Source organism: Aulonocara sp. 'chitande type north' Nkhata Bay, linkage group LG14, assembly GCF_057382095.1.
Source record: "Aulonocara sp. 'chitande type north' Nkhata Bay isolate Kocher_YH1m ecotype deep benthic linkage group LG14, A_spYH_male_GT1.1, whole genome shotgun sequence".
NCBI classification, from domain to species: domain Eukaryota; kingdom Metazoa; phylum Chordata; class Actinopteri; order Cichliformes; family Cichlidae; genus Aulonocara; species Aulonocara sp. 'chitande type north' Nkhata Bay.
Genome location: NC_141357.1, coordinates 34,678,022 through 34,794,118, shown reverse-complemented (window position 1 = coordinate 34,794,118; position 116,097 = coordinate 34,678,022). Strand labels below are relative to the sequence as shown.

Genomic DNA, 116,097 nt, shown 5'->3' with positions numbered 1-116,097 from the left:
AAGGAGCTTCTCATTGAGGCTGTGCTATAAAGAAACCCCTATAATAGGTAAACAAGTAAGCTTGGTAGGTCATTAACCAAGCAATTTAGAGGAAGTATGTTTGAATAAATTGCAGTCTTAGCAGTTTTTTTCAGCTCTGGGCTTAGGATACACCTCAAGCAGGCAGCGTTGAAAGCTATTTTGATATTAGCTTTTCTGCACACACACATCCGAATATGCACATACAGCTACCATGCATCACGAAACCAATCTGTGCTTAGTTCAGCCAAAGAAAGCTCATCACCATGAGGTGTGTGTATGTGCATGTGTCAGTGGGACAGCATTTCTGAGCCTGTGTGTGTGTGTGTGTGTGTGTGTGTGTGTGTGTGTGTGTGTGTGTGTGTGTGTGTTCTTGATGGAATGAGTCACAATGTCTCTGGTTTTGCTGTGGCTTCATGTAACTTTTCAAAATGGAATCTAATGCGTCAATTCATCTGCTCTGGATTTGCTGAAACAAAATTAAAGTCCTCAACGATGAGGCTTGACAGCAGCTGAAGACCTCCCTGCTGCTTATCTCTGTAGGGGACAAAGAGGAGGACTGTCTTTTTAGAACTATGTGAATACTAAATGGCTATTGTCAGAGGCATGATTCGGAATATCTCATTCATTGCATTATGATTCGGTGAAATGGGAGCTTACCATCCATGTCTTTAAAGCAATGGTATGAGCTCTGGTTTAAAACCAAACTGAAATAACCAACGCTAATAACAATCCTTATGAATATGATTTTGGACTTCAGCACTAGGGAAAAATAGAGTTTGATCAACAGTATTTCTGTGACAATAATGTTATGACACGGTGGCAAAAAGACTTTCTCTGAATGTATTGGCAAAAGGCAGAGAACACCTAGAACAAGTTGCTGCTCCATCACACACAAGCAGTCCAACACATTCACACTGAGATTCACACTTCTGGCAGTTTAGAGCCTTTAGTGTCACTTTCCTCCCACAGTTCAAAGACAGGACCTGTTAACTAGCAGCTTTTCAAATTGCCTGCTTTCCAATTGATGCTGTGAGGACAAATAATAGTACAAATAAATCTGATTAAGTAAATGCAAAAATACACCCTGGCGATTTTTATAATTCAGAAAGAGTTTAGATATTTTATTTATTTATTTTTCTGGGGAAAAAACCTTTCAGTTCAAGTTCAAGTCCTGTCTGAGGAACATAGTGCAGTCAGTTCACGGTTACCATGGTTTAGCCTGTTATTGACAGAAGGAGCTGTGGCTAAATATAATTGAGCAAGTCTCTTCTTCTGCACGGAGGTCAGATCCATGGCTTCTGAAAAATAAAAAACCATCACGCTGGGTGGTCAGGTATCTGGAGAGCAGACGAAATACAAATTTCAAAGCTGTGCTGTTGTCATGGATCAAGTGAGAGACAAGGTTATTCTAGTTAAAATATATGTGAACAAATATTGTAGTTAACTAAGATTTAAAAAGAAAGAAAGAAAGCTTCTAAGAAAACGATGAAAAATCAACTAAAATTACTTTTAACTTGGAAAACTAACCAAAACAAAACAGAGGAAATATTCTTAGTTTTAGTATTTGTTAGTTTAGTTATTTTTTAACTCAGATTTTTAAACAATAAGAATTAAACTAAAACCAGAAAACTTATTCTGGAAACTAAATGAAACTAAACTGATTTAAGAACAAAAGAATACTAACCCCAGTGAGAGACGGTTCTGATTTAAGGCAAATGTCCTGCTTTAACAGACATATTTTAAAATAGCTCCACAATTGTTTACATTACATTAATATTTTTCACATTAAACTGATTCACTTACTCAACATCAGCTTCTTAATCACCAAAAACTGCAGTGAACAGGCTGGAGTTACACATCACAGCAGCCTGTCTGTAAATGTGCCAAAATAACCTTATTGGATATGAATCATGAATGAAGGAGAACTGATCTAAAGAGAGGTGATTTAAAAAGGAGAGCATTTCATATGGTAATCTTCAGTTGGTGGTTACAGTATAAGAATATTTTAGAAAGATTTCTGTCCTAGAAATCTGTGTCTCTCTGTCTAAAATTTTCAGGGATATTTTGTTGCATTTTTGTTGGTAAAAGTTGCATTTGCATGTTTTCATTAAAATAGAATTATTTTCAGAGTTTGACAAAACTTCGTGCAAGTACTTCCAGAAAGTTACTACAGTACCAACACTTCGGGGGGCGGGGTGAAACCGCTGTGAGACCTTGCCCCATCCTATCATGTGACCTACTGAGGTCACCTGAGTCATCAAGGTGCGAGTTGGGTTTGAAGCACCTGGGATGGGATTTTAAGACTGCATTGTAGTTGGCTGATAGATGGAGATGTAAGCCGACACCTCTATTCAATGATTATTCACAGCAGACATGCATAGCCTCCTTTGCTCCTCTTTCAAACCATCTGTCTTCTCACATGGCACATCATGGCACATTAAGGGCAAGCACAATGGTGCAGTGGCCTCCCATTAAAAAGGTCCTGGGTTTGAATCTACCCGCCAGCTGGAGGGCCTCTGTCCAAGGCATGCATGGGGTTAGTCCTTACTTGTGATTCTGAACTGGCCATAGGTGTGAGTGGTTGCTTATCGCTTAGCTTTTGTCTTATGACAGCTGGGAGAGGGTGTCAACTCCCCTTCCTGACCCTGAACTGGTTAAGCAGAAGAAGATGGATGGATGCTCCCTGATGGATGGAGCAAGTATCACAGGTCTTTATTTCAGTCACCTTGTGCAACCCAGACTTGTTGTCTGCTAACCTGCCTCTCATCCATTCATCAGTCAAACTGAGCAGCAGATAGCGAACCACAGGACATAAAGGTTACAGAATAATGTGCTCTAAACCCACCAATAGGCTCGCTGAGACGACACACAGTCTCCATGAGACAGAAACATATAAATAGCATATGACAACCTTTTTGAAATCCAGACTGTTACTGTGTCTCTCTTTCTCTCAATTTAAATGATAATATATTTAAAAGGAGATGTACTGAGAGCATTGTGTGCTCCCAGTACATGTACACTGACTCTTTGTTGCCACGTTGTTTATTCTAATGAGCATCCTTAAAGTCTTAATGCAAGATTTAGTGTACATACAGACACAGCCACCAACTGTAAGTGGATGAAAACAGGATAGAGCCAAATCAATTATTCTTACATGAAATTGTGCTACATATGCTTCCTGGACATAGAACATTGAATGAACTATCTCTGGCTTTCTGGCTGAGATTGCAATTTAGCATATTTTTATGATGTGCACCAGTTCGTAGAAACTTTCTTACAGTGCCTTCAACTACAACAGCATCCTAACTTAATACATAACCATTTAAGTCACTTTATATAATGAAGAAGGTTTTGATGCTCAGAGAAGGAAGTTCAACTCTTTACAAATTGGATTTGCTTTTGATAGGATCTTGGAAACTTATTCTTCAGACCTAATCTACTCTGGAGCAGATTAGTTTAAGATAAAGGATCTATACATATAAAACAAAAACCTAATAACCAATAAAGCCTTGCACTGGAAGTCAGTCTGTGTTATGTTTTTAGATGTGCTTATTTTTTGCTCTCAGACAGTTTAACACTGATAAAGTTAAAGCTGAAAGAATATCTAAGAATAAGTTTTACATAACATAGGAATTTCTTCATTGAACCAATTCATTAATTCAATGAAATACAGAAGTAATTATAGGCGTCATTATGGCACCTCGGTGATGGGCAGTGAAGTTTGCTAAATGAGACGATCTCTTTTTCCTTAGATTGCCTTTTTTGGATTTAATTTTAGATTTATTTTTTTTAATGTAGAGCTTTTCTATTATTTGTGGCCACTCAAAAGTCTTGAAGTGCACCCATTAATACAGTGCTTTTCATACAGAGCTTTTACATGTGCACAGTCCCTCTTTCTGCTCTGCTCTCCTCCGCTTTAGCTCTAGGAGCTGTGTTGCTTTCAGACTGCATTATCAGCTTCATATTTTTCTAATATTATAGTTTCCTTCTTGTTTTTATGTTACTCTGTGGATTGGGCCTGCCCATGTTTGTGACTGATCATACTCACGGGTAAATTGATAGATTGATTAGATTGATAGATTGGTAGATTATAGATTCCGGGTTATGTTAATGAGGTAACAAGTGGTAACCTCTGGAGCTGAAAAATGAAGCCAAGGCTTAAATGATGCGGTTCCTTTCATGGGACTTGAGGCTGGCTCCAAAAAATAAACAATCCTCATAGACTATCACATGAAAATAACAAACTTTACAGCAGAGAAGTTCATAACGTCTGCATATGTTTACATACTGGAGTGAGGGGATTGCTGTCTTAAGTGACAGGTGTGCTGACATGGGTAGTAGTATGAAATTTTGTTGAATGAAATTCTAGTATTTTATTATTTTGTTACCATCCATCCTCTTCTGCTTATCTAATTCAGGGTCACAGGGAGACTGGAGCCTATCCCAGCTGCCACGGCGTGAGAGCTGATAGGTGCCTCTTGGGTTGGTACAGTATATGAATGAAGGTGACTCATGTGACTCTTATATTACAGTAGGTGAAGCCAGAAAAGGGAGATATAGCCTGGTCATTTTGTACTTTCTTCATACTTAATTTTGTGAAATTAGGTATTTTGACTTGGATACAAGTTATTTTGCAGGTCAACATTAATGGTGCTCAAGAAAGCAAAAAAGAAAGTAAAGAAGTTTAACCTTCAGCTTGATTTTGCTAATTGCTTTTGATGGTGTCAAATGTTTGCATGGACGTTTCCCCTTTTATTCACCGAGTTGTGAAACAGACCATATGACAGCTGAGCCTGAGGAAAGAAACAATGATCCAGGACACACAGCAGGCAATTAGCACCTATCTCTCCTAATCAGTCTGCGCCCTGCATGCATTTCAGCACTCATTATTGAGACAGATTTTCTATGATTCATCGCATTGCTGTGTGATTTACCACCACTCAGCAGTCAGGCGAGAATTCATTACACCATTAGAATGCAAATCCTCCTTTGAAAATAAAGCATCAATATGTGAGGCGATGCTTTCATTAGACGGTCATTTGGTTGAGTCACTTTGTTTTAAGTGGGAATTAGCATATGAGCTAAATCAAGGTCGTTCGCCCCACCTGTCTCATACAGACACGACACGCTACAACCAACCAATACAGCATCCCAATACTTCTGGGGGCAAATGTCAGTTTTTAAGCAGTTGCATCTTTGAGTAACGCACTATGACGACCCAGATGATAAATGAGTGAGCAAAGTTAATTTAGTCAACCAATAGGAGGTCAGGTGTATGTGTTGATAGAGCATTTGTGGGCTTGTACTAACAGTTGAGTTTCACTGCTGCTTCAAGTGATGTGACAAATGAATTTGAGTGCACGAGAAAGAAGCTGGAGCAGAACGATTCCCATCACACATTCTCGGGGTGTGATTTGTGCTCTCCTGCCACATTTGAACCACAGCAATCTGAACATGTAACATAAGAACTGAAGGAAAATGCATTAGCTTGTAATAAAGCATTATAATACCAGATATGGGTCCCTGTTTCAGTTGTGTGAGGCTTTTATTTTTTTCAGCAGTTTCCTCTTTGGCAGCAGGCATCCTAACATTTGGCTCCTGCTCCCTTGAAATCTGTTGATTTGACAGAGTGCCGATACACTCGTCCCTGCACGTCTGAATTCATTTATGTACAGACAGACAAGCAAAGCAGTCACAGAAGCTTCTGAATGTACAGGTACTATAGATATAAACACAGCTGGGTGTAAGCAGGCTTATAGGTCAGCCTTTTCAGACATTTTAGACCAAAGATGAACAATGAGCATGTCATTATTCAAAGCACAATACACCAAAGAAAGTATTCAGTAGAGTACACTATGTACATTTATTCTTTTTTTCATTTCTTGTCACAGCCCCACTAGAAAATCCCCCACAAAATAATATTTAAAATAAGCCTCAGTTCACTCACATGACTCTGTTAACACTAATGCTGACATTCACATTACTAAAAAGATTAGTTTTGTTATATAATATTGTCATAAATCATGAGGAGACATATCTAAATCTACTGTCAGCAGGCAACTTAAAAGTGCGAAGGGTCACCTGACAACAGGAAGTCAAAGATTTGACTTACCACAATCCAGGAGCAGGTTTTTGAGACAGGTAAACCAACTAGGACTGATGGTCTGTTGCACATGGACACAGACTGGATTAACTCAGGAACAGGAAGCTGCTTATAGCCCAGGTTCTTTGGACATCTGGCCCAAACAGGAAACACACAGATGCACAGTTATAAACATTATCTGCATATACATACAAGTCTACACGCTGCCCACAAACGCTGAAGACGAAGAAGGGGCACTGAGTAATGGTTTGAAACAGGCTGTGAAAACTCGCCAGTGAGGCAAACAGACTTTTTTCTCTTCTGAAAACACGCAATCATGTCCTCCAACACATTTACCAGTCATCTGCAAATACCATTATCACTTTCACATTCCCATGAGGTCTGGGCACATTAGTATAAAGGATGCTTCTAGACACACCCTTAAAAATTCCACCTTTATAAATACACAGTTTACTCCCAGGTTACAGTGCTGAGTGGATGCTGAAAGCAGAATGATCCATGGACTTGAAGACAAAGTGTTTACAGCCTCACAATCAGAAGCTACCTGTGAGCTTGTACACACTGGCAGCAGCTTTAAATGGATGTCCCTCTGGGACATAAACAGGAGAAAAAAATGAACACCTAAAACAATTTTTAACCATGGCTGTAAAGGAGATGATTCATTGACAAATCCCCATAATGACCCTTGCTCGTACTCTTTTGGGCTCCAAAGAGACAGTGGACTCCACACCTACCTGGAAAATAATTAAAAGTGATTTCCTACTTGCCAAAAATAATATCCCTTGGTAGCCCCTGCTTTAAAATGGCACTTTACATCTGAACCTAACAAAGCATTTTGGATGAAATAAGTTGTGATGGCTGCAGTTACAGCCACACAGTGTTAATAGCCACCAAATATTAGAGGCTTACACATAACACTACACTCACATTTTTCTTTCTTTAAATATAGGATTTAATTTACAGGATAATAAATAACTAGTTTTGGTTTAGAATTAATTTACATATTCACATAATACTGCATTCTAAAATAAGTGCGCACATTTTAGTTTAGACTGTTATGTATGATTTAATCTTTGTTTTCTGAGTGACCTCAGTTGCAGCTGCTGCAGTCCTTTGATTGATGAGCCAAGAGGTGGAAAAGGGGAGGAGCAAGCCTATATGGAGACCAGCAAATTGGCACATACCATAACTCTGGATCAGGAGGGGAATTGGAAATTGTTATGCTAGTTTCAGTTAGGTTGTTTGTGTTCTACCCCTTTTTTGTGTTTTTGTGTGCTGATCAGCGACTATTTAAATTTCCCCTTTGTTTACGTAGGTCAGTTTGTTTGAGTTGCTAGTATTGTTTGAGAGATCAGAGCAGAGATCATCCTCCATCAGTCCTCCTAGAGCACATGGACACGACTTCTCTCTCATTTAAAAATGCTTTCACATTATAACAACAATAACAGTAATAGTAATAATAATAACAACAATTTCTCCATGCAAAGAAATACTTTTATTCAGTTAGATTTATCCTTGTGTATATTGGAATGGCCTTCTCTGGAAACAGTCTTGAACCCAGAACTGTCACCTGCAACTGCAACAACAAAGTGCTTCACAGCATTACTGGATGAAACTCTTTTGGAGACATTTCAAAGTTACACTGACATTAAAGCTATTTGGTAAAAAGCACCCCTGAATCCAAAGTGACTTTGAGAGTGCACCAGTTTCCAGTCTTAATGGCAATAAGCATTGCAAGCACACAAGTGGGAACGTGTCAGTCATGGGGAAATTATTATTTTGAATCCATTATTCCACTGTGGACGTAACAACATGCTTTCATTATGTTCCTTTTGACATTAGACATTTGTTTTGCTTAATCACACAAACTCTTAAGATTTGGCAGGAGGCAGTGCTGGTTAAATGTGTTGCACAATAACACAATAAAAATAACGGCCATGTTCGGCGGATACATTTGCAGATTTAAGATTATGTAATGAATAAAAAACTAAAATACACCAGTCCAGCCAGTAAGTGAAATGGGAATTTTTAGTATCTTGCCTATGGATATTTGGCATGCAGACCAAATATGCACCAAGGGATCGAACCACCAACCTTCTAATTATTAGATGACCTCTATCTGCTGAGCTATTCACTATTCACAAGGTTGTGAGTGAATCGATGATGAATAATCAATCAAATCCAACTGAAATTAGATGTTTTAATAATCACCTTCAAATGAACCTTTGCCTCAATACAGTCAGACTTACCTACTGCACATAACACTTCATCAACCCAATGATGCATCAGTATGACGTTCTTTCAATGGGAGCTCTGTCTTCAAGGAGGCAAATAACTTAACAACAAAAAATGTGCATATCCTGCTCTCTTATCATGAGTCCCCTGTGGAAAAGGAGCTATTACCAGTCATTACCAGTCACTTAAACCGCAGGCAGGCAGATTCCCACTCCTGACGTGTCTGAGATTTCACTATAAACTACAGAGACGGGTACAGTTAAACCAATAAAGCCAGAAATAACCGTAAATTTGCAATGTGCTCTCATGCTTTACATGCATTCGGATTAAAAGTCACGTATGGCATTTTTACCTCAACTTTGTGAAGGACAGTATATATCAATTACAAATTACTGGTGCTTATTAATGTTTTACAGCTATTTTTGATATGTGCCCCACTATTTAAAAAAGAAAAAAAAGGAACTGCTTCTTGTTGATTGCAAAATGAAAGAAAAAAAATGCTATTATCTGTGGTAGAGCCATCCACCTACTCTTATATAGAAGTAGACAACCAGACAGCTTTCTTTTCTTTTGTCTGTGGTAATTGCAGACTGAAATAAAGATGAAGCCATGCAGCTCTACTTATTTAACCTTTCAGTTTACCCCACAATCTCCACACTCAAGAATCTCAACATTTCTCGCATCAGCAGGAACTATGAAGCCCTGCTTTCTTAGAAATAGCTAAATAGTGACTTTATGCCCGACCTGGCCATATATAATCTTAAAAACCTAACAATACTACAGCTCAAAGAATTTTCCAACTGCACGAAGACTCAGTTTACATAAATTACTCCACACCTTGTGGACTAAAAATGAGACACACAGTATTTTGAAAAGAACACAATTTCTGAACAGTTAAATGCCACCGTGAGTTTTATGTCCCTTGCTTCTAATTTATTGAAGCAATAGTTCCCCAGTCCCCAGATTTTGGACACTGGCTGCTTTTTGACTCATTTTCAATCCAGTCCCTTTTTGTTTTTTTGCTTGTTTGTTAAGCCACTTCACACTTATCTATGAATCATTCAAGCATAAAAAAGCCAATAAACTCAAGGGACAAATTAGTTTTGTGTCTACACATAACAAAAAAAAAAAAATAAAAAAAAATAAAAATGAAAGTCCCCAAAAATACATAGCATTTTCTCTCTCTATTTATTAATATAAAGAAATGAAGGATGGCTTAATCCTTCATTTCCTTCACTTAATAATGCAAGTTTTCTGTAGAGGGTAGAGGATAATGTGTTTGTAAAAATGCCTAACTCACACTACCATCACCTTTAATATTTTTATTTCTGAAGTGCCAAAGTTACATGTAGAAATTTAAAAAAGGGGCTGCTGTATGTCTGAATCACTTTTGTTCGGTTAGTGCTCTCCTTGTGGCCTCTAAGTGCAGCCTAGAAAACTTTTGCCACAATCATTCCTTTGTTAAAATGTCAACTTCTCAGTACTGGCCTCTAAGTGCAGCCTAGAAAACTTTTGCCACAATCATTCCTTTGTTAAAATGTCAACTTCTCAGTACTGCTGCAAGTAAAAAGTCAACAAAAAACTGCGAGAAGTACAGTAAGTTATTGTTATTTGCTTTAAGATCTCGTTGAACTGTATGAAATTCACGAGTGAGAAAGAACTTTATTGCAAAGACATTTATTACAGTGATACATTAACACACCACCACATCAGAGACCTGAGAAAACAAACCAAATTCATGTGATTCTGTAGATTTTCATCCATGTAAGAAAAGTTTTTTACATATGGACTGAATAACAAACTAGTAGAGGTTCTGCATTGTTCTGACATGACAAACATTTGATGGTACATATGAATTTAACCAGCAAAAAGCAGCATTACAGTACCAATCCAATCTAAACTTGAACCTTAATCTGGTTCATCTTTGTACCCAGTGTTGTTTAAATTAAGCTATGACCTGTTATAGACTAAGATTCTGAGTTTTTGATGTAAAACAGTAAGAGAAGCATGCCTGCTTTATCATATTAAACATTTCTTAGTTTAGCTCAAATGATCAAACACAAAATGTTGACTTTTTTATGACTGCGGTACTGAAATACTTCAAACACATGATTTTGTTTTTAATAAAACAGCCACATCATATGTTTGAAACGCTACATATTTTCTATCATCCAGATACGAAGTGCTGAAACCAGTCAAAGGTGACAATGCGAGAAAACAGAGAATGCAATGCATTGGAAGAAAACTGGAAAAAAAGAGAGCATCAAGAAGCATGTGCTGTAAAAAGACTCTCCCATGGAGGTACAGCCTTGATGCACTTCTCTCACTGCTCAACTCTTTTCCTTCTAAATAAAAACAACCACAGTCCTAATGAGTAGGAGGAAGAGCAAAGGTGCCCGGGAAAGATGCGGTGCTCCCAAGGACAACATAAGGAGAAATATAGGCACTACTCCTTATGTGCTAATCTTGTCCTGTGCTGTGCAGTTGCATCACTAAAACCTAGATTTAAAAGCTTTAGAAATGAAGATAAGATCGTGCGAAAAACCCGTCAATGGCTTCAACAAAGTAAAATATTGCCACTGCCTTATTACAAGGATCAATGCCATTCATATTTATAATAATAATTTCAAAAAGTGGGGTATTTTAAAGATCTAGGCACATCTATGAAGAAAAAGAAGCAATAACCTGATGTTCCGGCAAATTCCTAGAAAACAGGAGTGAGTAAATTTCTTCTGGTCCATGGCTGATTTTAGAGGTTATGTCAAAAGAAATGAAATATAAGAAAAATTAAACCAGGGAGTCCACATGACAAGGAAGGCAGCTGTGGACATACAGACACACAAATAACTCTGAAGCTCCAAGAGGATAGCAATAAAAACAACAAACCCTTAATTTTCCGTTTTTTATTTAAGTATTGGCGCTCACTATAGCAACTCTACCTCTGTCTGGTTTCTCTCGCTCGCTCATCCATCTATCAGCATCCTGAGATGTCTTTGCTTTTGTTGCGTCGTTGGAAACGTGTCTCAGCAGGGTCGAAACCTTGTTCTTGGGCTCCAAACAGAGCCCAGCTGGGAGTCTTGGCTACGTAGTCCAAGGCAGAGAAAGTCTGCTGTCCTCCACTCTCATCATAAGCTTGGATCAGTTCCTGAAAGCGTTCGTAGTCGATCCATGTCCACCACTCGCCATCCATCTTGAACTAAAACCACAGAAACAAAAAGACAGAAACAAGGTTGCAGATGAGCAACAAGCAGTAATCCAAGTAGAGTTTAGGGATCTGTGCTTTTGCAAATCTTTTGCTAAGCCTGTTTGCAATTCAACACTAATTTAAGGAGACGGCCACCTGACACCATGTCCACTGATGTCAGCCGTTTCCGTATCAGAAAATAATATCACCCATCAAATTTCATGCATCTGTCATTTCATGAAAGTAAAACAAGAGATGCACACATTTCATTTCTACAGGATATTTCACTGGAACTGAAGCAAAGCAGAAAGCAAAGGCTCTCAGCAAATTACCACACAAACACATAAGTGTTGTGTGCTGTAAATTCAACCATAAATAATTCACAGGTGTGAAAGATGAACATTAATTAAAGAGCTTCTTCCTCCACATTCACCACTGGCTAGAAGTTGAGCCTTTCTTTAAATGGTGTGGGATTCATCAACTCCACCACTTCCCTTCCAATCCCATCACTTGTTTTATCAATCACTGCTTCCTTCTTCATCACCCAATTTGCCATCCATCTCACTAAAGAGAAAAAAAGAGCAGAGATAAATGGGCAGCGGAGCGTGGAGAAAGAATATGTGTGTGTGTGTGTGTGTTTATTGAGTGGGGCACACAAACTACCCAGGAAAGAGAGAACAGCTTGTGTGTTTGACAGTGAGGGAAGAGCCTCCATCATCATTCGCTAAGCCTGCCTGTTTTCCCTGACGAGCACAGTGGGTGAAGAGCGTGACCTCTACTTTCCCAGCATGCACCAGTGCTCTCTAGTTGATACAATACGATGTTTTCCTTGTTATCAGCAAAGGTGGGAAAGACTGAAAAGAAACAGGGGGCAGGCAAAGAAGCAAGCGTGTGTTATATAAACCAAACTTCTCTGAAGTTTGATGCTATTTATAGCTAACTCTACAGCAAAGCTTGAATTTCAAAGTGGTCCCTGAAGACTTGGAAGTTTTCTATAAGCTGTAACTGGATGCAAAATGTCACCATGTTGTCACTGGGGACAAACATTGTGCTTTTAGCATTTAAAATTTGTTTCAGGTTCACTGCTGCTTTAGCCTGACCCCCCCATGAGTGCACTTGGGCTCACCACTTTAAAATTTTCACGCACCAAACTGCTCCTACCACTTTATTCATAAACAAGTGGAAAAGAGAGTAACATCACATCACTGACTTTCTTCTAAAAAGAAAAAAATATAGCAACTTGATGAATTTCTTTTTTACTCATGAATGCTGATTTGCCCCTTTAAAGACTAATGATGCCTCACTGAGGGTAAATGGCTTTTGAACGTTAGCCTGTTGATGACCCAGTGCCTTCGTCGGTCATTAGAGAAAATCTCTTTGCCACTTCTAACGAAGCCCAAGAAGAGTCAAAATAATGGAACCATCACCTGTTGGGAGTTGATGTTTGTTGTAATGAGGAAGGACTATATTTGCTTAGCTGGCATGTCAGTAAACAATTACTGTCTCTGTGAGAGCAAAGCTGTGCCGTCTTAGAGGAGAACAGGCACCCAGCGGTTTTAACTAACTAAATGAGCTACTTTCATGTCAGAACATGTCACTGAGCTGTAGCTCTCAGCAACTGGATGGATGGAAGACCGCTCCAGCTTTTCTGTCTATAGATTATAATCAACTGGAGGTACAGTAAACTCGAAATAAGCACAGTGCTCTGAGTAGAGGGGAAAAAACAACTCTTCCAAGTTATGCTGGATTTACGTAGCTCTTTGGCTTTGCAGAGGGAGGTATTCAACCAGGAGAGGCACTTGTGTGCAGTCCTGTGTGTAGCCTGATAGCAGCCATGTAAATGTCAAACGCTAATATGTTAAAAAGTTATCTTGAACAGAAAGGAAACAGCAGAAGTTAATCACAAAAAAGAAAAAGCCTTAACCCTCCACCCCACAATGATAAAAAAAAAAGTATACATGAGATGCAGCGATAATAATTAGAGTGAACAATTTTACCACCTAACTACAAAGAAGTGCTTTGTCTATTAAGATTTAAGATTTGACGTTGTCGTGGGGCTAAAAGAGCAAAAACACCAGAAACAAACATAGCTCTTCATAGCACCTACAGGTTACCAATGCACTACCACGCTGAGTGCTTTGCACAGCCCGGTGCAAAAACAACCTTTCATAAAAGCAATCAAACGATAGCTTCAGGGCAGATAGTTAAAATATCTCACTCTGTGAGATGGATCACAGAAATGTCAAAAGACTACAGCACTGTCATTAAACTGGTAGAAAACTTGCAAAACCAAAGATAGAAATATTGAGGAGACATACTCTGCAATGTACCTGGCATAATTTGTATTAAAAGTAGACTCAAGATCTTTGAAAAATACATCTCTATGCAGGCACATGTAACACATACAGTAGCCCAGAAGGGACAAGGATGTTTTTGTTCCTACATTTATAATAAACGTTCAAACATTTGATGTAAGGTTTGACTTAATTTAGGCTTTGAAACAAAAACTAAACAAGTCTAGTGAAAGCACTGATGTGCAAGTCAGCTCGCCTTTCATAAAAACAAGGTTGGGTCTCAACTGTTTTTTCGTTGCACCGTGCTCTTAGAGAAATGAAACCGAGAAGGATGAAAGAAGACTGAAAATAACAGAGAAAAGTCGAGGGAAGGGAAAGAGAGAAGAGATAAAAGAGAAAAAAGGGTGGCAGGAAAAGTAAAACGATGGATGAGAGAGGCAGAGATTCAAAGAGAAAGAAATGCCCAGCTATGGGAGGATCCCAGCAGTTGAAAAGTAACTAATGATGATGATGTGTCAGCGCAAGGAGGATCTATTGCTAGTTGCTATAGAGAAATAGACACACTCATAATACACACACCCACAAAATGAGACTGATGTGCTTCCCTGTGATGCATATTAAATTCTGCTGTTATGTAAGTTGACATAAAACCTGAAGGAATTCATATTCTGATTTCTCTTCCTGCTGCACAAAGACATTCAAAACCCTTAAGACCTGTAAGCAAAACAGTCTCATTCACAAGAGGAACCTAAAAGTGAATTCAATTCCCAAAGTTGCTGGATTATTTATGAATGCCCAAAGACAGCAGTGTGCCAGCACGCACACATTGGTAAATATTTACACAGAAATAACTGGGAGGCATTCAGAGGTTCAAGTTTTCATTCAATTTAGATTTTCCTTTTATTTCTTTACTTTGGTCTATGTAGTTGCTCCAGTCACACTTTGGCATTGGCGCACCAATAGCGGTTTCTTTTCCTCTGCCTAAAACTATAAATGTTGATGAACTCATCTATAAAGTACCAACTGAAACAGTGTAAATTTCACTGAAATTTGTGTCACAGTCTTTGTCAGGGACCTTTATTTCCTGACCATAACTAGGACGATAACTAAATAAAAACTAATACACCAGGCCAAAAACTGATGAAATGCACTGACAATTTTGTTAAAAAATGAAAATGGGATGAAAATATTCTGGAGCAACCAGATCCAATCAGAACTAATTAACTTGTGTAAAAAGCAAAATGTCAACGTTTGGGTGGAAGAGAAGATTAGACATGCACATTTCACATTTGATGCCAGTAAAAGCATGACAAACTTTCAGACTTTACATTTTAGTCAACTAAATCAACTTTATATTTAGTCTACTACAGTCTTATATTTTGTCGACTAAAACGGAAAAAAAATCTCGATGTCTAAGTTGATGTTTTATTCAAAAGACTATAGTTAAAACTAAATCAAAATTTGCAGTCAAAATTAACACTGCTCTGAGCATGTGTTAACAGCTGAATCACATTTCAACTTACAGTTAACTGTTAAATAGCATAACAAAAAACTGCATTATGTTTTCATGAGAAATTACAAAGCTTAAAGTAGCAAAAGGAAACATTTCACTCTGACTTCAGGGCACTTTTGGAGAGCACTGTAGAGATATATCTAAGGCAGGTACTGGCTTTAAACCTCTGTCAGTGCGCCCCAGGGCGGCTGTGGCTACACTGTAGCTTGCCATCACCAGTGTGTGAATGTGTGTGTGAATGGGTGGATGATTGTGTATAGTGTAAAGCGCTTTGGGGTCCTTAGGACCAAGTAAAGCGCTATACAAATACAGACCATTTACCATTTGGCGCTTTGGTATATTTAGAGATGATGGTGATCATCATCTCCTATGAAGTTGAATTATTATTAGTTTTAGATTTCATAGGGAGAATAAATAAAAGGCTTTACCTGACTCTTTTTGGTTAAGGAATTTGAGGGATTACTCCTCTTACTGCGGTGACCTTTCAATTAATGGTCCTTGACAGCTGAGTATTTTAACTTGTCGCTCAAATTTGAACATTGAATAGTATTTATGCACAATTTAAAATTAAGTGCTTCCATATTTGAGGTTTTTTGCCTTTTTTGCTAATCCCACCTAAGATATAATTCAGTTTCTTATTAACGTTGCTCATTAGTTTCATTAATAATAACAACCTATAATAATCCAATTTCTCCCTGGCAGTTTTATAAATTGCAGTATGGTCTTAAATACAGACACAAAAACATATTCACATTCTTTCAGTATGTGTGAGTTCAGGTGGATACAGACAAACACACAGATGGACTGTGTGATACAGGAAACAACATACTCGCGCAAGTGTAAGTCCGAAGAAAAATAGAAGAAAAAGATAAAAAGACACAAACAGCGAATAGTTATTGTGCACTTGTACCATCTATGGGCTTACATTCCAGTTTATCTCCATAAAGTCAAAACGCTTGTCTAATTATCAATAAATCTCACACGGAATTTGAGAACAGAACGACAATCTTAACATATTCATATTATTAACATTCAGTGTCATGAGTACGACTTTTAAGATCCATCCAAAATATTCTAATCAGCAAAAAACACCCCAAACTATTTCTGCCTGATATGGTATCATATTATTATTCCTGTTAAAAATAACATGGAAACAGATTCTGAAGAGCAAACATAAAACATGTAAACCGTCTCCTGCAAGTGAATATACAAGTATTGCAGTGTAATTAATGTTTTGCTTTCTACAACATTAGAAACTTAATGATAATACGATGAACTACAAGGTCCACTAGATTCCCAGACCTAATAATTCGTCGCTAATGTTAAATAAGCATTGCACCTCATTGCTATCTCCGACAAGTTAATGATTGGTTACAATATGTGGCATGGCTTCAATAAGCCTATGTAGTGTTACAATATTTATTCCTATTCAGAGTTTTGTTAATTTTTTGTCAGGATCTAGTGCTGTTGGTGGGAGAGCTGGACCACGGCCCAATCCCAGAGATTCTCACTGGGATTAAAGTCTGGACTCTGTGCTAATCTGTGTGAAAATGATGTCTCCTACTCCCTGGATCACCATTTCACAGTTTGAGCCTTATGACTCCTGGCATCGTGATGCTCCCACAGGTCAGTACTGTAGGCACTAAGCATGACGGCTCCATCACTTCATCCAGCTCTTTCCCTGATCATCAGTCAGGAACAGAATAAATCTGGACCTATCGGACCAGATGACCATTTTCCATTGCTCTAAAGTCCAGACTTTATGCTATTTAACAACTGAACCTTTTTTATGACTAGTGTAATTAATAAGTGGTTTTCTTAAGGCTAAAGTGTTTAGTCCCAATCCCTTGAAATCCCCTCACAACACACTGTAGAACTGAGTTCTGAGTTCTACTGTTTTTCTACTGATTTTTCCAAATGTTTAAGTGACGTCCAATCATGATCATTCAGGATGCTTTTCGACCACATTTCTACCACAAAGATGATCATTCACCATTAACTTTCAAGATTGAATAATGTGTTTGACGGTTCTTAACTCAGTTTCAGTACTTTCAGCACATAAATAAACAATTTTAGCATTTAGAAATGCAATGTTTTCCACAACCACCATGATGGTATTTTAAGAAATGAGAAGCTATTCACTGCATCAGTTAAGGTTAAATGACCCGTTGCCAGCCAAAACACAATCACTGCAGTAATTATTCAGTGGAAGTCTCTGATCCATTTGCTTAGTGCAGTGCACATATTAAAAGTGTGTTTATATATATCAGTAGCGCTACTGATATTCAAGTCTGGAAAAGAATGGTCACCATTAGCCAGGCTAACGTTTCCATCCACTCCATCCTTTGTGCAATGCTGCCAGCACTTCTAAAACTAAAGCTTATTTAGAATCATATCTCAAATCTTCCAAGACTCAAGAGATATGTTTACAGTATATGCAGTTTATATATATAGCTTCAAGCAATTGCATTTAAATGAAAAGAAGAAATCGGCAGTAGGAGTCAACAAACACACCACAGAGAGAAACACTTGGACCATTGCCCCCAACCTGAAAAAAAAATGTAAAAATGAAAATGAAAAAAGGAGGATAAGGAGCACTGGCACTCCCATAAATTGTGACTGTACATCAAACAGAGTTCCTACTATGTGTGTATGTGTTTTTGTGATAGGCAGGTGTGGGTGCCTTGCTTGCTGGCTGCCTTGAATTTCTCCTGTCAGAGAGAGCCAAGATGGCAATTAATCATCATTCATTAACTGCTGATGGACAGTCGCCTTGGCAGAACCCAACACTGACTGGAACTTTTTTGAGGGTTTGCCTCTGTAGAAGTAAATTCCTCCTGATGCTTGGACGTTTTCAAAAGACAGCAGACTAAACTATATAAATTATGAAACAAGATAAAAATCAAAAAGCCAATTTTAAAACTAAGAACCTGCACTGGGCTGCCTGGAAAACAACCTTAGAAGAGAAAACAGATAAAAAGGCATGTGTCTGGAAAACTACAGAGAATTATGTATCGTCTAATGATAACATTAATTTTTTTTTATTAATTTCAAGTTCATAGTTTTTAGAAGGAATCAGAATTTTCCATCAGATGCATAGGTGGTACTAACTTCCTGAAAATCAATTTCTTGTGGAATAATGTTTAAAAACGTACGTTTTCTAGATTATCTGTCAAAAAAGTCATATAATCTTGAGCAAAGCACGAAAATTAGACAATTATCTTCCTCACATTAAGTGACAGACCTTACTATAAGTTTAAAACCTTGAACTGACACTAATTGCATCAAATGTGTGGAATTACTTGGATCCCTGTGACATCCAAGTAATTATCAATGATGAGAAGAAACTCCAAATAAATAATAACTGTGTATCAAATATTCTTTAGTTGTCAAAAACTTCAGATGTGCTACATTATATACAGTGGGGCAAAAAAGTATTTAGTCAGCCACTGATTGTGCAAGTTCCCCCACTTAAAATGATGACAGAGGTCAGTAATTTGCACCAGAGGTACACTTCAACTGTGAGAGACAGAATGTGAAAAAAAAATCCACGAATTCACATGGTAGGATTTGTAAAGAATTTATTCGTAAATCAGGGTGGAAAATAAGTATTTGGTCACCTCAAACAAGGAAAATCTCTGGCTCTCACAGACCTGTAACGTCTTCTGTAAGAAGCTTTTCTGTCCCCCACTCGTTACCTGTATGAATGGCACCTGTTTGAACTCATCATCTGTATAAAAGACACCTGTCCACAGCCTCAAACAGTCAGACTCCAAACTCCGCCATGGCCAAGACCAAAGAGCTTTCGAAGGACACCAGGAAAAGTATTGTAGACCTGCACCAGACTGGGAAGAGTGAATCTACAATAGGCAAGCAGCTTGGTGTGAAAAAATCAACTGTGGGAGCAATCATCAGAAAATGGAAGACATACAAGACCACTGATAATCTCCCTCGATCTGGGGCTCCACGCAAGATCTCATCCCGTGGGGTCAAAATGATCATGAGAACGGTGAGCAAAGATCCCAGAACCACACGGGGGGACCTGGTGAATGACCTCCAGAGAGCTGGGACCAAAGTAACAAAGGTCACCATCAGTAACACACTACAACGGCAGGGAATCAAATCCCGCAGTGCCAGACGTGTTCTGCTGCTGAAGCCAGTGCATGTCCAGGCCCGTCTGAAGTTTGCCAGAGAGCACATGGATGATACAGCAGAGGATTGGGAGAATGTCATGTGGTCAGATGAAACCAAAGTAGAACTTTTTGGTATAAACTCAACTCGTCGTGTTTGGAGGAAGAAGAATACTGAGTTGCATCCCAAGAACACCATACCTACTGTGAAGCATGGGGGTGGAAACATCATGCTATGGGGCTGTTTTTCTGCCAAGGGGACAGGACGACTGATCCGTGTTAAGGACAGAATGAATGGGGCCATGTATCGTGAGATTTTGAGCCAAAACCTCCTTCCATCAGTGAGAACTTTGAAGATGAAACGAGGCTGGGTCTTCCAACATGACAATGATCCAAAACACACCGCCCGGGCAACAAAGGAGTGGCTCCGTAAGAAGCATTTGAAAGTCCTGGAGTGGCCTAGCCAGTCTCCAGACCTCAACCCCATAGAAAATCTGTGGCGGGAGTTGAAAGTCCGTGTTGCTCGGCGACAGCCCCAAAACATCACTGCTCTCAAGAAGATCTGCATGGAGGAATGGGCCAAAATACCAGCTACTGTGTGTGCAAACCTGGTAAAGACCTATAGTAAACGTTTGACCTCTGTTATTGCCAACAAAGGTTATGTTACAAAGTATTGAGTTGTATTTTTGTTATTGACCAAATACTTATTTTCCACCCTGATTTATGAATAAATTCTTTACAAATCCTACCATGTGGATTCATGGATTTTTTTTCACATTCTGTCTCTCACAGTTGAAGTGTACCTCTGGTGCAAATTACTGACCTCTGTCATCATTTTAGGTGGGGGAACTTGCACAATCAGTGGCTGACTAAATACTTTTTTGCCCCACTGTATACATTATTGTACACACACACACACACACACACACACACAGGAAAATATTTAGTATACACATCCAGAAATGCATACACTATTATATATTGTACATATATTTATTAGTTTCAGGTTGGCCATTCTTGTATTTTGCTCGTTTGTGTTGTTGTGTTTGCACATCTCTGTTGCTTGTGGGGCTCGCACACAAGAATTTCACTCGCATGTGCTGTGCCAGTGTGCCTGCACATGTGATGTGACAATAAAAGTGATTTGATTTGATTTGATTATGTAGTTTTATACAAACCTTTGGAGGCTTAGAAGGAGTTATTACCTTGGTGTGTGCAATGAGCAGACAGTTTGAGTGCTCATGTTCGCAGGCAATCTCATATTCAGGCAACATGTCAGCTAGCTGCTGAACAAAGGTGACCACTTCCTGGTGCCAGGGAACATTTGCCATCGTCAGGCTGCTCGCAGAGCTTTCCCCGCAGTATGTCACCCCCTGGAGACACATGAGCAGACAATCAGAAACAGAGTACAGAAAAGAAAGATTTACAGATTTTAACAAACATATTTTTACCCCACAAAATACAGAAGAGAAACGATGCAAGTAAAGGACAAATAATTTCCTGCACAAACTTCAGCAAAACAGCTTTTTGTCTCCATACAAAGGCCTTAGTTTGAGTGACAGAGTAATTTTTTTAGTGCCACAGTGTCTGTCAGCAAGACTGCACGAACTACAAGGCATTACATTAATAAAAGCTTTTTGAGATGTTGAGCAAAGGAAGAACTAGTTCGATTTTTAGATCATATCTGAATCGGTGTCTTTAAAATTGCAAAACAGCCATTGTAGAGCATTAAAACACATCCACTTGTAGTTGCTTAGTACTCCATTTGTTTTCTTTCTCTCTTTTTTAAACACATAAATAGATTTTCCAAGAAACATATTTTAACAGAAGTGGTTTTTTGATTGAACATCAGCTATTAAAAGCATAAATGCTTCTGTATTCATGCCTTCATCAAAAGATTAATACTGAAAAATTAAACTGAGTGAAATATCTAAGACTGGAAAATGCAGAGTCTTTTCTGGTGAGCTTGTACTTTGGATACTAATGGACAGGTATGACTTTCAAATATTTACCAGACCAATAACATGTGTGAGATACTGTAAGATTAGATCAAATACTTTCCTCTGAAAACAAAGTATTATTGCTTAAAATTCTTTAGAGTACAGCAATCAAAAGTAGATTATCCTGTGGAGAAACTGATAGACTAGACAGAAGTCCACAAAAACATAAAAAAAAGAAACTGGTAAACTAAACCAATATAGATCTAAAGGAACCACAAAGATGTTCAATGTAAAGCATAAAAATATCCAGATTGTAATTGATTGATAAGATAAGATAAGATAAGATAAGATAACCTTTATTAGTCCCACACGTGGGAAATTTGTTTTGTCACAGCAGGAAGTGGACAGTGCAAAAGTTATGAGGCAAAAATTAGAATACAATAAGAATAAATACAGTACACAGCTGTACAGAATAGAATAAAATAAAATACTATATACAGTAGAATAAAATAAAATAAATATACAATAAGATAAAAATAGAATACAAATACAAATACTATATACAACTGAGTAAAAATACAACGATGACAGAAAGGATTATTGCACTTAGTATTATTGCATATGTATGGATGTGTGTGCTTGATCAGTTAAAGTCTTTATTATGGAGTCTGACAGCAGTGGGGAGGAAAGACCTGCGAAATCTCTCCGTCCCACACCGTGGGTGCCGCAGTCTCCCACTGAAGGAGCTGCTCAGTGCTGTCACAGTCTGCTGCATGGGGTGGGAGATGTTGTCCATCAGGGATGACAGCTTAGCCGCCGTTCTCCTGTCACTCACCACCTCCACTGGGTCCAGAGGGCATCCTAGAACAGAGCTGGCCCTTCGGATCACCCTGTTCAGTCAGATCAAGTCAATTACAATCTAATTGAGCTGCAGTGAGTTCCTTTTGTTGGCTCCATGAGGGCAATGACTGGCAACTGACCATTCACCTTTTATGTAGTGACTTTTATGATTCATTTGACCCTGATGTTTCTCACTCTAACTAATGCTCATTTTGTGAAATTGTTAAGACTTGATATACAGCAGCGACTCTTCTGATCAATAGTGGCTCTTACTCTGCATTTAATCTTTAGTTGTTATTAATCACTGGCTCTGTTCCACAGTTTGTCATCCTCCCCTCATCTCCAACCAGTCAAGGCAGATGCCCACCCCTCCCTGAGCCTGGTTCTACTTGAGGTTTCTCTTCTGTTGTTGCCAAATTGCTTGCTCGTAAGGTTCATCTGATTGTTGGTGTTTTCTCTGTATTATTGTGGGGTCTTGAACTTGAACTGTTGTGATTTAGCGCTAGATAAAGAGAAACTTTTGCAGAGGAGAAAGCAATAAGGTGAATACACCTTTCACGAACTTTTGCCATTATCTGAAAGAATCTGCTGCAGACTAAAACCCCGTGTCAGACTGTCATTTGCTCTTGGCTTTGCATTATACACCAAAAAGATTGTGGAGGTCACAGACAACTGTTTTGTCGGAGCTTGAAGTTTTTGTATTTCTTAGTGAATAATCACTGAGCCAGCCTCTTAATAGTTCAGTACACCTCTCAAAGCAGTACAGAGGAAGAAGAAATCAGTGTATGCATCAGGATTTAAGGAATGTTTTCAGTAGTACCTATTCAGATATGAGATTTTCAGAAAAAAAAAAAAAAAGGTCCTGTACAACTGGAAAAATAGATGTATTTACACATGATTATTGATATGGCAAAAACTGGAAAGAGTCGGGGACCTTCACAAACAGAGATGTTACCTAAAACCATTTAAGAAAACAATTTTACAGAGGAGTTAAAAGTAAGAATCCACAGCACACGACGTAACTGTCTTTTGAAGAAATCTTTACACAGACCCAGCCAGCCATTACTTATTTTAATTAAAGCTTTACACATGAACCACTGCATCATGTTCCTGTAACGACTAACTGCATAAACTTTAAATAAAAGGTGTGATTCACAATAATCACAATAAGTTTAGTGAAAGGCAGTGAAACCAATAAAGTTAATGCCTAAAGATAAAAATTTCATTAGCCACAAACCTTTGAATGGTTTTGTTAAATATACTGCTGTAGGTCATCTTCACAGCATAAAGCACACCTGAACAGTATTTTATAAGTTCTTATAAGCTTGAAGAAAATGAGCTGAAAGACCCTGTTTTACACAGTTCCTTCGGTATGATATATTGTTGTCAACATGTATTTCACAGTTTTCATTTTTCAGTTGTTGTTCCTTTAGCGGTCTCCTCATCTGCCTCCATCTCAGCCTCTCCCATCATCCTCCTCTATCACACCAATCCTCTGCTTGTCCTCTTTCACTACATTCAAAAATGTTCTCTGTGGTTTTCCTCTTTTCTTCATGACTGGCAGCTTCATATTTAACATCCTTTGCCCACTATATCCACTCTCTCTCCTCTGCCCATTACAATGCTCAATCCTAATCCTGTCCATAATGGTCACTCCCAATGGAAATCTTAATATCTTCAGCTCTGCCACCTCCAGTTTGGTGCCCCTACTTTTTGCTAGTGCCACCATCTGCAAACCATCATACAAATCACTAAAAACTCAATTTGGCTGCTCAGATAACCACAGTAGATGAATCTGCATTGTTGATTTTTTATGTCATATGCCTTTCCTGAAACAACACTCCCAGGGATCTATGTCTCCTCTCATTCTCAAACGGAGGATCTTTTGCTTTTAGGCGAATACATTAACCACTGCACCACTAAGCACTGTAACTAAAGCTGTGAAAATCATCTCTTTCACTCTTGGTACAATCCACTATTTAAATACTGTACTGTGACTCTTCTTTTCTGAGTCTGCTTTTGTTATCTTTTAGATTCTTTGTTAAGTAAGACCCAAAGAAAAAGCCCCAAGTACTAATTTGTCTGTTAGAAATAATCTATTTGGCTTCAAACTCTGGAAGTTTGAAGACATGACATGTCCAGGGAAGTAAAAATAGTTGATGCTTCACCATTTCACAGAGCCAGATTTAAAAAAAACAAAGACAAAACACAAATCTGACAGATGAGGTAAAACTTCTTAATCCAATAAAAAATCATTTTCACCTAAGAAAGAATTGGTTGTCAAATGAAACAAACAGTTTCATTTCTCTGTTGGAGAATTTACTCCACTCCTCAGAGAGAGGCTACCCAAACAGCAGTTTTACAACTGATCTCTTTCTCGCACCGGTCCACCCATTTCAAGACTGCCATTCACATTTATTCTAGTCAATCTACCGAGGAGCTGTAGGGGATCTGTGAATCCAGTTGTGAGCTGCAGCCATTTCTACACTAATCCAACCTCATATGTCTTCTAAGACTGATTGAAAATTCACTGCACCAAAAAAAAAAGTTAACACAGAGTGTAAAATTTCTTTGGGTTGGGTTTGAAAAGACAGAAATTGGGTGGCTGAGGGCAAACACAGTGGGAGCGCTGTACAAAATTGATGGGAGACCTTGGAGTTATCAGCCTTGCCCGGAGGCCTGCTGAATAAAGATCAACCATTCAGGACTCTGTATAAATCATCAGGAAGGGGCCTGGGCAGGAGGAGTGTGCAGCAGGAAGAGATGGGGAAAGATCTTTGAGATATATGGTAGAAGATATTGTACTATGTGGGAGAGATGGAGCAAAAATAATAAGAGTCCCTCACCTGTTCAAATAATCTATGTCTCTTACCTTTAATGGAAATCATAAATGTTGGTCATTGAGGCCTCACTCACACTGTGCAACATATCCCTGTGCACTTTTCACCAAATTTATCTCAATACACTTACATGCTGGCCTGGCTCTTCTCTTTCTGTGTCTCTTTTGCTCTCAGTAATCCATTTCCTTTCAGGCCAAGTGAGAGACTGTGGCAGAGTAAATGGTATTGATGCTGGACTAAGATGATAAATTAGGCACTGGGCAATTGGATAGAGGATGGTAAACTGTACAGGCAGAATGTGTTGTGCCACATAAGATGATGAACTAGTTATTAGTGGGTCAGTAATAAAGGTCTTGTTGCTGGTGATGGTGGACATGCACATAAGCATACAATTCATCATTCTTAAAGAGCCACAATTCATCTTAATTAATGGATGCTATACGTACACACATACAGACTCAATGAACACTGAAGCTGTTCTGAAGGCTCATTTTTAACAACTGTTGAAAAAAAATTGTTGTAATATACCACTGGGAAGGTAATTAAGTTGATTTTTTTCAGGTTTCCAGATGTTTCTGATCATAACTATGGTAACAATGTCATAAATTTTCCCACTTCAGTATGTTCCTAGTCTGCTACCCGTAATCTCTCAAAAAACTCTTAAACCTAGCATTTTGTCCTCATCCTATCCGCAAACCTTTGGACTTTTAGACTGAAGCATGTTTGTTAAGCCATTTATCACTGACCTATGAATTTATTCATGAGGAAAGAATGGCACCTAACTCAAGGGTTAACTAGTATTGTGTCTACAGATAACAGACAACTCGGGAAAGAACCAATTTAAAATACATAAACACCTAAGATAATTTCGTTTGATAATAAAATTTTATTTTTTGCTGAAACAAGGTGATTTCCAAAAACCTAAAACTTGGCATATCTTGGCATGCTGTGCAGTGTGTCCTTAAAGATAAAATGAGGAAACTGGACAAATAAAGGACAAAAGAAAAAGAGAGTTCAGTCTTGAAGAATAAAGGTGGTCATACCAAATACTATTATTTTAATAGTATTTGGTATAGTACATGCAGACATAATATTTCCATGTCTGCATGTGTTTCAGTAAATCACTGCAACTCTTTCCCAATTTTCCTACCAAAATATAAAGAAACAAGGGGTGGTTTAAGACTGTTGGAAAGTACTGTAAATCTTAAAAAAAAAAAAAAGGACAAGTTAAGATTATTATAACTACTAAAGCCATTCACAGGCCCAAGCAACCCCACCGGTCAGCAGTAAAAGCCAATTTGAGAGCTAGCGATATGATGACAAAGGAATTCACTCTATCATACTGTCATTAATCCATCCTGGGATGTACTAATTACTGGACCCATGATGCTGAAGTTGATAGCTTGCCCAGAGCTGCCAGTAGCCAGAGAAGTTTATCTGTTCAGTAAGGGACAATATACTCTTCATTGTGGAAACAGGGAAGAAGAGGACAGAGAGATAAGAGGGTGACAGAGAAAGATAATTAAGGAAGAAAAGACACAAAAGCCTTTATAACATGAAGGAGAGTTCACCCTGAGAGTGACCTGTGCAAGAGAGACAGCTTAAATTATTAACTGTCAAGATGAGGCAGAGATTTCACTGTGATTTTCAGTGATCTGAAGGTCAGACTTTGAGAGACCAAAATTGTATAAAGACTGATAGATATATAATTACATATGTACAACTGAATATTGGACAAATGCTAGGGCAAATGTGGGCATTGAATAAAGCAATAAAGTACCGCTGTTTCCGCTACCACATAAAATGTGGCTGTATTTGTGAGGAAGTAAGCCAAAATTAGTGCTGTAGAAGTTATGACTTTCCAATATATTATTAAAAATATTGCTTAAATGTGATCAATAACAAAGAATTGTGTAAAATATCCTTAATAATTTGTCATCTATGTTTTCAAATTAGTTTTGTCTTTATGTACCTTTGTACTTTATGGTAATCACTGTGCAGATACACTGATGACAAGGAAACAGCAAGTTGTACTATTTACAGCACAGGTGTGTATGTGATGGTCTCAAGTCCGTCAAGACAAAGCGGTTTGCTTATCATGCATCACATTTTAATTAAAGCCCTAATGCATTTACATACAGTATATCAGTTGGTATCAATCCAACTGCTAGTCACTTCAAATGTTAGCTTCCAAGTTGAGATAAGGTCTCTGGATGTGGCATCGCTGTTAGTCTCCTGTACCAGAGGATGTGGTCTTTTATTGGCTGACGTTTTTACACACTCCAGAGAACAGGCAAAACTGTTAATGTGGGTTTGTAGTTTGCCTTCATTAAAGAAAGGCATATAAGAAAAGACAAGCCAAAAATATTTCAAGGTCTGACGTCCCATGTTTGGTGGTTTCCTCTCCACTACAATGCTCCCCACTATCTTGTTAGTGTTCTGCCTCTTCAATATAATAAAATGGCATGTAGTGTTGGGTCAATACAGAGTCCTGTGAGAGAATGTCAATAATAAACTGTCTCAATAGACAACTTGGATTGAAAAAGGAGCACATCATAAACTCGATCAAGCAAAGACTTGCTTGAAGCACCACGCCGATTACTTGAGAGCAATAAAACACAGCAAGCAAAGCAAACTTAGTAGTACATAAAAGAACAGCACCTACAAATCAAGCTATAAAGGTATGTCACTACACAACTTTAGTAGAAATAAAGATCAGGTAAAAGGATGAATTGGTAACAAACAACTACAACTCACTATAAAGAATAAATTGGAATACTTCTATGGCTTAACGTGTGAGTATCTAGACAGGTAACTCAGTACATATGCCCAACCCTGCTAATCCCCAGCAGCTCTGTAAAAGACTACATTTAAAAAAGTCTAAGTACCAAAGTTGCATGTCATATTTGAGACATCAAGTATTCTTTACAAGACTGAAGTCTTCCAATGTTATGGTAATTTTTCAATGCTCCCTTGGAAACGCTTGACAAGCCCGACATTAATGCTCTTAACCAATCCTTGCCATGCAGCCAGTTTCTAAAAGAGTCAGATTATAAGCTCAGAGCAAGACATGTTTAGAAATGATTTTTAACCTGTTGACCATTTCCATATGGCAACTTACTTCAATAGAATCTAGCTAGACACACAAAAAGAAAGCTCTAAAAGGTTCAGTTTAGGTGAAAGATAGCTTATCCTACCAAGTTCTGTGCCAGAACCCGAGAGAAGTTTTGTCTTCCCAACCTGTCATCTAAATACAGAAAAAAGTTGATTTACCATGAAAGGATACATGTTGTATTTGGAAATGATAAAAGACACAGTAGAACTACAGTGATTGATTTTGCTATGTTGAACAATACTTAAAAAAATTTGAAACAATATGTGCTTTAAAGTTACATAAAAGATCAAGGCTAAAGACATTTAAACTGAACATGTAGAACGCACTTGTGCCTTTTATATACTAACATGTTTGAACTAATGGCATGACATCCAGACAGTGCTACAATGTCTGGTGTGAACAGCAAAATGAAAAGACTGCTCAGGTCAACAACAATCTTACTTGTGGTCCTGCATAGATTGCTTATAACAAATTCTGTTGTGTGTGTCTGTGTGTCGTTGCACATTCAGCAACATGATGCAACATCAGAAGAGCAGAACATGAATGGGGAGAGGAGATGATTGCTGCTGAGTTCTGCAAAGCGTCATCTCACTTTCTCTCTGTGGAGTTTGCAGAAGTCAAGACTGTGAACCGAGATAGCAAAACAGGCACATTCCTACGGTCTTTTTAAGTGTCAGCAGTCTGCTCAAATATGCTATGGTGGGCTACAGAACACCTCAGTAAGCAGGAGCAGAATTACAGCAAACTATAGTCTAGAGCAGGGACATATAGTGAACAGGGCAAATCTTTGTGAGCATGGAGCAACAGTGAGCATGGAGTTAATGCAGGTGGGCAGAACAAGTGATTTAAAATAAATAAATTTCCGCTTTGTAACTTAGATTAAAATTGCCATTAAATGTGTATAATGCAAAGGGAATGAACTAATAAACAAAACCTAGGAATTTCATTTTCTGAAAACACACAGAAGACAAACCCTCATCTTTAACAATGCTCTTGATTAAGACTTTTAACCCCCAAATGCTCCTGGCTGGCTGATAGATAACATTGTGCTTGTACAACTCAGCTCCCAGGTATGATTCAGTGTAATTGTGGGCAGCCTAGTACTAAAAAAAACCCTAAACTTCACTTCAGTAAACCTAGCCTGCGTGAACGAAGGTTAAAGAAAGTAATAGCTACAGTAACTGTGAGCAGTGAGATCCCAGCGGACACTGTGTCATAGTTGGACTCCTAAACTGTACTCTGGATTATGAATGAGAGGATGTGTGGAAGCATTGCCATGTGAGGCTCCGTGCAGACAGAGGCTCACGGTGAATATTAATTTTGACTTTGGAAACCTTGCACCTCTTCTTCTGCCTTTATATCAGGACACTGAAGATAAGGGACAAGTAATGGTGCACATGTAAGATGTGTCATGATGATGTGTCATTTATGTGTAAATGGATAAGGAAAGAAGTAAATGGTAAATGGCCTGTATTTATATAGCGCTTTACTAGTCCCTAAGGACCCCAAAGCGCTTTACATATCCAGTCATCCACCCATTCACACACACATTCACACACTGGTGATGGCAAGCTACATTGTAGCCACAGCCACCCTGGGGCGCACTGACAGAGGCGAGGCTGCCGGACACTGGCGCCACCATGCCCTCTGACCACCACCAGAGTAGAGCAAAACACTTCAGACCAATCAGATCACACCTCCACACTCAAGTTAGAGTAGAATCAACACAAGTAATACTCAACTTTGGTTTACTTTTTTAAAAATCTCTGTTTGACATAGTGTTTCTGCTGGCTTACTATTATAAGGAATATAAACTGTTTATAGTGTTATATTTCTCTTATGTTTCTCTTTTCTCTCTACATTATTTTTATATAGAAAGAATTAATTTAGTTAATTAATTAATCAACTAAAATTGCACAAGTCACAAAATCCTGTGTTTTGTCACTAAACCTGCCTCATTTGTCTATGTCTATATGTATGTACTTTTATAATTGACAGACCCTAAAAGAAATAATGACATCACAGTAGACGTGACAGAAGATGTGAATAAAGAAGTGAATATTTACATTTATGGTGTCTTTGCATGACAGAATAATCATAAGGCATATAGTGCTTTAATAAGATTTGTGTTTTTTGGGGAATATGGAAGAAAAAGAATTGGGAATTAAATAAACCTGCACTACAAGCGTGTGTTGACAGATCTTAAGACGCAATCTGACACAATAATTACAATTTAATGATATAACACTGACAATTAAGAACTTTCCAGTGGGACATCCCCTAATTAAAATGTCTGGACACTCCAGTCCGGAGGTTAGCAACCTCCAACCACAGGTTATAATTTGGATTAACTGTAATCCTGCTCTTTTTCTCCCATTGTTTGGTAGGAGGAGCTAAAATAGCTTGTTTGATGTTGAAGGTTGCTGATGCCTACCCCAGTAAAACCAAAAAATGTATATTATTATAGATAGATTCTATGTTTTATTTGGGAATAGAATGGTGTGTATGTGTGAGTTTGGTGATGGAGTTTTTATTATGGATGAATTATGATTTTTTTTATTAATTATTATGTCTTTTTTTTATGTTTTATGGACAACAGATGGAAATTAGCCCTTGGCTATAATCTGGTATGTTTACATTCATGTAATTTTTTTACATTTATGTTCATTAACATGCACTGTCCTAAATAAATAAATTAAATTAGAGCATAGAGCTGTCAAAAACTCTAAATTCATAGTTGTAGATTAACAATTGAGACAACGACTTTTTCAACATACTTCCACAAAAGCCTTCCTGTCAGGCAGGGGGCTTGTTTAATGTTAAGCATTCTCCAAACCTTTTCACCACTACAGGTGAGAAGAGCAATCTAGAAACTTTTTGTCTTCACTGACAGAAAAACCCCTTCCTGTTAGTGTCTTTCTGACATGAACGGGAAAAAGACATCCAAGATGGGGCTCTATCACCAACACTACTTGATGTGGTGCACTTCATAATGAGCTCAAACTCTTTCACATTTTTCACTATGACAGCTGTAGCTCAGATTGCCACCAGGTGTCCCCTCCCACACTATTAATACCATATCCGCCAAATGACCGAGGATAAGGTCAGTGAATGTGGTACACAGCACACCAGTTCAGTGAATTTATCCAATATATGTAGTAACAGGAACGGCACAAATGTTTTACACACTTCAGGCAATTAGGCAATCATGCTACACCACAATGATATATACATGAAAATACATGCTGAGATACGTAATGTTGTTAAATCCTACCTTGACCTCAATGAAGTCTGGCTGGCCCAATGCTATGAGCTCTGAGTAAGCCTGCATCTCCTCCACATTCCAGGATTTGACCAGCGTCAGTCTGTACACCGTCCTCTGTTTCTGTGGATGAATAAACAGATTTTTGGGAGTGATGTAAGAAGTCATAAGGTGTGGGAATAGCTATGATATCCAATAAAGAGATGCCATATGTATCAATCTTTTAGTTTACATTTCATCAGTAAGAACTTATAAACTTAAGTTCTTAGTGCTACTCAAAAGATTCTGAAGTGACAATATATCTGCAAGACACTGACATATAGATTACAGAACACTGAAGGAAAAACTTCATTTTTAATTCGGTTTCTAAACCACAGTTACCTTTGTGACTTGTGTATTATATAGAATATTCGTTCAAATTAGAAAGGACAAGCATGCATTATTTTCCTCTGGCACACATTGGTATACAAAGCTGATGAGTCATTTATAACTTTTGAACTTAACCACTTCGTTTTTTTTTTTTTTTTCAAATCACTTCCAGTGACAGTATGTCATCACCAACATCTGTTCACTGGAGGCAACACAGCTGCTCACAGATGTCAGCTGCCGTATTTCCTCCTAAATCAGTTAGCAAATGGTTGCTAACCCTCTGTTACAAAAGAGCTGCATGTTATATTATTTACTGTGTAACACTTTTTCAAATTCAATACTTTGCACTACAGACACAACACACAAAAATCTCCACAATACACTGGGACTCCAGCAGCACTGTAAGCCAGTGAATAGTGGAGGGAATTGTGGACTGCATGTGGACTTTTAATGAATAAAAAGCTGCCAGCACCTTCAGTTGTTCGGCTTCAGTAAGCATAAGCTATGTGAGCAGAGGAGATAGAAATATAAAAAGAAAACAACCGTGAGGCACACTACACAAATGAAATGATGTTTCGGGTAAACATCTTAAAATTTTAGAACTTTTTTTTTTTCCCTTTCAAGGATGAAGTAAGAGAATGACACAGTTCTAGCTGCCACAAAAGACCATGTAGCTCTAGAATTGAGAACCCTAGGCTTTGTACATTCAATAAGCAGGAGTGTGGAGAGTGTAACCCTAAACGGAGCTGTTTGTTATGAAAATATTAACATGAACAAAGTAAGTTAAATTATTTAAAAATATTAGAATGAAAAGTACAGAAATTTGTGTTTGGCTGACAATTGATTGTTGTAACAATACTTCTTGGTAATATATGCCTGAAAAGCTTGTTTATTTCCCCTTAAATGGTGGCAAATTTGTAAGGAAAATGCATTTGCAGGTTGAGCAGCATTTGTTTATATTGTCATTTGTGTCATGGTTCTGGGTCTTTGATACAGGTTTATGAGTTTGCTTAGTCTTTTGGTCACTTCTTGCAGGTTAATGAGATGCTAATGTTCAGTTTGGAGAGCCTCCGAGTTATGTAATGTTTCTAGTTCTTAGTTCTTTTTTAAAAATTTCGTTCCCTTTCGTGTCCAGTTTGTCTTTGTCTCTCCTTGCTGTCTCCTCCAATGTGTCCCTAGTGTGTAGCCCATCATGTCGATCTATTAATGTCAAGTTCGATGTCATTCTCTTTCTCTCTGTCCCTTGCTCTCGCTCTGTTTAGTCAGTCGTGTCTCAGCGCTGTTCCCCTATCTCGTTAGTTAGATTATTGTTCAGCTGTGTTCCCCAGGTGTTTCCTCTCCGCCCCGATTCCCTCATGTGTATATATCGTCTGTGTCTCTTTGTTTTCTTTGTTCAGCGCCTCCAGTGTTTGTTTCCATGAGTGACTGCCAGTTACTTAGTAGGATTTATTTCCAGAAATAAAGCAGTTCAGTTCAGTCAAGCCTGAGAGTCCTGCATTTGGGTCCCAACCTGCCTGCCACACTCGGGTATATGTATTCATATAAGGCTTCAGTGAAGGGTAAGGATCTGGCCACATTATTATGGCCCTGGACAGAGTTGTTATGACTGCTCACTGCAATTGTAAAACAGCGGGTCACAAGTCCACATGTATGGAGGACCCATTTTACAGCTTACAGCACTTTAGGAAAAGCATCTGCTGTAAAGATGTTGGGGCCTGAAACCACAGGACACCTTATAAAGTCCATGCCTCTGTGGATTAGACCTATCTCAGCAGTCCAAAGGGTACCTACACAATACTGGGCAGGCTTAAATGTTACAATTATAAACAGCTTTGAACCGAAATACGGGATAAGAATACCTGATCTGTATCTCATGAGTCGGCCATTTTTCCCAGGTAAGTAAAACAGGAAATATAGAATCACAGTTCAGTGGTGTAGATACAGTAGAAACTGAATTGTTGTCAATATGACAGAGAGGAAGAGAAGCAAGGAAAGCCAAGAGATTGTAAGAACAGATGATATGACAAATGGTTGGTACAAAGACTCAAGCAAATAACATCGAGAAAAGAAAGCGCACTCTTTCCCTCATTTCCTCTCCATCTTCCTCTTGCACTCGAAGGTTATCTCTAACACTAGGTCCTTTCAGCCCAATAGGGAAGGGGATAATTGGCCAGTGGAAGCAGGGAGGTGAGGTATTTCAAGCTGTCTCTATTCCAAATCCAACACGAAGGCACAACTCTATCAATCCCAAGTGCACTGGCAGGGAGGCCAAGTGGGGGAGAGGAGGAGAGCTGTCAAACAGAGAGCATAAAGGATAAGCGCTCAAGAGGATGGAGAGAGAGCCCACCGTGAAATGAAGACTTACGAACAGGGAGGTGAATGGGATGGGAGGGGGATTGGCAACAGAAAGGTTATTTCTGGACACTGCACACAGACATGCTGTAGTATTACAGTCAGATGTGCATATGCAAACACAGAAGTACAGGTACAACATCCATATTGAACTGAATCACATGACCTCTAATGCTAAATAAACATCTGTGTTCATGTACTTTGTCCTGAACCATCAACCTTCCAATTAGTAGATGACCTGCTCTACCTCCTGAGCTCCAGCCAACCCTTTGGACACACACACTACAATTCAAACTATTAAAAACAAACAATATGCAACATTCTCATGCCCCCCAGAATGGCACGGCATACATAATTGCAAGGTCTGCAGATTTGACTTTTGCTGACATTTATGCAAAACAGATTGTGCGCATTAGATGTCATCGCTAGTATCGCTAATATGCAATATGCAAATGAAAATGCTTAGCCAAGAAAAACTGATATCAGATATTTCTGACAACTTCAGAAATAATTGTATTGATTGATGCCTCATCCGACTATCAGACAATGGAGCAATATTTACAATAATGAGATTGCAGGCAGAAATCAGTAAATATGCCACAGGGTAAAATTGTGTGTGCACGTGTGTGTACATCTCATATGTGCAGTTACAGCACGTTCATATTTTCCTGCTGTGGTCAGGTTAAACTGGTGATATAGATCCAAATAGAGTGTGATGATCACTTGTAGTTTGCTTCAAGCCAAGCACTGAAAAACACCTCAAGCTGGGCAGCATTAATGAATAAGTCCCAATATTAAAGGATTAAACATGAGGACACAGGCTCATCACAGATACAGCTGAGAAAGTATTTTTCAAATTTGTATGTTATGTTGCTGCTCCATAATAAATACGTTTTGATTTTTTTTTGTAAATGTATTTATAATTCTAACCTGAAATATGTATATAATATTTTATATCAAAGCAAAAAACAAAAGTTTCACAGAAACTGCCTGCAATGCTAAGACACAGCTCCGTGTTGGGAATAAAAAAAAAATAGTGGCAGAGAATAAACCATGGTAAGAGAGCTGATGACCACTAAGCTTCAGAGATCCAATTTGGAAATGAAAAAGCTCCAGGAAAACAATCATAACCACACCTGTACAGTACATTGATCTGACTTTCATGGTAGAGTGGGCAGACAGAAACCTGTATACAATATATAAGGGGCTATAATGGGCAAATACTGGCAAATATAAGCATGTTATGGTATCAATGAGATGTCGTAGGGCATCTCATTGAAAAAATAAGAAGTGTGTTGCAAAGCTCACTCCACGCCCTTTCATATGATATATTACTCAATGTGGTTTCTTGAATTTGAAGGTCAAGTTTGATCTTGGATACTAACAATGGAGGGGTCAAGGTCAAATGCTTAACCAGCCTAAGTACTCAAGACCTAGTGTAGTTTTAAGACTATCCATAAAAACTGTGGGTAATATATTTGGTGTGACCTTGACCATGATGCCATTGTCACCAAAATTAGATCAGCTCGAGCTACTATTGGGATCAGAATCAGAATCAGAAACTTTATTGTCATTGTCACGAGAACAACGAAATGAAGAATGGTCATACCATCACACAAAATCATGAAAACTGCATGAAAACAAACAGACAAACAAATTGAACCGATTATATACTCCCTTCCTTTTGGGGGGAGAAGGAGTGATTGCTCATGTCTTCTGTACAGTAATTTAATTATAAGTTAATATACTATACAAGTTTAAAAAAAACAAACAACATAAATAATTCAGTGTTAGCTGAAGGAGGGTTGACATTACCAAAATGCTGCAACATAAAATGTGAAGAAAAAAAAGTATCTACATACTTATTGAACAGGTTTTATTTGCAATAGAGACACTGCAGACTTTGTCCTTCTCAAGGTCATTTGGTGATTAATAGACCCATTTATTTATTTGGGGGGGGGGAAGCAGCCAGGTAGCAAGGTGGAGGTTGTGATAATGGATTTTCCCTCTTCTTGGAATGACAAAAACTTCTAAAAGTCTATTGAAAGCACTTTAAACCTGCTGAAATGAATCTATGAGCACAGATCACAAAGACAAGTCGATAAGGTCACTGTCACCACAATAAGAATGAAAACATAGGTCTCTGTTTCTCTTAAAGTTGCAAAAAGAACAGGCAGAATAGCAAGGCGACATTTCACACTTGAATAGCTGCTCCCTGTCATTTGTTGGGATCTCAGTGTCAATATATGGAAATGGGTAAACAGAGAAGACCCCTCCTTCTGAGGTTTCTACAAAGGTCGATCAAGTTAAGCAGTATTAGTCAAAGACTGCTGCTGTAAGCTGTTATGACCTGGGAAAAAAACATATCAGCAACTATTTTATAGGCACTAAATTAATCATATTTACAGTAACATTCAGGTTAGTGAAATTCTGTAGGCTTTAACAGCAGCATAACATCCACACATTAAAACTTTAATTGTGACTGACACAGTATAAAACTGATAATTATCACATCTGCGTTGCAGGTTTAAGAATGACTTCTTTCGTTCTTTTCAATTAAAATATGGTATTAAAATACTACATTGCCACTGCTAATTTTTGCTATATTTTTTATGTAACCCAGGACAGTTATGTGGTTTGGCTCTGGGCCAAGATTTTTAGGACAGGAATAACAATGTATGAATGTGTGAAAAACATTTTTACTTTTAATTTAGCGTCCCAATGGAAAGCAAGCACATTCTTTTTAGGGCTCAATACCATGCTATCGTAAAAGTCTGCAGATAATTTAATAATGCTAGTTTTTATCCAGTTGAATTTTACCGAGGAGTCAGATTCTTTATCAAACTGAACCCCACAGCCCAGCTGATCACTTGTCTAAGATCCTGGATGAAAGCTTACTTTTTCTCCCAGGGCCTTGAGGCTATCCAGGAAGCGCGGCCAGAAATCCTTGAAAAGTGGCCGGTCGATCTTCTTCAGACTATCTTGGGTGCTGGCATCCACACTGACATACAACTGAGTAACTGGCACCAAACTCCTAAAAAGAATTTGGTTGAGAAAAGACAAGAATTATGTAGCTGCTGCAAAATTTAAGACGCATTTAAAACAAAAATTACATTCTCCTAAGAAAACACAGTTCTCTGATGCAGGCACTTATATCCTATTCAGACAACGTGATTAATTGCCAACTTGATTCAGTGACACAAGAACATCAAGTCAAATACTCATTGTTGTTGAAGCAATGGTTTTCTTTCTTTTTCTATAGATAATCAATAAACAAGGAGAATACTGAGCTGGAGCTGAGAAAGAAACTGTAAAAATAAAGAGTACCTATTATAAATATCAAGTAAGAAAAAAAAAAACTTATTTGGGTGAAACTGAACTTTGGTCATATAAGTAATCAGAAAAGAGTAATAGAGCAGAAAGTACCACATGAAGAACGTTTATAATACTGGTGAAAGAACAAAAAAACAAATAAAGCAAAAAACAAAAACACATTTCCCCTTGTTAAAAGAGCCGTGGAATAGATTCTCCAACCCAAAGTGCAACAGCTCATCTCCTATAAGATAGCTCTGGCAGACAGGATAAATGGCTGATGCCTGGTGTCCTTGCCTTTAACTTGCTCGATGACTATGTGATAAGCCTCTGACAGGCCAGTTAGCCACAATATTGGATATGTCAGTGTGTGTCGTGAAAACCGGTAAGTGGTTCTTGATAGAGAGGTCAATATCCTGTTCATTTCAAATGGCTCACGCAGCATTCATCCATTACAGTCTAGACTTATAGAAAGTGTCAACAGTATTCTGTGTACTAAATGGGAACACATACAATATTTTTTTCTTTTTTAAACAAGCAGCAGCATCTTCACTAAGAGTCTGTGTGGCTACAAAACCACTGAAAGATTAAAAGGCAATGATAAATTTAGTTTGTGCAGAAGTGGTAACTTTCCTCTTCGGAGTGAAGAATGACATAAAAATACAATAAAAATTTCTGTCTGCTGATCTAATCAAGAATTTAGCAGATTTATTCAACACTCATAGAATGGGCAATCGTGGCTCAAGAGTTGGCAGTTCGTCTTGTAATTGGAAGGTTGCTGGCTCGAGCCCCGGCTCCGACAGTCTCGGTTGTTGTGTCCTTGGGCAAGACACTTTAGCCGTTGCCTACTGGTGGTGGTCAGAGGGCCCGATGGCGCCAGTGTCCGGCAGCCTCGCCTCTGTCAGTGCGCTACAATGTATCTTGCCATCACCAGTGTGTGAATGACTGAATGTAGTGTAAAGTGCTTTGGGGTCCATAGGGACTAAGTAAAGCCCTATACAAACAGGGCATTTACCAGTTACCAACACTCAATTGGAAAACTTATTCTTGAATAAAACATGTCTGCAAACAAAGTAACCTTTGTGTTAGGTAACATTGTTAATAATACAACAGATGTGCACTTCAGCATGCTTTTTTGTAGCATGACAATATTGCCCTGACAAAACTTTTGGTACTTCGTCTTACACTTCACATTACACTGAGTGTGACTCACAAAAACTTTTCATGTTGATGCTTACAGTCCTTCCTGAATCTAAGGCACATTTCACTTACTACACTTAGTATCTAACTGTGTTTGTGGTGAAGCTGTAGTGAAAGAAACATTAATAAAAACAATCGAGACCTTGATTCTTATCGTGGTTAGGAATTTTTTAGTAGGGGAAAAAATGGGTTTGGAATCTACAGTATGTCTTACGGATTAACTACAGAGACCTCACCTTCATAAGGAAAGTCAGGAAATAATATATATGTTTACACACTCAGGCAAAGGTACCAACAATCAGCCATTATGGTTTAAATGTTTTTTTTTAATATAATTATAGAAAAGCGTTCAAATTATCCCAGTACATGCAAACATTTAAGGTTTTTAAAAATCCATCAATTTAATGAAGGTTAATTGAAATTATGTGCTGCTCAAAGCACTGAAAAATGGATTATCTTCCCCCCCCCCCGCCGACTAACTCTTTAATCTTCTTGTTAGGGTTAGGTAGGTTATTAAAGTATGAAAGCAGATCAAACTTATTTTAAGATTACTTTAATAGTAAGAACAAAAAGATCATGTAACACACAAAGAAGATATTTTTTCATTTTGCTTGTACCTGATTTCCTGGGGGAACTGCGCATTGGTTACCAAGAAACTGGAGATCTGATGGTGGTGGAGGAGGCGAATGAAGTTGTTGATTTCAGGATACATGATTGGTTCACCAACCAAGGACAGGGCGCAGTGCTTGACTGCTAGGCCCTCCTCATACCTGTCAGGCTTTACTCCAGGGACACCTAGCAGGAGAGACGTCAATGTCGGAGTAGATCATAGTTGTCAGACACAAAAAACAACTGTGTGAAGCAATAGACTGAGGTGAGGTTTTGAACTGAAGGCTGTTTTAGTGATTACCCATTGTAACAGGGCAGCCCTTAGCGGCTGGAAACACAGTGAGATGGACCAAGGCAAGTGTAGTGGAACAAAAAGTATTTATTTGCTATACAGCTCTCCTTACAACAATTAACTCGTCGAGCTTCTTCACAGCACAATCAACCCCTCTAATGACAACTGGCAGCCTTAAATATGTTCAGCTGTCACGGACTAAACCATTATTCCACTCTCAGGTAAATTATTAAATCCCAACCTTCCACCACAACACACTATATGTCAATTAGAATAAATAAATACATAAATAAATTTCACATTTTCATATTAATAAATAGTTCACACTTTAATTTTACACCAAACCCAATATTATAAAAACCCAGAAACCTCAAGCACAAAAAGATTCACCACACTCTCTTAACCCATGGTCTCTCCCGGAACCTTTAAATGGTGTCTGGACCCCTGGGGAAACATTTGCCCAAACACCTTGAAGAGGACACAGGCAAGAAAGGTGAGTAATCATTATCTTACAAACACTTATTTGCACCAGTTTTATTCCTAGATTTCACACACACACACACACACACACACACATTTGCATTAGTGTTCCTTACTGGTAAACTTTAATCACAATCTCAATCACCATTCTTCTCTCCTCACAGACAACCACCATATTCCTTGATGAGGAGCAGCTGTGCAGGATCTGAAACAAGGCTACCAACTGATTTTAAAATTCCCAATAAATAGTCAATAAATAATTAAACTTCTTGTGTGTAAATGTTTTACTGTGCAAATCCAGGCTTAAAGTGCAATGCTAAATAAAGTGCTTGATAAGGTGCTTTTAATAAAGTGAAAGGTGTGCTTAAAGTGCTATACAGATAATATAATATAAATAAATGTAGTAAGGGAGTCCTCTTCCTTACACCCATAACCAAAGAGTCACAAGAAATAGATGTGAAGATGAACAAGAGAGATCTAGGGCTTGACATATCTTCATTTCAACTCTTGATCCTAGGCTCTTAAACAGTTAATCCATTTCCTTCAAAGTGTTGCATAACAGAAGATCCATAGAATAAACTGCAAAAAATAACCACAGTAATGGTTTTAAACATTCACCCAATAGACAGTTGCTCATTTGGTGTTTTGAGAGCATGGTGGAGAGCATTTTATAATAGATGGATCTAAAAACCTCCCATTCATTTTTCAGCTGTGTTGAGATCTCGAAGGACACAAACCATGCTAAAAATCTATCTATCCATCCACCTATTCATCTAAAATTGAAATAAGAATGTTGATGAATGAAATCAAAAACACTGAAAAGAGCAGGAGAGATAATGTGAAGTATGTAGGTATATGAATGATTTAATCAGGCCAAGTTTGCTTTTGGGATTCCAGCCTGGAAATGGTATAAAGTATTAAAAGCAGTATGACACTGCAGGAATTTGTAATAAAGGGAATAAACAAACATGAAAATGGTATCAGAGAATATTCAAAGGGTTTAATGTGATATTTCTCAAGCCAGAACAGAAGACATTTTTAGACTAAATTCAGGAAATCTTACAGAAGATCTTGATATGAATCATGAATATATATATACACCGGTATATATATATTTTTAATAACTTGGTAGCTAGTAATGCAGAGAGCAAAAAAGAATCAGTATTTGTTGCTTTTAAACACTAATGTGTGTCTACACACACTTTTTTTTTTTTCAAGATCTTTGAAAGACAGAAGACTCTTCAGCAGATTTAGGAACTCTTAGTTGCTTCTGTCTCTTCATGTAGCCTCAGATTGACTTGATGATGCTGACATCAGGTCTAGGGGGGGCACCATCTGTTCTAGGACCTCTGGTTATTCTTGTTGCTGAGAATAGTTTTTATGAGTCTGGCTGTATGTCTGGAGTCAATGTTATGACACTGCACAGTATCATATGCGAAATTCCATTAAATTCTCACATAATTAGAGAATTATGTGGATCACTCAGATTATAAAAAGTGTATATATATATATATATGTATGTGTATATATATATATATATATATATATATATATCCATTTATATCTAGGGATGGGTATCGTTTAGGTTTTATCCGATACCGGTGCCAAATCGGTACTTTTGAAACGGTGCCGGTGCTTAAACGGTGCTCAAACCGGTGCTTAAAGAATGGAGAACACAAACTTTGTCCAAAAACCTCATGTTCAGCTGTTTTGTTTTGTTTTTTGTAAAAAGATAACAATGTTAGCCTTTTCTGCAGCTATGGGGCATATATGGTATCACTCTTGGCTGGAAGCAGTGCTTAAACAATGGAAAAAAAACACAAACTTTGTCCAAAATCCTCTCATGTTCAGCTGTTTCCCACTTTTTCTTTGGTCATTTTAGCCTTTTTGTCCAGGGTGAAGGGAGTATCTGCCATCAAACAAGAGGACAGCCGCATGTAGCTATGATGATGTTTGCTAGTTCACCTTACATGCATTAATGTAATAACGTGGTTAGCCTACTCAACGTAAATTACACTCGAACAACATTAAGCGACTCACGCAGAAAAGAACGGCTTCTGCTGCCATCATCATCCTCATCATTTCTGCTACACTGGCAGGGCTAGGGGCCAGGACTCTATTCTTCGGGTTTTTGGGGGATGTTGCTCCGGTCCGATAACAGGCAACCCACCCAACGTGCACAGTGTGAGGTCTCGCAGCAAGCTATCAAATACGGCGCATTTCTCGGCTTTTAAAAAAAACGCTATGCGTCGCCAGGTGTTTAATCGGATTCGAGGTGTTACCTCCTTTGACAATATCACAGTATCAGCTTAAAGCACTTGTTGCTGCTGAGTTTGCATCTTTTACTGTGAAGTACAGCCAGACTTTTGACCGCTTCGCCTTGGACATTTTTAATCTGTAGCTCTGCTCTAACTGAACGTACGTACCTGGCCCCGCCTACTATCCTGGGAAACGTAAAATGATTGGCTAGAAGTGTATCACAGCTCAGGAAAAAAAAAGCACCGAAATAAAGCACCGAAATGTGCGCTGCTTTTCGGTCTGGTTACTACCGTTTATGTCAGAACCGGTGCCATCATGGCACCGGACACCGGTACCCATCCCTATATATATATCTATATCTATATATCTATATATAGATCCATATATATCTATATATCTATCTCTATATCTCTATATCTCTATATGGATCTATCTTTATATCTCTATATATAAATAAATAAAAAGTGGCATTAGCATTACAATTTAATTTGGTTATCTTTGCAGGCTTCTTTTCTGAGTTCAATTTGTATAAGAGTTGAGTATACTGAAGACTTTGTCATGATACTGTCCACTCATATCAGTGCATCTGCACCTTTACATTATGAAAAGGGTACAGGTTAGTTCAGTATGCATGAATGAAGAAAGACATTTCATGTACTGAAAGTGCCATGCTGTTGTAACAGGGAATGACATTACAAGATATTTAATTAACGTGCTGACTTGTCTGCCAAAGTAAACTTCACCAAGCTTCTGTTGCACAGTGACATAAATAATTGTGTGAATTGTAACAAACTGCCTAGAGTGTAGAATTAAGTGGGACAGTTAGATAAATACTGAATACAGGATACGTATCACTAATAGTTTGGGGTTCATTATGCTTGGTAATGAAAATGATTGAGATTAGATACTCGTTTGCAACAGTATCTATATGAAAGTGCCCTCTTTGACTCCTGCAGTTGACACACAGCTTCACACAGCACTTGCAGATAGACAGTCACATAACCACTCCCCTCACTACTGGCTGAAGCAGTTGACATGAATTTTGAGAGGTCATCAAAGCTCCTACTTTAGAAACACTGAAGGATTAAACAGTTGTCACAAATGTTAACTTGCCTGGAGCATACGTAAATGTTAGACGCTTAATTATCGTCAATTACCCAATAGCCACTGACCTAGCCTCAGGGGGGTCATAAGCTAGTAGACTATGCAACTATGCATCCCATAACTGGGATGGTTGCATCAGGAAGTGTATCTGGTATAAAACCTTTGACAAATCAAAAGGTACTTTCAGAACAGCCTTTGTCAAACAGCCACATAAGCTTCCTGTTAAGTCATCATTAAGGTAACAACTAGCAGCTATGCTCATCCATAACGTTATAATTAACAGTGTTAATTTAACAGCACAGAACAAATATTCGTGTCATGCATAGGTTGAAGCTGAGAAGCCTACCAGGAAGGAACTAGACAGAAATTGTTGCAGCCTACCTTTCTATTTGATCAGCAATAAAGGTTTGGTGCAACGCAACCAGCAACAGCACTACCTCAGACAAGCTAAAATGTTGGTGTCTGTTTGGGTTTTTTTTTTTGGCACTATGTAAGGTAATCTTAAAATATCCCATTTACACACCTTATAGGTTTTTTGTTTTTTCCAAATGGTATTGAGTATTTTCCTGGGTACTGATATCAAGCTTGAGATTCTAGTATCATGGCAATCCTAATGCGTGAAGAACACAGATTTATTCCTAGATGCAGTCATCAAGACAACATTACAAAGAATACAAACAAACTCAACAAGCAGATCCCAGGGTAATAAGCTAACGTTTATGCTTTTAAACTACGAGTAATAGCTTTCATTATAAATCCATTATAAATTGTGCCTGACATTAAACTGCTACTTGAGACCTTTTATTCAGTAGCCCATCATGGAGTCAGAGCAGACACCAAGCTGCTTAATCACACTGAAGGTTTTGTGAGCCACTGTCTGGGGATTTCATTGTGCTAGAGAGAGTAAAATGTATCACTGTCAATTGTAAAAGAAGTTGAAGGCTGCATAATGTGGTCTTACAGTGCAACTGGAAAGATGATTATGGATGATGATGACAATAGAAGCTTGTGCCTTGCTTTAGTATGCCTCTAATTAGAATTGCAAAGTTGAAAATATACGTTTTCTATCATTTTACTGTAATGTCTTTTGTGAAATATTGGGGGGGTTAACTCTAAGAGAAATATGAAGGTGGCATTCAGGACAACCATTGGTATGCCATTGCTCTTTTGCAACCACATCAAGAAAAAATTATTAGATTTTCTATGATGATGTGCGTTATATATATCCTTAAACTCAGCTCTGAGAATCATATTAACTATAAAATAGCCCCTTTGAAGAAGATACGTCTCAGAAGTTTTTTGCATTTATATCATTTCACGAGCACAATGTCTGCAGTGTTTTATAATGGGATCAGCAGCAGCTTTGAGGTTAGAGAGGCAGCTCTCTGACCGTAAAGTTGCAGGATCAGGCCAGGCCTCAAGAATAGTTGGCTGGACCGAGGTCCTACATGCTGGCCTAGCAATCATGTGAATATTTTATTTATTAGCCATATAATATCATATTACATAATGCAGGTAAGTGTATGGTGTCAGTACTGACTTGTACATGAGCACGATAGAAAATAAGATGAAGAGTTTAACTGGAAAGATGCTGGTTTGGGCTTGATGGAAATGGTCTCTGCAAGTGTGTTTATGCTAACTAGAGTCACAACAGGCTGTACGGACAGAGTAACATCCAGTGTTGAGCAGAATGCAGTTTGGAATGGAATAATGTAAGACTGTATTTCTGTACCACAGCTGACACTCGAGAGCAAGAGTCTGAAAAACATTTGAAAACACTTTTGTCTTTAACAATATGGTAATGAATTTATCCGCATTTCTTTGAGCTTGTCACAAAACAAAACAGATGCAAACACATTCTTGACTATTAATTATTCACAATTGTTTTATCTAGAAAAATATAAAAACATTCATACATTTAGCTTCTCAAATTGTTATTTTATATCACTGTAAATCAAATGGCCCACACATACATGAAAAACTTAAGAAATCTTTTTGCTAGGCCTTTCCACTATATTTTGAATAATAAATAACTGTTTAACACAGACAATATAAAATATTCTTACATTTATGTGTAAGAACATTGCAGTATAAGCATTGTTTTATTCCTACAACTCATTAAGGAGTAACTTAGTCTGAACTCTAACCTAATTTTGCTGATTACCTTTAAATCCACGAGGAACAAAATATTTCTGAATTAGTTTGCCTTACTTAACGTCTGATAAATTTGTCACCACTATGTTTTGACAACATTTCTGAAAACCTCAAAGAAAATCTGCTTGGGGCATACACACAGGATCAGTAAATTCTGTTTGGACTGAGCTTTGAGTGGCCAGCCAGCCGTTCTCAGCCAAAGCTGGTAGCAGCCAGAGAAAAAGTCCCAAATGCCAGCAATGTTAGTACAAGCAGTAGAAGCATAGTCCAGAAAATGGGAGTACAAATAGGTTTAAATCTTTGATTTCCAATTACTAACTTAGATACCTCAAATGTTGATAAGTTTTAAGAAAATAAAGAGTGGAGTTGTTACAAACAGGAGGTGGAAATCAAAGATTGCATGCACTGTGTGTCTGTGGATCTGCGATTGAAAAGTGATTTATGAGCGAGGAAAGCAACAATGTGATGAAACAGCTCATCAGCCCCACAGATCATCAGCACTTGCATGTGAACTTTACTTCATTAAGTTTAAAAGAATTCATAAGTTCCAAGCTGAAGACCTTAAGGAGAAAAAGTGCAAAATGGCTTATTCTTGCACACTTTTGTGACTATGTTCATTTTAACAAAGATGATGAACACTTTCAAGCATAAGCATAAGTAAACAGACAAATAGCCAGACAGACATTTAGAAAAAACATGCATGTTGTTGTTCATGTTTGCATGTGTCACCTGCTCAAAGCCTAACCTCTGAATTGTCGAATCATGTTCTGGTGCTTTTCCAGGGCATCCTCCAAGATTTTCTCTGCAGGATCCATTTTCCAGCGCCATTCAGTGCCGACAGGGTTGGTATGATGTCTGTTAGTGGAGCACAAACATGAATAAATAGGAACTAACAGCAGTCAAGATGTAACTGCTTCAGCAAGCACCAACCAAATGTAGCAATACAGCAAACTAAATATTAATCAAAGAGCAACCACTGTAGCCTTAGAGATGGTATTACCTTCTTTGGAGACATGCTTCTGGAGCATAAAAGGGAAAATGAACACTGCTTGTGGCTACAAATGGAATAAATGGCCTAAACAAACTGTAAATATGGGCTCCAAACCAGCTTCAGTACAAACAAAGGACATTACACCTCATCGGTGGTATTACTCCATGGTAATTCTGATTTAGAAAGTCCAAGACTATTAGACCGTTTGTTCAACACAAACATCACTTAAAAAGTTAAAGACATATTTCACTAGAATAAAAGGAGCATTTAACGAGGTGCCAAATGCTAAGACTCAAGTTATTTACTCACAGATTGAAAGTGAATTATGTGGGCGTGTGTATTATCACCCTATAAAAACATATTAAGTGAAAGAATGCATGCTCTCCCTTTGGGTGTTAATAACACGTTCCAACTATCCAAGTGTGATGTCTATGTGCAACACCAAATCCTGGGGCATCACAAATTTCTGTCAGATAAGTATGCACACTCTAACGTGACATATACTGATGGCGTCCATGAAAATCTTGATCCACCTGTTGCCACAAAGAGGTGGATGGTGGGGGCAGCAAGGAACAAAGCAACTGTGCCCCGAAATTGCTTATTTCCTGTCATCCCACATAGCTGTAGTAAGGGAGACGGGCAGATCTGTGTTGACAGGGCAGCAGTTCACCACAGCACATTCTGACAGCGACCTTTCAGTGCTCAACACAGTCGCCTTTTCAAATGGAACTTGAAGTTGGTAAAAGGCCCAATCTCTCACTAATGCCATGATGAATCAGTGTCCACATTTAGGCCTTGCAGCTATGCAGACCATTATCCATCTGCACATAAAACATGAACTTCTATGGAACAGCGAGATCATCAACAGTGACTGGACTAAACCCTAAATGGGTTTGGTTTAAAAAAAACAAAAAACCCTACAAGTTAGTAACCAAACAGGCTAAAACTAGTTAATATATAGCAAAATAAAAACACTCCTAAAAACAGGAAAACACATGTTGGAGTTATACCTTATATACAGTTGTGTAGCAATGGACAGTTAAAGTGATGGGAATAGGGCTGTTCGATATAACGATATATATCGGATGACGATATAAAAACGTCTATCGTTTCATTTTACGCTATTGTTTGTTTCGTGGTGTCGCAAAATAAACTGTTTACGGCAATATTTTTTCATCGTTTTGATGGTCACTGTATATTAATTTCTTAAAGTTCTCTCTTTCTCTTACATTTAATATAACCACACTACAGACGGACAAGCGCCGTTTTTAATGCGTTGTCGTTAGCAACAACGACGGTAACAGCATCGCGTGTCCGCTTGTTTATGTTCCACATAAACCTTTCACAATAAAGCTCAAGATCCTGTTGAGACTTTTCAAAATAATCGCGTGAAAGAGCAGATTATTTACAGATGAGAATTAAAAAAAGAGCCGCCAGGTGCTAAAAAATAAACCTTAGACTCAAACGTTAGAACAGGCTTTTCCCCACAGCACGCCGTGTAATAAATACTCACAAAGAAAACGGCGGCCTTTACAACTTATGTCTAAAAATGTATAGTTTCATGCATCGGTTAAAACACTCGACTCCAGCTACATGACGCGCAGCTGGAAACACTTCACGCAAGTGGAGCTGCCCGAGATTCACAGAATTTACAGAAAATGTTATATTTTTGTGATTCATATGGTTATCGGGACGATAAAATTCTTATATCGGGATATGAGATTTTGGTCATATTGCACAGCCCTAGATGGGAAGCATAAAGCCTGTACCCAGAAGGACTAGCATCTTAATTAAATCACAGTATAAATAAGACATGTACTCTACTAGGGTATTAATATTGATAGGCTGAAAGATTAACTTTTATTTGGATCACTTAAGATTCTCCTTAATGATGTCAAACTAAAAGAGAAGAAGTTGAGAAGCACATACCTCCAGCAGAAGACACACTTGTTAGCACATGCGAGGCTGGGGGTAGTCTCCATGCACCGGTGGGACTCAATACCGTAGAAAGTGTGCTTGTAACAACCTCCCCTTCCTCTCAACATAGACTAAAATAAATAAATGAATTACAATTCATGCATTCAGTTTGTCAAAGCTGTAATAGAAATTTGAGATAATTTAAAGGAAGTGTTTTAATGGTTTATTTAAAAGGGTTGATTTCGTTACCTTAGTCCATCGACAAAGCTTCACTCCTGAGTGACTCCCAATCAGTTTATATCCTTCACAAAAAGGTAAAAACACAACGTGTTATAAATACGGCATCAAATCAGTGAAACACTTCACAATGCAGAACTGCACAAGTCAAATTAAGCTGAAAGAAACATGGACAATATACTTTTTATAGCTTTACTTCAGTAAAGCCTTTCAACATTCACAAAGTCTGATTTTTTAATGGCCCCATGCTAACAGCCACTGAACATATCCAGCAAAGTGTCTACTGGCAGCTTGAAGCCATGTCATTGGGAGAAAGGAGAGAATGTTTCAGATTCCCTTTTTGCACAAAAAGGTCTGTGAGGAAAGTGTTTCAAATGCCCCTGAGGTGGGCCTCTCTATCCCTTTTAACACCATGGCCTCAAACCACTATGAACAGCCGGATGTGGATTTCTCCTCATTCTCCCTCATTAAAAAAAATTGAAAAGAAAAAAATCCGTCCCGCTCTATAATATCTGTCAGATGGAATCCTTTTATCCTCATGACTTGACGCATTCATGAAATCCCAGGAAAAAACACAAACAAACAAAAAAACGTGATAGATTAAAGAAGAAGGGCTGCCTTTCCTTTTCAAAATCATTTAAAATAGCTTTCTAGTAAGTACAGCAGTACAAAGCCACACAAAGAATGTAGGCAGCAAGTTTAAAAAACAAAGCCTCCTATTTTGGAAGCTTGTGTGTGTTGTAGCTGCTATTAAAACCTTCATGAAATATCTAAAACACAAAAACACAGCAGGACATCTGTACCGGGGTGTGTTTGTGCTCGAACTGCTCCCACAGATCTCAGGTTTGATGCAAGATTAGTCAAATACAAAATGTTCCTCATCAAGGCTGTTTGTGGGTATATTTGCAGGAAAGGCTGAATGAATGAAATACACTTTTTTGATTTTTACACTTCAATGTAACAGCTTACCACTGAATCATCTTTTCACAAGTAACAAAAAAAACTGAGTGCAGGTCTACAAGACTCTGGACAACACAGTACTGAATCGGACCTGCTATTAGTGACTTTAACAAGAACAATGATTATCTTTGTGTTTGTGTGTCTCCATGCACTGTATATAAAAGATGGACATGTCTTCTGAATATGAAAAATGAAGTGATGCCATGTGTGCAGCGTCTCTCAGTTCTTCCGGTGAGAGCCTCCCCTCGCCATCATGTCAGGTTTAAAACACAAGATGACGACAATGAATATGCTCAATTCACATTAGACTTCACAAACCAACAGTTGATGTCACTGAGAATGTGTCCGTCTTTTTAATACACTCTATGATAACTGCACCATTTCAGAGAAACAGCATCGGAGAATATGAAAATTATAAAAACAGTTTACACTCATGTGATACTCTGTCTTTCACTCTTGAGCTGCTTGAGGGGAATGAAAGGAGCAGGGAGACAATGTCCTAACTGGTCTTCCACCAAGTAATGAAAGAGACGACTGCCAATTTACATATTAGAGTGACAATTTAAGCACAAAGATACCACAGATATCACCCCCACAACAGGTTTCACACTCTTGACTTTGTGCTTTTCTTGTCTGAACCAAACAGGAAAGCTTTACCTGGTGTGTGGCACAAAGAAGAAGCCAAACTCTGTGTGTTGCACACTACCGGAACTGACTGAAAGTGACATTGGTAAGCTACTTTAATAATTAATAATAATTTACTAATTAACCTCTACCTTCTAGTTATGACTTTCCCTGTCACTATTTTCTTGAAATAGGTTTCTCTTGAACCTCGCTGATGGAAAACTATTTTGCACACTGTGCAGCACTGTGTTAAAACTTTTTTGGACAATGCACAAGAGCAGTATGTGACACTGGCATCCAATCCATGCCAGGAAAAGACTATACAGGAAACATATCCTTCCAAGGCTGAAAACCATGAAGACAATGCCAAAACTTTCATCCTTCCTTCTAAATAAAACAAACTGCCCTCCAGGACTAATTGTTGCCAACATAAACACCACGAAATAGGTCAACATTTGGTCAAATGAAGTGAAGTCCTGTGTTCAGTGTCCTATTTATAGAGTGTTGTGTAAGCTAACTGTGGGGGGTATTGGCTGAAAATGACTGCTGGCTTGTGTTTTAATAGTGGGATAGTAGAAGAGTAGAATAGTAAAATCCAGACCTAATGAGTAAAAAAAAAAAAAAAAAATCAGCACATGGTGCACAGTGGAAAAAAATAGCAACAATATAAATAGTGATGGATTCACAGACCTTTTAAACAGAATATTTTGATGTTATTTCTACTAGATAATGTTAAACCTTAATACAACAGTCCAATTTTCAAATAGCCTCAGTTAAAACAGACACTAGTTATACATTCATATTATTATTTAGACATTAAGTTAACATTAGATTAACATTTTAAGCTAATCTTTAGTCCTGAACTTACTATCTTAAACAAGCAAGAACTGAAATGCACTGCACCCACCCACAGTTTCCATGTTGAACCTTTAAATAACAGCTCATCAGCAAGGTTAAAACGTAATGAAATTTCAGCAACTGATTAACCCAAATATACTCCAATGGTTTCAACTAATTTCTTCTTTCTGCATAGTACGCCAGAGCAATAAGCACTGATAGCCATTAAATACTTAATGAATTGCAAAAATACATCTTTAGCCATATGAGTTACATTAAATTGTTATGCAAATACCTTTTAGTACCACATAAATTTAAAAAAATGGCATAACTAACAATCTATGTTTAAAGTGAAAAAAACTTTGCTGCCCTCTGTGGAAAGATGAAGGTTAAATATATGCTGAGAGCAGCTGGTGCACTCTGTCTGTAATGAGATTTCTTTGGTTTACAATGCAAAGCAATGCAGCTAGATAACATGCATATATTATTCGCAGTCACAAGTGACACCCACCAGATGTTCCTTTAGAAAGCGATATATAATTTTACAAATACACCTTGAAGAACCATAAAACTACCACTGACTGAGTCAGTAAGCTATCAGTGCTGGTAACTTGGCATTTTTGGTTTCTAATTTGCTTTTGTGACTTCTCTTTTGCTAATCCTCAATTTTTTTTCTGAATCCTCTTTCCTCACCTTGCTTTGTCAGTGCTTCTCTGAGGGCAGGGGTGATCATCTCCCTTCTTTCCCCTTCGTCTTCAATCTTCTGCACTCCGTTTAATTTGGATAGCTTCACCATCTGGCCGTCTCTTTGACTCTCCTCTTTGCTCTGAGGCAGAAACAAAACTTTCAGTCTATTATGGTCTACAGCCATATAAACATTTATATCTATACTAGGTAACAAAAGGAAACAGCTGGAGAGACATTTTGCAACTAATCAGGTTAACCGGCAACAAGTCCGTAACATCACAGAGTACAAAAAGAGCATCTTAGCGAGACGGGGTTTCTCAGAAGTAAAGATGGGCACAGGTTCTGCAAAAAAGGGGATCTAGATCTGCAAAAGATGACAATGTTTATTAATATTAAATTGTGAAAACTGAATGCAATGCTGTAGATGAGCCATCATCAAAAGATTCAGAGAAAAAGACATAATTAAATGATGTCTTATTTATAGTATTTGAAAAAGTTTTTCTGTTATGTTCTGTTGTGTGTGTAAAGAACAAAGTAAAGGCCACATAAATTGAGCATTTTGTTGTAAAGATGATCACGTCAATCCAGCTATGTATATATGTATATATATTTGTTTTGACAAGCAGAATAAATACATTAAGGAATCATTTACACACTTGCAAAAAACCATAAAGACATTACAAATCCAACATTTCCTCTTCAACCTGCCTATTAATTGCATCTATCATTACAATACATATGTATGTGGTCCATATTTAGAAACTGCGAGCGAAAAATACTTTGGCGTCTTTTCATTTTCCCTGCTTTGTGAAAATTAATAAGTTGGGGTTTTTTTTGCTTTCAAATGACCATCACAGGCTGCTTAAAAAGATGGACACTGCTGCAGACATCAACTGTTGTCTAAGAAAGTTGACTTTTGAAAACATGTCCAGGATCCATTTGGAAAAGTGATGACCAACTTTTATACAGCTCTCTGTATCACAACAGCTATTTTTTTTCTTTTTGCTGCATCATCATCAACATCTTATTTCATGCCAGGATTATAATACTGCAATGCAGTGATTTTGTGTATAATGCTAAATATCTTAGATATATTCTGTGGACAAATACAACAAGATTGATTAAATCCTGCAAGAAAACTTTGCCTGGGGACAGAGAAACAGGTGTTACTTTTCAGAAAGACGTGATGGATGACCAGCCTTTAACATTAACCATGGTAAATGACAGCTTCACCCAATTACTGCACCTTTGCCACTTCTTCAGTTTGTCTATAGGGATCTATATGTCACCCTGTCAGCACACTAGGGCCCTTTAGGTGCTAATACAGTGTCAGCAAATGCTGATAAATGTTCAACACACTTGTATTCTTCAAGAATGTAGATAGTTCACAGATTCCTTTGTAGCTCACCGTATGGTACTAACCCCCGTAGAACTGTGTGAAAAATACTTGTTAACATTGCACAAACCGTTACTGCAAATCAATGAGATTCTTATAGAGTCCATTTTAATCTTTCCTCTCTTATCTCTGGAGTCAGTAGTCTTGAGAACATTTGTACTCTCTCTTACTTGCAAATTTGCAAAAACTTTGATCCCGCAGTAGCAGATTTCTTGGTTAAATGGCTCTAAATAAATGAAAATATTGCGCTATACCCAGTGGAAATTTAATTAAGTCCAGTACTCACTCCCCTTTTAACCCATATATTTGCTTCTTGCAAGTGTAAAAGGAAAGATCATGCTCTTTAAATGCTAAATGTTTTACTCATTTACACCAGTTTGTCTCTAAATATGTCTGCTGCTTGGTGCTGAGCAGATAGAATACAGTGGGCTTCCACAGGATATAGCTAATTACTGCAGGCAAGTTTTCACCTCATGATAGTAAAACATCATTTGCATCAGGGCTAGAAATTATTGGTCAACTGCTATTTCCAATGTGGATTGTTACATGTGCTTCAGTGCACCAGCTTTTCTTTCTCAGTCATCCTGAGTAACCTGCTATCCAATTTATCTCCAGTGCTGACTGGCAGCAGAAGGCTCACCTGCACTCATATGAGGCCTGAGAGTGGTTGTCAGGCTGATTCCTTCTCACGCTCCCTCACCTCCATCAGCACTTGCACTATTCCTCACATTTATTATAGGCTGAGTTGGGAATACCGGCATTCCAGATTTCAGGTTTGTTTTTTGTAGTCTAGTTTACTAACAGTCTAGTTTGGGGAGAAGCCTGAATATGACAGTCTATTGTGTCTGATTCATGATCTTCTTTCTCTTTTGTTTGGTGTTGTTGGTGCTACCATTTCCCTTATTCGGGTCTGTTCATTGGAAGTAATTATATTCCAGTATTAAAAGCTTGTGAAACTATGTTTTGAGCATCTTTGAGCAATAGATTTAGAAATTGTAACATATTACCGTCCAACCCTCTTCAAGGCCTCGGTAGCTCCCAGCATGCACGTCCATGCCTTGGTGCTTCCCAGCCAAGTAGCTACCCCAGTATGTAACAGTAACACAAATTAACTGTTAAACTTAGAGTCTGTGAGAATTTTGCTTCTGTTCTTTGTTTTAACGTAGTTGCAATTAATGTCCTTGGGTGTGGATAAGAAATTATGAGGTCTGTTCTTTGTGAAACTCTTCAGTAAGTTTCTTGTTGCAAGCCTAGAAAATATTTTAATAACTATCTGATCAACTGGAAAAGAAACAAGACAAAGTCAACTTTTCCACAGTCTGTGAGCAGTTGGTTAAATGATAATTGCCTCAATATTAATTCTGAATATAATTTTTGCCAGAATTGAGCAGCTGCTAATCCGTTTTAGTCTCCTAAAGCCTTTGTTAAAAAACAGAGAGCAAGCTTCTCTCTAAATATACTGCCAATTTTATTTGTGAACCTATGCTTCAGGTGTTCACAGTCATCTGTGTAAAATAGCACTCTTTTAACTTAAAACTGGAAGAATGCAAGCCCTTGTAGCTATCTAGTAGCACTATTTGCTCTGTGCATTTCCTCAACAATCATAGCCCCAAATACAGAGGAGGTTTCTCACACCTGACAGCAGCAGTGGTCCCCTAGAGCTCAGTTTTGATAGTAGATGCTGTGAACAAGGAAGCCACGCTGCTTTGTCAGAATACTGTCACATTTCTTTCTTAGATGGAAAAAAGATGGTGCTTGATGATATTTTTACGCGTCATTTAGATCACTGCAAAATGTGTGGGTTGCATGTTTTACTCTGAGTGACTTAAAGCGATGATCTATTCTATTATAGGTGACGTTAAGCTATGATCTATTCCAGTAATAAAGACAGGAGTACAAAAACAACCATACACTGTAAATCAGGGCGAGCAACAGCCATCCAGTGTTTCAATCATCGTGTGAATGGGCCTCAAGTCATTCTTAAAGTTCACCAAAAATCTAAACTGGGAGTGAAAACATGTACAGCCTACAATTTAACACTCAAGATTGGATAAGACTAGTTTGCCACTCAGCCGGCCCAAATGTCCACCTTCACTTAATGCATCTGTGACTCGTACAGTTCTGATAGCATACACAGCACGTAGCCAACGGTGAAACAATCTGTCCCTATGGTGTTTTCATGCAGCCTTGAAAATTTATCTGGCCCTAGTCTCTGGATCCCACTGATTGGCTTTCAGCCTTGACACCCAGTCATGCTTGGGCCAATCTGGGCTAACAGAAATGGGACATCTCACAGCATCGTGTTGTGCACGGGAACCATGACACAACATGGTGCTGTTGCAGATGAATGATGCAATAATACTTCACTGATTGAGTAGCACATGTGAATAAGGGAAAAACATAAAAGTACGGGAGGCAAAAAAAGCCCAAACCATGAACAAGTAGAAAATAAGAAAGACAAACACTCTAAGCTGGCAAAATGAATTCAATATTTTAAAGCTTAACCTTATTATCCAAATATTTTAATATATGTGAATAAGAGAAGCTATTTGTTACCAGTGTTTGCTCCGGCTCCAAAAGAGGATTGCACACCAAGAAAATTAGTCTATAGGTGCACTACTCTCTATACTGTAAAACAATAAAATAACAGTATTTGCCATTATTTTGTGCTTATAACAAGTGTAGTCATATTGTAACAGATATGTTGATGGAACAGCATAAATTCTAAATTTCGAATATTTTTTTTTCTACATTTCTGTTTCTAAAACAGTTAGCAGACATTAAAACTTAACAAAAAAATGTGATGATTTATAAAAAATAAAAATAAAAAATAATAACAATAATAATGATAAAAATTAAAATTAAAAAGGCCTGCAGATGAATCAAAACTCCCCTGCACCCCTAAGAGCTCAAAATTGTTGTTTTCACTATGTAATCTGCCTGAGGACTTTTAACTAGGGTGCATTTTGCACACAGGAGGTTTAATAAAGCCAGTCCAGTCCAGAATCTGAACATGTTAATTTATGCCAATCAATGTTTCTGAAAATATAGAATATACCTTAGTAGTAGTTATACTGGCATCTTATGTGTGCTTTTTTCCTTTGGCTAGTGAGCTGAAAACATAAAAACGGAGCCAAAATTGCTGCGTGCCAGCTCAGGTTAATGATGCGTTTTACACTAACTCCTAACTGGCAACAGTCCCACAACATAAAATCGACCACTCTGGCAGAAATGGAAGACTCTTATGACAAAGTTTAGATGCCAATACTATAAACAATTGTACAAAATCAATTTAGGACAACAATGCAAAATGAATTTTGCAGGCACTTGCTAGAATAAAAATGGAACTACAGCCAAAGACTGATATAGATTAAGGCCACAGCCAATCACAGCCTGTCCATCACTGAAGGAAAAAAACAAAACATGTATTCATGAAATGTTTAGCAGTGATCAAGTCATCCTGATTCCATCTGGGATACAAGCCACATGGACACCAGTACAGACAAATCCTTCCAGTTTCAGTTTTTATCAGTCAATAAATGCAAACTTATATTTACTCTTACTGAGCACTCAAAGCTCATTTCACACTACAAGCCAAACTTACCAATTCACACAGTGTTTTATTAGTTTCAAGAAATATTTGGTGTCTTTAAACACCTTTTACCTCCCATGCACACATTCATAGGTCAGTCGATGCATCTAAGGGGTAATGTGTGGTTTAGTATCTTGCACAGGGGCACCTACATCAACTTAATGGCAAAAAAAAGAGAAAGACAGGTTGGGCGAGGTAACCTACTTATCCAAGCACGAGGTGATTTGTGCGTGAATTATTCAGCTACTGACACTACACCATAATTGTAAACTAAAAACGAACAGGAGACTGATGTTTATTTCAGTGTAATGGGGTAGAGAGCATTAAATGCCACAAGGAAACTTGTGAAATCAGCGTGGGATATAAAACCTGTAAAAAAAAAAAAAATGAATTGAAAAAAAAAAAATCCTCCCTTTCATCATTGTAATGGTATTTGTAAATCTGGTCCTCTTACAGTATTACAGATGTCAAATTTAAAGAAAATGTAATGTTTTACTGAAAATCACCATAAAGAGCCAGAATTAAGCCTGAAGAGTGTAACAAGCCCCACAGATACAGCATTTTCTAGTCACAGTTTGATTACACACAGAGTATTCAGCTTGGCTAAATACCTGCTGTCTCTTGACAATATTAATGCTCAAACTAATTACATCTTACACTGCTCGCTCTGTGTGAACAAATTATGCAAAAGCAACATAAATTTGTTACTACAGGAATCCAAGTCATCTCTGGCATCCACGTGTGATGGCACAAATCATCCCAGAGCAGTTACAATTAAATCTTACATGACAGGTTAGGAATAAAGATGACTGCCTTGGGTATCATAAACAAATAGTCTATGGGTATATCTTTGGGGAAAAGGATAACAGCAGCTTGATCATAAAAATTACATGAAAACACCTCATGAATTAAAAAAGAAAAAAGAAAAGAAGTCTGACTCTTCTTACTGTGGAGGGCATAACTGAAGAGTACTGATCAACCCAGACTCCTCAAGTCATAAACTAATGTCTCTTTAACTTCCCAGCTGTGCTGTATAAACACATTTGTGCTGTCCTTACAACGTAGTCCGTCCTAACCTCCAAGAGCGTCTAGACTGTAATATTACTGTCACACAGGAAGAGATGAGCCTGGGAGAGCATGGACAGCACAAAGCATTTTGCATTCAGTGCATTAAGTCTCCTATGAACCGCAGTCAAATGAAGCATAATATTCAGTAACCCAAAGGAGCACATACAGCGAAAATAATAATTTCACATCTATCAAAACACAACAGAATAAAATACTTGTGTGCATCTTCAGGACAGGAGCTGCCTCCACACTAAAAGTTTTCTGGATGTAAAGTCGACCGAGACAGAAGTTTGTGTTTTGACTGTGGCAACATTAGTAAATAATTCTGTGAATGTCTTTTTATGATGTAACATTTCTGGTGAAAGAAGCTTAAAGTAGAGTGTGATCACTTCAAAATGTCAAATACTATAAAGTAACAGTAAATGCATGGCACAGTAGTGCCGTGGTTAGCACCACGTATTAGAGCAAGAATGTTCAAGTTACCAATTAGTCGCCTGCCGCTATACCCAGGATGGAGGACCGATTTGCACATCAGGACTGCTACAGATCTTTACAACACTTTAAACACACAGCTCTGCTGTTAAAGCGATGAATGTATATTGTCTGCAAGTGACAGTCTATGGCTGTCTGTGTTTCTGTGTTAGCCCTGTGATGGACTGCTGATTTGTCCATCATTTACCTCAATTCTGTCCCAGTCCCCCTGTGACCCCTCACTTCAATTAATAAAATGGATGTATAGCAATGATACAGTCACAACAACTATCATTATCGATTTAAAATAACAATAATAATGATACTTTCAGTTGCTCCCTTTTTGACAAAGAGCTGCCACATCAAGTTGCCAAATCATGTTGGATTTGATTTGGCAATTTATTTGAAGTTTTTTTTTTTTTTTAGCATTTCAGCTGAAATTTCCCTTATTTTAAGTTTTTACACTGGATGCCCTTCCTGATGTAACCCCAAAGGACTTTGGTGTAGTGTGAATGGGCACAAGCGGTGAAACTGAAATTATAGTTAAAAGTTCAAAATCTATGCACTCATTCACATTTTCTAAAGTGGGCCTACACTATGGAAAATTCCTGTACTGATACTAATCTATCTTGTGTTGTTGTTGTGTATTATGAATTTCATCTTTATCTGCCAACAAGCAGACTGAAGTCCAAAAAGGCTCATTTCTGCAGTGCATCAGTGCTTCCTGAACTGAGTACAGAGGTTTTGAGGTAAAGCATACTAACAAAAATGTCACGATGTACATAAAAAAAATAAGAGATTTATATCATTTGGCATTATTCATGATTAAAATCAATAAAAATGAAAATCTGCAATTGAATGAAGTAATTTCTCTTTTCTTGAATTTCCAATTTCTTCCATTTTTTTGAATGAAACTAATGAGCAGCTTACACTAATCTGCTACATTCAAAGTGGTACATTACAGGGTACTCGTCTGTCCACTTTATATAAGCTGTCATAGATCTTTATAGGACAGCCTATAACAGCAGAGTGATAATGTCTCTTCTTTTTCAATTTTTTCTTGAGTCACTCATCTCTCGCAAGTCTGTGGAGTGGGCGTCCTAACTATTACGCAAGCCTCCACTCCTCGTCTGTCGGGGTCTGGTGTCTATCAAACCATCTGCCATTTCTCCTTTAATGATACCACTCTTATCTCTTTACTGAACGCACTTACACTGGATGAAGGTGGTGGGAGCTTAATGCCACAGTGATGCCTGCTTGCAGACCTTGAAATGGAAATGCTGAAAATAGAGCTGCTGGATGATGACATTGGAGTGACAGTTTAAAATGACTCAAGAATAACAAAACTGCAGGTTTATGAGGGGAATTGCTAAGTACTGTATACACAACTCATATTTACAAGTACGAATACTAAGCTCTGCTTAGTTCTAAGGGTTTCTGCTGTCAATGTGTGAAATAACACGAGCATATGTATTGCAAAAAGTGGTGCTAACATGTTGGCGGAGGAAGCCTGACCTTTGCTTTCTTAACGCTGTTCATAATATTTCCCAGATCCTCCACGTCGAGCACCGTTTTTTTCTCATCTGGCAGACCGGACTCATCTTCATCACTGCTGGATTCCACTAGATCATCCTGGGGAAAAAATGAAAGAAGAAATAAAGAAGCACAAAAAGTGGTTAAAAAACAAGGTCAAAATGGAAAGTCGGGGACACGGTGATAAAGATGAATGGCATTTAGTAAAGAAAGGCTCACATATGGTCCAATCCGTAACAAATTTAAAAAAAAAAAGAAGTTGTGATTGAGTGAGTGTGCTGATGTGGAACACATTTATTGAACATCGTTATGTCCTCCTGGGCTGCCTGATTAAATAAGAAAACTATGTATGCGTTTATGGCATTTCAGCAGATTTATCACGACACATGGCCGACATGTGCAGCAGGAGAATAAAATGCATGAGTGGTACAGCGGGTACATAAATCACCACGATGGTCCCCTCGCCACAGTTCTCAGCTCCTCTCGGTTCCGGCTGAATGTCACCTCTGCTGAGTGTTGCAGACAGAGGGGAGGAAGTCTCAGCTAGAGTTGGCTCTGAGGTCCCCGCTACCATGACAACTGATCATCTGTGTGTGCTGTGATGCATATGAAGGCTGTGTGCGCATGTGTGTACATAAAATGTCTTTTTGTACTTGTGAAATGTGTAATTTTAGAGAGCGGTGGGGGGGGAAAAAAAGTGCTATTTTCATATTTTCACATGATAGACCGGTGTTAAGTGAAATACAACAATTTTCATGCAGAACATTAAATAACGCCACGCTGCACCTGAAAGTGCACATCGCTGCTACTAAATAAGGACCTAATAAGCCAAGTATAACACTCCTGAGAAATTCAGGCGTCTGATCTGATTTTAATCACATTGTTGAAGGAGTGCAACATGAAGCCATTAGCCTGGCCAGTCTGTTTCAGACTCCTGCTTGGAGTTCTAAAGTGCCCGTGTAATGTCATATTACATTATCCTAACCCAAAGGACAATTCTCCAACTAGATGTAAGCTGGATGCTTTCTCTATCTTTCTTTCTCCAGTTCTCTTTACCTGCTTCATTTAGAGTCGGTGGGACAAGCCTGGAGTCAAATAGTGAGGAAATAATATTACAACGTGTGGTATCGTATGCACAAAGCTGTTCTGATGATAGTTAACATTTTTATGTGGGTGTTTTTACTTTTATTTGTAGGCTGTCTATAAAAGATGACAGAGGCACCCTGATGTCACCCATTAATTTGTGAACTCTTTTTTTTTTTAAAGCATTTTGGGCGTCCATCATAGCCTTTTGGAGAGAGAGAGAGAGAGAGAGAGAGATCAATATCACTGAGACATCGAGGACAGTTGTGCCGCATGTACAGCAGTGGCTTATAAATCACATGCTAGGCCCACCCGAAAGCTTACCCTGGATTTATCCCCATTTCTTACTCTAAATGTAAACAGAATGATTTTCATGAAGTATTCAATAAGACGTGAATCACCTCTTGCTGGCCTTTAGAAACCACTTGGACATTTTTAAAAGCAGAACCCATGGCTATATTTCATATTCTGACTATAGTTTATAATCTCAGTCAGAAGCCAGAGAAATCAACATTTTTTCACTCAGAAGCTTGCTTTCACTATTATATAAAAATAGAGACACGCTACCAAAACTTGGACAACTGGTGTGGACCAATAAATATTTTTTCTGTCTGTCACACAGCAGGTAGATGTTTGCTGTAATATTTAAGAACAGCTGAATGAATGTTCAGAAACTAAATGGCTTATCAGCTAGTCATTTTAAGCACAAGGCCAGCCTTCACCCACAAAAGAACAGATTTGGTGATAATTAACATCGAGTATTCACAGCTTTGCCCATCAGCAGGGGCAAAAGGGGCGTTTGAACTACTGTTATAGATAATAATATTAAGATATACTATCTTAAAACAATCGCTCGGAGAGAATGATAGAAGCAAGAGGATGTCTCCTTTTCTCTGTCTGGGTGCTGGTTCCCTTCAAAAGTACAGGAAGAAACGTCCAATGGCAATTAAACACGGCTCCTAGAAGAGCTGCTAAACGTTGATACAAAGTTTCCAAGTTGGCAATAATGAAGCGAACTGATGCGTGATAATGACAGCTGGAAGTGAGAGGCGTGTCAGGCTGCCAAGCTGAGACGGTATAGGCTCAAACATATTTAAAAGCAAATATCTGGATCCCAAAAATGTGAATAATTGAATATTTTGATGAAGACTTTAATAAAAACAACTTTCCTGCCCTTACCTCAGAGCTGTTATTCTGTGGAGAGGCCTTCTTCTCTTCTTCCTGTCGCTCCTTCCTCTTGTTCTTACAGGAGCCCTCAGTCTTGCACTTCCCACTGCAGCTCTTTTTCTCGCCCTTTGCCAGAGTCTTTAAGCGGTTCAGGAACTTGACCTTCCAGGTCAGGAAGTCTGCCTGGATGCTGCCATTAAGACTCTTCACCACATTACAGTCGCCTTCTCCCCTGGTCATGATTCGTCTGCCACTCAGCATCCACAGCCACTTGTCCACATTTTTACACACCTGTATGAAAAAAGCAGGTTGAATTCTTAGTAATTACTGAAAGCACTGAAGTGATTCAGGCTTAATAAACTGCTGAGCTACAGCCTTGAAGCTTTAGACATCCTCTGAATAGCTGACTATTATCAACCAGTGTCATTCTTCTCATTTTGTGAAAACCTTTCATACCGTGTTGTAATGGCCAACATAGACAGAGTTTCCAAGGCCAAACACTGCATATCTGAGTCCTTTCAAGTAGGTCTTCCCATATCTGAAGTCAGTGGATGCCTCTTCGAGCCACTTGCAGAACCACTCAGCATTTTCTGTGGGCTGTCCATCAGTGTAAGTTGCCACAAGAAACACGCACACCGACTTACTGATGCACTAATGGGAGAGGTAAACACAGCATATAGGAAAGAGTTAAACAGGAGGAAAAAAGCTTAGTGTTTCTTCATTCAAGACTTTTTTTGTCCAAATATGGAAACACTTATCTGTGGGACTAACTAGGGACGAAATGCAGTGAGAGGTTGAGACACTAACACTGGACACTAACTGGATGTACTGCTGACACATAATTACGTACCAGCTAGTCCTAATTAATTAAGCAATTACTAACACCCTACTCTCGCCTGTGGCTACAAACTAAGCAGCAGCAGATGCAATAAAGAAGCCACTTGAAGTGGTATAGGCATTCCTAGGTGTTTTCAGCATGTCCAAATGGAAGCAAACCCCAGGGCAGAACACCGTGAAGATGTTATTTTTCCCGACTGGCTTGGGAATCTATGTATCTGCATCTGGTGGAAGGGAAGTGCCAGAGAGAGAAGGAAGTCTGAGCAAGTCTGGTTAGACTGCTGCTGGAGAAGCAGTGGAAAATGGATGGTGGATGTTTTTTTGTTACTGAACCAACAGTAGCTCAAATCCACAAATAATGCAGTCATCTATTTTCTTCTGTTTACGTAACTCAGGGTCACAGTTGGGGAGGAATCTATAAACAAGAGGCAGAGTACACCCTGGACAGGTAGATGGAAGCTGGAGTATCCAAAAAGGTTCATGGTACTCCGGCTTCCTCCCATCTCTCCATATGTTTGAAATGTTTGAAATAAAATGAACTGAACTGAACTGAAACAGGGTCAAATGTGCCAAACAAAAAGGTTCCTTCCTCTGATGCCTGACCAGTAAATCAGTCGCACTGAAGGAGAGATGTCTGCAGACACATTTCACGTAGAGCTTTTCTGTCACTGAAAACTGTATCACTGTCCCTTTGAATAAATAGTTATTTTCCTTTTTCTGCTGTCAACCAGCCAACCAATCTCCTATTCATCTCGAAATGCAGCACAGAGGGACTGTGCTCACAAAAATAAAAAGACTGATGAAAACAATCCATCTTGCTGCAGATGAGCAGGAACATGTTTGCTCTCTGCACCGGCCGTTTGAAGGCTCAAGCAGAAATGAAGCTTAAGCTGAGCTGGCAGTAATAGAACTTGAGGCTTATCACGCCAGTGTTTGCTGTCAAGCTTTGAAAATAAGAGTAACGATTTTTATTTTCCTTTGATTAATTCTGTTCTAATCAGGTGTTCCCTGGAAGTACACACAGGCAGGTCTTATGAGCTCACAGTTACATTTTAGAGATTTAATTAGCACCCAACAGCTGCTTCTGAGCATCCTGTAAACAGCATTTAATTGCTTACAGAGTACCCATCTGACAGCTGCATTAATCTTTCATTTATTCTCTATGATGCCACAGGTAGGGGTGATAAAGAAAAGTTTGCCAGGTCTCCTTAGAGGATCTGTGGAACCAGCTCCCAGTTTGGATTTGGGGTGTAGACACCATCTTACTTTGCAGATTAGTCTTAAACTTTCCTTTTAGATAAACTATTAGACAAGTATTACTAAATAGTAGAATTAAATATTTGGGTTGGCCCATATGCCCTTGAACCACCCTCAGTTATGCTGCTAGTGGCTCTGGACCTCTTGTGTTTTGTTGTGCAACTAGCCTCTGGTCACTTTCCCTCCATATGCACTTACATATCAACACCTTCTCCCTCCAGCGGTGTCTATGGTTTCCAAGATGCACGGTCCCTGTCCGGCTTCACTGGTCCATCAACCAGCCAACTATGTCACTTGTGTGTTGTTTGTCATCTCTGTGCTAACCTTCTCTGTCTATACTTCCCCCATACTCCCCAACAGGACTTGGCAGACACCTAGCATTCCCCTGAGAAGTGTTTGCTCACAGGGTGAAACAGTACAGGGTCTCTACCTTACAGTATAAAGCAGTCTAATATGAAACTGAAAAGCATATTCTGCTTTGGTTGGCTTACCTCATCAGCAAGCTGATCATCTGGATCGTAGTCCTTCATGTCAATCACCTCGGCTGGTAAACCCAAAGACTTCACCTCCTCTGACAGCTCGTTCGCAAAGCCCTAAACATATGGAGAGTCTCAGATGGTGCTTTTAAGATGTCAGTAAAGACTAAATTACCACATGCTGAGTACTTTTCAAAATACTATCGATTTAAATTTGAGTTGCGTTTAATGTGCTTGATTACATGTGTGTAAAATTTAGTGCTCAGAGTTTTTGACTCAGGAACTGGTTGATGAAATTTAGCTTAGCATTGCTGTATGCAACAGAAAGCTTTACTACCACTGTGCTTTGTGAGATGAGGAGTGCTACTGATGCATTAAAATGCAGTAACTTTACCACGCTAGAGCAAAAATATGCACAAGGGTAATGAATTGTTATTGCAGACTGTGAAAGTTACACATGAGCCTTGATACAGAAACTGTTAATCAGTGTAGTGATTCAGGTTGTCAATGATCTGTAGAGTAATTATAATTACTAGTATTACTATTTTGTTTTATTTTTAAAAGGGTAAAGGGGTTTGCGTGTCAGTGGCCCCCTGTGACAGGAGAGACAGGCTGGAAAACCAACAGGAGGTTTCTGATCAGTCGCTTTCTCTGTGTCTCATATTTTCTCTGCTCTCATCTGGTCACTTTAGATTTGCAGGAAATAACTTTTGTACCTTTGCAGTCCCGGTTTGTGAGCCATAGAAGATTTTGACTCCTGACACATGAACCTCCTTGGTCTCTCTGTCGTTCTTCTTTGCAGCTTTGTCAACTTTGTCGTTCTTCTCTTTGCTGGCATCTTTAGAAACGCTTTTCTGAAAGCAGATCAGTGCAGCGATAAATGGAGCTGTTTCCGGTGTTGTGCCAAAAAGTGATTGTCTGCCAAAAAGTGATTTCCAGTGTTTCTGTGTATTTTTTATGTGTAATATCTTTACGTATGTTCGTAAATAGACTTCGGTGAACAGGGGATACAAAGGGGTTACATAAAGAATTAAAAAATTATCTGTTTTTTAAGTATCTTTACAACTTGTACTTACATTATAACCATATCTGGTCCTTTATCCCCACTTAACATATTTTTACAGAACTATTGTAATATTTGCTGCCATTTCTGCTGTGCTCTTGGCCAACTTACTCTTACAAAATACATTTTTAATGTTAATGAGATTTTTTTTACTGCATAAATAAAGGTTATATAAAAGTCGCTGCCAAAAACTGATTGCGGCTTGTATCTTGCTACACGAATGTTGTTTGTGGCTCAAGATGACTTTATGTCATCCATAAGGGATGCATTTGACATATGTTTAACATATTATAGCCCAACAAGTTACTTATAGCACTTTAAATATGAGCAATCGCTTTTTGGCAAATACCGGAAATCAGTTTTTGGCAGACAATCACTTTTTGGCACAACACCAGTCAAGACAGCGAGACCTTAAGAAGCACTGCAGAGACCGTTTAGAGACTAAAACACATACACAAATTAGAGTAAGGTATGAGTAAGTGCCTCACCTTCTTCAGTAAGAACCAGAGCCCAAAAACAAGCGCAGCAGCTGAGTACAGGTACAACCTGCTGTGCCATAACCACATGAAATAGCTCTCAGTGGGACTGCGGGCATCCTGAGAAACTGGAGGGAGAAAACACATCAAACTGAGTCCTCAGATCCTGAACTGCTTTGATGAAGAAAACAGCCACATCATATTTGTTTCTGCCAAACCACAGCTGACCACATGCAACAACAAAACAGAATTAAATCCCAACCTGAAGCTACCTGCGAAAAATAAAAGTCGGGGGACTGGCGAGCAACGCATGCTAGCTAGTAATGCTACCCTCCTTTAGCCAAAACACAGCTTGAAGAGAGTTTTCAGTTGCTTTAAATATTTAAAATAAACTCACCTTTTGAATCCGAGGCAGAGACGCTGGAGGCCAAAAACAATACAAATACGATAAAAGTTGGCATTGCTGCAAGTAACTACTTGCACACAGTCTTCAGCACCTGAAGCTCTGCGCAACCATATTCTTTGCCGATATGAATGCTGGGAAGTTGAGTTCGGATCGTCCAACGGCTTGAGTTTGTTTGCTTATGGACATTCAGACTTTTTAAAAAGCAGCTGAAGTTAAATTAAACGATGAAATTCATCTTCTTGGATTTAATTTTGAATATTTTACTCATTCATACCTTTATGCTTTATTTTGAAAGTCTATAGAGGAAGTGGTTCTATTACACTATGTCTATTTTGATTTTCTTGTTGTTTCCAGAAGGATTTTTAATTTGTCCTTTTTATTTTAATTCCTTTTAACATTTTGTAAACTGACGCCAGATGAGGAGACCCGGACATTAAAAATAAAATGAATGCAATGTCAATTGATATTGAACAAATAACTGCACTTATGCATTCTGGTAAGCTAGCTCGGTTACAAATACCTCTAGTCGTTTTTGTAGATCGCCCTCTTGTGGTCATATGGAGGAACGATTAAAATATGCTAACGTTCAAATTAATTACAACACTGAGGCTTGAGAAAAGCTGTGAGCTATTTTCTGGTAGTTGTGTTAACTTCCGTGATAATGTGACAACTATTATTAGGCGAAATCACTAACGTGCAGAGAAAAGTATGATAATGTAGGAAGAAAGAACTGCAGGTGGCTTTAAATTGAAACGGAATATTTTCTGCCCTCCAGTGGTCACAGCGGCGAACTGCACATAGAAATTCGTCAAACTTGCATTAATGTAGGCATGACAGCGGCATTAAGCACGTCCGATTATTCATTTCAAAATAAGACTTACACGTAGTTCAAAACGTTTTTAATACTTAACGCTGTCAATAACAATAAATAAGAATAGATTGTGCTGTCAGACAATTAAATATGATGTTATCTCATAACTCTGCAGCCATTAATCTAACAGTGCCCAATTTATGTGGCGTTTTATTTCGAAAATAATAACAGTTTGAAAAGTTAAATTTCATAAATATGTATTTAATTATGCATATATGTATTTATTTAATTTATTAAACGAATAACAACAAAGAAAACAAAACTGACTCGGAACTGATGTTCGAAGTCACAGTTTCATACCGAACAGCCATTTAGGATACACTCGAAGAATACGGGTGGTGTTGTGATAGCGTACGTTTCTTGTCAGCGGCGCTTGCTTCGCAACTGTTTGTGGTAATCGCAAATATGTCGATATTTACGCCAACGAATCAAATCCGGCTGACCAACGTAGCGGTGGTGAGGATGAAGAAAGGCGGGAAGCGATTTGAAATCGCCTGTTACAAGAACAAAGTTATGAGCTGGAGATCAGGAGCGTGAGTACCAGGAGATGTTAACGCCTCCTGTGCCTGATTGCTGTTTTACTTCGTTGTTGCTAGAGGAAACTTTGACAATTCATTTCTCTTCCACTTTAAATCCTCTCGATGGTCGTTACATGCTAAATCAGCCAAAAATGCTCCAAAACGTCATGTTTTCATTACAGAGAGAAGGACCTGGACGAGGTTTTGCAGACGCACTCTGTTTTCGTCAATGTTTCCAAAGGCCAGGTGGCGAAGAAGGATGACTTAACCAAAGCTTTTGGGACTGACGACCTTACAGAAATCTGTAAACAGGTATAAAACATCCCCATACGTACACATTGTAAGCATAAGCCATGCCATTTACTGCATGTAGGCTTGGTTGTTTTGTTTTTTCTCCTGAAGATCTTGGCCAAAGGAGAGCTCCAGGTGTCAGACAAAGAGAGGCAGACTCAGCTGGAGACCATGTTCCGGGATATAGCTACTATTGTGGCAGAGAAGTGCGTCAACCCTGAAACCAAGAGGCCGTACACAGTCAGTCTGATTGAGCGGGCCATGAAGGACATCCACTACTCTGTCAAGCCCAACAAGAGCACAAAGCAGCAGGTGAGGAGGATACCATGTGTTTCCCTTTCTTGTGTTGTGTTAGTAAATGGGCTGGTTCTTATTTAGCATCTTTCTACTTTACCTGAGCACTCAAAGCCCTTTAAGCAGATATCTGGGGAGCTCAGAGTAGAGGTGCTGCTCGTTCATGTCAAAAGAGCCAGTTTAGATGGTTTGGTCATCTCAGGCCTGCTGGGCACCTCTATTTGGAGGTTTTCTGGGTATGTATGTATGTATGTATGGAGACCCTGTGGGGGGATGCAGAACCTGCTGCAGAGCTTAAATTTCTTATCTGGCCTGAGAGCACCTCAGGATCTCCCAGGAGGAACTGGAGGCTTAACATGGAGCCAACAGCAACTTCAGATGGAAAATAGTGCACGAATGGGTGTATTTTCCTTTAAAGTCATTAAAAATCATGTTAAATATATTTAAAAAAAATTCTAATTCATCCATCCATTTTCTTTAAAACTGGTTTTATATATACGGGTCTTGAGAGAGGTGGCTGGCGTCTACTCCATAGCACTAGGGCATTAGGGCATCCTGGCTAACACAGACAGACAACCTCAGGCTCTCATATTCACCTACTGCCAATTTTGAATCACCAGTTCCTCTGATAGTCCAAAGACTACGAGATGAATCTAGAGCACTTGGAGAAAACCCACACAGACACAGGAAGAACAAGCAGACCCCACTAGAAAGTTCAAGCCAGGAAGCTTCATATTTTTTCAGTAGTTTGAGTTTTGTGTCTAAAACAAATAAATAGACGAGAGTGAATTCAAAGTCTTTTGCCAGTGACAAGTAAACAAAGAGCAACTAAATGTTTGAAGCTCGGTGATCACACATACTCTGCCCCTCTGACTTCAGTTTGTTGGTGTGGAAGTTGTTGCAGTTATAATCTGTGTATTTCAGGCCTTCTCTGCAGTGAATGATGATGCTTTTTTACATCATTGATAAACAGATGTGTGCTGTTGTTTTCAGGCCCTGGAGGTGATTCGGCAGCTGAAGGAGAGCATGGAGATCCAGAGAGCCCACATGAGGCTGCGGTTGGTGCTGCCAGCCAAAGAGGCCAAGAGGCTGAAGGAGAAGCTGAAACCGCTCCTGCAGGTCGTGGAGAGTGAGGATTTTGATGAGGAGCTGGAAATGGTGAGCGGCGTTTAATGGTATTTGTGGTTGTGACTGAATAATCTCTACTTTCATTCAATAATATGAACAATTCCATGAAGCTCTGCAGATCAGCTTTGTGTTTTTTAAACTGAAATTTTGTCTCTTACCATATTATAATGTAAAGCCAATATTATTATCCCTTTATTACTCTTTATTTTTCCCGGGTGTGCGTCTGTCAGGTGTGTCTGGTGGATCCCGGCTGCTTCAGGGAGATCGATGAGCTGATCCGCTGTGAGACTAAAGGCCGAGGCTCTCTGGAGGTTCTCAGTCTCAAGGATGTGGAGGAGGGAGATGAGAAACTATAGTAACCCTGCCCGTCAGAACTCTGCACCTTATCCACACTAACACGCTTCATTAGGGCACACAGACTGCAAACTCATGAAAAAAAATCTATGTTTATGGTCTGATTTATCACAATTTCAGCCACTTTCACCCTGTAAGGATTAATTTGACTGAAAGAAGTTATAATTTGCTGAGTGGAATATATTTTGAAAGCAGGTTTGAGAATTTATGCCTGAACTTTAAAGTCGGTGCTTATTTCTGATGTTTTTTCTTTTATTTATTCACTTTTTTTTAAGTCGATTACTAATTTAGCAGAACGTCTACACAAAGTCGTGTGCCATGTAGTCGCGCTCAGTATCCCATCCTATTATCTGTGGATCATTTCTTTATCCTGGTAAATTCTATTTTATTATAATAAGTTTGGTCTGTAATAAACACTATACAAAATATTATCTCTTGGGGGATTTTTCTCATATACGCTGCTTTGCAGAGGCGGCGCAGTGGTGCAGTGGTTCACACTGTCTGCTCACAGCAACAGGGTTCCTGTTGCCTTTTACCTAATGACAGCTGGGAGGGGCTCCAGGCCCCCAAGACCCAGAATTGGTAAAGCAATTAAGAGGATGGATAGTAAACCAGCACAGGGTAATGACAAATTCACCTCTGTTTTATTCTTTAAGAAAAAAAATAATGTACAGAATTCCATGGAATATCCTGTTTATCTTAAAGGTGTTCAGAAAGGTGACAATACAGCATTTGTAAATATCATTAGTAGAAGAAACTATAAAGTAAAAGTGAGATGCAGCCCAAAGAGTGATGCAACTGTTGTTGTTTTTTTTAATTAGAAGTCAAACAAAAGAAATACAGCTGAGAAATCAGATCCTCGTTCACACATGAATATCAGAGACTGTCAAATTCAGAATGAGGATATTTTCCACAGTTTTCCTTTCTCACATGCAGCACACACAGGAAACGGTTCACTTCTGCTTGTTGGATTATAATCTATGCTTTTGGCACATCGGCTTAATCCGATATAACGCAGACTTTTTTCTGTCCAGCAGCGTCACACGTTTGAGCTCTCGTATGCACTCCTGCTGGGTGATGCTGGGTGATGTTGGGTGAGGTTGTAGCACCTGATGTGGTGCTGGTAAACTTTAATCCGTGCAATGATATCCAGATGCTGGCGTTCTTCTAGAAGACTGTAATTCATGCTTGTTTCTCACTGCTTATTGTGTGAGTAGGATGAGTACGTTTATGGTCTTATTCGCCACTGGGCCACAAATATTCATCTATTCAGAGACTCTGGCTTTATTTCCATCAAACATTTTCAAAAGACTGAAAAACTGATGGTTATATGATTTTTAAATTGCCCCTCACACCTCTTCATCTGCTCAGTGGCATAACTAGTTAAAAGAAAAAAAGTCAAACAACTTTATTAAAACATGTTTCTGAATAATTTGCAGTGCTTTTCTGTGTCCAACAGTTCAGTCCATGTAAAGTTGTATTGCTTTATTTACACAGTAAAATGTATTTGTGCGATAAGTTTTGGGATCGTTATTATCGGTCAGAATTGGTAATTTCATCAAGTAATGCAACAGACACCCAAAAGTATCACTTGAAAGTAATTTAAACTGTATAACAGTACTGCATTATGAACAGTTTGCTATCTTCACTGGAGGTGAAAACACTGCAAAGCAACATGCAAAGTTAAAGTCCTGCCCACATCCCTATCAGTGAAACTAGCCCCATGATAAATGACTTTCCAGTGCTGTGTTCATTACTTTTAAGCCAGTGCATCATTACCTAACCTGCAGCCACAAGTTTTCTTCAGCTCTTTGCTGATTTTCCAGTTTAATCCCTCACGCTCGGTTAAATATTGCATCACAGTCCTCTCATATAGGCTCTGATCTGCGTTCGTACTGGCTGTGTGTGAACGTAGTCCTGTTGATCCTGCTCAGTGGGTGACTGGCCTCCTCCTCTAGATTTGGGTACCTGCTGTCTGAAGTCTGCTCCTCCTGCCTCTGAGCAGTTGGGCATCTGGTGGTAAGAAACACCCCACCGGCAAGCATCAAGCCAAAAGAGATCCATCCAAGGTAGAGAGCAGGTCCCCAGTCCCTTTGTAGACCCACAGCGCCCTCCAGTGGCTGACTGGTGTGGTGGCACGTCCAAGCTATGGGAACCAACAGTATGATCCCTGACAAAACAAAGAGACTACCAGAAAACACTTTGATCTGGCCTCGCTGAGGGAACCACACCATCCCCACTGTTCCGATCACTAAAGCAAAAGCCCCAGCGCCAATGGCTGCCAAAATCAGGGCTCTCCACGTCCGAAAACTTCCAGAAAGAGACATGAGAGACCGGTAAAAGGAGCAATGCAGGCTGCCATCGTGGGCCAAATCCCAGTGATCCCATTCCAACCACACCCCGTCCCAGTAGGCAGGCAGAGTAGCTGTGGTGTTGTCCACGGTGCCGCTTACTTTCCACAAGGCTAGGCAGCGTGTCAGAATGGCACATAGCCACCCGATGGCGCCGAGGCCGAGGGCAGCGAGCTCCAGCTTCTGCTCCAGCTTCTGCTTCATGCCGGATCCTCCTCTTCACTGCAGACCTGCCTGTGTAACCAGAAGCAGCTGGCTGCAGAGCACAGTGGGGTGGGGTGTTATTTTAACGTGCATGTGCATGTGTGAGGCAGAGATCATTTGCTTGTGCGCCTGTTTGTTTTGCATGCCGTGTTCAGAGAGAGGAAACCAGTTCTTTGGTATTCTTGAAAAGAAGGCACCGCGTGTCTACGGCTGGGTGGAGGAGGGAAATCCCTGTTTGCCCTACCATGGTTTCAAAACAATCGCTTTCTCACAGTTTCTCAGCAGAGGGGGAAAACAAAGCTTCTTCTGTGCGCTCATGTTTAGCCACTGGCCTGTGTTTCTGGGAAGTAACTTGATCTAAAGAGCCACAAATTCTTGCTGATTCTGAGATTTCTCCCAACAGGTTACTAAATCTCTGTGGCAGTAAGAAAAGTGACAGCAAAATATTGATTCAAATGACGCACGGTTACTCTGCAGTCTTTATTCTGAATACTAAGAAACAAGTCACAATCACAAAAGCTTTCAGCGTAGAAAACATTCTCTGTTTAAGTTCACAAAAACTTCAGACTAAACTACACGAACGCATGCACGTTAAGCTGAAAACACAATTACTTTTACAATTACTTCCAAATACTTTGAACATGTCATGGTTGTTGGTGATGGTGTAAATATTTCAGAAACTTTTAATCTACTGGGATTTTCACACACAGTCATCTTCAGGGTTTACAGAGAGTGATCTGTAAAAGAGAAGATATCCAGTGAGCATTAGTGTGTTGCTCTGTCTTGCGATGTCAGAGGTCAGAGGCAAAGACTCCTTCGAGCTGGTAGGAAGGCAACAGTAACTCAAATAACAACTTGTTACAGCCAAGGAATGCAGAAGAGCATCTGGGAAAATATAAAACATGTTGAACTTGAAGCAGATTGGCTACAGCAGAGGAGCTGTCCTGGAGAGCGTCATTCCCATCAGCTAAGAACAGGAAAATGAAGTTACAAGTTGCAAAGGCTCACCAGAGTTAAGCTTTTCTGAGGCGTATCATTTGGACCAGCTTTGACAGGGTCAGAGAGTAGTATGAACATGAAAACATGGATCCATCCTGCCTGATACTGAATATGCTTCAGTATTCGAGTGGTAGTGTAGTGGCACTTGGCCCCTTCACAACAGCTGATCATTAATTAAATGCCTCAGCCTGTCTCAGTACTATTGCTGTCAATCTCTGTCTCTGTATGACCACAATATACCCATCTTCTGATAGCTTTCAGCAGAATAACATCCCCTGTCATAAAGCTTCAAGAAACAAGTTCATTTTTTGATTATTATGGGTACAATAAGTTCACTGTACTCCACAGTCACCAGATCTCAATCCAATAGAGCACCTTTGGGAAACAGTGGAACAGGGGGCTGCTGTCGATGATGTGCAGCTGACAAATCTGCAGCAGCTGTGTAATGATGTTTTATCAACACATTCAAAATCTCTGAGGGATGTTTCCAGCACCTTGTTGGATCTATGCCATGAATAATTAAGGCAATTCTGAAGGCCAAGGTGGGAGGGGTGCTGTTACTAGCAGGCCATGGTGAGTGCATTATAAACATTTCTGTTCTGATGGGATGAGTCTTTTATAGGATGACAATGATGCTCCCATCCATAGCTCAAGAGAGGTTTTTGAGTGATTTGATGGGTGTGAAATATGTGTTCATTCTGTGCAATTATGGTCACAATCACTAACTGAATGTGGGGACTGATAGCACTCTCACAATCAGCAGTACTCCAGAACTGGATACAACTACAAATATGTGTGTTTGTCTCACTGAATGGCAACTTTCAAGAGTTTTTCTCTTGATTGTTTTTTTTGTGTGTGTCTCTAATAAAGTTAAATTTACAACCTATAGACATCAGACTGCTACACAAAACAGACGCATAAGAAATAGGAATGTTCACTATTTTGTAGCCACACAGTACAACGCATGCAGACTGGACAAGCCTGGGACTGAACCACTGACTTTCTGAGCAGTCACTGACCAACTCTGACACCTAAGCCAAATTCAACAGACACCTTCTTTGAGGTAGAGGTGAGAGTTGGGTAAGGAGTGAGGTGTGAAGCAAATGCACTACCTCTACTGGTGCAACCCTGTGCCACTTCAAAATATCTAGAAAAAAAGAAAAGATTTATGTGGTTCAAACAAACTACTGAGTAAATTTTTCATACTTTTAAAGTTGATTTCCATGTGATCAAACATGTATGATTTGACACTAAGACATAAATTATCTAATTATTTTACTTTACTGCCAGAATAGATGGTTATCTTAACAATTGCTTCCATATTTGAATTATTAAATGGCTAATAGGTTTTATCCAAAGAGTTCAAGACTGCAAGTTCAAGGTATTTATTCTAAAGTGATAACATGTTGGTAGTGTATTTTATTCACTCAGACGCACCCTGACATGTGTGTTCAGTCTTCAATCTTATCTTCACACATAGTTCTTGATGGCATAACTGCTACGTGTGGGTGTCTTGGCCAGTGTGTACCCACTAGAGGGGAACCTGTCTCTATGGGGTGGAGAGCTTGTGCACAAAATGGCTCCCCCACAGAACAACAGCCCAGATGTCACAAAACCTATGTATATGGCTGCTCCAAGCTCTCTCTTCATCACCTCAGGGACTCGAGGGTTGTGGAAGTCCCTGATGATGGAGTTGGCTGTCCAAGAAACAGGAACTATAGAGGTGAGAGCTGCCAGGCAGAAGATGGCCCCAGAGCTCATCACCACCCTAGCTTTGATTTGTGGGTGGCCCAGGCAGTTGGTGCAGCGCGCCCCCAGAAGAAAGATAAGGAACGCCAGACATCCCAAAACCAGGCTGATGCAAATAAGGCCACGGGCTGCTTGGAGGTCTGGAGACAGGTCCAGAAGAGCATCGTAGAGCTTACACTGCATCTGACCTGTGTATTCACTGACACAGGTCATCCACAAACCCTCCCAGAACACCTGCATAACCACCAGATGAGTGCCAATGAATGCTGTCACCTTCCACATGGGCAGAGCACAGATCAGAATGGTCCCAGCGACACCGGTCATTGACAGGCTGATGCCAAGCTCCTGCAGACCCATGGAGAACTGCAGGAAACACAGAAGGTTGACAAGAATGAGAAGCTTCGTTTTTATTTGGAATAGATGTTTGCAACATTCTGTCATGTAACATGTACTCATGTAGATGAGGATCATCATACAGATACAGCTTTTAAATTTAAATTATAACTACTTGGAAACTGAAGAAATATGAAGCATTGTATGAAGTTTAAATTTCAAGTTATTTTCTCAAACATTTGAGTTAATAAGTCAAGATTCTGAGAGAGCTGACTTGGAATTTTGAGAGAATTTTTAAAATTAAGGCAAAAAAGCTCTTTTGTATAACAAAAAAATACATAATTTTTTAAGTTATTCATTTTCTACTGGCAAAAACAAGCTTCCACGGTTTCCTGTGTCTTTTATCCGAAAATCATTTTGGGGTTTTCTGGCCTTCTGGCTCACAGTCCACTAGATGGCAGTATTTCACTAAAGACGAACAAACATCTGTTAAGATGATTGCAGTCGACAGACTGTTTCTTGGACTATGATCTATCATCTTATAAATAGCTGTTTCACAATGAACAGGTTCAGAATTCGAGTTGTCACTGCTGAGTTAGTAATAACCTTATTTAAAAAACAAAATGCGCTACGTCTGCTCTCTTTCTTTCCCCTTGCCCCAAACCAGTCACACCCGATTGATGCCCCACCCTGAGCCTGGTTCTGCTGTTCTCCCTTCCTGTTTCAAGGGAGTTTCTCCTTCACCTAGGGGGTTACAGTGTTTTTGCCCTACAATATACAAACTGCTGTTGTGAGTTTGCGCTATATAAGTAAAATTGAGTTAGTATAAAATTTAATTCGATCGGAATCTTTATGGGATGTTGGAGAAGCTGGTATCACCTTTTTGATTTTTTTTTCTTTTAATCTGTGGTGCACATATTTACAACTGAATTTTCTTTAATGTTAAACAATGAGCTGTTAGCGCCCCACACTGCATTGGGTCTGTTAGTAAACTGATAATAAAGTCTATTGATACTAATAGCTATCTTTATTCCTCCGCTGTATCCATATAACCGGAAAGTGCCATTCGGGGGGTGGGCTGTGACCATAAACAGCAGAGAAAGATAGGAACAGCAGTGAGAGGTGTTGTTTTGACCATCATTTGCTATTCACACACTTCCTGAACATCTAGTGATTCGACCCCGCCCACTGTCAGATCAGCAGCCTGATAACATGAGAAAACACTCCTTTTAGACAGGTGCGGCTGAGCACAAACAACATAAGCATTTTAAAGGAAAATCAGTTAAAAGTTATTTTTTTATTCTGAAATACACACAGTGGCACCAGTTTCAACACACGGAAACAGGTTTACACCCTTTCAGATAATACCTTTAAATTTTTGCGGTGCTGAGCAAACGCAGCATGACACAGTGTGATGAATGAAACCACTGAGGGTAAGTCATGGGTTACTAAACTCATCAGCCAACAGCGTTGTTGGTCCCTGAGTCACCATTTTTTTGTTACTTGAGTAGTCGTTACTGGTAAGTACCGGACAAACAGGTTCTCTCCGTGTTTTTTTCACATCACTCCCAGGCCCCTTTTTCAAAAGTATGTAAACAAATATCATCAGAGGAAACAAACACAGAAGCAGAATTATTGTATTATTATTATTATTATTATTATTATTATTATTATTATTATTATTATTATTATTATTATTATTATTATTAATAATAATAATAATAATAATAAAAGTAAGAACTATATATATAATATATTTGATATATATATATATATATTAGTCAGGTGATTGATATATATATATATGTATATATATAATAAAATACATTATACAATAAACTGTCCACGTAAACATGTTTAATGTTTAGGAAACATGTTTAGGAAGCCTCTAGGAAGCTAAAACTGATTCCCTCTTGAGAACAAATGCAATGAACAGATTTCCTTCATTGCATGTTGTCTGTGTGCATGTGCTTTTTCTTTATGTTTCACAACAGCCTTTGTTTATTCAATATTCCCATCAGAATGTTCAAATGTATGTCTTTGGTGTCAGAGATCTGAATGACTCCTTTGTGTTGTTTCCTACAGACTTGTTTAAGAAGTACTTCACAGATGGAGCATTATCTTTCTTAGGAGGGCAGTTGACACAACAGAGCCCCCCTCCTGAGATCAGTAGTCCCCCAGCCAATGTAAAGGGAAGCACCAAGCTCTCTTTTCTAGGCGTCTACTACCATGGGTTTGTAAAAGTCCCTTATGGTGATGCTGGCAGTCCAGGAAACATCAATAGTGCAGAGTAGACCAATGATGATCAGCAGCACAACACCTGTCACTGAGGCCCTATCTTTGGCTCTCTCCTCTGGAATGAAGTTTGTACATTTCCCTCCAGCAGAAGCTGCGAGGAGCCCTGCAATACCTATGATGATGGAAACTACCACCAGAGCACAGGAACTTTGGAGGTCTGGGCTTAAAGCCAGCATGGAGTCGTAGACATACATGTATGCATGCAGCTCATCCAGATGCCCTCCCACATGACCTGCAAAGTTACAATGTTGCTGTCCATGAACACTGTGACCCTCCACATGGGACTGGTGCAGACAAAGAGCACCAAATAAACCAATCCAACCAAAAAAGATCAAGGGCACAGCCTGCCATCTCCAACCCCAGAGAAGCCATTGTCTTCTCGCTCTGAATGTCACTAAAGTGTGTATGAAATCTAATAAAAAGAGGTATAAAAGCGAAGCTATTGTGGGCTCAGAAGCCCTGACAGAGAAGACTGGCTATGCTGGATTCTTTGTGTTTAGGAATATTAAACATTCAGGCTTCTATCATTTTTCAGAAGGACAAGGACTTTGGTAACTGAATGCTTTCCTAATGTTCTGAACATCAAAAACCAAAACAAAATACATTTTTTCAACAAAAACAAAGGATAAAGGTGCAATATGTAAACTCCAAATCTGTAAACTCTGTAAACAGATTTTCAGCCGCAATAGAGCAGGTGGTATTGATTTCGCTTTGTGAGTCAGTGTGTGTCGAAGTGTATGTGCTGTCATGGCGAAATGTGGTCATAGTGAGAACTACCGTAAAAGGAACAAAACACAGACATCCAAGTACTGAGTAAAAGCTTCCGGAAACAAGGAGGGGCTCATTGTTTCTGCTTTGCTCTCATGTTCTCAGGCGTGTTTTCATTTTCAGTATATATTATTTGTAACCCCCATATGAAAAATTGTCTTTATCTGTTTTATACATATATATATTTGTCTTCTCCATTATGTCTGGGGTCTGAGAAAACTTCAGCTTTGTTGTGAAGTGATCCTGTATCTAGCTTGATTCACAATGTCACTGATGAAGGTTTGGATAAATTACTTTTAAATAAATCAATATTGGATGTTAATTAGACAGAACTCTATTTTGTTGTTTAAAATGTGTCCTAATGATCCAAAACCTTAGATGAACGGTGCCAAAGCTTATCTGTTCTCACACACGTTTCTCTAGGAAATGAGACACTGCATCGGTATTTCAGTTTGTTTGACATTTTGAAATGTTGATAAGATTTTGTTTTTCTTATTTTTTGTCTTTTTGTCAAAATGTCACATGTGTTAATTCAATTCTCCTGTCACTGTGCCCTTGATTAAGGCAATTGCTCACATCTGGACTCAATATACTGGCTGTTTGCTCTTCTAAATATTTAGGATGGGTTGAATAAATAGAATAAAATTCCCTGAGAGGATCAGTGAAGTATATCTTAATCCCTCAATCTGAATACTAGTAGTGAGAAATCTATTCAACATAATGCCAACTTGATTTTGTTTTCATAAATATTTCCTTATATTTACATTTGTTCAAATGTCAACTATCTATTTCAAGACTACTATAAGTGTTTTAATGTATAATGGAAGTAGAAACAACACGTTAGAGCACAGGTGTCAAACTCCAGGCCTCGAGGGACGGTGTCCTGCAGGTTTTAGATGTGCTGATCCAACACAGCTGATTTAAATGGCTAAATGACCTCCTCAACATGTCTTGAAGTTCTCCAGAGGCCTGGTAATGAACTAATCACTTGATTCAGGATTGGTGACCCAGGGTGAAATCTAAAACCTGCAGGACGCCGGCCCTCGAGGCCTGGAGTTCGACACCCCTGCGTTAGAGTTTCTGTTAATTGAGTAACCAAAACCTAGTTGTTATTTTTCGTTCGTTCAGAGAAGAAGGCTGTGATGTCAGTGACATGTGACAGAGCTCAGAGTAATCAACCCAGCTGGTTTCAGCAGATTCACTGTCTAACCACACAGAGAAACTCTGGAATGTGATACTAGATAACAATGGACAGACATAACAGGTTGTGTGACTGTAGCGAACACACCCTGAACACCAGGGTTAAAAATGGAATTCAGCAGCTGGGGAACCTTTAAATTGGTTGTAGTTATTCAGTGTGGGTAAAAGATTCACAACACCATCGCTACTGTTGTGCGTTCTAGTATACTTTCTTTGTGCACAGGCTTGATCAGCTGACCTGTGCTGCTGCTTTTGCTGAACTGAGGTTTACTGCTCTTTGTGGATGAAGTGAATTCAACAAGCTACCTTGGGTGATTTCCATCCCCTACACTGACAGCATACTGTTGATACTGTACTTATACACGGCAGTATACAGTTGGTGTGACGTAATCTAAGCATCACAAGCCCATTAAACTTACAATGACCTGAGGCTAGCAAACCTCAGTTTGTTTTGCAGGAAATTTTACTACATGAAAAAAAATCTAATTTATCTAAACACCATAAAAAGATGTAACACCTGATTTTTAATGAGCACATTACATGCTTCATGCCTTACTTTTAAACATAACCTCTCTTCTTTTTGTGCTGACGTGCCTTTCTTACATATTTCTCAATCTGTGGTTATCTCTCATTCTTTTCTCTCCCTGGGAAATGAAACTGTTGTACCTTTATCTAGCAGACACACTGTGTGGCAAACAGTTTGTGTTAGCTGATATTCACTAAATACTTGCATTTAAAAGTTGCACAACATGTTACTCCCTTTATGCGTCTTTTAGCTAGAGACTGAAGTGCTGTGACCATGAGACTGTCACCTGTTTACCATATGGGCAACGATATAAAGACTGGAAATAAATTTTTGGTGGATTATTGCTTTTTAGCACACACGGTTCCACTTTAACCGTTTCAGAGACTAGTGCCATAAATGATACAAGAATTACACATTGAGTAAAAGCGAGTACTGTCAGAAATAATCAAATAACAGATTCTTGAAATTTCTACTTAAGTACAAGTATTTGTACTTTGTTACTTCCCACCTCATGCCTTCCAAAGAGAATCCATTGAATCGATGAATAAATTTTCGCCACTTATCGAGCTTAGTAAAACATAGGTCTCCAAAAACACATCTATGGGCCACCGCTCTACTTCATTTTTTCACTATAGCTTACATTCAAAGCAGAACTAAATGCCTTTTAATTGACATTATTTTTTAACTTGTAGTGTCTTATGGGTGTTATGGGTGTTCTATTTACTCATTGACTAACACACAAAACCAGTTTTATGAAAAGGGCTGGCAGTATTGGTGTGAAACTGGCTAAACTTGTTAAAAGGTGCCACGAAGGAGCATTTAGCTTTTGTTGCCATGAAGGCGGCAACAAAGGCTAAATGTTTTAACTGCTTAGGCTCTGTGTAATGATAAATACATTATTGTCAAGATAAATAGGAAAAAAAGATGAAAAAAAGAAAAACACCTCATTTAAACCAGTAAACAAATTTCTGAGTGATCTAAAAGGACACCAACAAAATTATATAATTAGGTAAAATGTTTTATTACAAATCAGCTCAGTAAACAAAAGCAGTACTTTCATATTGCAGCTGAATAGAGATATTTCTAAATATTGTTTACAACAAATTCATAATATAACTGTAGTACAATACACATTTACTTGCATAGCATCGTTCAAGCACAGGTTTGATTTCCCACAAGACTTCAGAGGATAGTTAGGTTTGATACAAGCTCAGTATAAAATAGTTTCATTCAGTCCAGATTTGGGGCGTGCTGGAAGCTCTGTGATTCACACATCTTTGGACTTTTGATGACTAAGAAACACAACCCTCATGTGTCTACCAAAGAATTCTGAATTTCACAGAAAGTCAGAATAGTTTGTTACCTTAACACAGAAAGTGACATACAAATTGTGGTATAATTAGACAATCAGAATGAAGGAGTGTTACTGAAGAAAATTAAAATAATTTATAGTCCTTCTCAGTAGAATTTCAGACATAGGCTCGGCTGGTGGCTGTGGACCTGGGACCGCCATACTTCACTGGATACTCTGGGCTCTCTCTGGGTGGGCAGGAGCTGCAGAGGAGGGCACCACCCAGGATTAGAAGTGCAGCTGTGCCCCAGCCAATGTAGAGTGCAGCCCCAATCTCTCTCCTCTGGGCACTTATCAGGGTAGGGTTGTAGAAATCTTGGATGATGGAGTTGGCAGACCAGCATACAGGGATGAGAACAAGCACACCAGCACAGATGAAGATAGCTCCAGCAGCAATGGCCACTTTGGCTTTGGATCTTGGTTCCTCCACAAAGTTGGTGCACTTTCCTCCAATAATGCCGACGATAACCCCCATAAAAGAAACCAAGATAGCAATGACCACAAGAGCTCTGGCAGCCTGGAGATCTGGAGAAAGAGCCAGCAGAGAATCATAGATTTTGCACTGCATCTGGCCAGTGCTCTGCATGACACAGCTCATCCATAAACCTTCCCAGATAATCTGCGCCGTCACAATGTTGGCTCCAATGAAGGCGCTGACCCTCCACATAGGCAAGGCACAAGTGACGATGGTCCCCACGAAGCCAATGATTGCCAGGGCAAAGCCCAGCATCTGTCGTCCCATTGACACCATGATGAGGCTTGAGTCCCTTGGAGATGAACGAAGCAAAGGATTTAAAGGTTTCACGAGCACGTCCACTTAGGTTGTGAACTCTAACTAAGACCATGGCACATATAAAGGTGCTTTTGCTCTCTTGAAGGTGGAGTCAAATGATCCTTCCCTCTGACCTGAAACCACTACCAGGAATGATTTACCAGTCCAGCCAGATTCTTCACATTATCTGTACGCAGACTAGACTTAGTTTCGATCAGATGCACGTCAGTATGTAAATGAGGACTGTAAAAATTCCTCATTCCAACAATCCTCTGCACTGGTCAACCATTGGTTGGGCAGGTCACTGGTTTCGGGCTTTACAAACAAACACGGGTGTTAGTTTCAATGGATGTCAAGGCATTCTCTAACAAGATGCCTTCCTACTTTAGGTGTCCTTAGACATAATAGAAATTGATCATAGCTTTGAGTCAATGTATTGTTTTGTATATTTTTATTTTCATTTTTTTAATTTATCAGAAATGCTGTACCAATCGAGTTGATTTTTTCCCAATTTATTTTCCACTCTGTTGATATCACTATCAATATTTTACATTATTATCAAAGATTAAACCGCACTCCTTGTGATTTTTATTTTTATTTTGTGTTGTGGAATCAGACACTAATATCATTTGTTACCTATCAATTTCTTAAAGATTTTAGCAGAAAATTTACGTAGGTGTAGATCTACGGATCTGAACTTATTTTTTTATGTAGATAATTGTTCATGATGTTTTAATAAACAATGACTCCGTAAACAGGCAGGTTACAGGTAAGACAAATGTTTTTATTGAAATTCATATGAAAATGTACAAGATAAAGTGGCAGTTACAGAAAAGAAGCACACTGCTAAATCTGTAGTTCATAACAAGGAAATAAATACATCAGACAGTGACTTCCTTGTGAAAAGCAATGCAATTTTCAGCACACACACAGATTCCTTTTACATCAAAGCTTCACAATCTTAAAGGTAAAAGTATGTGTAGAAGTCTAGTTGTTTTACATCAGTGTATCAGAATAATGCCGTCTGTACATCTGATATTTTCGTGTGATTGTATTTCCCATTGGTCATTTGAAAGTCCAGCAGCTGTCAGGGCAAGGTTTTCAGTCTCTGTCCTTGATCTCTTCCTTCATTTTTATAGATATTGTGAAGCAGGATATGAGGCTGGTGCTGCATATGGCTTGCTGGGAGCATAACCACCTGCGACTGTGTATGGTTGGTTGGATGGTGGAGCATACACACGGCCATATGCAGCTGAGTTTGGTCTTGAATAAGCATACACCGGTTGTTGGTAGCTAGGGTATCCATACATTTGTTTTTGGGGAGGACAGGAGGTGGTTAAGATGATCCCACCAATCAGAAGAAGTATAGTTGAGCCCCATCCAATGTAGATAGCAGATCCAATCTCCCTTTTCTGTGTTGCTACAGTCAAGGGGTTCTGAAAGTCTGAGATGGTGAAAGCTGCAGACCAGCAGACGGGGATTAAGATCAGGATAGCAGAGATAATGATGAGACAGCCACTTATGATCACCACATTTGCCATTGATGCATCTTTTTCCAGGCAGCTGGTACACTTGGCTCCAACAAACGAGATGATAAAGCCAATAAATCCAAAGAGAAGTGAGATGATGACTAGTGCTCGGCCAGCCTGCAGATCAGTCGTCAGGCTCAGGAGAGAGTCATTCAGCTTGCACTGCATCTGTCCAGTACTTTGCATCACACAGTTCATCCACAGACCATCCCATACAATCTGGCCTGTAACAATATTGGCTCCAATGAAAGAGGTAACTCGCCACATGGGGATCCCACAGGCCACTGCCACCCCAATGACGCCTATGAAGCTTATGACCTGACCTGCCGTTTCCTTGCCAATCTTCCCCATTGTCTAGCAGCTTCGTCTACACCAGGAGAGAAAAGTCTTTCGGTGGACAGGTTCAATTGCAGAGTGACACAGCTCTGTTTTTTGCGAGAGAATGTGAAGGAGGAGGGCAGTCCTGTTGTCAGGTGAGTTCCTCTGGCCAAACAAGATTCCTCTGCTTCTAAAGCTGAAGGATTGCCACAGATTTTTTTAAACAGTGCCTGCCTTTTGTTTATAAATAGCACAGTTTCATATGCAGATCTCTTTTCATAATCATTATTGGCCTGTTGGTTAGTAACAATCCCTTATCAACTTTAACGTGCCTGAAACCAGCTTAAACTGTGATGCCCCCTCCCTGCCCTTCACTGGTGATCACACACACACGAATAATTAGCCTAAAGCTCACTCACACACACACACACACACACACACACACACACACACACACACACACACACACACACACACACACACACACAAGGATAATTAGCCTACAGCTGATTAGATAATCAGGCAAACAAAATGTTTATAGTGCTTCCTTTTACAACAAAACAAAACAAAACAAAACACAGTGTCATATGTGGATCTTTTTCTCACAGTGATAATAAGTCTTTTGGATGAAACAATCACTCGTCAAGTTTAAAGTACCTGAAACTGGGATAACCCCTCTCCATCCTTCACACACTCACTAAAACTGAGTAACTTGAAGCTAAATAGATTTTTACTGGAAAATTTGTTTTAAATGTTTAGTTCTAAATTCAGACGGATTTGTGAGCTCAAGGTGGTATGGCCATAAGCTAAAATGAAACACATGGTTTAATTTTATTTATTTTCATCTATTTATTTTGTTTAACACACTCGCCAGTATTTCTTCATTTCATTTATTTAGGGAATAACAAAGCTGACATGCTGCTTCTCTCTGTGGTTCAGTAATTAAATTGTTAGCTGTCATTTTTTAAAATTAAAACTAAAATAAAAGCTTTTGAAAAAACGTGATGAAGTACAAAACAAACACATTTAGACTCACAATGTTTTCTCTGTTGCCTGCCTATAGTTATTTCTCTCATATACTTTATGCCAATCTGACAGGCGATCAAAGGTACATACAGAAACTGGATTATTTGTTTTCGTTTTGATAATAATCACATAAAAGGAATGGGATAAAATACAGCTGACGGTGATACTTTAAAGAAAACCCATAACATCCCATGACCGAGATGTCTGTTGGGTAAAAACAAAGTGCTCACATGTTATACCAGTTACCCGATACTGCTCTACCAACCACTTTCACACTTTCGCTTGTTAGTAGAACACACCTTTTTCTTACGGAGTGATATATGATTTAGGTTTTTATAAAAATTTGAAACTAAAGCTTGTTAACACAACAATGGGTGCGTTTAAGTTATAAAAAAAAATCCTCACTATGTCATATTACAGCTATTGCTCACGTTGATAGTTTTATTATACTATATTTCAGTATTGATCTATGGCATATTTTGAGACAAACTGGCATGCAAAATAGATTATCAGAGTAATGATGTACTTAATCTGCTCTTTAGTTACAGTAGAGGATTGTGTACTTGCCTCACCTTTTGCTTGACTTTCATTTTACTACTCCTCAACATTCACCTGTCTCCATAATATAGTTTATACACTAAAATTTGACCAAAATAAAAATCAAGAATGCAGAACAAACTTCAGTTTATTTGCAGTGCTGAAATGTTACAAGTGATCACCAACAGAAAAATGGAGAGAATTCTCTATTTTCAGGAAAATACATCAAAGGCAAGAAAGAGTGTTTTGCAAAAGAAAACAATTTTAAAGACACATTTCTTGAGTAGCAGTTATATATGTGCTGCTGGTTGTTTAGGTAATATGTGAGAGAAGATATAAATATTAATCAATTTGTCATTGACAGAAAACTGACTTAAAATTTACACCGATCATAATGATGCTACAAATAACAGAAATTCTGAACACAGCTACATTCCATTATAAATTAGACATTACAAAAGCCCCTTTCACAGAATACTTTGGTGTTTAAGGAAAGTATTTTACACCAATCCTTTTGAGAAATCACATAAGGAATAGTACAGCGGTAACAATAATAACATTCCATTTCATGCAGATGTGACAATGAATCAAATGACTCAGTCGCAAAGCCCTGCCGGTACCTCCAAATGGAATGCAGCCATTGTTTATGATATAAGCTTCACATGTTTGGCCAAACAAAACATCCGATGTGGAAAAGATCACCTTGACAACCACACAAAGCATGACCAAACCTCATCGTTCAACAAGCAGTAGTTTTAAGCCATATTTACATTATCTCAAATATGTGGATAATTTATATCTTAGTTTTAAAGCAATCTCCAGTTTGCTACCTTTGCTATTTCTGTGACCTTGAGAGTCCATGTGGAAATGGAATACCACCTTAAACATATTCTCTTGATGTGGAGACTGACTTTCCAGGTGCATATTTGGGCACATAGTGGCGGCGCTCAGATTTAGGTGGGCAGTTCCAGCACAGGAGCCCCCCTCCCATTAAGAGCAACCCAGTAGCGGCCCAGCCAATATACAGTGCAGATCCCAGCTCATATTTCTGGAAATTCATCATCATTGGGTTATAGAAATTGGTGATGACGGCGTTGGCAGACCAACAGACTGGAATGAGACAGAGAAATCCCGAGATGATGAACAGAACCCCAGAACAGATGCAGACTTTTGCTTTGGATCGCTCCTCTTTGATGCAGTTAGTGCATTTTCCACCAGCAACTGACAAGATCAGTCCAAAGACTCCAACAAGGATCGCGATGATAATCATGGCACGAGCAGCCTGTAGGTCAGATTCCAAAGCCAGCATCGAGTCATACACCTTGCACTGCATCTGGCCTGTACTTTGCACCACACAGTCCATCCACAAGCCCTTCCAGAAGGTTTGAGCTGTGACGATGTTGGCACCAATAAAAGCACTGACCTTCCACATGGGTAAGCCGCATGCTGTGATCTCCAAGAGCCAGCCAACTATAGCCATTGTTATACCAGTGATCTGAATCCCCTGAGAAACCATCTTGTTGTCTTAATTTCTCCAACATTAAGGTCAAAAAGAGTGCAGAGGAAATGCTGTAAGCTTGTGCTTAAAGTTTGTTGTGTGAAATAAAAGAGACACAGACATAAGGGAATGCGAAACCACAGTCGTCAACTGCCATTGGCCAGATGAGTTTACACACAAACAGACCTAGTGACCTTCATTATTGCTGACCAGCCAGAAATCCAGAGTTTCAAGGTTGGATAAAAAAATGAAAAAGCAAACAACAATAATTTTTTGCTTCTGTGGTTTCTTTTATTTCTTTTTAATTTTTTGGGTTGCAATAGCAAGGACATTTGGTGTAAAAATATGCTGAAAATGCAGAATCAAATATGCTAAGCCACGCTACGCTGTTTAAAACCTATTTATTTTCTCTGACTTTTAAAAGAATATTCTTGGTTTATCATTGTGCAAGCAGAGTCTTATTTATTTCTATTATTGTTTAATTATGTTTCTAATGTCTTTATTCGGGCACTTTTAATTGTATGTATATTTTTTATGGCCTCTAAACACTTTGGTCAGTTGATTTAAATATGCTATAAATGTCAGGGTCTTTCTGTCTGGGATCCAGAGTTTTGAGTTTTGGGAATATTTAAGTTTTCTTTAGTTTTAGTCGGTATTGTTGATATTTAGATTTCTGTTATTTCTTAGTGTTTATTTTGATTTACTTGAGTTGGCCTTGATTTGCTTACAACTGATACAAGTTCCTTTTGGTGCTAATTCATGCCTTTAGTTCTGTGTTCCTGTTCCAAAGGTCTTAAGGTTTATTCTGTGTTTTGGGGGTTTATGACTTTCTTTTGGTTTTGAGATTGGATTTATGTTCGAGCTCCATGTTAGCTTTACTTTCCTTGTGATATTGAAATCTGTGTTTTTACTGCTTGAATTTGGCTATAGGGTTTTAATCCTCTTTTGTGTTCCCATTCTGTTCCTGCTGTCTTGTATTTATCTCCTGTCTCTGGGACAAGTTCATATGTTTGAGTGTGTTAGCAATTTCCTGTTTTATTTGATGGTCTCTTGTCAAAAACTTACAGAAGTCCAGTCGCTTCTTTTTCAAGCTCCTTGGAATATCATGATCTGGATGACTGAGAACCTACACAGACATTATGCTAAATGTTTAAATCTTTAATCAGATAAGTGACTAACCTTGTTCATTTATACTATACTGATGTATTGAAGGTTCAGGTTTAACAGATTTTTTAAGGTTAAAATGCTACCGTTTGACTGTTGAAACAGTTTTTTTGTCTCACTCAGCAGTCAGACAAAAAACTGCAAGATGTGATATCTTCTTTGCAGCAAGAGGCAGTGTTGGCCAAGTAATTACTCAGATAGGGAGCGCTTCACTAAAGAGTCACTCAGAGGAAGCAGTTTTGGAGGGAAAAGGAGTGCCTTATTTTCCTAGAATACAGTGCTGTGAAAAATATTTGCCCCCTTTCTGATTTCTTATTTTTTGCACATTTTTCACACTTAAATTGGGCAAACAGTTTGTGCCCTGAAGCACGAGTAAAACTGGGTTATGCAGAAGGCCAATGATAAGAAACTCAGTAAGTTGTCCTATCGACGGCTAAACAAACCGCGTTTGCTTTTTTCCCTTAATAAGTGAAACCAATTTTGAAAACTACTTTTGTAGTTACTTGAGTTTTTTGACTATTAGTAAAATTTATTTGATGATCTGAAACATGATGATCTGAAAGTGTGACAAATATGCAAAAACCAATGAATCAGGGGCAAATACTTTTTCACGGTATTGTACTGTTCTTTTTAAAGTACATTATGGAAATCTTTAAGCTGCTCATGCATCTACTAAAGAATTTTTACATAAAAATTAGTCATGTTTCCTAGTAGTGATTTGATAAATATGTATCTTATATATATCTACTAATCCATCCATCCATTCGCTTCCGCTTATCCTTTTCAGGGTCGCGGGGGGCGCTGGAGCCTATCCCAACTATCTACTAATCTTTTTTTTTTTTAAAAATATGTGCTTAGATATATTATATTTAATTATATTACAATATATTTAATAATTATATTGTTTTCTGATTTGTATAAGTTTTATCTGCTTGGACTCTTTTTTGGCCAACAAAAAAGAAACACTGATTTAGTTCTATAAACTAAAATATGGTTATGGGTGGTAACACCTCTGTTGTAAGACAGAGGTGTTACCTCATATCCTCTTTTATAAGACTTCATTTAAACTTAACATTATACAGTTTTAATAAATAAAAAAAAGGATAAACTCACAAAATATGTTGGTTGAGCAGTGCTTAAAACGCATCTTTATTTACAGTTTAAAAACGTCTATGAATAAAAAACACACTGAACACACATGAAATGTTATGCAAAAAGATACAAATGGATAATATCAAAGGAAAATGAATGAATGAAAAATACAACAAATCCAAGTAGCATGATGAACTTTACAGCATTTTGTGACTCCACCGTATGGGACATTGTGTGCACCACGCCCAGTTTTGGGTGCGGTGGGCTTTTTTTCTTAGCAATTTTCAAACAAGCACGATAGAAATATTGAAATATTTAAAGTGTCAACATGAATCAATCAATAAGACCACAACGCATTTGATTCATGTCTTTTTTTTAGTCTCTTGGCTTTCTCAGCTTTTCCTTTTCCTTGTTTCTCCTCAAACGTAGCCCTTGTTTGCAGCTGGAGCAGATGAACGGGGAGCTGAGTACTTGGCAGAGTAGTTATCCTTGGGAGGACAGTTGGCACAGAGGAATGCACCACCGATGATGAGGAGGCCTCCTGCTCCCCAGCCAATGAACAGAGAAGCTCCCAGTTCCTTCTTCTGAGAAGCAATTAACATTGGACTGTAGAATTCCTGTATGACGGCGTTTGCTGTCCAGCACACTGGGACAAGGCACAAAACACCTGCAATGATGAAGACCACTCCAGCTGCAATGCCAATTTTGGTTTTTGAGCTCTCATCCTCCACACAGTTGGTGCATTTCCCTCCAGCCATGGCCAGTAGGATGCCAATGACACCAAGCAGGATCGCGATGATAGTAAGGGCTCGAGCAGCCTGGAGGTCTGAAGACAGGGCCAGCATTGAATCATAAACTTTGCACTGCATCTGGCCTGTGCTCTGGACTACACAGGTCATCCAGATGCCTTCCCATGTAGTTTGAGCTGTGACAATGTTCTGGCCGATGAAGGCTGTAACTTTCCACTGAGGTAAAGCACAGATAACAATGACCCCAATCCATCCAATAATGCACAGGGCAGTGCCCAGCATCTGAAAGCCAGCCGAAACCATATTTCCTCAGAAAATTTCTTGCAGTATTTCAAAAAATGTCCAGAAAGTTAGTCTTGCTTGAAAGATCCCCAAGTGTAAATGTTTGAATAAGTCTGGAACGGGCCTTTTTTATACTTAACTGAGGAGGGGCTTGACACATGCAAAGTTACACAGAGCTGTGACGTCCTTACGGTTCTCATCCCTAATCTCAACCCCAAACGTGTATCATCATGTCAGTTTTGGTCTCAGTTGGGTAATCGTTGCAGGTGGAAAAGCTACCTTATGACTCACGGGTGTGGCAGAAGCATTGCCCATAGAAGATATTTTTTGTCCCATGTTTTTTGATGTGTTGCAGTAACAATGACTGAAACTACTTTACTGTTGTGAAGTAACAATCATGCATATGTAAAATGTCAGGTTTTGAGGAACTATGAAAAAAAAAGCTTCTCCAACTGGTTCCTAAATATACAGATCGAATTGTTATACTTTTTTGTAGTATAGTTAACCTTTTTTTTGATTAACTATACAAGTCAGGATAACAGATCCACTGAAAACAAGTTATTTCTGAAATTCAATAATGCCTCAGTCTAGAGAAAGAAAATCCTGACTGTCCAAATAATATAAACTAATATTAATAATACTTAATCTGAATTGAATAGTTGTTTAAATGTACATTAGCTGACTCTCATAAACTTTACACTGTGCAGGTGCACTCACACCATTCTTATCATTCACTGAAAGCACACATGCCCTGCTTGTCAGCAAATGTAAAGAGAATGCTATTTCATGCTGAAATGAATGAAAAAGAATGATAGATTTGTTGTCAACCTCCTTTACAGCCTCAAGAAAATAATTTATATTAGTTAGCATGAAAAGAGTAAAAAGGTTTAAAGCTGACCTTGCAGTGATGTCAGTCCTTAAATACTTGCAGCTCTTACAGGATGTCCTCAGAGAGAATGTATATTTTGCAGTCCAGATCCCACTTGACTTACAGATAGTTTTCCACAGTATTCTGAAGACATCAGGGTTGAGATGTTAGAGAAATAGCAAACACCAGGAACAGTGATTTCAGGTGACAGACTATTACTAAAAGAGGGAATAGTGAGTGGGGGCTAAGGGAGGTAGAGGGAGAATCAGATTGTCCCCGAAATGAATAGAGGCAGTGTTTTAGAGCCAGAACTGCGGTAAGGACCATAATACCTCTATTTTTTCCAAGGTAGGATCATTAAAGGTACTTGAGCCTGGCTATGGAGATTAGGTTCCAGACACAAGGAGGCTGGGAGGAATTTTCACAATTAAGACTCTGAGGAGAGATTTTTCAGGGCCAGATTACTCCTGATAGGCCTTATGCTGCAATCATTTACCTCATGACTCCTCGTGTCAAACTCGTGGGTAATAAGAAAATATTCACATACATGTAAGATCATTTTAACATTCAGATGGTGAACAAAATTTAAATGTAACTGTTAAAAAATGTTACTTAAAAAACTGCCAAGACATGCAATCAAGTAATTAAACTGTGCTTAAAAAGCATAACAATGCGTAAGTATCCCTGCAAAAGCCAACAGTACAAATTTTGATACAACAGGTAAGAGACTTGAATGCTTGAGCTGTGGGAAAATGACAAAGGGAGTTGTCTGGAACAAGCTCAGACTTCACAGTAACGGCTGCCTTTGGTTGTTATTCAGTTGCCCAACCCTTTAGTCAAACTTGAAGGGTTACGATGCAAAGAAATAAACAAAATAAAACTGCAGATGAGGGATTGTGTGTTATTTTATATGCTGTAAGGCCCATAAGCTTTGTATGTAAAACCTACCTGACCTATTTAATAGTTTTTGCACCTGTTTATAAGTTATAAGTTGTCATATGCTCAAGGTATCTTCTTGTATATGAGATCAATGTTTTGTTACTGGTTCCTATGGAAAAAGTTAGATTTTCTGATGTAAGGGAAATTGTTATACTGTCTAGGATTTTCATCAGATAAAACTGTGGTTTGCTTGTATCTGTATGATATCATCACTGGGGGCTGCGTGCCAGTTGCTCAGGTAGCGTCACAGTTTCAGTGGATGATGTCATGCGGCGGCTGTGTGAAGGCAAGAGAGGACCCAAATGCACGGCTCTAGACACACGGGGATGAACTCAAAGGCCGGTCTTTATTAACAGGAACATAAGAAGTCATACAAAACTATACTGGGAGCAACTAAAAGCTGAGGCGCTGGGAAGACACGGAAATTGCACACAACCTAGAGGGATGACGCAACACAGAACAAAGGGACACTCTGACATAAATACACAGAAGGTAACGAGGGAAGTGGGAACACACGGGGAACACAGCTGAAGACAATTACTCATGGCCGAGCAGGGAGGACACGAAACTGACGATACTGACACCAAGATGTGGACCTTAAACACAACACAGTACACAGAGATGAGCACGGAGAGAGAGAGGCAGAGAGAGAGGCAGAGAAGAAGGATGAATACGAGGGGATGAGGAGAACACAGAACACATAGGATGGGAACACGGTACCAGAGCAGACACCACAATAAAAACATGGACACAGGGGGAATCCAAATACCAAACCAAACAATCCAATGGACATAAGAAACAAAATACAAAACTACAGAAAAACTAAGAACACTGGGTCAAAATGACCCAGGACCATGACAGATGATTTAGGCACAACATGGTGTGTTGCTCACAGTGACTCACTCATTTTTGCCGTGTCTTATTATCACATGACACCAACGGGAACCTGAAATCTTTCAGTCTGCCAAATAGGAGCTTCTTTAGACCCGAAATGATAACATCCTGTATAAAACACACCTGTTAATATTTACTCTCAGAGGGCAGTGGTTTAAAATCACACTCTTGGAAGATGTCTGTGTGTGTTTGTGCGTTGTTGTTCACAGTGGTCTTTTTCTTGTTTAATCTGTTATTTGGAGCTTACTGAAGTCAGGTCTGTTGACAGTAGCACTCCTATTAGCCCCTTAATACATTCTATTAATATCTCTGTTCAAAGAGATGACAACAGGTTATTTAGTTTTTATACAATGATTCATTGAGCAATGCCGTTAAATACAAACCACCACATTACACACAAAATTAATTAACAGGTGTTCAAAAAGTACAGGCCACTTGCAACTTGTGTTAGAAAAACAGAAGGTGCTTGCTCTGTTTATGTTGCCAAATAAACAAAAACATCCAGGGCATGAGGATGAACGCAAGCGCTAACCACCCAGCGCTACTAAACCTTAAATTTAAACTGCTTGATCAGATGTAATGCAATAAATAAAAGTACCATGCAAACTGTTTGTGCCCAGTTTCAGTTTAGAGCGAACTGCATTTGTGGGCATTGTAATGCCAAGAGGATGACATGCTAAGAACTAATCTCAATGAGTACATCGACGTGCCCTTTAATGTTTCGCAACTTCAGAGACTAGTCTGCACGACACAACATAACAACGCACCAAATATGGATGTCTTTGTGACTGAACAGGTTTCAAGAAAACTTAAAACGACAGTTGGCCCGTTTTAGACGGATCTACTTTTGGTTTGCTAATTTACAACTTATGATGCTCATATGGTTGAGATGAGAGCTACCCCCCCCCCCCCCCCCCTAAAAAAAAGAATGCTGTTTGTTCTATGATAAATACAAGCATGCAGGTGTTGTTTTGTCAGGTTGTATTTTGCCCTGGGGAAAGACTCGTAAAGTCTGTGTAGACCGTTACAGCTCTATACAGGAACAGCTTTTATTTCCTTTTATTTTACTATTTCCTTACATGATTCATGGTGCTTTCAATCACTGTAACAATGCTGATTGCACTAAGCTGTATTAGCTTAAACTGGATTAGTTCACTACAGTATTTTTCAACAACAGACGCTTGTTTTTAAATAACAATTAAAAAGCAATCAAATCAAACAACAAAAGAAATTCTTCAGCTTAATGTTAACAATAATTGGTATACATTTATACTTAGGATTAGTACACTTTAGCGTACAGTGACAACAACCAGGAGCACCTTCATTGAACAGGTCAGACTGGTTCCCATAACAGGTAAATGTTGAGCAAGGTGTGCGAGTTGCTACATGTGTGATACCAAGAAATGGTCACCACAGCTGAGGCACGCAGGAAAGAACATCTTAAAGCTCCCATAACATATTATCCATGCATGGTACTGTGCAAAAGTCTCCAGCCACTCCCCATTTCTTTTCATGTTTCCTCCATGGAACCGGACTTACCTGTAAATTTTAAAGTGATACTGAGTAGTGCTCCAGGCTTTCTGAGCTCTTTCACAGTGTTTATATGGAAACTGGCTGCTTTTTCACTGTTTTTCAATCCAGTCATTGTATCTGATAATATGAATCAGTCGAGCATAAAAGGCTTGCACAGAAGACACCTGAGTGAGTTTTATTTTTATACAAACATAAAAAGAGAACTCAGGGAGGAACCAGTGTTGTGTCTACACATAACAGGTAACTTAGGTATTTTGTTACTAACATACTATCAACCTGTTGTAACAACACGCAGCATTTCCTTACTTGAATCTCCGAAATATAATATATGATGCAAAATATAACACAGTTTGACAGCCATAAAATAATATTTTAATATTTTCACACCAACAAGGTGTTTACCAAATAGCTATTAGCCAAATAGTTACATTACTTAAAATAGTTGTGCATACCTTGGCATTGTGCGCAGGATATTTCTTAAAAGTTCTGAAGAAACTGGAAAAGTGTAGGACAAAAGTAGAAGGGAAAAGCCCAAAAAGAAACTACAGCAGATGAACAGTATTTTATAGTCAAGAAATAGGCCCTTCAGTTGAGTCTGTTCATTGAAGTACGATTAGAAATGGTCTGAGGGAAAAAGTGTCTGTGAAGAAGACATTCTCAAGGAAGGACAAAAAATGTGTAAAAATTTGAACAAGGTAGGGGGGAAAGTTGTACAAATTGTCAATCTGTACAGAAGAGGTAAGCAGAGGTACAACAGTGAGTCCCTACAGCCGTCTTTAGAACACAGAGGTGGTTTTGTCAAAACTGATGAAATAATAAATGAAGCAAAGTACTGTATGTACAAATTCTTTAGTTATTTCTTTATGTACTGTATTCCATGTATGTTTGCATGTTTAGGTAAATCACTGCATCACCACTGTGCTACTATTGTTTCTAACCGATAAAGCTTTTGTATTTATTTATTTATATTTTAAGTCACATTATTAATACTTATTTGGCAACAAAGGGAGTACTATTGAGTATATTTCTGTTGACTAACAACAGACTTCTGGCAGGCATGTGTCATGATGATGAAAGACTGTGTGGTTGCAGAATGGAGAACTATTACTACTCCCAGCTTACAGTTGTGGCCAGACGTTTTCAGACACTGATGATGCACAAGAATTTCAAGGAGATTTTGGCCTCTTAATGATTTCTTTGAATTGTTCTTTTTCAGGGTGGAATGATTGCATAGCATACATCTTTACTGACTTATACTCCCCTATTAATTTTAGTTAAATTTAGTTAAATTGCACCTCAACCACATGCTTTTGGTAGCCATCAACAAGCTTCTGGGATAATTCTTTCTGGATATTTGAATTTAAATGGGTCCATTTCCTAGCATAGGCCTGACTTTTAAGCAAAGTACACAAATTTTCATTAAGGTTGAGATCTGACATTCCAGTAGTTTACTGTTCATTGCAGGCCTGAGTCTTGGCAGTTACTTTCTTGTTCCTGAGCAACCTAACAAATTTCTTTCATCTGAGGGTAAGAGTTTGAGTGACACATCTGAATAACTTGTATTCACGTAAAATTATTTGAACCAAAGATTTTCAGATCTGCAGTTATTTAGAAATAGCCCCAAGAGACCCTCCCAGCTTGTGCAAACCTATGTTTCTCCTTCTTAAATCTTCAGTCAGTTCTTTGGACTCTTTGTTCTGAGCACTGGTCAATCTAATTAGTGCTGATAAACAAATCATTTTAATGCTGTTGTAGTCAATCACTGACCCGATGTGACCTCTGTATATTAGTGGATAGCCTTTAATGACACAGAGTTCACTTATTAGCCAAGCCCCTATTCTCAAGAAGATGTGAAGACTTTTTAGAAGATATCCCTAACTGTTAGGCATTTTCTAGTCCTTTGACCAAAGTATTTGCAGGACAGACAGTACCAAAGAAAAAAAAGACATAACAGCTGTGAGTGAATATTTTTTGAATGGGAAAATATCTGGGCATTACTACACCTTGATTTGTATTTTTTTTATTTTCTGGTCATTTAGATTATCAAGAGTTTAATTTGCCCATCACACTTTATTTCAGTATTACCTAGCCATCATTAAGGAAACTGGCTTAAAATGAGGTAATATAACTGGATAAAGTCATCCAAGAATCTCTAGATAGGTCTCAAATGACATAAAGAGGACTCATTAGATGCCTGTTTCTTTTTCTTTTTTTGGCCAGTAGGTATTTTCTGTGCTATAAGGGATTGTGTGACTGGCCACCAAAAAACAAGGCTGGCATTGTTCCTCTTTTTTTCTTCATGGGTCTCATTCAGGGAATGATTCAGCGTTTTTCATCATTCTGTCACATGTCACAGAAATATGCACACATGGACTAAAATACTGTGTATCCAGTTTAAAAAAACAAACAAACTCCAAAACACTTAAAAGTATCTTTACTCGATTCAGTTTATGCATCTCAGTAAATAAATGTAAATGTTTAATTGGTGTAAAAATAGATAAAACTGTTTTTCAGAAAAAAATCTACAGCATTTTACTATAAACTAACACTCCCTGGGTTCATGTACATTTCAGCATTGGACTATTCTATTAACAATGATATGTATTTTTGTGGTTGTCTCATATTATAAGACATCCTTTTGTATCAGATTTTAAAGAAAACTTTGATGTCTCCAGAAACCCAAGTTCAGTTTGGAGGTAGAAATGATGCCACCTTAAGCTGACTCCACCTTCAGTCATCTAAACTGAATAAAGAAGGTAGAATCTCTTTCTCCCTCTCTCTTCCTCTCTCGCTAAAAGCCTTGCACAGGCCTTTGAGCCACAGAGATCCAATGTCACCTTCATCTCAAGAGGGTTGAGCTCACCGACACAGAAGCCCTCCCATCTCACAGCGTACTGAAACAGAATTTTGTTCAGCTCCTTCCTCATCCCCTGCTCCAACTATGTATTCTACCGGTTTGGAGATCCTCGGGATCATTCTGGCTGTGGCTGGCTGGCTGGGAGTAATGGTGACCTGTGGCCTGCCTATGTGGAGAGTGGCTGCCTACATCGGCCAGAACATTGTCATCTCTCAGGTTATCTGGGAAGGCTTGTGGATGAACTGTTCTGTACAGAGCACAGGACAGATGCACTGCAAGGTACATGACTCCATGCTGGGGCTTCCAGTTGACCTGCAAGCAGCTCGTGCCTTGGTCATCATCTCTCTGGTTCTTTGCATTGTGGGCATCATTTTGTCAGTGGCTGGTGCCAAGTGCACCAACTGTAGCCGGGATGTGAGCAGTAAACCTCGCCTCATGGTGGCTGCTGGGGTGACATTTGTGGTGGCTGGACTGCTGCTTCTGCTGGCTGTGTCCTGGACAGCTCACGCCATTGTCCTGGGCTTCTATGACCCCATGCTGGAGGAGACAGGGAAGAGGGAGTTTGGTAATGCTCTGTACTTTGGTTGGGCTGCTTCCTGCCTGCTGATTCTAGGGGGAGCCCTGCTCTGCTGCTCCTGCCCTCGCAGATCAACCACGGCACCAAGTGGTGGTGGTTCTGCACCTTCCCGCATTGACTACTCAGCTGTAAAAACCATATCAGTCAATGGATACACCAGAAGAGACTATGTATGACTGTGTGACATGAGGAAATGATGAACTGCATTTATAAATTTGTGGTTAGTAGATGCATGTTTGGTGCTAGCTTCAAATGTTTAAATGACTGATCCGTGTTTCATGTTTTAGTCGTGAACATTTTTTTTAAAATGATGTGCATTTTTTTGTTTCTTTTGCAAGTATGAACACATTTTTTTCCTCAAAAAGCTGAAATCAAGATGTTTCTAACCTTTAGAAATCTTCACACAATGTACTTGGAAGTAAATTCTGACAAGAGGAAGTTTCACAACTTCAGTTGAAAAGTAAAACTTTTTTTTCAGTAACTGGTTTGTTATCAACTTTTCTTTATAGTGCACTTTGTGCTGTGCTTTTTATTCCAAAAGGTTTGTTGGTGTGCAGAGGCAGGGACATATACCGGCTATAGAGTTCAGCCATGTTTGACCAAGAAGTGCAGTTCAGGGGCATTCCAGCTTTGGATATTTTATTTCAATGTAGATGGAAGAAACTAACAATAGATGGCTTGTTTCAGAAGAGCACCTTGTGCTCCCTTTCTTTTGTAGCCTGCCCTCCATTTGCAAAGTGAAATTGAGTCGGAGATAACAGTCTCCATCTGCAGGGGATGTAACCTCTGCCGAGTCACAACTGAGCCACAAAGACTCTATTGATCAGCTAGTTTGCAACTAATTGCTGTGCACTTCTGCTTGGCATTGGATTCACAGACTCAAAATATAGTTTGAATGTTTAAAAGGGTATGTCAATTCTTTTTTTCTTTTTTTTAAAAAAGCAAACACTATATAAAAAAGATTTACTATGAAAGAAATTATGCTTAAATAGTACACTTTAACAATATAGACAGAAAAATAGTCGACTTGCTTCATTTAAGGTCAACCAACCCATGTGATTTAATCCGTTCGACAAACAAGAAGAGCTAAAAATCCACAAGAAACACAAATTAGAAAACATTTCATCTCTTCTTAACTTAGGCATTAGATACGAAGTTACATATATTTATTAGTATACAGTAAAGTATATTTACGAGCTTCTAAATATACTAGAAATTCCTTTTCAGTGGCCACAGAGCTGCTTACAAAATGTGTCATTCAGCACAACAGTGCAATCGGGTGCTAGTCAGAAGTGATGGAAAACATATTAGTACAAGCCAGCTCCCATTTCAAAGAAACTGCAGATGCAAGAGAGAAAAATGATGTTGTTGTTGGTTAAATGAGGTGTGGACAAACTATGAGTGCATCATTTCCCAGCAGAGGTTGACTCAGGATAAAATGTTAAGGCTTTTTATATTTTTACTGTTCTTATTCTGATGGGCCAAGGCTTGCTCAACAACTTCAAGAAAATATAAATTTCTTGAATAATGTTTGATTTAAGCCCAAGCATTCAAGTGTCTGAAGGCCATGCGTTTGACTGCTGTGGTCCTATGATCATGTCAATAATGTTCATGTTAGTAAAATGGTTTACAAAGTGAAAATGATGCTGTGCAGTTTGTGTTAGTGTGATGAGGAAGCTCTGCTAAATCTTGGAGGCCAGAGTGTAAGTTTTTCTCCACAGCACACTGAAATAAAAGTTGAAATAAATGATGCAATGATTTTCTGAAAAAGGACACTGATAATCCATTCCACCCACCCACAGGACACCTAAACAGACTATTTATGCATTTTCCAACACACTGGCCTATTATATAGTGTTTTCTTCTATTACGAGCACGTGTGTGTACTGAGAGAAATACAGATGTTCCTAAAAGAGTTTCACGAAAGTAATATATTCAGTGCACACTGTATTATGTTAGAGGGGTTTTGTGTTGCATTGCAGTTCCACAAGTAGTGTTAGTCAAGAACTTCCCAGAAGGACAGATTAGTCATTTGAACAGATGCAGTGAAGCTGTTTTCAGCAGTACATATCAGCACATTACACACCCTATTATGATGACATAATATCTAATAATTTAAGCTTTCTAAATTGAGGCTGCTTGAGTAACTCAGTGTGTGCTTTACACTAAGAGAAAATTAACTCGAACAACATTCTTATCAATCACCTGTCTTAAAAAGACATTTTTTTAAATGATATTTCTATAAAAAGCAGAGAAAGAAACCTAGGCCTTGTCTTTTTTGTGGCCAGATGAAAGCGCTTTTTCCAAAACATTTATATCTCTAAACTTTTAAAGATTAAACATTTTTAGGTGGAATTGTGAAAGCTTTCCATAGAACTTGGGATGATGTTGTTTTTTAATCAAATTTATCAGAGGTATGCAGAGGCTTTCACATATATACAAATACAACTTTCACATAATCAAAGAACTCCCACTGGTTTCCAGAGAACTCCCCCCCCCCCCCCCCCCCCCCCCAATTTGCTTTTCACCACTTCCATCATGTTCGGGGTTCAGTGACTACTGTTTATCCAAATAAGGTGTAATAAAGTACTAATGGCATTCACAAACCCATTTGTGCAACTTGCATAAGCATTTTTAACAAATTTTCTTTCTGATTCATTTGCCACACACTACTACAATGATACTATTGCTGAAGTTGTCCTCTACTTTCAAGCATTCATCCTTCGACCTTTAACTTTTCTGTTATTCTTTAACTACTGTAGACTTGAGAGAAAAAGCCACTGTTTACTCTCCCCTCACCCAAACAGGTGGGAGAGCTGCTAAGGCCGTGAAAGTTGAATCATTAAGCTGAGTCGGCTGTTTCTGGCAGTACAAATGAGGTGGGGCAGTTAACTATTTGAACTCCTCCAATCAATATCCATGTGACTCCACCTATTTAAAACCATCTGTTCTCGTATCAGCAATAATCTCAATAAATCACTCAGATCTCTTCAAACTACTCTGAGGACATCTGACACTTGACACTTGACAGTGGACACTTCGTATTTACACACAGTGCAGACATGCCTTCAATGGGATTAGAGATTCTTGGAGTGGCCCTGGCTTTCCTTGGATGGATCTTTGCCATTGCGTCTTGCGTTTTGCCCATGTGGAAAGTAACAGCTTTTATTCAAAGTAATATCATCACTACTGAGACGAGCTGGGAGGGCATCTGGATGGAGTGCCGAATCCAGAGCACAGGTTACATGGGGTGTAAAATTCATTACTCCATGTTGGATCTAAGTCCTGAGCTTCAGGCCGCGCGTGCCCTTACTATCCTCTCCATTCTTTTGGGAATTGTGGGGCTTTTTGCAGCCTTTGTGGGAGCAAAGTGTACCAACTGTGTGGATGAAAAGGCAACCAAGGCTCAAGTGATGATTGTTGCTGGTGTGAACTTTATCCTGGCATCTCTGAGCCAGATGATACCCGTGTCATGGTTTGCCCACAATATCATGATGGACTTCCACAATTCAACGGGATTGGGGGAGAAGAAAGACTTCGGTGCAGCTTTGTACCTGGGCTGGGCAGCAGCTGCTTTTCTTCTCATAGGAGGGGCCATCCTCTTGTGCAGCCGGCCCCAGAAGCCTCAGAAAAAGCATGGGCCTCCATCAACGGTATACACTCAACCTAAGTCCGTTGTCCCCAGTGACTATGACAGGAAAGACTACGTCTGAAAAAAACATCTGCTCTTTTATCATATCTTTGCCATCATGGTTGAGGAGAAGAGCCATTTCTTAGAAATTGGTATCGCTCTGCTTTCATGTTCAGAAGGAAATTCCATATTCTGTCTTGGTATATTGTCATGTCCTACATTTTAAGTGCAGACATGTTGCTGTTGGAGATTAACAACTTTAAAGTTCTATTATTTGCAGTCCAAATTTAGAGAGTTTATTCATTTATATGCCTGAAGTTTAAATTGTGTTGATTACGCATTTTTAAATACACATAAATGCTTTGATTAGAATAAGGTGTCATTGTGTTCTGTCTGTATCTATCTATATGCTTTTTTACATCTGTTTCTCTGGAATGTTTTCTTGGTTTACATGTTTTTAATGCCCTTTTTAAACAAACCTCTTGTGATGATTTTGACTGTTGACAATGAGCCCTCACTGTTGAAAATGACGGATTGCTAAGGCTTCAAGATAATCTATTTATCTGTCTATAAAGGATCCTGCAGTTAATGTAAAAAATAATCAATGCGTGACTATGACTGTTTTAAGTGATTGCAAAAATTTAAGTTAAAAAGTATAAAGGGCAGGAAAAAAAGAGTGTAAGCAACAAATACATGAAATTAAATGTCAATCAAAATAATCGATGTCAGTGGGTTTTGTTTTTTTTAAGAAATCCGAGGTGTACGATGATCTTTGGATGAATGTTACTGTGAGATAGGGTATGCAGTGTAAAATAAAATAAATAAAAAATAAGTGAATGTGAATAAGCGAACACCCAAAAGAAGCTTTTTCTTCCTTTTTACTTTTTTGAGAGTGAGCTATCTGGTATATCAACATTTGAGAAAAACCATGCAAAATACACACATTAATAATATTTCATAGCATCAACGAAGTAATGTATGTTTTGACTTTTTCAAAATCTAGTTGCTTCCATCATTGGCTGAGAAGCAGTGCTCTATTACACAGCAGTTATATAAACTAATGGTAATGATATAAAATTAACCAAGTCTCTGTTTGATGGTAGACTGGTCAATTAAACTCTACTGTTCATACTAAAATGAGAATGTACTAATTTAGAACAAAAATGGTCAAGCTTGATATTGTAGGGGTGTAAAGAAGAACAATGTCATTAATTTTGCACACTCAGATTCATTAGACAACTCAGAGTCTCTGTCACAGCACTTATTCATCTCCCTGTCTCCCATATGTCTGCAGGCTCTGTGATAACAAGAACCGCTACCTTGTCTTACACACATACAACTATCTGAACTCTCACTCCAAACAATGAACCCATTTTACTCCTGGGTTACAGAGTGCTGGGGGATGGGGGCATTCTTAGGGAGACAGTCTTGGACGAAAAGAAATTCAAGGACATTCTACAGACAGATGGATTCATTAAGACTCATAAAGGTTAACAGGACTGCCAGGTGAAAGCCAGCCTCATAAGTCTACTCTTTGTATGTGTAAGGATTTAACTTCAACCGAGGTAGTCTGTGCTCTCGTAAAGCTGCAGAGAATCTTCACTCCCTCGCTTAGGAGAAGCAAGGGCTTTTGCAGTGATTATCAGGAGAGTAACAGTTTGTTTTGGAAGTAGTGAGACCAGAATTCTTCATTTATCAGGCATTTCAAAAAAAGCAACATGATATCACAGAGGGAAGGCTGGGCTGAAGGTTTATCAGCTTTAAGAGCAGCTGCAAAGTGAAAGGAAAGATTTCACTGGTTTCACAAAATTTCATTACATAAACGTTTTCTGAGAAGGTAAAATTCCATTTATATTCTTTTTTTTAATAAGTTTGCTTGACAACAAAGATCTTTTTTTCTTCCCATACTTTTGTACATTAAACTTAAAACACTTTTAGCTGTAAAAGACCTCTTTGTGGTCAGGCCCATTGTGAAGTTGGCCATGTAAGCCGATAGCAGAAAGACTTGAGTGTCCAGGTAATCCCTCCCCTTTTAGTGATGTCAGCTTCATCACAGACTCCTCCCCTGCACCTGACCAGCCTTATAAAATCAGCTCTAGTGAAGTCGAGGTGAAAGATCATCACACACCAATGCGAGGCCTGAAATTAACCATACCTGGCTCTCTTCTCGGCTCTTCTCCTGTATTAGATTTCTTTTCTGGGATCTTACCTCAGGTGTGACATTCAGCAGGAAAAGGAAAAAGGACCCTCAACATGTCTATAGGGCTGGAGTTGATTGGCATTTCCCTCTGCATTATAGGATGGCTTATTGCCATTGTGTCTTGTGCCCTCCCGATGTGGAGGGTGACAGCCTTCATTGGCAGCAACATTGTGACTGCTCAGATCATTTGGGAGGGCCTGTGGATGACTTGCGTGGTCCAGAGCACTGGACAGATGCAGTGTAAGGTGTATGACTCTATGCTCGCCCTCTCCCAAGATCTTCAAGCTGCCCGAGCTCTCACAGTCATCTCCATCCTGTTAGCAATCCTGGCTTTGCTCATTGCTATTGCTGGGGCCAAGTGCACCAACTGCATTGAAGACGAGGCATCCAAGGCCAAAGTGATGATCATCTCTGGAGTCTTCTTCATTGTATCCGGTGTCATGCAGCTCATTCCTGTCTCCTGGTCTGCGAACACCATAATCAGGGATTTCTACAATCCGTTACTCACTGATGCCCAGCGGAGGGAGCTGGGGGCTGCAATGTATATTGGCTGGGGAGCCGCTGCACTCCTGATTCTGGGCGGTGGACTGCTCTGTTTCTCCTGTCCGCCTCGTGAGACACGATACAACCCTTCACGAATGGCTTATTCTGCCCCACGGTCTGTCGGTGGGCCAGGTTTAGAAAGGAAAGACTATGTATGATCCAAAAAGAAAAAGAAAAAAAAACAGTACTCAATCTTGAACTTGCTCACCCCATCAAAGTGAGATTGTCTTTAGACGAAGAGCTCATAAAAAATGAGAACTGTTCAATGAGGGATGCATTTGATTTTGCCTGTAATATTAAGTATTTTTGTGATGGACCTTTTGCTTTTCAAGAGACTGAAAAAGGATGAAAGAGACATGTCTGTGCATATCTTAGTACTCCATCTTTTTCAGATTAATATTGTTTATTTTTTGTTACTGTTACATTTTATATGGTACCAACTTCTTTACATGTTTACAAAGAAAGTTTTTTTCCCCACAAGCCACCACTGCCACATTCATACTAAAGCATCCCTCTGTAGAAAATTTAATGATTTGGTGTGTTGAATAGCACACAGAGGTAAATACTGTAGAAACAATATCAATAATGACCTGTACCAGCCAAGACAAATGTTAACATGCATTAAATGGAGTTTCTTTTACATTGTGGAAAGGGTGAAAGTCTGCTGAGAGACTGGAGGTTGCAGGACACACAGTGTCCACAGTGTGTACTGAGAATAAAAGAACATGGGTTCTGAGGCAACTTTTCACTGAGCTAATCATGCTGTATTACATGATGAATATGTATTTTTCAATGGCCTTTTTTTCTAAATAAAATGACTTTTTAAGATTTTACCCCTTTCTTTGAAAAAAATGTTTTCATCAAGAACATAAAAAATGCTTTTGTTAATCTTTTAACAGCATACAGACTCTTGCATGAGTCAGTAAACCAGTAACAAAAAAGGAAGGTGCGTGTTCATGAGAGTAACCCTGATATTCAATCCTGAGATATAAATTACCTCCAGCTGGCAGCTTTACCACATACGCTCTAAACAATTAGCCACAGGATCAGTTAACTGGCAGAGGTGAGAATGTGAGCACAAAACAGTGGAGTCATTCCAGGCAAGTTGCATTTCTTTTATTTCTTGTTGCTACACCTGTTTGCAGGTAGTACCCATTAACAACACACACCTTCACTATACGTCACGTAACAGGATGTAAAGAAATATCTTTGGTACAGCAGCTAAGACAAGTTAACTACAGCTAATAGCTTGAATAATTAAATAAAACAACGTCCTTCATGAAGTAAAATCAACTGAAATCCAAATAAATACTACAAAACAAAATAAAAATGCATGTATAACACTAAAACAAAGTAAAATATTTCAAATTTATGAAAGTAAAAACAAGATTTAAAAGTGTTCACCAATTGCAGTAAAACTTTAACTTCTCCTCAATCTTCTACTACCTAGTTTTTCATTTTGTCTCTTTATTTAATAAAAACATGCAGCAAAGGAGCACATAGTGATCTTAACTCAGAAGCTTAAAAAAACTCCTACCAACTAGAATTTCCATGCAATGACAGACATCCTTTTCAGTGTAGTTTCAAAACGCATGCAAACACATCTGAGGAAGGCAGGAATGTTAAAAATTTATGAATATCTCACAGTAAATATGGAAGAGGTCCCTTGGTGCTGTATCATGTTACTGACTGCTGTCTCTTAGTCCTATACATTCAACAATGGACAAGGAGCTGCTTGACATCTGGTCACGATCCCTGTAACCACAGGTTAGAGCTCATTTAAATTAAAAGTTCTTTTAAACTAATTGAGATTAACTTTTTGTATAACTGCATTATAATAGATGTGGGCATCCAAACACATCCCTCTCAAATGGCTAAAATATTAAAGTTTCAGACATTTACAAGAAATTTTCTTTAAACTTGAAAGTTTTAAATGAAATAAATATCAAATAAATAAAACAAATGAGCTCTTTTCTCAGACATGTGACAGAGGATCATCATCTAAAGTTGTTTACCACTGAGCACCATTTCCCGTGTGTTGTTCCAGTGACTGGTCTAGGAGCCTCGGGCATGTTTGGCTGCTGTTAATCGGTGATTTACACACAGGTGCACTTTAAACCATTCTAAGATCAGGTACCACACTTTAGCGATGGAAAGAAGTGAAATGAAATTAATCATTTTTATTTGAAGGAGAATTATTTTTGACGAGAAGTATAAAAGGAGTCAAGTATCAGCTTAAAATAATACTTATTACAAAATCAATTCTTTATTTGCTCTGCAAAATATAAAGTCCTACTAAGAGCCCTACTCCCAGCTGGTGAATTACAACACAGAAACTTTATAAAACTAGTGATTAACTCAAAAAACAAATTCAAAATAATACCATAAATAAACAGGGAAAAACCCAGGGAGTTGGAATTGAGAAGCAAACGGGGACCAACCAACCCCAGAGTTCCTGAGGGTCTAATAAAACTGTATCTAATCAAATACCTAAACCTGGATGAGTGGGGGGAAAGAAGAAAGGGCAGTCTGTGAGTGTTTCTGGTCATGCTCTGCTGGCTCTAGCCAAACTCTGGTCACATGACCGAAACTGGGGAATGTGAAGGACAGTGAGGTTGCCTGGCACCTGGAGGCAGAAAAGGAAAACAGCCCCCTTCCCTGATAATTACACAGACTCACTGTGTCCACTCACTGTGAACAGAAACTCACCAAGATTCCTACCAGTAACAGCAAGAAATGCAAATCCAAAGCACAACAGATCCACATATCAATGATAAAACAATGAGGATAACAAAGTTAGTGAACCAACAAAAGAAATTCTGTTAATCTTCAAGAAACATTTCCTACCTAAATTTAACACTTTTTTATCAGCTAAATTTATTATTAACAATATGGCCAGGATGAGAAAGTTGCCAAAATCTTACTTTGCAGAAACAAGAGCAGGAATGGAAAAAAGGAGAGCAAAGCCACTAAATGTTTCCAGTACTGGAAGTAAACTTTACAAGTTTTAAATCAAATGTACTGTGGCTCCACTGGGCATAGCAGAAAGAGGACATTATCAAAGGCAGATCACGTGTGTGTCTGCAAAAGTAAAAACAAACACAGGACCTGGTGTTAGCAATCACTGACGTTTCCGTTTAATGGATCAATGCTCAGCACAAAAACCTTGGCTGCAGTATTCTCAGGAGCATCTAAGGCTACGTCCACACATACAAAACTACGTTTTTCGGGTTTTGTTCTTAAAAAAATCCAGTCTAAATGTGCAGTTTTGAAAAAATATTGCTAAATAACGCTAAAAACAAAATGTGTGCCGATCAGAAGTCTAGAAGTCTGGGAGGGAAAGACTGAACAGGGTTTTGTACCCTCACAAAACCTTAAGTACTTTTGAAAAGTTTTCCTGGAAAAGCAGTTAATTTTGTGTTACTTTTGTGTTACTTTTCAAGTGTCTTCAACATTTCAAATGTTAATGTTAATTAATGTTAATAACTAAAGACAGTATTTTGGTTGGTGTCGACTCACAACTTAGGCATGAACAAAATGCATACAGCATACATAAATTTAAAAAAAAGTAAAAAGTAAATTTATTCAAATTTTCTCCAGAACTGGAAACCCACATTGTATAACAGGGAAAATCCTGGAAGATAACATCATGCCATCAGTGAGCCAGCTGACTCTTGGGTTTTGACAGAACTGCCAACAGGAAAATGACCCCAAATAAGTCCCAAAGTTTCACACTTTGTTTAAGTTGAGGGAAATCCTATTGATATAATTTAACAAAGATATTTAAACCACTCTTGTGTAAGTTGAAGTAAAGCTAGCAGAATGCAGAATCGGGTTTGAATAACTTTGTGTCTGCACATTCATGTGGCACTTTTTTGATGCTATCAGATCTATCTAAAGTTCAAGAATAGTGTCATAATTGTCTTGCTGTGTTATGATTGCACTGTGTGGAGTTTAGAGTGTTTATTTTGGGACCTATAGCAGAATCCAGGATATCAAAATAAAACCATAAACCAAGCCTTAAATGCTGGTAAGTTCAAGGAGTAAAAAAAAAGTCCAAAAGTTACAAGGAGCAAATCCAATCCAAAATGACAGAAATCACTAGGAACATAGAGAACACAGAGCTAGAGCGCATACAGCTATGAGGACAACTCAACATTTAACAAAAAAAAACAGCGACAATATATACATTAGAGGTATTGATGGAAGTGGAAATAGGTGGGGAACTCAGCTGCAGACAATTAACATAACAAGACAGAGTTGACTCAACACAAGACAAAAGGGATCAAAATTACCAAGGTAAAACCTGTTTCCTCATTCAAACCACTGAATGAGGAAAAAAGCTTAACTTGACACAAAGGGACACTGAAAGACAAAGCACAACACAGAAATGAGACGGGAACCAAAATCAGACAAAGGGGAACTTAATACCTCCAGAAAGTCACAGTAGCTTTACAGAATACTTTTAAACACAACTGAATAAAAACAATATGTTGATTAAAAGTAAACTAAATACAGACCAATATTCCAAAAGAAACAAACCTCACACATAAATCATTATCAAACCAAAAAACATGCTGTACTAAAAATTCCAACCCCTGATCTATGACGTGTAATGTGATTGCTGTATGTTGTAGCCTTTTTTTTCTCAAGATAATTTAACTTTGATGCCTCATAATAACAATCTGCCATTAGTGTGATTGTTTCACTGTCATATAACAAAGGCCTACAGCATGTAGATCCCACAGCAGGACCTACATATTTGCACTATAATGATAATAATAATATATGAAAGGTCTTGTGGAATGAAACTCATAAAAGCTGCTGGAAATGAGGGTACCTTATTCAAAATAAGAAAACTCATGATCCACTCTGCAACAAATGGAGGAGGCCACCAAGGTGAGTGACAGGGAGAGCAATTTGTGGACATGAACCCTCTAGCACAGCATGAAAAGCCCACTATCACCAATGTGGGTTTTAAAATAGATATTGAGCTTAACAGTCAAGTGAGAGTAGTAGTGAAATCCAGCTTTTATCAGCTGAGGCAACTGGCCAAAATTAAACCTATCTTGTCAAAAGATGATTTCAGAACAGTAATCCATGCTTTTATTACAACTCCGCTGGATTACTGTAACTCCTTGGTATTAGCCCGTCATCCTTGTCGGGTCTTCAGCAGGTGCAAAATGCTGCCGCACAGCTTTTAACTGGTGCACAAAGCATATTACTCCCGTTTTACCCTCACTACCTGCCTATTCATTTTAGAGTTAATTTTAGTCCTTTTATTTGTTTTTAAAGCCTTAAATGGTCTCGCCTCACTCTACCTATTTGAGCTACTGAACCTGGAAACCCTTTCTTGGTCTCTTAGATCAGCTGACCAGTTGTTGTTGGATGTGCCGAAGACGCAAGACTTTTGAATCTGGTTTGAAGGCCCGCTTTTTCAGTTTGGCTTTGAAGCCAGTATAGAAATGTTCATTTTATTTGGATTTTATTGTTTTTCTGATGTTGGTGTTCTATATCATTTACGGTTGTTGTATTTTTATTTATACTATTTATATTAATATTTTTTCTTATTCTATTTTCAGCACATTGGTCTGCACTGGCTGTTTTTAAAGTGCTTTATAAAAATAGATTGCTTGGCTTTATTTGTTGAACACAGCTGAAAAAAGGAGGTTTAGGTCCATATAGCTGCACAGGATTTCTGAAGGGATTATAAGTAATACTGAGGTTTATCTTGACCAAGAAAGTTCCAACGAATTTGAGGGTGGATGGTTGTGCATAAAGGTACAGGGTACAATTCACTGGAATCTTGGCCTATTAGTTCATTGGTGAAGTTGATTTGAAATGGAGCAGATAAGAGAATTCCTCCCTTTTACATTCCAGGATAACCTCAGGCAGAGCAGAGATAAGCACTGCTCACTCCTCAGTTCTTTGGAAGAATAAAACAGGTTGAAGCCAGTTTGGCGTGGTAGTGGAATAACGACAGAGGAGAACAGTTGTAGTTGCAAAAAAAAGAATCTCAACCACAACAAGAATGGAGATGATTGGCTGAGAAAATGGGGAGTCTTTTTGATTCATAGACCAAGTAGCAAAGCACTTAAGAGTGATATCATGTCAGTAGACAGACTGCTACAAATCTGACACTCTCTGTGTGAGTCAGGAGATCGACTTAAGTTCTTCTCAGTTAGATTTGAGGATCCTGGTTTTACAGTTTAAAGCGGACTTTGACTCAACAGATTAATTCCTTATATATTGATATTTCACTTTATGGTTCAGGTTAGTTTTGATAATAACTGTCTATACCAAATTTTGAATTATAGTTCTATTTAGAATGTATAAATAGCCTAATACTAGGTAAACATGGCAAGAACATTCTGAAATTTGGGGGATTTGTTATAATAACCATATATAACCATTAGAGCTGATAACAAGGCCCTTACTGCTTTATCATAAAAAATCATAATATCTCTAATTATCAATAACAATTCATGCAATTGCAATTAACACTTAAAACGTGCTTGTTTTACAGTAGTCCTTTTAGTCAAATCAGTGGGAATCCTTGCATTTGTGGGACTTGTTTCCCACATCCTGCAGAATGGCAGTTTAGGTACCATTATAGCAGCAAGACCCCATCCCCCACACCTCTTTTGGTCTCTTTTTTTACTCTCAGTTATTTTTCAGGTAATTTAATCTCAGTTACCTCAGAGTAAATATTTTTAATTTTCTTGTTTTTTAGATTATTTAGTTACATTGCACGTGTTTGTACTTACAGGTGTAGCTCTACTCTCTGTGTCAAGGTTTTCTCAGTCAAGACACCGTCTAACATATTTATGACCTCTATTTCTTAGCTGCATGTGCACCACATGTGAGTAAATTTGTGGCCTCTTCACAAAGAAAGTGATACGGGCTACACTGACAGCTAAGTTAAGCGGATGTGCTGTGCTCTGTGCCCTCATGGTCCTAAATGCGCAAACTCCTTGTCACTTTTTGCTTCTATTGCTCGAGCAAATGTGCTTCATTGAAATTGTGCCCCAGAGCACAGCCTACTTGTTGTGAGCTGCACTTTGCTTAACGCAGTGGCAAGTCATCAGACATAATGGATTTGCTGTTGTAGTTTTGTATGTGAGGGGCCCTTTATGCTGTTGAGATTCCCCCCATGATCCTTCAAAGACCTGCAGGTGCCTTTCTCTCTGGGCATCTGGGGAAATGCAGTTTCCTCTCAAAACAGTATTTATACTCTATTTAAATTTGACCTGAATTGTATGGAAGGGTTACATTTTTGTTCTTCCTCGCTGTAAAATTACTGCAAAAATAAATCTGTCACATTTAAAAGTGTGTCCTGGACAAACACCTAGAGGGGAAAAAAATAGAATTCTGCCCTCTGGTGGTTGAAAATAAAATTAGCAAGATTTGTCTTTATTTAAGAAAAAAATCAAAGTTGGTACACTACTCTCACCACTGGTTTTATTCTGTGCAGTAATTATGAATAGACTGTGTAAGTCAGTCAAAAAATTTAGGCATGCACATAATAAACGTAATAAAGTAAGATACACAATTCTTATAGTTTAATGTAAAGATATACAAGGCTTAAAAATAGCAGCATATAGACCACTGTTAGCGCTTTTAAAATGTTTTATTTAGTCTATTAAAATATACCAGAATTATAAGTCCCCCAGTAAGACCATACCTTTTCAAAGAAGGACCTAGTTGGATCGCATCCAAGAAAAATGCCGGTTGAACAGAAAATGTTGCGTAATTGTCACGGTTCTGGGTCAGTTTTGACCCAGTATTTTGAGTTTTCATGTTTTGGTTTGATTTTGTATTTTTGGTTATCTTCTTGATGATGATGCTGATGATGTTCTATGTTCCAGATTATTCTGGTTAGGTTTAGTTCTTCCCGTGTAAGGTCCGTGTTTCTTAGTCTGCGTCCTTGTGTATTGTTTCCTGTTTTATTTTGAAGGATTGTATCTTATGTCAGTGCGTCCAGCTTCGCTCCCCCTGTCTCGTTAGCCCTGATCTCTCCCAGCTGTGTCTCCCTCCTATCTTCCATTCCCTGATTACTTTCCTGTGTATATTAGCCCTGTGTTTGCCCTTGCTTAGCGTCGCACCCTCAGATTTATTCCTGTGTGTTCCAGTTTGCGGTTTCATGGTTTGGTTCGTTTTGTTTGGTGCCAGCAATAAAGCTGTGGTCTTCAGTTACATTTTCGTCTCAGAGTTCTGCATTTGGATCCACATCTCCACCTGCCCGCACACACAGCCCTGACAGTAATGTTTTCTATTAGAAAGGCTAAATGCAAACTATATATTATACAGTTTTCACCAGCAATGGGGAAACACCTGTGTGAAGTTATGAGACTTTGAGCTTTGTTTGCATAAGATTTTCAATAGTGAATGAACACTTCTTCATGTACAATGTACAGCACATAGTTGACATTGCACATATAATCCACCTTCACAACTGTAGACTTGAAGTCATTTCCTGAAAGCACTATCAGCTCACAGCACCCATTTATTTCATGTTGTTACAATGTTTCTGCGAGAAAATGCTATCACCGTTTAAATGTTTCTTACATAGTAAACATCAAAGTGATTTATTGTAAAATCAGTCATTTCATTTTTGCTGATCTTTATAACACCACAGGTATTTTGTACAACATCCATGTTTCCATGTTCAAACCTTATACTGGATTGTCTGTGGTGCAGTTAAAACCAGGTGGCCTGCAGTTTTTAATGCAGTTCAATTATCTATCTGAGAAAGGCCCCAGCAGAGCCGTGGACGGGCTCCGACTCCGCTGAACACAGCAGACAAGAATAAACAGTTCAAACTTAAGACAAACATGTCAGGTATACACAGTCTTCTAACTGAGTGGCCTCTTAAGACACAGCAGTCAAGACATACAATAAACTTATTGGATAATTGAAAATGTTTCAACAACTTTTTGCATTTTTCAGGAGCTGACATGACTGAATTTTGTGACAGGGGGTGCTGCAGCACTCCTACTTCCCACAGAGATGTGATTGATTAATTTTCAGTACATGCATTTATGACCGAATGCACAACCCTTGATAACCCAGGAAATTAAACACATGAGTTTCAACTTCTATTCAAGCTTCATTCCAACAACAGAAGCATTTGCCGTAGAGTTTTCTCACAAAAACATGAAATGAACGGGTGTCGTGAGCTGATAGTACTACTACTTAGTGGCTGCTGTTAAGGAATAATTGCTATAATCTCAATACATGTTCTTAATTGTAAATTAAGCTAGGCATTGTGTGCAAAACCTTTCCCCAGCTAGCTAAAAATGGTACCTTTCTTTTTACAACTTCCATAGTTAAAACCACAAATGTTTCTTTCCTGTTTTTTTTTTTGTTGTTGTTGTTGTTTTTTTTACAGTGACAGCTAGACTATCACGCCACATTACCCTGCATTAGTGTAATAAACAGTTTATCTCTCTTTATCTTTTAGGTTTAAATATTTTTCTTCAGATGTTTTGGCAGGAGTAGGTATACTTAATATAACACTTAATATATCAGAATCAGAATCAGAATACTTTATTCATCCCGAGGGATATATACCTCACAGGGTAAGTACACAATTTAATATAGTACAGTATTAATTAATATAGTTTAAGTAATATTTACTTGAAATTAACAAAAACTAAATAAAACCAGAATCAAGCAACCCCTTGATGACAACACGTGTGATAGCCTCCAGCCCCCTTTCGCTATTGGAAAGGCAGTTAAGGCAATGGATGTATAGTTTCTAAAATTCATTCTGGGGGTTTGCTAGTGATCCCAATCTCTCCTCCGAGGCTGGTAGGATACAAATTACTGAAGGTTAAGAAACAGAGAGAGAGATACAGAGCGAGAGAGAGAGGGAGAGAGAAAGGTGGGATTTGCTGGCAGTCATCAGAGGGAGGTCGTGTGTGCGCTGATTGGATATAAACACTGGCATAATATGATTTCTGCTTCAAGGAACAGTTCCCGCTGACTGATTTAGACCTGTTCAACATTCGTCTCTTTGACGGAGAAACGTGATTTTCCCAGAGGTGAGGTATGTTTCGACTTTTCAATTGTGTTTACACAAGACAACTTGTGCCTTGCGTTTTATTCTTTTTTTTGGGAGGGGGGCAGGAGGGACTGCGTCATATTTCTTTGTTTAATAGGTAGCTCCTAATAATTATCAATCCTTAATTATAATCGTCATGGCAATGTCAAATGACAAAATTATTTCAGAGTGTTGTGTGAGTGTTTCCATAACCAACAGCCTTATGTTGGCTTATGTCCACAGATCCTGTGTTGATTTGTTTTCTCAAAATTTCTCCTTCTAAAGTTGATTCTAATCAGTCTAATGGTTGTAGAAACCGATAAGCACACTGAGTTCCTGACCTCTGACCTCCATGGAGTGGAGTTGGAGTAATATCAAAAAAGACAATAATAGTTCATTAAATTCTCCAATGATCTCTCAGCCTTAGAGTCATATAAAATAACAAATGAATGCAGACAAGTTCACCAATTAAGAATTAACAGTATTTTTAGATAGTGATAGTTTAAAATCTTTTTGCCACAGTAATGGCATAAAATATTATTAAGACTATTGTTTCAGTTCACAGTAACAGCATAGGGACCTTGGCTGGATATTCCTCAGGTCCTCTTGAAAGAATTCGTAGAGTTCCTTCAAATCAGTTGGTTTCCTGCAGAATCCAGGATCATCAGTTTTATTGGATGTGTCACCTCTTTCCTGTAAAGGTCTGGAAAAAACCCAAACTGTCACCCTCAGATGAGTCCAAATTGGTTAGGATGTTCAGGAACAACTCAAAACTCCTGGAACACCAGCATGACAGACAAAGATTGAGCGATTTCCTAAAAATGACAAGAGGTATTTTTATAGGAGTAGGGGTGAGCTCTTCAAACCAAAGAACACTGCATCAGCTATCAAGCACGATGTTGGTACAATCCAAAAAGTGGTTGAATAATAAAGAAGGAGAACTACCCCCAAATTCTTCAGCTTCACCTCAAATCAGCAGCCAGAAAGTCAAAACTTTGACACAACTGAATATTCCAATGGGACAATGATCCCAAACACACATCAAAACTCGTGTTGGAATGGATAAAGTGGTTTAACATTAAATTTTTACACCAGTCTTCCCAAAGCTCCAACCTCAACAAT

The 116,097-nt window shown here is 38.6% G+C and overlaps 11 protein-coding genes, 1 long non-coding RNA gene and 1 pseudogene across 13 annotated transcripts; 4 read left to right on the top strand and 9 right to left on the bottom strand.

Annotated features, from left to right (window-relative positions):
• Nucleotides 1–1,196: 1,196 nt before the first annotated feature.
• On the bottom strand, nucleotides 1,197–6,259 carry LOC147315081 (uncharacterized). Its single transcript, XR_015124813.1, has 3 exons — nucleotides 6,134–6,259; nucleotides 5,532–5,676; nucleotides 1,197–1,319 (listed from the first exon to the last, which is right to left on the bottom strand). It is a non-coding gene; the product is annotated as an uncharacterized LOC147315081 (long non-coding RNA).
• A 3,735-nt stretch (nucleotides 6,260–9,994) lies between these two features.
• On the bottom strand, nucleotides 9,995–67,478 carry tyw1 (tRNA-yW synthesizing protein 1 homolog (S. cerevisiae)). 2 transcript variants are annotated; one of them, XM_086262289.1, is made up of 16 exons: nucleotides 67,207–67,478; nucleotides 66,293–66,408; nucleotides 65,458–65,595; nucleotides 64,757–64,858; nucleotides 62,628–62,822; nucleotides 62,184–62,462; nucleotides 59,904–60,020; nucleotides 51,868–52,000; nucleotides 48,766–48,818; nucleotides 48,529–48,647; nucleotides 46,354–46,463; nucleotides 39,328–39,505; nucleotides 37,097–37,232; nucleotides 31,490–31,600; nucleotides 20,686–20,853; nucleotides 9,995–11,555 (listed from the first exon to the last, which is right to left on the bottom strand). In XM_086262289.1, the coding sequence occupies exons 1-16, from the start codon at nucleotides 67,241–67,243 to the stop codon at nucleotides 11,334–11,336; spliced, it is 2,214 nt and encodes a 737-aa protein (XP_086118415.1). In that variant the 5' UTR covers nucleotides 67,244–67,478; the 3' UTR covers nucleotides 9,995–11,333. The 2 variants fall into 2 exon arrangements, with proteins under 2 accessions (XP_086118415.1, XP_086118414.1); XM_086262288.1 differs by having other exon boundaries at nucleotides 66,678–67,477.
• A 370-nt stretch (nucleotides 67,479–67,848) lies between these two features.
• On the top strand, nucleotides 67,849–71,629 carry sbds (SBDS ribosome maturation factor). The gene is made up of 5 exons (XM_086262290.1): nucleotides 67,849–68,090; nucleotides 68,258–68,387; nucleotides 68,478–68,678; nucleotides 69,654–69,818; nucleotides 70,019–71,629. Exons 1-5 carry the CDS (start codon nucleotides 67,963–67,965, stop codon nucleotides 70,142–70,144), a joined length of 750 nt encoding a protein of 249 aa, XP_086118416.1. The 5' UTR covers nucleotides 67,849–67,962; the 3' UTR covers nucleotides 70,145–71,629.
• On the bottom strand, nucleotides 70,765–72,778 carry LOC147315078 (claudin-4-like). Its single transcript, XM_086262291.1, has one exon. It carries the CDS (start codon nucleotides 72,695–72,697, stop codon nucleotides 72,011–72,013), a length of 687 nt encoding a protein of 228 aa, XP_086118417.1. The 5' UTR covers nucleotides 72,698–72,778; the 3' UTR covers nucleotides 70,765–72,010.
• Nucleotides 72,779–75,166: 2,388 nt separating this feature from the next.
• Nucleotides 75,167–91,879, bottom strand: cldnj (claudin j). The gene is made up of 2 exons (XM_086260319.1): nucleotides 91,787–91,879; nucleotides 75,167–75,808 (listed from the first exon to the last, which is right to left on the bottom strand). The coding sequence occupies exon 2, from the start codon at nucleotides 75,800–75,802 to the stop codon at nucleotides 75,167–75,169; it is 636 nt and encodes a 211-aa protein (XP_086116445.1). The 5' UTR covers nucleotides 75,803–75,808; nucleotides 91,787–91,879.
• Nucleotides 77,805–78,448, bottom strand: LOC147315077 (claudin-4-like; annotated as a pseudogene).
• On the bottom strand, nucleotides 81,574–82,776 carry LOC147315076 (claudin-like protein ZF-A89). Its single transcript, XM_086262286.1, has one exon. It carries the CDS (start codon nucleotides 82,670–82,672, stop codon nucleotides 82,040–82,042), a length of 633 nt encoding a protein of 210 aa, XP_086118412.1. The 5' UTR covers nucleotides 82,673–82,776; the 3' UTR covers nucleotides 81,574–82,039.
• Nucleotides 83,305–84,644, bottom strand: cldnf (claudin f). Its single transcript, XM_086262284.1, has one exon. The coding sequence runs from the start codon at nucleotides 84,571–84,573 to the stop codon at nucleotides 83,827–83,829; it is 747 nt and encodes a 248-aa protein (XP_086118410.1). The 5' UTR covers nucleotides 84,574–84,644; the 3' UTR covers nucleotides 83,305–83,826.
• On the bottom strand, nucleotides 86,234–87,691 carry LOC147315074 (claudin-4-like). The gene has a single exon (XM_086262285.1). The coding sequence runs from the start codon at nucleotides 87,617–87,619 to the stop codon at nucleotides 86,984–86,986; it is 636 nt and encodes a 211-aa protein (XP_086118411.1). The 5' UTR covers nucleotides 87,620–87,691; the 3' UTR covers nucleotides 86,234–86,983.
• Nucleotides 89,887–91,007, bottom strand: LOC147315073 (claudin-4-like). The gene has a single exon (XM_086262287.1). It carries the CDS (start codon nucleotides 90,907–90,909, stop codon nucleotides 90,277–90,279), a length of 633 nt encoding a protein of 210 aa, XP_086118413.1. The 5' UTR covers nucleotides 90,910–91,007; the 3' UTR covers nucleotides 89,887–90,276.
• Nucleotides 91,880–97,889: 6,010 nt separating the features above from the next.
• LOC147315071 (claudin-4-like) lies at nucleotides 97,890–99,111 on the top strand. The gene has a single exon (XM_086262281.1). It carries the CDS (start codon nucleotides 98,064–98,066, stop codon nucleotides 98,730–98,732), a length of 669 nt encoding a protein of 222 aa, XP_086118407.1. The 5' UTR covers nucleotides 97,890–98,063; the 3' UTR covers nucleotides 98,733–99,111.
• Nucleotides 99,112–101,509: 2,398 nt separating this feature from the next.
• LOC147315070 (claudin-4-like) lies at nucleotides 101,510–103,027 on the top strand. The gene has a single exon (XM_086262282.1). The coding sequence runs from the start codon at nucleotides 101,619–101,621 to the stop codon at nucleotides 102,267–102,269; it is 651 nt and encodes a 216-aa protein (XP_086118408.1). The 5' UTR covers nucleotides 101,510–101,618; the 3' UTR covers nucleotides 102,270–103,027.
• Nucleotides 103,028–104,312: 1,285 nt separating this feature from the next.
• On the top strand, nucleotides 104,313–105,740 carry LOC147315069 (claudin-3-like). The gene has a single exon (XM_086262283.1). The coding sequence runs from the start codon at nucleotides 104,441–104,443 to the stop codon at nucleotides 105,086–105,088; it is 648 nt and encodes a 215-aa protein (XP_086118409.1). The 5' UTR covers nucleotides 104,313–104,440; the 3' UTR covers nucleotides 105,089–105,740.
• Nucleotides 105,741–116,097: the final 10,357 nt, after the last annotated feature.

What these genes read in the sequence shown, in the direction of transcription:
- tyw1 (XM_086262288.1), bottom strand. Translation starts at nt 66,741, where the DNA reads ATGCCAACTTTTATCGTATTTGTATTGTTTTTGGCCTCCAGCGTCTCT. An exon ending in CATGATTCGACAATTCAGAG is followed by an intron (nt 39,506 to 46,353) that starts GTTAGGCTTTGA and finishes CTCTCCTGCTAG; the next exon opens with GTGTCCCTGGAGTAAAGCCT. An exon ending in CAGTTCCCCCAGGAAATCAG is followed by an intron (nt 37,233 to 39,327) that starts GTACAAGCAAAA and finishes AATTCTTTTTAG; the next exon opens with GAGTTTGGTGCCAGTTACTC.
- sbds (XM_086262290.1), top strand. Translation starts at nt 67,963, where the DNA reads ATGTCGATATTTACGCCAACGAATCAAATCCGGCTGACCAACGTAGCG. An exon ending in TTACAGAAATCTGTAAACAG is followed by an intron (nt 68,388 to 68,477) that starts GTATAAAACATC and finishes TTTCTCCTGAAG; the next exon opens with ATCTTGGCCAAAGGAGAGCT. An exon ending in TTGATGAGGAGCTGGAAATG is followed by an intron (nt 69,819 to 70,018) that starts GTGAGCGGCGTT and finishes TGCGTCTGTCAG; the next exon opens with GTGTGTCTGGTGGATCCCGG.
- LOC147315078 (XM_086262291.1), bottom strand. Translation starts at nt 72,697, where the DNA reads ATGAAGCAGAAGCTGGAGCAGAAGCTGGAGCTCGCTGCCCTCGGCCTC.
- cldnj (XM_086260319.1), bottom strand. Translation starts at nt 75,802, where the DNA reads ATGGGTCTGCAGGAGCTTGGCATCAGCCTGTCAATGACCGGTGTCGCT.
- LOC147315076 (XM_086262286.1), bottom strand. Translation starts at nt 82,672, where the DNA reads ATGGTGTCAATGGGACGACAGATGCTGGGCTTTGCCCTGGCAATCATT.
- cldnf (XM_086262284.1), bottom strand. Translation starts at nt 84,573, where the DNA reads ATGGGGAAGATTGGCAAGGAAACGGCAGGTCAGGTCATAAGCTTCATA.
- LOC147315074 (XM_086262285.1), bottom strand. Translation starts at nt 87,619, where the DNA reads ATGGTTTCTCAGGGGATTCAGATCACTGGTATAACAATGGCTATAGTT.
- LOC147315073 (XM_086262287.1), bottom strand. Translation starts at nt 90,909, where the DNA reads ATGGTTTCGGCTGGCTTTCAGATGCTGGGCACTGCCCTGTGCATTATT.
- LOC147315071 (XM_086262281.1), top strand. Translation starts at nt 98,064, where the DNA reads ATGTATTCTACCGGTTTGGAGATCCTCGGGATCATTCTGGCTGTGGCT.
- LOC147315070 (XM_086262282.1), top strand. Translation starts at nt 101,619, where the DNA reads ATGCCTTCAATGGGATTAGAGATTCTTGGAGTGGCCCTGGCTTTCCTT.
- LOC147315069 (XM_086262283.1), top strand. Translation starts at nt 104,441, where the DNA reads ATGTCTATAGGGCTGGAGTTGATTGGCATTTCCCTCTGCATTATAGGA.